The 144,179-nt window shown below is 37.8% G+C and overlaps 9 protein-coding genes across 16 annotated transcripts in view; 6 read left to right on the forward strand and 3 right to left on the reverse strand.

The window, feature by feature from the left end:
* Positions 1-1,066: 1,066 nt before the first annotated feature.
* Positions 1,067-49,662, reverse strand: LOC110446691. Of its 6 annotated transcripts, none has more exons than XM_021491970.1 (24): positions 48,641-49,662; positions 38,338-38,740; positions 37,163-37,177; positions 29,494-29,728; positions 28,249-28,424; positions 27,606-27,650; positions 22,550-22,684; positions 21,826-21,937; positions 20,573-20,769; positions 20,083-20,232; positions 19,381-19,570; positions 18,870-18,982; positions 18,463-18,624; positions 17,837-18,049; positions 17,165-17,295; positions 16,845-17,005; positions 15,920-16,062; positions 14,740-14,921; positions 14,092-14,209; positions 13,034-13,206; positions 12,355-12,513; positions 11,374-11,589; positions 4,374-4,966; positions 1,067-2,318 (listed from the first exon to the last, which is right to left on the reverse strand). In XM_021491970.1, the coding sequence occupies exons 2-24, from the start codon at positions 38,729-38,731 to the stop codon at positions 1,973-1,975; spliced, it is 4,359 nt and encodes a 1,452-aa protein (XP_021347645.1). In that variant the 5' UTR covers positions 38,732-38,740; positions 48,641-49,662; the 3' UTR covers positions 1,067-1,972. The 6 variants fall into 6 exon arrangements, with proteins under 6 accessions (XP_021347645.1, XP_021347646.1, XP_021347644.1 ...); XM_021491971.1 differs by lacking the exon at positions 48,641-49,662 and adding an exon at positions 40,337-40,440 and having other exon boundaries at positions 21,826-21,934; XM_021491969.1 differs by lacking the exon at positions 48,641-49,662 and adding an exon at positions 40,337-40,440.
* A 4,193-nt stretch (positions 49,663-53,855) lies between these two features.
* LOC110446709 lies at positions 53,856-55,130 on the reverse strand. The gene is made up of 2 exons (XM_021491998.1): positions 54,123-55,130; positions 53,856-53,915 (listed from the first exon to the last, which is right to left on the reverse strand). The coding sequence occupies exons 1-2, from the start codon at positions 55,128-55,130 to the stop codon at positions 53,856-53,858; spliced, it is 1,068 nt and encodes a 355-aa protein (XP_021347673.1).
* Positions 55,131-60,437: 5,307 nt separating this feature from the next.
* Positions 60,438-65,026, forward strand: LOC110446668 (caveolin-1-like). Its single transcript, XM_021491925.1, has 2 exons — positions 60,438-60,586; positions 63,679-65,026. The coding sequence occupies exons 1-2, from the start codon at positions 60,527-60,529 to the stop codon at positions 64,000-64,002; spliced, it is 384 nt and encodes a 127-aa protein (XP_021347600.1). The 5' UTR covers positions 60,438-60,526; the 3' UTR covers positions 64,003-65,026.
* A 5,095-nt stretch (positions 65,027-70,121) lies between these two features.
* Positions 70,122-73,108, forward strand: LOC110446669 (caveolin-2-like). The gene is made up of 2 exons (XM_021491926.1): positions 70,122-70,343; positions 71,943-73,108. Exons 1-2 carry the CDS (start codon positions 70,290-70,292, stop codon positions 72,285-72,287), a joined length of 399 nt encoding a protein of 132 aa, XP_021347601.1. The 5' UTR covers positions 70,122-70,289; the 3' UTR covers positions 72,288-73,108.
* Positions 73,109-86,811: 13,703 nt separating this feature from the next.
* LOC110446670 (caveolin-2-like) lies at positions 86,812-89,804 on the forward strand. Its single transcript, XM_021491927.1, has 2 exons — positions 86,812-86,876; positions 88,705-89,804. Exons 1-2 carry the CDS (start codon positions 86,823-86,825, stop codon positions 89,047-89,049), a joined length of 399 nt encoding a protein of 132 aa, XP_021347602.1. The 5' UTR covers positions 86,812-86,822; the 3' UTR covers positions 89,050-89,804.
* A 2,213-nt stretch (positions 89,805-92,017) lies between these two features.
* On the forward strand, positions 92,018-114,705 carry LOC110446671 (caveolin-1-like). Of its 3 annotated transcripts, none has more exons than XM_021491929.1 (2): positions 92,018-92,268; positions 113,473-114,705. In XM_021491929.1, the coding sequence occupies exons 1-2, from the start codon at positions 92,188-92,190 to the stop codon at positions 113,836-113,838; spliced, it is 447 nt and encodes a 148-aa protein (XP_021347604.1). In that variant the 5' UTR covers positions 92,018-92,187; the 3' UTR covers positions 113,839-114,705. The 3 variants fall into 3 exon arrangements, with proteins under 3 accessions (XP_021347604.1, XP_021347605.1, XP_021347603.1); XM_021491930.1 differs by lacking the exon at positions 92,018-92,268 and adding an exon at positions 97,323-97,657; XM_021491928.1 differs by lacking the exon at positions 92,018-92,268 and adding an exon at positions 102,218-102,415.
* Positions 114,706-117,002: 2,297 nt separating this feature from the next.
* Positions 117,003-128,120, forward strand: LOC110446692 (caveolin-1-like). Its single transcript, XM_021491975.1, has 3 exons — positions 117,003-118,031; positions 118,880-119,107; positions 127,635-128,120. Exons 1-3 carry the CDS (start codon positions 117,801-117,803, stop codon positions 127,971-127,973), a joined length of 798 nt encoding a protein of 265 aa, XP_021347650.1. The 5' UTR covers positions 117,003-117,800; the 3' UTR covers positions 127,974-128,120.
* A 4,526-nt stretch (positions 128,121-132,646) lies between these two features.
* Positions 132,647-134,181, reverse strand: LOC110446694 (caveolin-1-like). Its single transcript, XM_021491976.1, has 2 exons — positions 134,055-134,181; positions 132,647-133,322 (listed from the first exon to the last, which is right to left on the reverse strand). Exons 1-2 carry the CDS (start codon positions 134,115-134,117, stop codon positions 132,996-132,998), a joined length of 390 nt encoding a protein of 129 aa, XP_021347651.1. The 5' UTR covers positions 134,118-134,181; the 3' UTR covers positions 132,647-132,995.
* Positions 134,182-143,952: 9,771 nt separating this feature from the next.
* Positions 143,953-144,179, forward strand: part of LOC110446673 (caveolin-1-like) — a 1,383-nt gene continuing 1,156 nt past the window's right edge. The window contains exon 1 of the mRNA XM_021491931.1: positions 143,953-144,084. Coding sequence (XP_021347606.1) covers positions 144,022-144,084 — 63 coding nt within the window. The 5' untranslated portion in view covers positions 143,953-144,021. The remainder of the gene's footprint in view (positions 144,085-144,179) is intronic.

Raw genomic sequence — 144,179 nt, forward strand, 5'->3', positions numbered from 1 at the left:
TACAAACAGCAGTTTGACCCCACTAATTTGAATATAAACTAAGTTTTACGTACAAATAGCAGTTTGACTCCACTAATTTGAATATAAACTAAGTTTTATGTACAAACAGCAGTTTGACCCCACTAATTTGAATATAAACTAAGTTTTATGTATACAAACAGTAGTTTGACCCCACTAATTTGAATACAAACATGCATGTAACTTTTATGTACATACAGCAGTTTGACTCATCTAATTTTAATCTAAACAAGAAATTTATGTACAAAAAGCAGTTTGACTCACTAATTTTAATATAAACACTAAATTTATGTACAAACAGCAGTTTGACCCACTAATTTGAATATAAAAGCTGATTTTTATGTACAGACAGCAGTTTGACCCCCCAATTCGAATATAAACTAAGTTTTATGTACAAACAGTAGTTTGACCCCACTAATTTGAATATAAAAGCTAATTTATGTACAGACAGCAGTTTGACCCCACTAATTTGCATCAGCAGTGTGTTTCACTGCACCATCATTGACATTGACAATAACATCAAAGATTCTCTACCAATACTACCATGTTACAGCATTCAACGTAACATGCTATAAATAACTTTTTACAGACAGCAGGTTTTTCCACTGATTTGGAGCAGCAGTTTTGCATAATGTACAGAATATAATATAATACATAAAAAAAATTTACACTCAACAGTTGCAATAATCATTCTGTACAGATTTGCCAGCTAAAATTTGAATAAATACTTTTTAAAAAATCTGAAAATATCAAAAAGATATTTTACAGAAGACCCTTTTTCAAGGAGAATGTAAATGCTGACTGGTATGTTTTATGCAAAGTTTTTTTTTCCACCACTGGGTTCTACTTTTCGTGCTTTCTGTGTTTACGTTTTTTACATGGAAAAACAAAACTCGCCAAATTCGTAGGAATTTAATCCATGTATGTGCACTGGCCTCTAGACCTATAATCCGTGAAATATAGATCCCGCAAAACTGACCAAGTTTGAAAATCCGTTAAAATTACTGATATTCTTTGTTTTTCCAACCAATTATATTCAATGTCTGAATCTGACTCCTTGATATTTTATTGAGATACCAATAGTAATTTCGTTACAAATTAAGTTTTTAACAGTCATTTCCGTTACGGTCATACTTGTGAGTAATGCTGAGGCAATGTACAGAACTAGTGTGCCCTGCATACTGTTGGGAGTAAATATGTACACATACACTTAATGCATGCTCTGTACACCATACAGGAAAATATATTTACATAATACACTTTTTGTAATAATCGATTCGAGACATTACATGCCCCGTAATTACGGTAGAATTATAAATATCACAGACGCTCTATCAATGGTGATATCCCACTGGACTCGACTCATCGGCAACTAACATGTACATTACAAACAAAATCCAGCAGTAGTGTGTTTCAAGCTAAACCAGCCTCCGTATACCAGACAGAGGTAAATAAACTCCGGAAGAACTACACTTTCCTCACGAGCACTCAGGAACTTGTGGCAGACAATTTTAACACACAGAACTTCTAATCAACAGGTAAACATTGAATGAAAGACTGAGCAAAAATTCAAATAATTCAACAAATTTTCTTTTATAAGCATAATAGAACTATTAACCTTGAAACAGAAGTAAAATGTATAGAGATTTGACCTTGCACGAAATAGATTCAAACCAAAAATCAATCACATATAAATGATTATATGCTTTTCAATAATCTGAAAAATATATTTCATAGCATTAATGGATTAATTAATTGTAATACTGAAAACTTACAACTAGAGCAGAATTTGTCTTACAAGCCAGCAAAAGTGGCCATTCAAGCCTCTCATGTATCTCGAGACAGGTATTACTGTACCTAAAAAGTAGATTGTAAAAAAAATATGCTTAATAAAGATATTCCTGACAAATTGAGCCATGTTATCAGCTTCACAACTCGACAAAACTTCTCAGCATCAGTTGACTAAGGTTTCCATCTGCTTGGACTGTTGGACAACTTTGGGTAGGGAAGGGTTAGAGGTCAACATGGCTGACGACGTTTGAAGGGGATTGACTGAGCGGCGGTACACAGGGTCTGCAGACATTGTGACGCCACTCTGATTGGTGTTTCTGCCTGGAGATCTGAGGATGGATTTGGTCTCGGTGACGGTTGGAGGGGTGGGATCAACATCAAATACTGGTCGAGGTTTCCCGAACCTTTGGTAGTCATCTGGAATACGGAAAAGGTGATTGTCGCGCTCGTCATCCTTCAAGGGATTAATTGTCCGTTTCCATAATTTATTCCGTTCCTTGTATCTGGGACTGAAAAATAAGAAACAGATTTCTGTAAAAAAAAAAATTCTATGAAAAAATCCCCTAAAATTAGGGCTGTATAAAACTTGTTTGGGACAGATGCTGACATTACAGGGTTTCCGAGGTCTTCGATGTTGATAAGACCGTCATGGCGACAAAGCATCGTCATTTGATTTTCAATTTCTATAAATGTTCACAAACAATAAACATTTATAACAAATATATTTACTACTAAGACCAATGGTTATATGTGTTTTTGTATATGTCTACAAAACACTACCAAACTTCGCCAAACTGTACAGAGCTCTACTGTTACGTGATTTGTGATATAGTTCACAGTTCTCTCTGACAGTCTGTCGCATCCTCAATGTTCAGTCTTACTGGAGGGATACTAGATGACCGATGACACAATGTCCAGTCATACTGGTTGGATACTAGATGACCGATTACACAATGTCCAGTCATACTGGTGGGATACTAGATGACTGATCACATAATGTCCAGTCATACTGTTGGGATACTAGATGACCGATTACATAATGTCCAGTCATACTGGTGGGATACTAGATGACCGATTACATAATGTCCAGTCATACTGGTGGGATACTAGATGTCCGATTACACAATGTCCAGTCATACTGTTGGGATACTAGATGACCGACTACATAATGTCCAGTCATACTGTTGGGATACTAGATGACCAATTACACAATGTCCAGTCATACTGTTGGGATACTAGATGACCGATTACACAATGTCCAGTCATACTGTTGGGATACTAGATGACCGATAACATAATGTCCAGTCTTACTGGTGGGATACTAGATGACTGATAACATAATGTCCAGTCTTACTGTTGGGATACTAGATGACCGATTACATAATGTCCAGTCATACTGTTGGGATACTAGGTGATCGATGACACAATGTCCAGTCATACTGTTGGGATACTAGTTGACCGATTACATAATGTCCAGTCATACTATTGGGATACTAGATGACCAATAACATAATGTCCAGTCATACTGGTGGGATACTAGATGACCGATGACATAATGTCAAGTCATACTGGTGGGATACTAGATGACCGATTACATAATGTCAAGTCATACTGGTGGGATACTAGATGACCGATAACATAATGTCCAGTCTTACTGTTGGGATACTAGATGACCTATTACATAATGTCCAGTCATACTGGTGGGATCCTAGATGACCGATTACATAATGTCCAGTCATACTGTTTGGATACTAGATGACCGATTACATAATGTCCAGTCATACTGTTGGGATACTAAATGACCGACTACATAATGTCCAGTCATACTGTTGGGATACTAGATGACCGATGACATAATGTCAAGTCATACTGGTGGGATACTAGATGACCGATGACACAATGTCCAGTCATACTGTTGGGATACTAGATGACCGATGACATAATGTCCAGTCATACTGGTGGGATACTAGATGACTGATGACATAATGTCCAGTCATACTGTTGGGATACTAGATGACCGATTACATAATGTCCAGTCATACTGTTGGGATACTAGATGACCGACTACATAATGTCCAGCCATATTGTTGGGATACTAGATGACCGATTTCATAATGTCCAGTCTTACTGGTGGGATACTAGATGACCGATTACACAATGTCCAGTCATACTGTTGGGATACTAGATGACCGATAACAAAATGTCCAGTCATACTGTTGGGATACTAGATGCCTGATTACATAATGTCCAGTCATACTGGTGGGATACTAGATGACCAATAACATAATGTCCAGTCATACTGGTGGGATACTAGATGACTGATAACATAATGTCCAGTCTTACTGTTGGGATACTAGATGATCGATGACACAATGTCCAGTCATACTGTTGGGATACTAGATGACCGATTACATAATGTCCAGTCATACTGTTGGGATACTAGATGACCGATTACAGAATGTCCAGTCATACTGGTGATATACTAGATGATCGATGACACAATGTCCAGTCTTAACAGGTAATAATCAGAGACATGACAGAAAAGGTTAAAATCTTCTACTTACTTAAAATCAAAGCCCTTTCTATCCATGAATAGGTCGTGTTCATAATCGTAGGCTGGTATTTTGTTCCTCTCCAGGTTCCAGCTTTGTGCCTCAAAGGGACCTGGTTTGAACCCCTTGATTTTCTCGTAGCCCTCTCCCTCGACTGCAGGGTGAGTGGGAAGTCCCATCAGTCTTGCCTCTATGTCTACACTAGGGTTGAGTACCACGTTCAATGGTGGTACGTTCCTGAGACGCAGGCCTGATCTGCGGAGAGACAGTTTCTCGGGATTGTCCTTCAGTAATCCTTGTAGCTTATCAACCTGGTTCTGACCCTTGTCGTTGAGTTCGGTCTCCATGAGGCAGCGATGGAAGTACTGTCGAGTATCGTCAACCACCTGCTTTGACCGCCACTTTTCAAAATCTTTCCGTAAGTCATCTAGACGTTCCTTCTTCAGTTTCTGGCCAGCCAGATGGATGGTGACAGGCTCATCTCCAAACAAATGTTTAGGTCGGCGGTACAGTTCCATGTCCAACTGACGCGCATCCCAGGGAAAGCAGTCACGCTCCAACGGAGGCTGTAGCATGCCCACATGCAGGATATTCTCTCTCCACGGCTACAAACACAACAGGACTAGATTATTACCATTTTCTTTACAGTTCCTAACACTTCATGATTATCGTAACAAAAGTATAAAATTATTTCAATCTTTTCATCCAAAATCATTCTGAAAATTGACTACACCAGTTTCAACATATTAACAAAAATTGTTAAAGATATAAAACCACTGAATCAGTTATCTAAGTCCGTGATATAACATAATAACATATGTATATTTATCATTTTAAAATTTGATCCAATTTACAAATTATAAAAAATATGACCAAACATAAATTCAATCTAAATACCAAAACCTTTCATTGACAAAAATAGCAATTAAATGGTTATGGTTATTTTCAAATCATTAAATTGTATAAATTTCGTTAATAAAAATAAATGAATCTTTTTTTAAATCATTCCGGATTTTGACAAGTGCTTCCATCATTGCTGCAAAGGAGGCACTATCTGACCTAGGTAAAGGTGATCCGTTTATAATGTAAAAGAGGCAAATATTGGATATACCGGGTACATATATATAAAAAAAAAAAAAAAGAGAAATATATAAACACTGGTAGGTAAAGGATATCTAACTGACACTACTGGGGATAATCTACAGAGGGATAGTGGTAAACTAAATAATCTCATCATATAAATCACATACACATGTTATTTATTGAAAATCTAAAACGTTGACGACAAGCTTTGTTTTTAATAATAGAAGTGATTTTGGATGGACAAGTATCTTAAAAGCCTGTTATATGCCCAAGAATTTGCAAATCTCAAGTACATGTACTAAACTTTTGGAGAGAAAAAAAAGGAAAAAAAAAAGAAAATTTATAGAAAATACAAAATGAAATTCTGTTTTCTTGATAGTGACTTATATTTGGTGATTTTGAAAACTAAATGAAATACTTTTGTAAACCCATCATGACGTTTGCTCTGCTGCATATTGTCATAAAAAAAGAAAAATACAAGTTTCCCTCTCAGTCTATTTAAGATACTAGATGGGTATACATTGTGGGATGGGATCATGCAGAGGATTAAGAGACAGATATTCCTTCACAGGCACCTGGTAGGTAGCAGTGTTCTACTGTGATCCACAACAGTACCACTACCCTATTGCAGTAACATACGTCCTTAACTCCGAATCTCTGAACATTTGAATTTTTTTAACACAGAAAAAAAAATATGTTTGGGTGAGCAAAAAATAACATTAATTTCAACTTACGACAGTTCAGTGGCATTTAATTGCATGAAAAAATATTTCTACCAAGTTCTGGTACATGATTGAAGTATAAGATCAATTAACACATGATATTAGTGTGACTAGGATTGATTACTCTTAAACATGCATTTTTTTATATCAAACTGTCAATTATTGTTGATAAGTATCAAAACACATTAAAACGGTAGTACATATAGTTACCTAAAACCATGGCCATTTTATAGCCATTAAGTGTCATTTTTAGTCCAATTACTTTCTGCTATCTGTGTAGGTTGCTTATGATAATGTTGATATGTGATTATTTGGCACCAGGTACATCAATTTCATTAAACTTTTTGTTGTTATATAGTTTTGTTTGAGGCAAAAAAAAGGAAAATATGAATATCTCAAAAAACGAATTCTAATAGAAGTTTGAGAGTGTGAAGGAAAGGAAAATTACACTGTTTTCCATTTTGTGAAAATTTGTCAAAATTCATCAAAACTGGAAAAAAAAGAAATAAGTTGAAAATTTAGATCCAAGCTGAAAGACCTTATATTTATGATCTATATCAAAATCGACCTCAGTTGAATCAAAGACAAAATCCCAGAGTTATGTCCCCTTATTTCTATTTTTTGGGGATAAATTTGGTCTTTTTCTATCAAACATTTTACATCAAACACATCAACAGCTAGCTGTCCATGTGGTAATACATCAATGAAAAAAATCCCAGCTTTATCAGAAGCAACCTGCACCGATTATATTCTTGCTTTGATGTACTGCAGGATGAAGAACTCAAACCTAACGAGTACCGCCAGCCAAGAAAATACTTTCACAAAACTGATTTTCTGTAAGACCTGTTAGGGTGGTTGGGTGGCGCAGTGGATAGCACACTTGCCTTTCACCAAGGCAACCAGGGTTTAATTGATTCCCCGATCGGACGTGAAAAGGTTTGGGGTCACCTGCCCGACCATGTAGGTTTATCTGCGGGTACTCCGGTTTCCTCCCACACTAAGACCCCCCCACCCTCCTGCGGGCTAACATCCGGGCCAACAAGAGTGATTAATATCAGTTGAAATAACTTGTTTCATAATTGTTGTAAAATAAATAAAGTTTATATATGAAAGACCTGAAGGCCCCCCCCCCCCCCCCCCCCCATGTCAATGCAAAGTTTGGTCAAAATCTGTCTAGCAACTTTTTTTTTCTCTAGAGTAATGACACTGAAATGGTTGGCCTACACATATTCCTACATGTATTTTCATATTTGAATTTTATATAAATTTTGACAAATATCTGTTCAGTAATAATGCCTGGGGAATGATAGTTATCAAACTGGTCAACAAATTTCTATCAACAGTACTAGTAGTGGTGACCTTGACCTTGGAACTCTTTAATACAAGCACATGCAAAGTATTCTCATACTTGACCTTTGTATAAAGTTTGATTGAAATCTGTTAAGAAATAAGTTTGTCAAGCGACGACTCCGAGTCGGAAATGGACATAATAAGATAGGCATGGGTATAATGCTATACCCTCCCCCATTTTAAAGTGATGGGGCATCAAAGATATGACATACGTTTCACAAGGAAGATACACTTTTCATCAAAAGAAAGAGTAATAATTTGTTGATTAATCCACAAACATGGTAAATTTGTTGAGTTTATATTGCACATGCTGATGCGAGTTTTAGAGCAAATCCTAGCGTAAGATTTGTGGCAATTTAGTTCTGGGGTGAGTTGGGCCAATATTTGGGAACTACACGTACACAACCATGTTTTTATCCGTATGTTCAACAAACAGTTGTAAATAGTACAGACTTAACGTCTCGTGGAACAATGGTTGGTAGAATATCACATTGATATTTATAATAAATGACATTTAAAGCTAAGTTTACCTGACACTGGTTTTCATTAATTCATTCACACCTGAAGACACATTTGAACTCTTCCAACTCAAAAGTTGGAATAGTTCATTATGGAATTTCAGGGGTGAATGAGTTAAACCAATCTATCGGACAATGCTGAAATCCCCATATGACACAGTACATACTGTAAACATACATGTACTGTAGTAGCAAAGGACTAGGGGCGTTGAGGGTCATTTGTGCCCTTATCGGGGATTTTCTATTAGTTATGTTTGTAATCTTGAACAAGAGGCCCAATGGGCCTGCATCGCTCACCTGTTATTAATCTAACACTTGTAATCTTAAGATTTCATAAGAACCTATTAAAAGATTTAAACATATGATGCCTCTGACCTTGATTGTTGAACAAGGACATTAGGTTGAAAGTGAATCAAGGTCATTCAGTTGAACAAACTTGATAGTCCTTCATCCCAGCATGCTACAGGCCCAATATCAGTACCCTGGGCCTTTTGGTTATTGAGAAGAAGTTGCTTGAAGATTTTACAACATTTGACCCCTATGACCTCGAAAGCTGGTCAAGGTCATTCATTTGAATAAACTTGATAGTCCTTTATCCCAGCATGATAAAGGCCCAATATCAGTACCCTGGGCTTTTTGGTTATTGAGAAGAAGTTGTTTGAAGATTTTAACATATTTTACCCCTGTGACCTTGAAAGTGGGTCAAGGACATTCATTTGAACAAACTTGGTAGCCCTTCATCCCAGCATGCTACAGGCCCTATATCAGTACCCTGGGCCTTTGGGTTATTGAGAAGAAGTTGTTTGAAGATTTTAAAGACATCTGACACCAGTGACCTTGAAAGTGGGTCAAGGTCATTTATATGAACAAACTTGGTAGCCCTTGATCCCAGCATGCTACTGGCCAAATATCATCTTCCTAGGCCATTTGGTTATTGAGAAGAAGTCGTTTGAAGATTTTACGACATTAGACCCCTGTGACCTTGAAAGTGGGTCAAGGTCATTTATATGAACAAACTTGGTAGCCCTTCATCCCAGCATGCTACAGGCCCCATATCAGTACCCTGGGCCTTTGGGTTATTGAGAAGAAGTTGTTTAAAGCAAAAAATTGACGCCGGACAGACGGACGACGGACGGACGGACGGACGACGGATGCCGCACCATAACATAAGCTCACTTGCCCTTCGGGCAGGTGAGCTAATAAATGAAGTCCGCAAATACGAAATTTCAAATTCAATCGACAACTTGTATAGGAGATATGGCATTACAAAGAGAGACATAAACCCGCATTTTCATAATAAAATGTGTGAATATTGTCTTTTGTACGCTATTTGGTTGAAAATTGAAGGAAATTAACTAAAAAATATTAAATTTTTGAAAGCCTACGCATGCAACAAACAAAGAAATATTTGACATGCTTTAGTATTGTCATACAGGTGTTATTCGTAGAAAGGAAGTTTTGTCTGTTACATGCGGTGGCTTTCATTTCTGCATGCTAACTGTCCAAAACCATCACATTTTGACTATCTCTGCATAGCAATGTTATTTTGTTGCTATGGTAGGACATCTACGCATGTACGTTGAAAAAAATCTGCACCAAGAAAGACAGCCCCAATTATACCAATATGATGTTTATATCAAAAATAGGTAAATAAATTCAAGTTGAAATTTTTACTTCTTATGAGGCCAAAAATTACACTTGATGCCCCAAGTCCTTTTTGTGGATCATCACTTCTAGATTTATAGAAGAAAACAATGAGGATAAATTTAAATCAATTTGTAACGGCACAAACTGAAACAAAATGTCAGCAAACATATATAACTGCCCTGTTTGGAAATGAGCGGCAAACAATTAAGGTCTTCTCTGCAGACAGTAATCAGATCTTCGGGATATGTACAGACAAAAATCTCCCTCTTTGGAGGTATCTAAGGTTTGGAGATGTCTTCATGCAGACAAAGATGTCCCCCTCGGTCAAGGTATGAAAGTTTTGAAGATGTATTTGAAGCATTCACCATCCTCGGTTGTTTCAAAATAAGACAACTAGGGGGACCACTTGTTCAAAACATATTTAAAAAAATAAACCATACTATACTATTTTTTAAAATGTCTAGTGCACATATGTGATCATCTAATCTAACACTACATGTGGTTTTTGTAACGATAATATTTATATGTTTTCAAATATATCCCAAAATTACAGTAATTTGTCAATCATTATAAAGCTTAGCATGCTCTGAACAGTTTTGCCGAACACCAGCTAAAAATTGGCAAGTTACCGCTAAAATGATCATGTTTACAGTGAATTTATTTACCTAACATTAAGCCTATTCTAAACACAGCCTTATTCTTAATGAACCTGGATGGTAAACATAGGAGGGGGGGAAGCAATGTTTATATTATATAAAATTATGAAATTAAAATTAAAGAATTAGAAGCCTGTATGTGTGGCATACTGTCCACATCTCTAGTATATATTGCTGTTGTTCTGTTAACTACATTTACGTACAGTATATTATTTACCCATATAACATGAATTTGAACCTTCTGTAATAAACAATGCACATCAACATGTCAACAAAACTCATCGTATACATCACAGAAAAACATGTACATTTCAGTACCACATCACATCAACCATTTATATATAACAATCACATTCATACAATACGATACAATATGAAATTCTGTAAAGGGTTTAATTTATGGGGCTCTAATATCTGAGATTTTCAAAGTAAGAATTTGTCCACGAAAAAGGTACAACACATGAAATAAACACAGAAACATGAAAGTACAGGTATGTGCTATAGACACTCGACCTGAAATCTGCAAAATATAGATCCCGCAAATATGAAAAATTTGGCAAATGAGCAAAAATTAGGGACCATGAAATTGATGACTTTTTTTTAGTAACTACACATGTCATAATATATTAACAATGCTATTTTAAAAAAAATATGTAACTGTACATGATGATATTCAAATAGAGGCAAATTCAAAAAACTGGATTTCTTCTAAATAGGATCTTAGATTATATAGGGAGTATTCCCTTCACCAGTACATGCATCATGAGGATATCAGGCTCTAGGTGGGATGAATGTAAAATGTTTTATGCACCAACCAATTAACCTATATAATGTCATGCTTTGGACCAAACTACACAAATCACGATTACTCAATTTTGAAATTACGAGTAAGGAGATTCTGAAATTAAACTCTCTGTCCATCAAAACTATCATGTACAGCTATAAATGGATATTTATTTAATATATATATATCTTGGTGTATGATGTCTTCTCCCCCAGGAGATCAACAATGTATGAGTATTTGCCTACGACATACCTCCGTCAGCTCCTCGACCCTGGCAGTGTTCGGACGCCCCGGGTGTACATTACATTCCTGCATTGTCTTCATGCCAGGGTAGATCCATCCCGAATCTGTTTTCCAGCGCGCCTTGGCCTCCTCCTGGGCCTGCTTCTTCAAAGCCTCCACGTTGACTGGGACAACAGTCATAGAATGGTGATAGTCCTGGCAATAAGTGTACCGCGTGTCAGGGTGCTACAACACAATTAACCAGGGCTCAGGTACAGTGGTTAGTGAAAATATAGGTAGGGTCTACCAAAGGGGTTAAATATATACGGTAGTCGACAGGGAACAACTTGATATACTTCTTATAATACTTAGAATGTAAAACCAAGCTGAAATAATGTTTGTCGGTACTTTGAGGACTTTCTTTGTTTTTGAGAGTTCCTTTAGCTACAAGTTTGACATTACGGTAGGCAGACAATATTTCTCCCTGTTCTTAAGTGTGTTTCGAAAATCCTTTTCATTCTCATGACCTCTGATGAATCGTTTTGAGAGAGGACACAGTCCTTGAGGTCTTGCACCTCCAGTAATCTAAGACAAACTAGTATGGCACAGAACTATGTCTATTAGAACTTCAACTCTCATTGACTTGTGAACAGTTAAAAGCGATAATATATTCTCCCTAATTAGACAGAGAAATCCACACTGGCAGAGAAAGATATTGCTGTCTTACCCTAGGGTAAAGGGGGGTGNGGGGGGGGGGATGGACTCCCCTGCCATAAAAATTGCATGACCTCACGTCAACATTGAACTCTGTATTTACTCGAAATTATGAAATCTTTACATTGCATGAAAATACTCTCAAATATCTACTCTCAGGAATTCTTAAAAGTCTGGCCTTCAACAAAGCCTCGGGCTGGACGTTTAAGAATCTTACTCTGTGGATTGAGATTTTTTTTTCGTCTTTCCCTCAAGGTGGGGGAAAGATTAAATTAGTCTACTGAATCCCCGTCTTACCTCAGCCAGCATCTGCCGGAGCTTCTCCTTGGCCAGCTCTGTAGAGTTGAGCGTTTGAGAACTGTAGTTGTGAGCAACGTTTACGTCGGCATGGATCGTCGGGACTTTGTTCATCTCTTTTTCCTTCTTATTTATCTCACTAGCATTTCTGATGTCTTCCTGTTATTATAGAAACATCACACTACTTAGCTTGATCCTGTCACAATCAACACACAAAACTAGAAATTAAATCAAATTGTAGTATTATTCTCGACTGTATTTTTAAAAAATGATAACTGAAATTGACTGCAGTTATTTTCAAAGCAAACAGTGGTGATAATTTTTTGCATACCAAAATTAAGCAAATACAAAATTGATAGGTAGGCTTATTTTTTATACACCTTTAACAAAAGTATATGTAGCAAAACATGCTACAATTCTGGACTCTTTCCATCCATGACATAGTAAATTTTACAATGAAAAACTTTATATCATCACAACAATGTCCACAAATATTTGCGAACAACGGTTTGCCGTTATCTTCTTCCCCTTAGTGAGTATCATAACCTTATTTTTTGCGCATAAATTTGTGTTTTCATTTATGTGTTGGGGAGTTGAAAATCTTTACCATATTTTTATGAATGAATTTTAATTTTAATTTTTCGTCGTCGTCGTTGTTGTTGGTTAATCGAGTATTTACCTTATTTTCATATATGAAGTTGTGTTGTTGTTCGCGAGCCACAAGACGCTCCACATACTCCTTGTTGTAATGGTCTATTGGCGTCCATAGTCGACTAGTCTCCCTGATAAAGGAATCGTAGTGCGTGACTTGCACCTCTGTCTCCTGTTGTTTCTCCTCCTCCGGCTGAAGTTCTGAAAATTTTCACACAAGAAACATCTTACTGCACATAAATATACATTACACTTTGTGGGAAATTATCGGCTTTTGTCACATGTATATAATGGCCTTTAAAACATTTGAAGAATTGACGTTACAAAACCGTAGACATACTTGGTGATACGGGATCAGATTTTACGTGTGATGATCGAGCGCAGATCTTACATACCAAACTATCCACCACTTAGTTTTAATATCATTGGAGCTTTTTATTTTTCGTGACAGAATCTATATTTACTGTACAAAGGGTGAATTAACATCTGTCATCCGTAATAACAGCACAGCCATCATAACATGGACAGTTAATTCACAGATTACTGTACAAATTATTTCCGCTGTGAAAAGTAAAATTTATACCTGGTATGATCAAATATGGATTCTACCATAAAAAAATTCTCTCCAAATACAGCAATCAAAATTAAACATGACTTTTACGGTAGAAAATCACAGCAAGTGTCACAGGGGAACTGGATTTGAAGATAGAACCGAACTAGATTGTTGACTGTGTTTCCTCATTTTGCCACACAAAATTGTTAACTGGCCCTGTTCTTTATTTTTCCTTCCTGTCCATTTTGTTTTTGATCTTAACTTAAAATTTACCAAAAAGATAATCAGCTGTTTAATATCTTAAACCAAAATCTGACATCACACGATCAATGAAAGAATACAATGAAGTGAGATCTGTATTGAGTCGGGAGCCTATTATAGACATCATATCTAATGATTTGCCCTGGTGTGGGAACCTACCTTCAAAGTCTGCCTGGGTGAGGGGCACACCAAAGTCCTTACTCATGGGAGTTTGGGACGTATTACAGACATATTGTATATATATGGTGACTCATCCTGGTGTGGGAACCTACCTTCAAAGTCTGCCTGGGTGAGGGGCACACCAAATTCCTTACTCATCGAGATGACCATGTCTGCTTTAGGGAACAGATCATTTCTCACAACACTCCTCATCTGGTCCAACTTGGTCAACTGCAAAACATAGGGTTCAAGCTTGTAACTTTATTCTATAGAACTGTAGGTCAAGGTCATGATTCCAATCTGTACTGCCAGTCAAGGTCATGATTCCAATCTATACTGCCAGTCAAGGTCATGATTCTAATCTATACTGCCAGTCAAGGTTATGATTCCAATCTATACTGCAAGTCAAGGTCATGAATCTTTTTTATGTTATGAAGGTCAATGTTATCAAATTTATCTATATTATAGGTCAAGGTTGTTTAATCGAAAAATTGTAGGTCAGGGTTTAAAATGTATTCTACAATAATGTAGGTCAACATTGTCAATTTCATTTATATATGTCAAGGTTGTCAACAGAAGGGAGATTAGCTATTCATATTGTAAATATTACAGCACATCTGTTTTAGTCAATATAAGTACATGTCAAAACTTGTATGAAAACTCTAATGCAGACAATTATTTATCTTTATCTTAGACTGAGGATCTTTGAACATTACCATGAGTACCGAGCTGTCAAGATGTGTTTGTTACTGGGGTCTCACCTCGTAGATCCTGATGAGGGCCTCAAAACAGGCCTTTGGGACCATGTCCCTCACATATAGAAGAGGCTGCTGGATTATCTGGGTCAGAGACTCGTGTAGCTTGACTCGACACAGGTCAACATCTAAGGGCCCGTACAGGCGCTCACTGAAGTTCATGTCAGAATTGTACAGCACTTTCACATCTGAGAAAACAAACAAAAAGATTTATTTAAATGAATAATAAACACATATAAATGTTCATAAACTAAAATTGTTGTCTTTATATACCATAATATCAACTATTCTATGTATATAAAGTATCAGTCAAATACCTGTCTACAATGAAACTGCAACTGCAATACATTGTATAAGCCTTAAATAATTCATTATTTACAAGAAATATTGACCCAAGCACAGGAAAGGTGTTCAACCTACTGTTTCCCACATAAGTACTGATATTTCATTTGTCCAGATCACAATTTAGCTTAAATCCTTTTAAGATAGTTTGCTAACTTCTCTTTCCTTATTTTAACCTTATTTGACCATGTCACTGACCTGACTTGACACTGTCATTGACCTGACTTGACCCTGTCACTAACCTGACTTGACACTGTCATTGACCTGACTTGACTAGACCCTGTCCTTATTTGACCCAGTCACTGTCCTGACATGACTAGACCCTGCCACTAATACTGACCTGACTTGACCCTGTCACTGACCTGACTTGACCCTGTCACTGACCTGACTTGACCCTGCCACTGACCTGACATGACCCTGTCACTGACCTGACTTGACCCTGTCACTGACCTGAATTGACCCTGTCACTGACCTGACCCTGCCACTGACCTGACATGACCTGACCCTGCCACTGTCCTGACTTGACCCTGTAACTGACCTGACCCTGCCACTGTCCTGACTTGACCCTGTCACTGACCTGACCCTGCCACTGTCCTGACTTGACCCTGTCACTGAGCTGACCCTGCCACTGTCCTGACTTGACCCTGTCACTGCCCTGACCCTGCCACTGACCTGACATGACCTGACCCTGCCACTGACCTGACCCTGCCACTGACCTGACCCTGTCACTGACCTGACTTGACCCAGCTGTCACTGACCTGACCCTGCCACTGACCTGACATGACCTGACCCTGCCACTGACCTGACATGACCTGACCCTTTCCTTATTTAGCCTTTCACTCACCTGATTTCTCCTGTTTTGGTAGTAAGTTCCACAGTGTCTTGATGGCACGATTATGAAGCCCTTCTAACATGAACAGATGCATCACACTATCCATCACCTGAAACCCTGTTATAATGTTCAGCGTCCTGCTCTGTTGCTGTTCCCTGGTGACAGAACATCAAATAATACAATTATACCTTATCTTTATAACAGTGTGTTTGGTTAGATGATATTGGTCACATGACGGCGCAATAAAACATCATGTCGTCCTCATGCACTCAAGTTTCCCCGATCGTATTTCCGTTATTCAGAGGCTTTCTAGAAAAATCGCTAAGAGCCATCACAACCTAGATCTGAATGAGGGAAGCAGATGACAACAACGGCGCGTCAATCTTATCATCTCTACTATTGTGTAAAAAAAAAAAAACTTTTTTTAGTTATTGCACTTGCAGTAGGAAATCGTGATTCTTTGTTTCTCCTTGATTAGTCATGTTTCACTTAGGTTTCGCCCTCATGGACAAAATTAACCTCGGAGAAACAAAAAAAATGTATTTCCCTATAGTGAGGGCGACAAATATATCATAATACCCAGCCAGCTAGCCCTTAACCTGGTACCGTAGCTACTACTGGCCTCAGCATCATGAAAGAGTTCAAACTCGAACAATGTTTATTATTACAAATCTTCATAAAAAAAAGATCATTTTACATATATGTACATTACATATTCAGATGTAAATATGGAAGAATTCACCCAAATAAGAGTAACTTCCAAGAAAAAAACTTGTTTTATTTACATTTTAAATTTGGATTCAGGTCTAAAGCTGTTTTATGATCCAAGGAACCAGAAGCTTTTCCAAAAGTTTAAATTCATTTCTATTAATCATGATGCTGTTTTGTTTGTTGATATTTATCAATAATAAATATTTAAGAAAATGTAAATACTTACATAGACAGCTTGTAGGTGGACAGTGCAGCATTGATGACGTGTTGTGGCATATCGTCCAGCTCCAGAGCTTCGGCGTTGACGTCGGTAACTAGGTTCTGTAGCTGATGGAGCAGGGTCGTGTTCTTGTAGTCAAATATAAACACAATTCTCCCGAACGGACACTACAAACAAATAGATTACACCGTAAGTAGAAAATATTTACCTCATCACAAAATGACCAAGATATTGCAGAATATGGAATACCTACAAGCTGTTTAATGGTAGGATATATTTAATAGAAATAATAGTACATTTTCAGATATATGACTTGTGATATTTACCTCCCTGGTGGACTCAATGGGTTTACCGTCAGCCACCTTGTCCGGAGTGGTCAGCGGATGGGCCAGCTCCACCTTAATCTTCATCATGGTATTAGAACTGACATAGTGACCGCCAGATATGGGCCTGTCCACTGCAAGTATCATACATAGTTACGTCAATTTCATTACAGCAGCTAGGTCAATTTCACTTATGAAACTGAACAGCAGTGTATACCAAAATAAATTTCTCATTTTATATACAGAAGATTTCATCCAATTAAATATCAACTAAAAATACATTTCTTACAAAACATTCATGTTCAGATTGGAACGAAACATGTCTCCCCATTTCAGCCAATATCCATACTTTGACAAGTTAAACCTAGAAATGAATATCCCAGTGACCAGATTATAGTGTGATGCAAAACTTATTTTGGTGAACCAGGTGTTACAAGTTTCATAAAAACATCTTCAATGATTTAAAATATGCGAAGCAGACAAGATTTCACTTTAAATTTTCAAGTTACATTGTATTTCAAGTTTCATCAAGTCAACTTTTACAGTTTGAAAGTTACAGCCTGAAATGATCATATCATCAACAGAAGAAGAACCAGTGCTACTAAAATATGTCACTGTTCATTCGAGAAGTGGGGAGGATATGAAAATGAGATCCACATGTAAACGTTTGTATACCTGGTCCATCGACAGCCCCTGGGAAGCCCACCAGCTTTCCATCACTGCCCTCCGCGGAGCCAAGGACCTCAGGGGTGCCACAACTGTGAAGTGGTACCTTGATGTGAAGGTATTTGTGGCCCAGAAGGAGCTCAGACAGGTCGACCTTGGCTGTACCATACGGGTCCCATGGTTTGTTTCTCCCCGTGAATGGGTTGTGTAGGGTCCTCCGACCTGTCAATCATAGTCAAGGTCAAGGTTACAGATAACAAAGAATGATACAAAGGTCACATCTGTGAAACTAACACACTTAGTATATAGTACAGATGCAAAATGAAAAGGAGCAAAAATCTATATTCCCATTATTTAGTGAGAAAAAGTTTGAAAGCCACGGGTTTTACCAAATTTGAAAAACCCTCGGGTGGAATTTCCCTATCCTACACCCCTGGGCATGACAGTGTCAAGTAATGTCAGTGACAGGATCAAATAAGGTCAATTTTTCATTGAGAAACATTTCTGGAATTGAAAAAAAAATTCAATTCAAGGAAATTTTACTCAACTTCAGCAATGTCTTCAGATAGGAAAACTTCAGTTAAAGAATTTAAGTGAAGGATTGTTTGTGAAACTGGAAACTTCCCCTGACTTACTTGTGATGGTGCCAACATTGCTGATCTTCTCATCTTCCAAATCATCTCCAAACAGAGTGGGTTTGAGGTTGACGTCCTCCTCCCGGCGATCTCGATCATGTACCTCGATCTCCAGAGGGGGTCCGTTGAGATATTGACGAAGCTCAGACGGATCTAGGGTACCTGGGGGAAAAAAGAGAGTAAACAATTCATGTTGTTTTGCAAAAAGTAAAAAAAAACACTTCAGCCCAAAGTATTTTTTGTTTCATAATTTCCTAAGCTTTTCTTTGGTACCCGATTTTTTTTAATCCCCAAATGCAGAGTTCTACTATGATTGAAGAACAGCTTATAACGGAGAATTGTAGTTACTCCTGTCACAGAACCATCAATGCTAGGGCATGCCATAAATGATGTGAGAATGGACCTACCAGTGAGGACCACGTTGACGTCATCCCAGTATATGTTCCGAGCATGTTCCCGTCCCTCACTTGAGTGGACAGGCTGCTTGAAGAATTCGTATTTACAGTAAGCAGGCTTACATCTGAAAAAGTAACGAAATTGATCGAAATTAATATGTTTTCATATTTCTGTTTGTCAATGGTTTATCTTAAAAGAAGATAGAGTAATTTATAAATAGAATTTGAAAACAAAACTGATACCAAAAACTTTATCTGACAGAATTTGTGGTATGTCACACAATTCCTGTACCTTTGATGATTGCACAATGCATTGGTGTTCACTAATTACAACACGATTTTGCCACAGGAAAATATGGTGAAAAACAATTAATCCTCTGTTATACAGTTACAGATATCTTATTCCTCGGATAAGATTTCTAAAGTTAAGCACTCAGTACAGCTGCCTCATGCTTCCTGCATCACACAGAATAGATTCTAATCTTAAAAACAGGCATTAGAGATACACGGTGCCTTGTCTCACCTCATTTTGAGTTCCGGGTAGGTGATTGGAGAGTCAGGTAGGTTGGTACAGGAGTGAATCTTAATGATCATTGGGTTGAGCTCCAGTCTCTGTTTCTCGGACATGATCGGCCCGTCCACTTTAAGACTTATAAAACAGTCCTCTACGCCCATTACTGGTTCAGTGAGACGGCTTGTTATGCTCTTAACACCTGTAATCAAGGTCAGAAGTCAGGTGTAAAGACAATACTGATATGTAAATCTCAGCACACCTGTAATCAAGGTCAAAAGTCAGGTGTCAAGACAATACTGATAAGTAAATCTCAGCACACCTGTAATCAAGGTCAGAAGTCAGGTGTAAAGACAATACTGATATATAAATCTCAGCACACCTGTAATCAAGGTCAAAAGTCTGGTGTAAAGACAATACTGATATGTAAATCCCGGCACACCTGTAATCAAGGTCAGAAGTCAAGTGTAAAGACAATACTGATATGTATATCTCAGCACACCTGTAATCAAGGTCAGAAGTCAAGTGTAAAGACAATACTGATATGTAAATCTCAGCACACCTGTAATTAAGGTCAACAGTCAAGTGTAAAGACAATACTGATATATAAATCTCAGCAATGTATATATATGAATATACCATTTGGGTTAGGTTTAAAGAAGTATGGATTCTTGACTAATATTTAAGACAGTGATGTTAATATACTGACAGTACCTGTGAAGAAGTTAGCCATCCTGACTGGAATCATACATGTTCCAAACTTGAAGATCTGTTCAGCAGCCTGCTGGGCTGCCTGGTGGGCAGCTTCAGACTTTTTTTGTCTCTTTAATCTTTGGACTTCCTTCAAAGCTTCAATCCTGGACCCTGCACCATGTAACAAAATCAAACAACAGCATAATTAGTCCCCACCTAAGCATACATGTATCTACTGAATTTACTTAATTACGGTTATAGATTTCAATTGTAAGATGGTACTACTCATGTTTGTCTTGATGCTCAAATCAATATTGTATTGTTATCTAACAAAAATACTGCAATAACAACACAAATCCATATCTTGTAATTAATCTGTATTAATATCGACTCATAATTTTCTGACCTCTGACCTATTTCTATCTGACCCTGACCTCTGACCCCTTATAACACCCTGCATTTCCTATTCGACCTAGGCCTCTGACCTCTTTCTTCATGACCCCTGACCTACCTGCCGATTCTGCTGACTTGACATTGCGTCCCGAGGGTGATGCATTCTTATCCTCTTTTGCCTTTTTTTTGGATGTGTGTGACTTTTGACTCATTTTGTCAGAACTCATCTTACTGTGCACCGATTCCCTACCCCTAGGGGATGAGGATGGTGCGGGGTCCGCCCCAGCGAGTCTCCCCAGCCTGCTGAAAGACCCTCTGAAAGGACAAAATAACAGGAACATGTGATGTATTAATAGAATCCATCCCTGATGTGAGGTGTGGAAAAGGTAATTCAAAGCCCAATGGATAAAATATTGAGCAGGAGACCCGAGGCTGATTCTATTTCTTGCTTATTACCTAAACCCTGTAAAAACCGCTGCTCTTCCAGTAAAGTTGTAAACCGTCCACACCTTTCTCATTAGCATATGAAGCCAGGATGACAATTGTTAATGACATCAATGACCCCGACTGACCCCAAAATGTCATAAAATGATGTCACGAACAAATAGCGTGACCCAGAAAGGTCACTATAATTCCCCCGCCAGTCTGCGCATGTAAGCGATCCAGATCCGTGGGTTGGATAGAATTTTCCAGCACCGCTAGAAATGCAGATATCTTGGTCTATAATTTACAACAAACATTGATATAAACACATTATTTATATGCTATCAAGTATTATTATTTGCTTGAAATTTTCTCGCAATCACATTGGCCGGATCCTATACACGTGACCAGTCCTCAAAAACTCATGTAGACTGGTTACCCGGTGAATATCGATTTCTAAATATAGCCTATATGGAAATTCCCCGGAAACTGTTGTGGTGCATGCGCAGTTAGACCGGAACGCAATATGTCAGACGAAAACAGAAGATGGCGTTTGTCGAACTCTTCGCCTCCGTTACATCTGAAAAGTCCCAAACTACTCGAAGATAAAGGTGCTGGTAACATAAAAAGGACACCGAAAACAGTGCGTGTCCTCCATGCTTACCTTAGGCAAAAGAATCTTAACAATGTCTCCGAAAACCGAACAGTTGGATTCAACCCTGGCTAAATTTTACACGGAGGCTCGTTCAAGTAAATGTTAACTATATAAAATCTTATTGTTGGGGCATATAATAATCAGTTATGGTTTTTTTGTGCTGGTGAATATGATGTGATATGAACCTCGGCTACGCCTCTGTCAATATCACTTTTTCAGGTTCATATCACATCATATTCACCAGCACAAAGGTTCATAATTGTATAATGAATTATAAACCAAATTATTCCTACCTGCCATCCTGTGAATCCAGTTTCTTGTTGGACACGCCCACTAGAGTTTTGGGGGTTGGGGACTCAGCTCTGCCCCTCGGAGATGGTGGTTTCTCAGCATCATTCTTTTCTGCTGCGAATACAAGATATTTAAAAGACTATTCAAAACAAGAAATATCAAAAAAGACGTAGTGTCTTGTTGCTTTCATGAATCTTATCATTTTGCTTTCATCAGACTTATAAAGTGAATTACAACAATTCAATTTTTTTACCAATTTTCAAACAATTTATATCATGAGTATGTGCTGATATAATTACATATATCTGTTTACTGAGATCATACAGATTTAATTAAATTTTACTTTTTTAAATAATTACATACATGTGTAATTACAATATTGTTTAATGATTACATACATGTGTAATTACAATACTATTTAATGATTACATACATATGTAATTACATTAGTGTTAAATGATTACATATATGGGTAATTACATAAGTGTTTAATAATTACATGCATATGTAATTACAGTACATCTTGATGATTACATACCGATATAATACATTATCGAGTACATAATGATGTAATTTCATGAACGTTGAATGATTATATATTGATGCAGGTATGTTACTTTTCTCAATGGTAAATTACATTCCATGTATAAGTTTAATGTGAAAATTATGAATTTAAATTGTACTCTACAGCTCTTACTATCGGGAGATAAATCTGTGATAACCAACCTTCTTTCCGTTTTGTACAAAAGGTCACTTGTGTTGGGATGGCACGGGTATCTTGGCATTTCTTGGGCTGCATTTTTGTGTAACTCTTAGACTGACGTAAAACTATCCCCTTCACTCCTTTTTTCTCCTCCTCACCTGTAAATTAGAATGCAACAGGTACAAAATACCTGACTTGTTACCAAAAAGTAATTTAACCCTAGGGAGTGGATCTTCTGACCCTGGGGAGTGGATCCTCTGACACTGGGGAGTGGATCATCTGACCCTGGGGAGTGGATCATCTTACCCTGGGGAGTGGATCCTCTGACCCTTGGGAATGGATTATCTGACCCTGGGGAGTGGATCATCTGACCCTGAGGAGTGGATCCTCTGAAACTGGGGAGTGGATCATCTGACCCTGGGGAGTGGATCCTCTGATACTGAGGAGTGGATCATCTGACCCCAGGGAGTGGATCATCTGACCCTGGGGAGTGGATCATCTGACCCTGGGGAGTGGATCATCTGCCCCTGGGGAGTGGATCCTCTTACCCTGGGGAGTGGATCATGTGACCCTGAGGAGTGGATCCTCTGAACCTGGCGAGTGGATCATCTGACCCCAGGGAGCGGATCATCTGACCCTGGGGGGGGGATCCTCTGACCCTTGGGAATGGATAATCTGACCCTGGGGAGTGGAGCATCTGACCCCAGGGCGTGGATCATCTGACCCTAGGGAGTGGATCTTCTGACCCTGGGGAGTGGATCCTCTGACCCTGAGGAGTGGATCCTCTGACCCTGGGGAATAGATCAACTGCCCCTGGGGAGTGGATCATCTGACCCTGGGGAGTGGATCATCTGACCGTGGGGAGTGGATCATCTGGCCTTGGGGAAAGGATCCTCTGAACCTGGGGAGTGGATCATCTGACCCTGGGGAGTGGATCATCTGACCCTGGGAAATGGATCATCTGACCCTGGGGAGTGGATCCTCTGACCCTGGGGAATGGATCATCTGACCCTGGGGAGTGGATCATCTGACCCTGGGGAGTGGATCATCCGACCCTGGGGAGTGAATCATCTGACCCTGGGGAGTGGATCATCAGACCCTGGGGAGTGAATCATCTGACCCTGGGTGGAGATATAGCCTGCCTGACGTGGAGGACATGGTAATTGTATCAAGATTATTCACAGTATTCGCAGATTACATAGCACATGTATAAGATGAGTACAAGTGATATCAACTGCTTTCATTGTCTTTTTTTGTTTCAAATGTTAGCACTATACCATTTAGGATATTTTTTATTGTTGAGGTATAGTACATACTTCTTGGACAAACAAATTGTGTCAATTTACAGAGACCATATCTTTTACTGTATAATAAATATATATATACATGAACATGTCTTAATTTATGATTACAATGTATTGTTAAATATAAACGCAATTCATTATTCTGATGGAAGGGGTGAAATAAACAGCGGGTGAATAGGGATTTGACTAGTGTAGGGTGAAAGCTTGACTAGGTGAGAGTTTACTGGTATACATTTTTGCATATATAGTTTTTTGCAATTTAATGATATTTTTGGGAATGTTGCCATCTATAACTTAAATCGTCAGGATAAGGTAACCTATTTAACCATTTTTCTATTATAAACAATCATAATATGTACATGATGCTGTATCCACAATAATGGCTGAGAATATGAAGACAAAAATAAAACTTGGTAGTTTAAGTATTTAGTCAAACAACAAGGATGCCTGGTCGTAGGTCTTACTTTGTATCTTTATTTTAATTGAACAGAAAACTAGACTAAGTGACAGTTTCACCTTTGTGTGCAAATATTTCATTCATCATCATGCATGGTCAAAATTGTGCAAATTTCTAAGGAAACCCATACAGGTCAAATTACCACAACAAACACCAGGAATATCACCTACATTCTAACATCTCTACACTACTTGACCTCAAACATACACCAGTTTGTGTGCATACAAGTTGTATCATAAAAGTATACATCTGTTGTGTCATACAAGTGTACATCTGTTGTGTCATACAAGTGTACATCTGTTGTATCATACAAGTGTACATCTGTTGTGTCATACAAGTGTTCATCTGTTGTCATACAAGTGTTCATCTGTTGTGTCATACAAGTGTTCATCTGTTGTGTCATACAAGCGTACATCTGTTGTGTCATACAAGTGTTCATCTGTTGTGTCATACAAGCGTACATCTGTTGTGTCATACAAGTGTACATCTGTTGTGTCATACAAGTGTACATCTGTTGTGTCATACAAGTGTACATCTGTTGTGTCATACAAGTGTACATCTGTTGTGTCATACAAGTGTACATCTGTTGTGTCATACAAGTGTACATCTGTTGTGTCATACAAGTGTACATCTGTTGTGTCATACAAGTGTACATCTGTTGTGTCATACAAGTGTACATCTGTTGTGTCATACAAGTGTACATCTGTTGTGTCATACAAGTGTACATCTGTTGTGTCATACGAGTGTACATCTGTTGTGTCATACAAGTGTACATCTGTTGTGTCATACAAGTGTACATCTGTTGTGTCATACAAGTGTACATCTGTTGTGTCATACAAGTGTACATCTGTTGTGTCATACAAGTGTACATCTGTTGTGTCATACAAGTGTACATCTGTTGTGTCATACAAGTGTACATCTGTTGTGTCATACAAGTGTACATCTGTTGTGTCATACAAGTGTACATCTGTTGTGTCATATGAGTGTACATCTGTTGTATCATACAAATGTACATCTGTTGTGTCATACGAGTGTACATCTGTTGTGTCATACAAGCGTACATCTGTTGTGTCATACGAGTGTACATCTGTTGTGTCATACAAGTGTACATATGTTGTGTCATATGAGTGTACATCTGTTGTGTCATACAAGTGTACATCTGTTGTGTCATACAAGTGTACATCTGTTGTGTCATACAAGTGTACATCTGTTGTGTCATACAAGTGTACATCTGTTGTGTCATACGAGTGTACATCTGTTGTGTCATACAAGTGTACATCTGTTGTGTCATACGAGTGTACATCTGTTGTGTCATACAAGTGTACATCTGTTGTGTCATACGAGTGTACATCTGTTGTGTCATACAAGTGTACATCTGTTGTGTCATACGAGTGTACATCTGTTGTGTCATACAAGTGTACATCTGTTGTGTCATACGAGTGTACATCTGTTGTGTCATACAAGTGTACATCTGTTGTGTCATACGAGTGTACATCTGTTGTGTCATACAAGTGTACATCTGTTGTGTCATACGAGTGTACATCTGTTGTGTCATACAAGTGTACATCTGTTGTGTCATACAAGTGTACATCTGTTGTGTCATATGAGTGTACATCTGTTGTGTCATATGAGTGTACATCTGTTGTGTCATATAAGTGTACATCTGCTGTGTCATACAAAGTTACAAATAACTAATCCAATGAACTAAGATAAGATAGAGAATACAGTTGTGCTAAAACATGCCAGTACATTTCTATACAGGACTGAAGTCTAAAGGTTTATTAGTATGGTTTTGAATTTAGTTGAACTTGACTGATGAGGTTAAGATCACATGATCAGAACTTGAGTGTTGAGGTAAAGATCACATGATCAGAACTAGAGTGTTGAGGTAAAGATCACATGATCAGAACTTAGAGTGTTGAGGTAAAGATCACATGATCAGAATGTTGGTAGCTCACATGATCAGAACTAAATTGTCCAGATAAATCACATGATCAGAACTAGATTGTTGAGATATAGCACAAGATCAGATCTAGACAGATAAGGTTAAGATCACATGATCAGAACTGAAACTATTCAGTAGATTGCATGAACAGATCTGGACAGATAAGGTTAAGATCAAATGATCAGAACTGAAGTGATGAGGTATAGATCACATGATCAGAACTGAAGCGATTCATTAGATCGCATGATCAGAACTGGACAGGTAAGGTTAAGATCACATGATCAGAACTGTAGAGATGAGGTATAGATTACATGATCAGAATTAGACAGATAAGGTAAAGATCACATGATCAGATCTGGAGAGATAAGGTAAAGATCATAAGATCAGATCTGGAGAGATAAGGTAAAGATCACATGATCAGATCTGGAAAGATAATGTAAAGATCACATGATCAGATCTGGAGAGATAAGGTAAATATCACATGATCAGATCTGGAGAGATAAGGTAAAGATCACATGATCAGAACTGGAGAGATAAGGTAAAGATCACATGATCAGAACTTGAACAATGAAACGTAGATCGCATGATGATTCAATACCATATAATGATGCTTCCATTATCAGTTGAATTGGAGGTGTTGTATTTACAAGTACTATTAGTAGCTAAGAGTTGGGGTCTGGTTATAAATTTCTTCTCTATATGCATAATTTGATGCTTAGGAACCTTTACACTCATGCTGTGAAACTACTGCAGGTTGATGTAGGCGTAGTTAAGGAGTGTGAGGGGGGGTGATAATGTGGTACCATCAATGTACAATGACAGTGACAGGTAGCATTATAATACATTACCTTTTGCCGAGACTCACAAATATTACTCTTAATCTTAATTTGATATACTGAAAAAATTGATGTTTTCGTGTGTGAAAATATTTATGATCATGATTTTTTTTTTAGTAAATAAGCGAGAAAATGTCAACACGCAAAAAAATATTTATAGATTATACAGATTATAGACATAAATAGAATATATATAGATCTAAGGACTATGGCCAATTCAAAAAAAATCACACTGCGATCATTGTATCTATAGGGTCACAACGCGAACATTTAAATAAGTGAAAATTTCCACTATCAAAGTATACGTAGCTAGATATATCTTTTTGAGGGTAAAACTATCAATAAATAACCCTGTGAATGATACTGGTATCCAGACCGAACAAACATGCAAACATCACAGAGACAAAAAACAGCATGCAAACAGACCAACTACTTCAGCTAGAGAAGTTCACAATATTACAGTAAACATCCTAGTGATCATCCTCCCGCGCGTGCCAACATTTCACAACCACAAACTTAACAAAAGATGCAGCATACTCATTTTCATGAAATTCTCTTTTTCGTCATATTTCATAGCTTGTTCTGAAAGAGAATTGTGTCAGTAACAATACCACGCATGTTAATAATGTAAATAACACAAAATGATGAAGCAGTTTCAGACTAGGGTTTCTGAATTATACCATATTAAAGAAAGAAAGAAATTATACAGACACTTAAAAGATAAGAAAATATAGTGAGTACTAGTGAACAAATTAATTATCAAGTCAACATTTACATATATATATATATATACAGTAACACCTTGTTATACTGCCACAAATTGTCCAGAGAAATGATGGCATAATAAAGAGGTTTGGCATAAAATTGAGGGAAATGTATAAAAGAATTTTTAAGAAAAAAAGAAAAAGGGCCCTCAAAATTTCTTGGAGAAACAAAATAAAACAATATTGAGGTTTTACTGTATTACATTTCTGTCAAAAAGATATCACAGCAAGAAATGCAACTCGATTTAGTAACGTTTATTTAGTCATATATTGGTAGTTCTAGTACTAGTATTCCTGTTAGTAACATTAATTAGTAAATATATTAATTGACACAGAAAATACTTGGGATTAGATAAAACCTTTTTACTGTACAATGGTGAAAGGGTATATTAAAACCGGCGTTGGAGGACCCTTACCTGGTTTTGTGGAGGGAAGTTTGAAGTTGAGAGGTCGATCCCATCTGGCACTGGTGCTGAGTTTGCAGTTCACTTTACTGTTTGTCTTCATCTTGTCTGTCTCGTCCCAGATCCTCAGCTCGACGGTGTGGTTAAACAGCTTCATCAACAGATCTCTGGACACATTGACAGTGTTACTGAAATAGTAACAAAAAAGTAACATCAGTATCAGGTCACACTGACAGTGTTACTGAAAAAGTAACAAAAAAGTAACATTACTACCTCAGGACACATTGATGGTGTTTACTGAAATAGTAACAAAAAAATAACATCACTATCTCAGGACACATTGATGGTGTTTACTGAAATAGTAACAAAAAAAATAACATCAGTATCTCAGGACACATTGATGGTGTTTACTGAAATAGTAACAAAAAAATAACATCACTATCTCAGGACCCATTGATGGTGTTTACTGAAATAGTAACAAAAAAAATAACATCAGTATCTCAGGACACTTTGATGGTGTTTACTGAAAGAGTAACAAAAAAGTAACATCACTATCTCAGGACACATTGACAATGCTACTGAAATAGTAACAAAAAAATAACATCAGTATCTCAGGACACATTGACAATGTTACTGAAAAAGAAACAAAAAAGTAACATCACTATCTCAGGACACATTGACAGTGTTACTGAAATAGTAAAAAAAAAATAACATCAGTATCTCAGGACACATTGACAATGTTACTGAAAAAGTAACAAAAAAGTAACATCACTATCTCAGGACACATTGACAATGTTACTGAAATAGTAACAAAAAAATAACATCAGTATCAGGACACACTGACAGTGTTACTGAAAAAGTAACAAAACACTGAAAACAGTCACATGAAAAAGTAACATGAGTTTCTTGGGACACATTGATGGTGTTTACTGAAATAGTAACAAAAACAGTAATATTACTACCTTAAGACACATTGATGGTATTGATGAAGTAGTGACAAAACAAGTGACACAAATGCCTAAGGAAACACTGACAGTGTTACTAAAATAATAACAAGACAAGACACATTGTATTGGAACAAGTCTCGCTGCTGTCTCAGCACACACTGAAGGTGTTACTGAAATTATGAATAGCAAAACAATACCAAATCATTACAGAAACAGACAAATCATTACAGAAACAGACACAAAACAATACCAAATCATTACAGAAACAGACACAAATCAATGTTACATTACAATTGCTACCGGTACATACTTTTCAATCCAACTGATCCAGGTGAGGTCGCCTTCCTGCCAGGTTCTAAGCACTCTGGAGTCGTGTTCTGTAAAGATCTTAACAGCAGGTCCATAGGAAACCACATCAGACTTGATAAGCTCATCCTCGTCGGGGAGGAGGTAGTATTCGAGGTGGTACCACCTCTGTGGCCGCGGTTTCTCTATCATCCTCTTCTCCTTCTTCACCATGTCCTTGATGTCGGGTTGATCCTCATCTAATCGACAAGGGAGATAACTCGTTTAATGCCGATATATTCAGGCTATAAAAATTACATTAATGGATGCTCATAAACATAGTTGGAAGGTTTGTCATACAAATGAACACTTTGAAATGTTGCATGAATTTGATACATGAAATGAAAATCAAATCTAATAATGTAACAACAACATAATGATGATATATAATTAATTAAAGACATTTTGTACAAACATATAAAAAAAAAAAAAAAAAAAAAAAAAAAAAAATGATATTCTGTAAACCTACAAGTGGAAACATTACATTTTTTTTCAAATATGGATTATATTAAGCTAACTAATGACATTTTACAAACATTTTATTTTTACAATTTAGAAAAAGAGTTGACAAAATTCTATAACCAGGTGCTGACAACACAATAATTGTGTTTTTATGTAATGAAAGATTTCGCTAACTTATTACAATTATTAAACCAAGATCAGGGCCCTGTTGTCGCAAAGGTGGTTAGCTTAATCAGTGTTAAGCGCAAATCTTAATTTTTGTGTAACTTAATTAAGACACAACCATTGAATTCGTTAAAACTTTCCAAATATTAAGTATTTAGTTGAGTGAACTCACATGCAAAATTGTGAGATTTTACCTTGTATATCGACAAAATTATCAAAGGTTGAAAAATGTTGTTAAACTGTGATTAAGCTAATCACCTTTTGAACATTTGCAAACAAGGACAGATAAACTAATGACATTTTAACAATATGAGTGGATACTAGTAGATACATCTAGATTTGTATCTATGATATTTAGAATATTTGGTGACATTTCATAAACAGAGGTTGATAACAAAATGATATTTTGTAAACAAGGGTAGATAAAAAGTACGATTTTGTAAGCATGAGTACAAACAAATCAAATCTAAATATAGTGACATATCAAAACAGTATTAACCAAAAATATCTTAGTTATTCACTTTCTTTTAGCAGAAACTAATAGTGCTAATTACATATCCTGTTTTATGACCTTGGATGAAAGTTGTGTCACAACACCCTGAATATATTAATCACGTATATATGTGTGTGTTTCATTGTGAGCAGGCAACATCTTTGTGACTAAGTTAACTCATTCACCCCTGAAATTTCATAATGAACAATTCCAACCTTTGAATTGGAAGAGTTCAAATGTGTCTTCAAGGTTAAATGAGTAAGAACAAAGTGAGCTTAAAGCGCGTGACGGTGTAAAGTGTAAACACCTTGCCCTTTATTATGACCTTGACCTTGACCTTTTGTGTACAGCCCTGACATTGTCCCATAACACTGTGTCCAACTATGATACATACATCCATGAATTTCTGAGAAAAAACTGCATAAATTTTATGATAATTCATAGTTTGGACAAGCATTACAAGAATTTTACATTTGACCACTTGCTGTGACATCAAATTCTGTGATATGGATGTGAATGTGTTCAACAAAAACACTGACTGATCATGAGAGGTACCTGGCACTTCTATAGAATTCAGTTTTCATAAGAAAATATGAAAGCATTCGGAAGGTATAGTCCATAAAACCATAATACAATGATTTGACCTTTGACCATCTGCAATGATTTCGACATTTGGGTACACACTTTGCCTCTGTTCATGGTGCACATATGCATGTGATTTACAATGATTCGACCATTGACCCCTTGCCCTCAAAATTTGACCTTAGCAAAATTGAAGGCATGCATGGGGCTTGCTTACCTAAAAACCCTGACCAATTTCTAGACCATATTTGTCCTTTTGAAGATTAAAGAGGAGTACCTGACACCCGAGTTACACTACCCAAGATTCTTTTGATGTACATCAAAGGATCAATGTAGTCTTCTTGTCTCATCCACAAGGTGATGCACACTGAGCCTTCGATTTTGTCATGACATAATCCAGGGGTGCAGAGAGGGTACGTAAGTGAGGGTAACCCCTGGAGTATCGGGGATGCTGTCAGGGTAACATGTGTGACATTGGTTAAGGTTCAGCTTATAATGCTTTAAAGAAGATGTGGTTCAGACAAGATGTTGTTTAAAGAAGGACACACAATGTTTCTTTATACTTCCTTTACTTTGTGAGGGGGAGGTGGGGGCGAGGATAGAAAAATGGCTAGGAAAAAATAAAATAATTTGACAGGTTTTTTTTGCAACTTGATCATAATGAAAAACATCTAATTTAAGAATTGTAGTTGCAGTGACATGCATGTGACTGTGGTGAATTAAGCTATATGACATATACTTCCAGCAAAACTGGAGTGAAACTTGTACCCAGTGCATATGGGCAAATGAGGCACAAACACAGACAGTCGAGTTTTTATTCCTGAAGTATCTTAACAAGTATTAATGTAGGTTCCCTTTTACAAACCTTGGAGGAATATTTCATTTGAAAATGCAAATATAATTACTCTCCCAGCAATGCTTGTGATATAAGCCGATGTCAATTTTACAGAAAGCATTTCAATTTCATACTTCAAGAAATAAAAACATTACAATCAATAAAAATGTTGATAAGATGTGGAGATATAAATGAATTCATTTAAACATTACGGTAATCGTGTTTTGACAAAAACAAAAAAGCAGAGAGGGGGTCATTTAAGGAATGAAAAGCGATATTAATCTGATATTATATGTGATATATTGGTTATCACTCAGATGTGTTATAGTACGTATAGACAATTCCTCTCATATTGTACAAGCTACATGTTATCCAATCACACACATCTAAAAAGGCTGACAAACATTTGTTCAATCACACAAATAACTTCTACAACAAAAGAAATTAATTCATAAATGAAATTTAAAATAAGATACTAAAGGTAAAACTATGATCCCTGGATCTGTATGTGTTAAATATGGCAGTGAGGGGAACTTATTCCACAAGCACACAAACTAAAATAGAACAGGCCAATATGCTGAAATTACGGTCGACTACATCAGACTAATATTCTTAAAATGTGACAATCACATCATGTCGGTGCAGACAACAGACAAGGCGTGGGGTCCTACCAATGGTGTTTTTAGAGTTAGCCAGAAGTAAAAGTCGGCTATAGGGCCCTGTAGTAGTAGTGCTCGGGGTGGGGTTCACCACACTGGAGCACTCCGACATATCTGAAATATACGCATGTCACGACACATTTGCTAATTATCATTCAAAATTTGTTGTGAATAACAAATAAATTTAAACTTTGTTTCAGACAAATTACTCTGAAAGAAAAGAATAAACCCTATTAAAAATGTTAGATCACATATAATGTTATGATAATTGAAAAAGTCAATATATATACAAGAAACTAAGAAAATTAATAACTAAACTTAATACTTTATAAGTAAATTAATAACTTAGGCTTCCGGGTTCCTTAGAAGAAGTTTGTTTAAAAAGAAAACGGGTTGACACTAAGGGATGAGAAATAGACATAGCACCACGGCACTGTATTACACACATGATCATAGATGTAATACAGGTTGTCAAGCTTTGATCAAAGTTTAAGATTTTCTAAGTCTTCCATTAAACACATCAACAGTCTCTGATCCCAGCCACCAACTGGTAAAATATAGTGACTCTAATTACTTTAACAGTTAGTCAAGACCATACACATTATTCTAGCATGTTTCAGTCGTATTATCATCACTCTAAGCAATATGGTTCTTGAGAAGAAGTTTTTAATACACCTGTAACTAGTGCAACCCAATGACCTTGAAAGTGAGTCATTGTCATTCTTTTGAACAAACTGATAGCACTGTATACCAATTACAGGGCAAATATCAAGATTCTAGGCCTATTGTTCTAAAGAAATTGAAAATGGGAAAAGTTGATGAAAATGTTGAGACATCACATAAGCTAAGAATGACCTTGACTGAGTAAACTAAATAATGGGAGAATATTATCATTAAACTAAGGTAGTTACAACTCCCAAACAGTCGTGGGCATTAATACATTTGTTTAAAAATCTTTCGCAAAACATGGCCACAATGATTACTAAAAGATTGCATGTCACAATAACTACAAAAAGACAATGTTAATATTCATACAAAAACCGGACACTTGACCTGTGTTGTATAAACGAACAATAAAGCAACAAATCATAGACAAAAGTCAACAAAATAATCTCTACAAATAAATGCAATTATAGTAATTCCTTATTTGAGTTTTGAAAATGTTTACCTGTTTAAGTGGAAATGTCATGAAAGTGTCATAAAAGTGCCGTGTCAATAAATATAGCTCCAGATACTCCATGATCTGCATAACACTTTCTCAATATGATCTCTCAAATCCACCTAAACCAACACCGCCTCACAAATATTGCCATGTGAAAATGGGGGCATGTTGGATTTGTAAAAACTGCCTCAAGAGAGTCTGACCGAATTCAACTACTTCCTTAATTCCTCATAAGGGTGCACGCCGAGAAAGTCTTGTTCTCCAAAAAGTGAAAGATGTTTTGTAGTCCTACTGATGGCTTACAAGTGTCCGGAAAGACGGGACAATATCCAGACAATCTGGAGAACAATATTCCGTGGAATCAATATGCATGGCATGTAACTATGAGAAAACGTTCTTGTAGGAAAATCAATGATCACGATCACCATATGAATACAAATAAGCTACCAATGCAATTACTGTATTGATTTGTGAATAATGTTAGGGGATCCCAAACTGTTGAAGTGTTTTCCAATGTTCTAGCGTTGCATGTGTTGCTGAATGGAGCTGTCACACACAGCTTCAGGCATTCACCTATCACTGGAATCTTCACACCAGACTGTTACTGGTGTAACTTAGATGGCAAGAAATCATTTATCATCTCCTGACAATCAGACCCTCTCTCTACTGAAAATTAGACCCTCACCTTATGGACAGTTAGCCCCTTTCTTCATTTACAGTTAGCACTTCTCTCTACTGACAACCAGTCCCTCTCTTTACTGACATTGACTCCATTTCTCTGTTGGCAATCAAGCCCCCATCTCTACTAATTTAACAATCAGCTCTTCTCTCTACTGACGATCATCCTCTCTATACTGATAATCAGTCCCTCTCTCTGACAATCAGTCCCTCTACTTACAATCATTCCCTCTCTATACTGACAATTAGTCCACCTCTATATTGACGTATAGTCCCTCTCTCTAGTGACAATCATTCCCTCTCTATACTGACAATTAGTCCCCCTCTATATTGACATACAGTCCCTCTCTCTAGTGACAATCATTCTCTCTCTATGCTGACAATTAGGCCCCCCTATATATTGACATACAGTCCCTCTCTCTAGTGACAATCATTCCCTCTCTATACTGACAATTAGTCCCCTTTATATTGACATACAGTCCCTCTCTCTAGTGACAATCATTCCCTCTCTATGCTGAAAATTAGTCCCTCTCTCTACTGATATCCATTCCCTTTCTAAACTGATGATTAGTCCCTCTCTATACTGACATTCAATCCCTTAATACTGACAGTCAGTCCCTCGCCCTACTGACAATAAATCCCTCTCTGTACTGACAATCAGTCCCACTCTATACTGACAATCAGTCCCTCTCTGTTCTGACAATCAGTCCTTGGCACTACTGACAATCAGTCCTTGGCTCTACAGACAATCAGTCCCGCTCTGTACTGACAATCAGTCCCACTCTATACTGACAATTAGTCCCTCTCTGTACTGACAATCAGACCCTATCTGTACTGACGTTCAGTCCCTCTCTATACTGGCAATAAGTTCCTCTCTATACTGACAATCACTCCCACTATATACTGACAATCAGTCCCACTCTATACTGACAATCAGTCCCACTCTATACTGACATTCAGTCCCTCTCTATAATGGCAATAAGTTCCTCTCTATACGGACAATCAGTCCCACTCTATACTGACAATCAGTCCCACTGTATATTGACAATTAGTGCCTCTTTCTACTGACACTACTGACAATTAGCCCTTACCCTACCGATGACACCTGTGTATACCTCCCATAGAAACTGAACACTATGATAGGCCCAGCTTTTTTATAAAGGTGTTTTTTAATACATCAAAGTCATCCAAGTAATATTCAATAACAATAATTGTTTTTTTTTACATTAAGATACTGTAAACAACAAATAAAAAGTTGGAACATATAGGGTTGAAGTCTAGTACATATGTATTACCTATACATGCACATTGCATGCTTATTTACATTACCTGTACTTACATTACCTGTATATCTGTTACATCATCAGTTAGCTGTACTTGCATGGCTTGCTAACGTTTTAACCCCTCCCACCCCTCTTCATATATAGCTCTGTGAATATTTAAGCTAAGATTCACCCGCAGATCAATACCAATACTGGACTAAACAGTTCAATACCAATACTGGACTAAACAGATCAATACCAATACTGAACTAAACAGCTGTGCCAGGTAACATAATGGCCATTTAATGGAAAATGACAGAACAATTTTCTCCGGTGAATGATTAATGAGATAACAATAGGGACTAACATGCAATCTGATGCTGTTAATGATAACCGTAGCCACTCGTATTCCCTATCAGCTACAATCAGCTACCCGTGTCAGCCATAATGGCCTTCCAGCATGCAACCATTTATTACAAATACAGCCATGCTGCACCGCCGACATTTTTAAGTGGTACCAGTGGGGACACCTATAATAATGGCTGAATGTCACTTATCACTTTACATGGTATAACAGACAATTGTAATTGCAGAAAAGATCCTACAAATGATATTTGTAATATCAGCAAAAATACATCTAGAGATCCATTTAAACATATTGTTTTACTGCAAATTTCATTTTAAAATTACTGCCAATGGCAAAAACAATTTATATATTCTGATTTCATATTAAAATGAAGTAAACATTATGTTTTTGTCATGTATGTATTATTGCTGCAGGAACCATAACTCAAGGTCTGGTCGAAATTTTTATTTTGAAATATTGGACTATTCGATCATGATTTTTTTTTTAAATTTGATTTTAGACAATTTGATTATCATTTTTTTTTTATATTTTGAAAGTTTACATTATTGGACCAATTAATCAGATCTTCAGCTACAGTTCTCCCAGCTAGCGATGTCTCGTAAAATATACCAGGACATTTTGAAAGGAATTTAAACAAAATGAAACAAGCAGAAACTGCAATAAAGATGCATACATTTCTAAAGAACAAGTAAGAACTGTTGGTTAAACAAAATTACATATATGCAAGTCCTTAAATGTTTTCTACTGAAACTATAAGCAGCATAATTATAGTTTGCTTAAACTACAAAGTTAATATTGTAAATAATTAATGAAGGGGTTATCGAGTACAAACGAGTAGTGTAAGAAAAGTAGGTATTGTTGTATGGAGGTATCATCTATCTACAATATTATATACACCAGGGTTTACAGGTACAAAAAATAACAAACAGAAAGTTAACCAACTTGATTTAGATATATGTGAACACCTACCATGAGCATGAATGGCTGAAATTGAATGGAGGAAAAATGGAAAACGTCGGTCAGTTAGTATGAAAATGAATAAAATATGATTAGAAATTAACACTTGAACATGCAATATTATGTACACAACGTGTGTTTTAGATGTACACAGACCTTAACATGCTGGATTATAGAAGGTATCGGTGATATACTGTTAAGGTTTTTTGCGGGTTTCTAATTTTCACGATTTTCGCAGTAACATTTTTTTCAAAAAAAAAACAACAACCTGTAAAATTATTAAGAACTTAATACATCCTTATCATAGCACCATTTGCCATGGTCACTAGACCTGACAGGACTTTACCCAGGTCATTTTTACTATCGGTATTGGGTAAACTCCCCTCAGAAATCATACTTAAATTTTCCCCTTTTTCAATCACAGTTTTCCCCTTTTTCGATGCCTTCCCCTTTAAACAAGAAATATTCCATCTTAAGTCTACGTCTATAAAATAAACTGATTGTCAAAGTCAACTGTTTCTTCTGCTCCTCTTCCAAAGGCCTCGCTGCATACATCAGTTTTTTTAATCATTAGAATGTTTGCAATTGAAGGGGAATTTTCTTCCAGAAGTGAAGCCCGTCCCCCTCTCCTATTCTCCCCCTGGGTTCGGGCCTTCGGCACACACTAAGGTGGCCTGCGATGGGACAATTTTCCCCTCAAATGGAAAAAGGGTAGTAAAAAAAAAATCCTGTATAAAGCCCTGTCTGAAATCTGCAAAAACCAGATCCCGCAAAATGGACCAATTAAGCAAATTTGTGAAAATTATGGACCGAACAAAAAGAGATTTTTACAGTATATCAAAACCAATTCGACATTCTTCAATTCATTATTAGGGTATTTTTATAAAATGTATTAAAATATCATGCTTTTAGATAATAACTAGTTATCATTGATAACATTGTCTGTATCAAACCACCACAATTATGCACCCTGTGATATTAAATTAAGTTAAAGTTTCCTTCCAAAAATGTGTGCAGTGTTAACCTTTTTTAAAAGCTCTGTCAATTAGAACGTAAATATTGATTCATTATCAAGATTAGATATCAAACTATGATAAAATGTGGTGAATTAGAATTGTGAAAGTTAAGCTGTCGTATGTGAAGTTGTTGATGACGTTCACCGATACATTTGGATCTGCGTGTCTCACCTGTTGGAACTGCCATTGATATAGTCACTGTTATGGTCACGATATGAGTGTTAGGATCAACGATCATTTTCTTCTTCCTCTTTCCCTTGGCCGACACAAACACTCCCCGGGAGTCACTGCTCTTAGGTCTATCTGAGCTTATCGGTTCAGCATCAGATGGTTTACTGAGCAGTTCATTTTGAACAGTATCAGCTGATTCCAATGCTTCCTGTTTGTTTTCATTGTTTCTTTTTTCTCCGGCAGTTTCATCCTGTTTGATTTTCTGTTCACTGTCTTCTCTTGGAGATCCAGCACCATCTTCTGTCACCGCTTGTGGTAGGTTTGTCGCCAAAGGTGGGTCTGCTGCTACAGGTGGGTCTACCACCACAGGTGGCCCCTGCTCCGTATCTGCCATGCTTTTTTTCTGAAAAAGGAAGGACAGCACTTGTTATATCAGTTTTAAAATATCCAACTCTGTTCATACCAAAGATGTTTTCCACATGATGCAAATGAAGTCTTTCAACAAACCATTGTCCCCACTGAACATACTTTTGTACAAAAATGAACAATATATACATGTAGTAGATCATCAATCTTATTTCAGTATGAGTCACTCTGCGTTCCAAAGTGAAAGTCTCACACGAAATTTGGCAATTGCAGGCAACATACTATAATATGTCTGCACAAAGTCATGGACAGTGAACAAAGACCCAATTTCAGTACATGACATGCCTTAACCCCAAAAGGTCTTCACGCACCCTTCCACTGCACTGGTGAGGACTGACAAACTATATAGCCCCCTCTGAAATTACTATTTCAAGTATTTGGGGATTGCCTGATTGACTGATGGGATTTAAACCTCTTTCCCCTTGGTAGTACTAGTACTGTCTCTGGCATTCCCCTGTGAGGCTGCAGGTAAATCTCTCAATATCAGTACGTAATGACATTGACATCCTTGGGGCACTATTTGAATATTAGCACTATCATTCCCTTGGATTTTTTTACATTTTGAATATCTTATTTGTAGAATAGTACACGTAATATTTTATCATTTGTTTTCATTACTTTTTGTACCTACATATGTATAATATCAATACAATTTTGTTGAAAAAATAACTTTTAATTATCACAATTTTATCATAGCGGCTTCACAACAGATGGTAACAAATAATATTAGTAAGAAATTAAACTCAGAATATGTTCAATAAAACTACACTGCTTAACCACATGGCCATTAAGAATACAAAGCATCAGACAAATTGAACACACATAAGATGCTAACAGATTAGGTGCAAATGTGACCACTGGGGTAAAATTTAGTCAGTTGATTTTTCCTCTAGATAAGTATTATGGTGGGGAACACAATTAAACACTGTAAAAAGATAATAATCCTCATGGCTACAGGGGTAAAAAGGTATTTCGGTGGCTGACTAATTTTTTCTGGATCTGTTTTTTCATGTTTAAAATTCTACAGACCCCACAGCTCCCTTCCGGCCCTCCTTCTGGTGTTTTAGTCTTCAACCCCACTTTCAATGGACTTGGCTAAAGCCATTAATCATATAATAGGAAACAAGCATACCAATCAGGTAGCACACCATCAAAAATATTCAAATAAATAACTGTTACCAACCAAATTGATAAACGTTATATCGATATTGAGCAATTTAGCATCAAATGTTCAGATTTTGATTTGACAGACTACATACAAAGCATGATTTATATATGACAGAGACAACCGTCAGACAGCTCAGACATACATGTCAAAGTACGATTAAATGTATATATCAACACATGCTTATGACCTTTTATGTTTTTTGTCGTAAGGAAATGCAAATCCGGTATCAGTTTTAAAAAACGAAACCAAAGAAATGTCAAGCAGTAGTCGAAATGTTGTGTATTGTGACACCCTACAAGTACACATTCATATTACATCTGTTTATCTTGAACGATTCCTACGTTAAGACTGCAAGTTTGCAAGTGAATGCCAAGATATAAAGCTGCTAAATCTACTTTTACTAACCAATTTTAACTTTTCTTCACAAACTTCATATTGTCTCTTGTCCCGTCTGTTATGGTGCCGAACAACACATAAACCGGATGTTGACACATCCGCAAACTAAAAGTGTACCACCCTTATTAAGCGGCATTTATCGCAATACATCGAAGTTCTATAAAACAAATCACGCTTTTGTTTTATCATTAAAATGTTCGTTAATACACTTGTAATGTTAGCTTCAACGAGTCTAATAATACAGACGGATAAATTACGATTTTATTGCGCGCAGCGATATCCCGGTTGGTGACGCGGCCTGTTGCTACAACAGTTGACAAACCGTACAGTATAGGGTAGGACGTTGACGGACACGGCACTTAATCGATAGCATGGACAGGGATGCAGACATCGTTAGGTCCTATGCCACCGACCGAAAACAATAGGGAGACCATGCAATCGATTCCATGTAACCGACCGATACTAAGGAAACGGCATATTGTTGAAATGAAACCAGTATTACAAAGCTATTTTTCTGACATGCATGGTTAGCTTGCAAAAAGAAAAAGGCAAGTTGATTACATTTTGACGTCACGGTTATACCTAAACCACATAATTTCATCTACGTCAATTTAGGCCTATGGTCACACATTACAGCACATGTCCGGTTTGCGACCTCGTCATCTACGTAACACATTAAATAAAAGAGGGGTGGGGGTAATGTGGTTAGTTAAGTTAATCAGTTCAATGTAAAGTAAAAGTTTTTTTCAATAATCCACATCACAGACTTAGTGTCCACATTAATCATTAAAAGTTGTTGATTTTTTGTCTAATGGCAATTTTTTTTTTTTTCAATTCCAGAAACAAGTATTGCACTGGAAAAGGCAAAAGTTTGCTAAGATTTTCCATATTTAAGCACATCCTACCTTATTGTCACTATAAAGTGATGTTACTGTTGGACTACATCATTATTACCTGCCACATAGTTTTAGTTTTTAAAAAGTCACTGTGGTGGAACTAAGAGACATCAAAACAAGAGGAAAGACATCATGAACTCCCATTTTATAATTTGAACTTAATTGATTTCACAATGATTCTGAAACAAGTAATTTCAACTTGCGTTAATTAATCACTCTTGTCGGCCTGGATGAAAGCGCGTGGAGGTAAACGGAGTAACCGGAGGAAACCGACGTGCTCGCGCAGGTGACCCAATACCTTAACACGTCCGATCGGCCCGTAATCGGTCGTCTTGGTGAAGGCGAGTGAGTTATCCACAACGCCACCCTGATTGATTGATTGATTGATAGGTTTTACGTCCGCTTCACTACCGCGTATTTCGGTTATCCAGCAGACGGAGAACAGAAAGGAAAATGAGTAGAAGGGATAAAGTATGGAGTAAAAGAGTAGAAGAGGGGGAAAGATTGGAGAAGGGGCCGTCTATCCTATATATATTAACTGTATAAGTCTAGTTTTTGTAAGACGGCTCCTATGCCTAATAATCCCTTAACCTAACACTCATCGTACAGCATCACCAAGTCAGGACCGGAAGTGAGGTACTGTGCCGCCTCCAGCCACACCAGCCCTTGCCTATTCTATGAATTTGGTTTGTGTATAAAATTTGGAAGTCCATTAGGGGGGTGTAATTAGTGTTATAGTTGGGTTATAACCTGGATGGGGACTGGAGGGGATATCGATGGAGGTTGAAAGATGTGCTGGGTGTCAAGAGAAGTGTAGAAGGATTTATGGGTTATATTAAATGCTGGTAGTCTGGACCGGAGTGGTGTTGGCGATGGTTTGTGGGAGGGGTGATAGGTTGATTGGTTGGTTTGTGTGAGGATATTTTAGTGGTTGTTGTGTTTACTTTGATGTTCATTTAATCATGTATACACGTATATATAGTATTTTACTCTATTTAGACATAAGAATAGACTTGGGATCGCTGCTGGGTAGGCGAACAGACCTATTGGTCGGAACTCCCGGCCTGAGGTCGGAACGAAGACGTTACAGCGTTCTTCTGTCTATCCAAAGATCAGAACTCTATAGATATAGTTGTATTATAGTCTCAGTTTTTATTTTGAAATTTATTTATTTTGTTTTTTAATGTTATTGATAATTTTTGTTCAAATATTGTAACTACCCCATGTTTGTTGATAAATAATTAAATCTTGTTGGATCAACTCAGATTTAATTATTCCTAAATTTCCTTACCTAACATTTTATAAGTCCAGAAGCACAGCTGGCCTTCTCCTCATACCCGCGTCAACTTAACTTAAGTCACGCCGATTGGACAAAAGGACTTAAATGCATGAGTCTTTAAACAGTTCATGGAAGCAGAGTTATACTTGAGGACAAAAAAGGGAGAATTCGTTTATCTTTAGAATAGACTTGGGATCTCTGCTGGGTAGGCGAACAGACCTATTGGGCGGAACAAAGACGTTACAGCGTTCTTCTGTCTATCCAAAGATTAGAACTCTATAGCAACGCAACCCGACCACTCATTAGTATATATAGTAAACTATCGTGTAAAGCAGATGAAGACGAATTAACGTGTAATACTGGTGTAATGAAAATAGTTGGGTTATAACCTGGATGGGGACTGGAGGGGATATCGATGGAGGTTGAAAGATGTGCTGGGTGTCAAGAGAAGTGTAGAAGGATTTATGGGTTATATTAAATTCTGGTAGTCTGGGCCGGAGTGGTGTTGGCGATGGTTTGTGGGAGGGGAGATAGGTTGATTGGTTGGTTTGTGTGAGGATATTTTAGTGGTTGTTGTGTTTACTTTGATGTTCATTTAACCATGTATACACGTATATATAGTATTTTACTCTATTTATACATAAGAATAGACTTGGGATCGCTGCTGGGTAGGCGAACAGACCTATTGGTCGGAACTCCCCGCCTGAGGTCGGAACGAAGACGTTACAGCGTTCTTCTGTCTATCCAAAGATTAGACTCTATAGGTATAGTTGTATTATAGTCTCAGTTTTTATTTTGAAATTTATTTATTTTGTTTTTTAATGATATTGATGATTTTGGTTGAAATATTGTAACTACCCCATGTTTGTTGATGAAGAATTAAATCTTGTTGAATCAACCCAGATTTAATTATTCCTAAATTTCCTTACCGAACATTTTATAAGTCCAGAAGCACAGCTGGCCTTCTCCTCATCCCCGCGTCAACTTAACTTAAGTCACGCCGATGGGACAAGAGGACTTAAATGCATGAGTCTTTAAACAGTTCATGGAAGCAGAGTTATACTTGAGGACAAAAAAGGGAGAATTCGTTTATCTTTAGAATAGACTTGGGATCTCTGCTGGGTAGGCGAACAGACCTATTGGTCGGAACTCCCCGCCTGAGGTCGGAACGAAGACGTTACAGCGTTCTTCTGTCTATCCAAAGATTAGAACTCTATAGCAACGCCACCCGACCACTCATTAGTATATATAGTAAACTATCGTATAAAGCAGATGAAGACGAATTAACGTGTAATACTGGTGTAATGAAAAATGGATCTGCTATGAATCTGTTTACAATGCGCGCGTTACACAACGACAGATTGACGAACTTTTTAATTCCTTTAAATTCAACTAAAATCGAATGAAAAATATTTCTCATCGGGACATTTTCATCTTAACTCTGTTGAAATCAAAATAAACTGTATGAAGACGGGAGTTTTGAACCAGATTAAGACGACTGGTATACTCAGTCTTTGAGACGTGATTTAGGTTTAGAATCAAGAATTGTGGCATGCAGTATGGAAACGGATTTTTTTTACGAGAATTTTTTTTTCGATAATGATTGACTTTCAGGATGCTCCAGAAATAATTTACTTCAGATTTTCACATGGAAAGCAGTGTCACAATATGGTTGGTGTGTTAACGTACGTTTTGATCGTCTGACCTTATTCACTGACCTTCACAATATATTAGAAGTCCGACTGTTTTAAACCCCTCGACTGCACCTTTTAGGTTTTGTTTTATTGGTTCCAAGTATACATCGAAACCTGTTGCATTGAGAGGGTACCGTATGGAGAATTTCAAACCGCAGGAAGTACAATATCAATAGGTTTAAACGTAAAGTAGACTACTCATTTACAACAATGATTGAGATGTTGTTCGGAAGATGCTTTTGATTCAGAATCAGCGCCTGTAGAGGCTAGGTATATAAAACGAGAATTTACTTTCTCTCCTCGGATGGAAAGAAATTTTTGTTAGCTTGAAATTCACCGACAGCTGTCGCTAAAACATATGGTTGTACAAGTTAAGGATTTCTTCATTACTGATCAAAAACGCAAAGAAGGCATTGTCTCTTGTCAATTTATCAACATGAATTGTTCATAAGGAGTATCAAACTATATTTTTATGAAGAATTTTGTGACAAGATTAACAAAAACTTACTTCACTAGATTGTCCCTTTAAAACTTCTTTTCGAATGTAGTCCGTACTTTTTTTTAAACATATTTATTGCCAATAAAATTGAACAAGGGATTTGGCACAAGTTATTACAGCCTTCTCCCGTGATTTTAGGTATATTAGGATCAATTTTCCCCACCATTAACCTACCAAATGATAATACATTGAAAGATACGTAAACTAACTGTCCTAAATGGTCTAGGCCTAAGTTATTGTCGTGATTCTGGACTAGGCCTTGCATTTAGTCTGCCAGTATGATAAAACATGTCTTAAATAGTATATAAATTTTCTGAAAATAGACACATTTTCTCTACTCTAACGCATGAGTTAAAGATAAAAGCATTAAGTGCTTAAACCGCTGGAATATATTCCGATTGCACATGTATCGTATTATAGTAACAGATCGTATTTTCCAACTGTCTCATTTTACAAAATTGCACAGATTACTTAGAATCATACAGGAGTCGTCTCCCTTTAACTTATAAAACCACAGCTCGTCAAATTGCGATTACAATAGGAGCATTTTAGTAATGTTTAACGGTGAAACAGAGTAAGCAAATACTTTTTTTCTCTCTAAATACACTTTATTTTTTAACAATGTATGTGTATTTGGTCAAGCTGTGACTTTACGTCACCACCCCAGCGGTAAGTACCTAAACACCATGCAGAAATAATAACGCTCATTATATGGCTACTCTTACTTATGAACTAACAATGTCAGAAAAAACGTGTTCATTCATCATAAGTCATCTTGCATTACATTCATAGTACAATGAAATGTTACTGTAAGGAAATCAGATAGTTGAAGTTTTTGGCAAGGTTTAAAAGCAATTTTATATGAAATGACGCTGCAAAAATAGCCTATTTATGCAACGTCATCATTATCTAATCGAAACTAGATCTATAGTTTACAATTAACAACTGACAAGGTTTTATTCTGCCCACCAGTGTAGGACCGTACTAATAACAAGCCAAGCGAACATTTAATAAACAAAGAGGGATCGCAAAAGTTACGCCCTCACCTGAACCCGCCCCTGTACATCTTTAAATGAAATAGAGATAACTTGTAAGGTCATTGGAGTGTAATGATAAACGGAAACAGGAAGTACATCCCTAGTTGAATATCCAATGTAGGGAGACAGCATCACAATTTCCGCAAATTCTAATGTTTAATATTAGATTGATGAATATTGTATGTTTATTATTGACAGAACAGTGTCCTTAAAATTCTGACAACCTATATTTTTTTGTGGCAGAAAATTTTCTTTACTTTAAAGCAATATAACTACAAAATTTGAAGAGATTCTACTGAGAAATGGTGACACAATCCTATTACCTTAAATGAATTTAAGATTTCGTTTAAGATAAGATTTGGCAATAGAAGATAATCTTTAAATAATAATAGATATCTCTATAAGAAATAAAGGTATCTTTAAAAAAATTGATTAATTAATTTTTTAAATGAATAAAGTATATCATTAAATGAAAAAGAGATATTTCTAAAATAATTGAAAAATTCTGTAAATGTAATAGATATATTTTAATGAATTAAAGATATCTTTAATTTAATGAATGATTAACTTTAAATAGACATTTCTCATACATAATAAGGATTACACGAGATTTCTCTTTTGTTTGTTAAATATTCTAAAATAAAGATGTTATTTGTTCGGCATTAAGGATACATGTCCCGCTGCTTCAGGCAAAACATAAGGTTAAAGCACGGACTTAGATAGCAAATCTTATTCCGTGGTTTACCGGGTAGCTCATGGTCGGTTGTATAACAATCTGAGATCCAGGGCTCCAACATGGTCTAGCCCCGCTGAATTTGTATACTTGCAACACAGGGACCTGAGATTTGCTGCAGCTATACTTGGACCTAAACTAAGGAGTTAACATGTTTTAGAGGTTTAGATTGACTTTCGGTAAAAATGACACCCCAATTATCATATATTACCGAAAGTCGATCTAAACCCCTATAAAACATGTAAAATTACTCTGAACACTTTTGTTTAGGTCCAAATATAGCTGTAACAAATTATCAGGTCCCTGTGACTCAGAACACTGCTGTTGATTATATTTTGTTTATTTCGTCTGCATTAGCTTGTCATATAAATCACACAAGGTCTACTTTCATTTCAGAAATGATTTATATTATAAGTTATATTTATACCGGAGGAAAATAAAAGTTTCCGATGCGTAATTAGTTTTTGGCAATGGTACGAGGCTCCTTAAAAAAAATAAAGTTATAAAGTAAGGTGTAAGGTAGTAAATATCTTTAACTCTAGAACAAAACACATATATATAAAGTGTAAGCTAGCATATAGCCTTCAGTCCTAATACAAACCGCAGGTATAATGTGTAAGGTAGGATATACCTTTAACTCGATTACAAATCTTATGTATATAATGGGTAACTAAAGTAGTATGTCTGTTTAATTTCAACACACATTACATTTACACGTATATAATGGATTAGGTAGCATACAACCTGAAACTACCGTCATGATGTGTCCATAAACTTTTGCCCTTGGTCCGCTCAAACTGTTATTATTTAACCGGAATATGTTAAAATATAGCAAAAAACGATAGCATGTGTTGATGGAACTGCTCTTTTCTTTGTTCACGTTTTCATAGAAAATTTGGGTGAATTGAAAAAGATGGAAAAATTAAATAAAACAAGTGATGGAAAAAATAAAGAGAAAGCTGTTGCTCCTAGCTGTGTGGTTGATATCTTTGGCTAAACTTATTTTTACCGATTTTAATGAGATAATTAATTCACAATACTAATGTCCATCCTGTTCCACCATGTATTATTGCCACCCCATTTGTATATATGTATTCTCTACACTGTATTGTTTATGAGAATAAAACAATTGTGATTGTCACTGAGTCCTAATGTGTCCTATTTGATTGACAGGTACGGTTCGAGGACATCCTAGCGGAGCCTGATGGCGCACACAGCTTCAACTGTGTTTGGTCCGTCTCACAATCGTGCTTCATGATCACGACGACATTTTGCGCGTGCTGCATTGCGGCTGAGTGGGGATGCGAGTCCGCGTACATCGCCTCAATATATGTCTAGTACATAACGCCTATGTTTAAGGTGTGAGAGACCAACTGCGGCTGTCTCCAAAGACTCTACGGTATCTGTGTCCATTGCTGCCTCACTCCCGTCTGTGAGTCGATAGGTCTCTTCTTTACGGCATTCAAACGGAACTGACGTCATCGTGGTCGTTACGGGTCATGGACATAGGAAATTATATGTTTTTACGTTACTTGATTTGGATGTTCACCGGATCAGCAGTGAAACTGTTAGAATTGTAAAAGTTTAAAACTCAGACAGCTCAGACATACATGTCAAAGTACGATTAAATGTATATATCAACACATGATTATGACCTTTTATGTTTATAGCCGTAAGGAAATGCAAATCCGGTACCAGCTTTAAAAAACAAAACCAAAGAAATGTCAAGCAGTAGTCGAAATGTTGTGTATTGTGACACCCTACAAGTACACATTCATATTACATCTGTTTATCTTGAACGATTCCTACGTTAAGACTGCAAGTTTCCAAGCTAATTTATTTTTACCGATTTTAATGAGATAATTAATTCACAATACTAATGTCCATCCTGTTCCACCATGTATTATTGCCACCCCATTTGTATATATGTATTCTCTACACTGTATTGTTTATGTAGCCCCTTGCCCCTCAAATTATAAGACGACAGGCTTGGATGTTTTATCTTGTTTATTCCCGTAGGAAAAACCTGTAATATTAACAAACGAATACAATAGATACATTTGATAACACATTGACCTGAACTTACATACCTCGACATGAATACAAAGACGCGAGTATACAAGACGGTAAATTACAAACGTACAATGACAATGTGAACATTACAGACAGACTTACCAGGGCTGATACGGATGGATGTTGACTCCTACGAGTCCTGAAGAGGAATGGCTGGAGAGAGTTGGGTTGGGACGTGACAGGACTCCGGTCTGCCCGTGCATTCCGTTTATACTCCTCACCCCATTCAACCAATCATACGCACGCACGTACATACTGACATGTATTTACTTATGTAAGAATGACAATGTTATGCACGTGATAGATGATGTGTTAGTGCAGTGAACCTAGTACACATGGGGTACAGGGTTACATGGGTTACACACTCCCCCGGTTTGATGAAAGCCTCCTGGCGCTACATAAAATCATATTAACATTTATTACATAGGTTATTGATTATATGAAAACTTATTGCACTAGTAACAATAACACATTATCACTGTCATAAAACCTGTTGCCTCGCTACCCACAAGGTTTCATTAAACAGTAATAACACGACCAGAATTATGATGTATGGACTATACAGATATAGAATGTACCAAAAAACGAGTAGATTTATTAACAAAGATCTTCCGCAATTATGGTAAAGAATATGCTTATATGCATATATTATCTTGTATAATGTAGGTCACCTTTACAGGTGATCTATCCACACCAGTGAATACAAATTCACTATAACTATATATAGGACACCTGCAGGATCTTGACAACTATTTGCACATTGTCACATAACGCTGCATAAGGGTTGGTCCAAATAGACATCCTCGACACCCGATCCATTCAATGTAGATAATGATGATACATGCTTCTGCAAGCAATGGGTTTTCTGATCAACGAACTGAATGGTTTGGCCAATCCATACCAATCCAGCACGTTGATCCAAACACATTGATGATATGATGGTAAAACAATACTGGATGATATGTATAAAACATTATATTAATAACTATACTTGTAATGAAATTGCTAGTCACCTGTTTAGGTCGTCCCTGAGGTTTGGCCTATCCATACCATCAAGGCTATAGACCATCACAGATCACGTTAAAAATACTTTAAAATACCTCAAGGAATCACCTCGACATATGTTAAAAACAATGACATGGATTTTAAAAAACTAGTGTTCGGTGTTGATACAACTTCTTGTTGACAGGTTTACATCAGACTTTTGAATGACTTTGCAGGAGAAAAACCCAATGCCCATACAGATCAGGTGGTTTACGTACACGTCCTGTACGTCTAGGTTCTTGAACCTCAGGACCACCTGGATCCGTCTGATGAGAGCTAGGTGAGCTCAAATCAAGGCTTGGCACAGACTCCCGCTCTCGCATAGAATTATGAAGCCCTGACTCAGGCTCATGCACACTGGAGTCACCTGTAGACTCCAGTAACTCAACTAAGTCAGAACTTTGACCCAGCTCACTCTCAGTGATAATGGTAATTGGTTCGTATCGAGTTAACGGTGTCTCATGTGCAGGGGTTATTCTTTTCGTCCTGCGTCGCGTGGAACGCCTCGGGTTATAAGGGGGTGATAACTTAGTCTCCATGCTGGAGTCTGAAGATGAAGATGAGGTTTCAGAGTCTGTCTGAGCGACACAAACTGTCCGTTTCTCACGTCTGTCCTTGCGGTCAGACGCTGTAGGGGGAACCTCCACCGGAATGGAGTTGAAAGGAAGCAACATGTTTCTATGCAGGGTACGTTTTCGTCCCCTTGCACCATCATGTGCAACTTCATACACAGGAATATCACTGTTGGGGATGTTAATCACCACACAGGGTTCCTGTTCCCACCTATCGGCCAACTTGTTTTTACCCTTGAGCCCTACCTTTCTTACAAGGATACGGTCTCCAACCTCAAGCTTTGAATCCCGAACCTTCCGGTCATACCGGGTTTTGTTCTGTTCGGATTTCTTCTTAGCTTCATTTCGAGCTGCCTTATACGCCACCTCCATCCTAGTCTTAAGTTTGCTGACATAGGAGGAGGGATCTACTGTACCCTGCTGTCCAGGGTCAGTACCCAAGAACGCGTCCACTGACAACCGGGGGTGCCATCCAAACATGAGGAAATGGGGAGAGTACCCCGTGGCATCACTCCTGGTTGCATTATAGGCCTGGACCATCGGTGCGACATAAGATCTCCAATCCTTTTTCTTGGACTCATCAAGTGTGGCTAGCATACCAATGAGTGTTTTATTGAACCTTTCCGCTGACCCGTTTCCCATCGGATGATATGGAGTGGTTCTAGATTTCCTAACCCCGGCCACCTTACAGAGTTGTTTAATGACACCACTCTCAAAGTTACGGCCCTGATCACTATGTAGCCTTTCAGGAAAACTGTAATACACTATAAATTTCTCATAGAGAGCTTTGGCTGTAGTGTACGCCTTTTGACTCTTACAAGGCACAGCTTGGGCATACCTGGTAAAGTGATCGGTTATCACTAGAATGTTTTCAAATCCGTCAGACGACCTTTCTAGACCGAGAAAGTCGATACACACCAACTCCATCGGTCTAGTCGTCTGTATGGGTACTAAACCAGCGGTAGGTTTGATAGGAGATTTCCTTCTTATGCAGCGACCGCAGGTCTCAACCTTTTCGTTTACATCTTTCTCCATACCTGGCCAGTAGAAACGCTGCCTAGCCAACCAAAGTGTTTTCTCCTTTCCCTGGTGACCAACATCATCGTGGATACCCCTCAGGGCGAGGGAATGGTACTGCTTTGGAAGGACAAGCTGTTTGATTTTCTGACCGTCAAGAGAAGCGGTTCTTAACAGGACACCGTCGTGTAAACTCAAGGTATTCCAAGTTCTAAGCATTTTCTGGACATATCGAGTTTCATCCTTGAGCCGTTTCCCCCTGGGATTAAAACCGGTTCTCTTCAGGTGTGAAACCCGCGCAATATCCGAGTCCTGACGCTGCTGTTTCACCCAGTCAATAGTCGCAAGTTTATCCGTTGACTCTGCACTCTCACTGGCCAGATAAGGCACAGAATCGTCAGACACACTTTCCGCTAGTGGGGCGACAATGACTGCTGATTGGCATATAGCCTTGACAACGTCAGTACTAACCTGGGATATGCGTGAGAGACCGTCCGCGTCAGCGTTATTTTTCCCAGCACGATACGACAAGGTGAAATCATAATTTGCAAGAGCAGCAACCCACCTGTGGCCGGTGGCATCCAGCTTGGCTTTTCCAAGCACATAAGTAAGAGGATTGTTGTCGGTCACCACTTCAAATGAATTACCATAGAGGTAGTCATGAAGTTTGTCCGTAACTGCCCACTTAAGTGCAAGGAATTCCATCTTATGTGCCGGATAATTCCGCTCACTTGGTCGTAGCCCACGACTAGCATATGCAATCACTTTCTCGCCATCTTCATGTTTCTGATAAAGCACAGCGCCTAGTCCTAGGCCGCTGGCATCAGTATGGAGGATGAATGGCTTAGTGAAATCAGCATATGCCAGAACTGGGGGATTCATCAGTCTCTCCTTCAAGGTCTGAAAGGCGACCTGCTGGGACTCTTCCCAGACCCATTCAGCCTTTGCCTTAGGTTTTTTCTTAGATTTAACCTTCGGTTTGACCTTAGATTTCTTATGCAGATCATGACCTTGCAAGAGTTGATTCAGGGGTTGTGCTATTGCAGCGTAATCTTTGATAAAACGCCTGTAGTACCCACTGAATCCTAGAAACTGACGAAGCTCCTTTACATTCTGTGGTCGTGGCCAATCTTTAACGGCAGACACCTTTTCAGGGTCCGTAGCTATACCGTCTTCAGACACGACATGCCCCAAATATGTCACAGATTTCTTAAAAAGCTCACATTTGGAAGGTTTTAATTTCAGGCCATGTTGGCTTAGTCTGGCAAAAACCGATTCCAACCTAGTCAAGTGCTCGTCAAAAGTACGAGAGAAGATAAGGATATCATCAAGGAAAATGAGACATTCTCTCAGATGCATGTCACCCATACACTTTTCCATCATTCTCTGAAAAGTAGCACCAGCATTACAAAGACCAAACCCCATTCTGTTAGTCTCCCAGAAACCCAGGTTACCAACAGAAAAGGCTGTTTTTTCTTTGTCTGCTTCGTCCATCTCGATCTGCCAGTATCCTGATCGAAGGTCCAACTTAGAAAAGTATTTTGACCCAATCAATGTGTCTACTGTGTCATCGAAACGTGGCAACATATACGCATCTTTACGGGTTCGCTTATTAAGCATGCGATAATCTATGCAGAATCGTAATGAACCGTCTTTTTTTCGAACCAGCACAACGTTCGATGAAAAAGGACTGTTTGATTCCCTTATCACACCCGCTTCTAACATTTCCTTTACGTGCTGACGGACCTCTTCGTATATACCGGGTGGTACCTTACGATACGGCTGTTTAAAAGGCCGGTCTTCTAAAAGCTCAATTGTGTGCTTCACGAGGTCCGTGCATCCTATATCAAAAGCGCTGGTGGAAAACGCATGTTTCCAATTCCCTAGCACCTGACGCACCCTAAGTAGTTGCTCATCACTAAGGTTCTCAGTATTTATCTGTATCCCAAGCTCTTCAGGAATTGATTTTGTTGCCTCAGTAGCTGGCAGGTTTGAAGCCAAGTTGTCAACGACCTGTACCTGATTTACTGAGCAAAGCAATGATCTCGGTGATATAATGATAGGCTTAGCCGTAATATTACAGATTTTAACCGGGATCTTCACGCTTGACACATGATTTTTAAGTTTGAGAACCCGTGGGCAAACTGTATACTTTAGGTTGGAATAGTCGAAGTTGTTTTCTGTTACTATGTTGTCGATTTCGGGATCTAATCCTCTGACCATACCGTTAACTACTGCAGACTCGTACGGAGCAACCTTGAAGGGTTTACGGTTAATGGACCGCACACCGTACGTGCATGTTATGCTATCTACAGCGGTTTTCCACATGGCTGGCATTTCTAACTCCTCTGATGAGTCTTTTACAAGCCTAATCACATTTGTACCCAACAAAACAGGGCACTTTTTGTTGTAATCCGTATCCGGCACAACTATCGCCAATATACTAAAGTTTGTTTCTCGCATAAAAGGTATTTGGACATCACACTCTATAAATCCTAAATAATTCAGAGCAGACCCATTTGCCACAGTGATATCCAGACCTAATAAACTCAGATCATTCATCTCTGGTTTATCTTCTAACCTGTCATAGAATGACTCTGCTATAGTGGATACCTGTGACCCACTGTCTATAAGACCTTTGACTTTTTGACCTTGAATGTAGACTATTCCTTCGTTCGAAACACCTAATAGCCTATCCAACACATCCGCTTGGCCATTTGATTGTTCACCAGCCTCTGGTTGGCCTACAGCAGAGACGGTTATTCTTTTGGGCTTTTCTGATTTTTTTTAGATCCATGGCCTTGATACTTAGAGTTTCCTTGCCCACGACCTTGACCTTTACTCTGACCTTGACCCTTACTCTGACTTTGACCTTGACCTTTGTGGTATGACTTTTGACTGTTTAGTTTTTCAAGTATTTTGTCAAACTTAGAGTCAATCTGAGAGACAACCTTCTCCTCCAATAGTTTCAACTTTTTGTCAAAGTCTTTCGAGATGTCACCTACGCTCAGTTGATCAACCTCGACTGAAACTGCTTGGTGCTGACCTTTTTTCTTTTGAGTAGTGTTGTTGGCCAATTCCAACTCGCTCTCCACTGTCCTGATCTCTCGTAAGAGTGAATCGTAATCAGTCAGGGTATCATACTTGTGACGAGTTTGACTCTTTAATTTATCAGAGTGTAGTGATGTCCAAAACTTATGCCTAAGAAGATCATTTTTGGCGGATTTTGGTAATGACCCATTCTCAATCGCGATTTGCAATACTTGCTCTAATCTACAACCAAAATTGGTAGCTGGCTCATCAGGTTTTTGTTTGGAGTTAAAAAATTCTTGCATAATCATGCCATGTGTAGCTATATCTCCAAATAGAGCGTCTAGCTTGGTTAAAATCTCCTGTGGAGTGGCCTTCTCTCCCAAATGAACCAATGTCCTTCTGGCAACACCCCGCAATGAGCGGCGTATTGCCTGAACCACCGTACTCTGGGATAATTCCTGGTCTGACATGAGACAACGAATCTCATACCTCCAATCAGAGTACAGGACATCCCCTTTCAAAGGAGGGTTCTCACCTGAAAACAGAGGTGGTTTAGGGGTTTGTTGAGGCCTTGAGTAAAAACTGGCCTCCGAGAAACTATGATCGCCTGCCGCGATTGAGCTAGTTCTCGGCCTAGTATAGGCGTCCTCCTCCACTGGTGAGAGTATACTCACCCTAGGTTTAGGAGCAACAGCGGGGGAAGTACGAGAGCCATCCCGTTGCTTAGGGATAATAATATAGTTCCCCATAGCTTTTAGAGATTTGATCAGCTCTTCCTCACTCATACCTTTGACTTCCCCGTCCTCTTTTTTTAGGTCCTTAGGATCAATCCCTAAATTGCTTATCGCCTCTGTATCCTTCAAAGGAGGGGGTAATTTATACTGGGATTCTCCATCCTCTGAAGTTAGAGCATTTTTTTCAGCCATGTTTGATCGAACTGGATTTCTCCTTTTTTTTTTTTTTGAAATAGATAGATCAAATACAATCGGAGAAAATCTTCTCCGTCAGGCGTTTCATCCAATACCGAGCTAATAACTCGGATGGATGGATCCCGTCCTTAAATAGATCGTAGGCGACGGTACGATTGCGCCGACGGCTTGAGTACCTCAATACATCGAGGTGAAACCTTAAGGAGGTGACCCCTACTTTCTCGTTAACCCGACGGATGTAGGAGTTTAAGAAGTCTATCCGACCAACCAATATCTCATCCTGTTCAATAAACTGCTCAGGGTTTTTATGTCCCTTGCATCTGTTCCATATCCCTATACTATAAGGGGGAATCTCCAGGAATGTAAGTTTGACAGTTGGAAAATTTTGTAAAAAAACAACAATGGAGTCTATACTGCTCCTGACATACCCCTCACACTCTAAGTCTGAGGTATGTGCTAGGTTAATGTACCTTCCTACCTTGGTGGTAAGATCGCAGGTTCCCAACCAAACATATAAGACAATATTTTTATGTCTGCGCACTCGCTCAGGTAAAAAACATTGGAGCCAATGCAGTGCCTGACCAAAAGTACCCCCTGCCCTACACTGAAATTCCAGATTATAACCTAAATTTTTGATGATATCCTCATTTCGTTTCAAAAAATAGCCTTTACTACTGGTCACAAGAATGGGATATTTATTCAGAAAATGGGGTGGGGTAACAGGCTTTTCTATATATTTGGTTAACTTACTTACACTCATTTAGAAATATTCATGACTAAACACATGTGTACTAGGTTCTGAAAGTGCAAATGCTTTGAACTTACCTTGCATTCATGTGCTTGGGAGACACTCAGGAAGGGATACGGGATATGGGAAGGTTTTGCTACTCATGGTAATTCTGGTGATGGTGATGATTATGACAACGATGATGATGATGAATGCAGAAACGAGGATTAATGATCCCTGGTAAGACAAAAATTACGAATAAATATTAAACAATAAACATGTATAACGTACTAAATGTTGAAGTTGCTCAAAACAATTTTTTTTTTTTTATAAATAAATTCAAATTTTTGGCAGTGTCCAAACTGGTTTCGGCATAATTTTCACACTTAGACGAAATCACATATGATAAAGAGTTCTCCAGGTCAGTCGACTGGCGTTCACGCCCGTGTCCACCATCTTAACTGTCCTCTTTTCCTCCTTAAAAACCCTTAGGATTGACCTGCCGAACCTTTTCCCAGGTCAGGTCCATCAACACCTCCACGCCATCATTTCCCCATGTAGGTAGTGTTCTCTTACTCTGGTTCCTTAGCGAACCGGAAGTCGCCGGTGTGACCTTCACCTTTGCGGGTAGGAGGGAATTCCGGAAAAACCATACACACAGGTTCGACGGCTGGCCCTGGTTTTATTTACGTGGGCGCCATTTGTAGCCCCTTGCCCCTCAAATTATAAGACGACAGGCTTGGATGTTTTATCTTGTTTATTCCCGTAGGAAAAACCTGTAATATTAACAAACGAATACAATAGATACATTTGATAACACATTGACCTGAACTTACATACATCGAATTGAATACAAAGACGCGAGTATACAAGACGGTAAATTACAAACGTACAATGACAATGTGAACATTACAGACAGACTTACCAGGGCTGATACGGATGGATGTTGACTCCTACGAGTCCTGAAGAGGAATGGCTGGAGAGAGTTGGGTTGGGACGTGACAGGACTCCGGTCTGCCCGTGCATTCCGTTTATACTCCTCACCCCATTCAACCAATCATACGCACGCACGTACATACTGACATGTATTTACTTATGTAAGAATGACAATGTTATGCACGTGATAGATGATGTGTTAGTGCAGTGAACCTAGTACACATGGGGTACAGGGTTACATGGGTTACATTTATGAGAATAAAACAATTGTGATTGTCACTGAGTCCTAATGTGTCCTATTTGATTGACAGGTACGGTTCGAGGACATCCTAGCGGAGCCTGATGGCGCACACAGCTTCAACTGTGTTTGGTCCGTCTCACAATCATGCTTCACGATCACGACAACATTTTGCGCGTGCTGCATTGCGGCTGAGTGGTGATGTGAGTTCGCGTACCTCGCCTCCATATATGTCTGGTACATAACGCCTATGTTTAAGGTGTTAGAGATCAACTGTGGCTGTCTCCAAATACTCTACGGTCTCTGTGTCCATTGCTGCCTCACTCCCGTCTGTGAGTCCAAACGGAACTGACGTCATCATGGTCTACGTTACTTTATTTGGATGTTCACCGGATCAGCAGTGGAACTGTTAGAATTGTAAAAGTTTAAAACTCAGTTTAACATCCGTATACATTGGTGTCCGAAGACTGACGAGACGATGCTATAGGAATGACAGTTCTACAATGTCCATTCTATATGTACGAAATAGTGTGTCTTCTTTGATGTTATTTATATTACTAAAATAATTAAAATAATTAAATATAACTCGTATTGTGGAGCGAAATCCGTTGTTTGATAGGTCGTGTCTGGACAGAACAAGGTGATATCTATGTTACTACAATGACAGCAGTATATCCATGCTATTCTTAAGCATTCAGTGGTAGGACGGCCGGGCTCGTCACCGAAGGATTGCGGGTTCGAGTCACGTCACGGCACGGCACTGTGTTGTATCTTTGAGCAATATACTTTACTTCGCTTGGTCCAGTCTACTCAGCTGTAAATGAGTATGTGGTTGGACAGTGCTTGAATTGTTGAATGCAAGCTGTGAGCGCCGAAATGGCAACACCGGCTACAATGTATGCTACCCAGGGAGTTGAGAAAGATATTGGCTGGTTGCAAAGGCCCTACAACCACGGATACTAATTTGTGAACCGCTTTGAGACGTTATACAAACCTTCTATGAACATAAAATCGTTTTCTTTTGACAAATTGTGATAAACCATCAACATCAAGAAAAATAACACATTCTTTATTTTTCCAATCGGAAACTGTTCGAGGCTTTCGTTTTGCAATTCAAGCAAGCAGGAACTGTCGACTCACTCTGTGAACGAGAGTAGTAGCTAGAATAATTACAGGTTTACTGTCATATGCTAGAAATGAATCATTATATACAGAAACTGGTCTTGAATTACTTTCGGATAGAAAAAGACGACGAAAACTTCAGTTGATCTACAAAATGGATAGGCATCAAACCCCGAACTACCTAACAAATCTACTTCCCACTAAGGTAGGAGATAACCGACATACTCTTAGAAATAATAAAAACTACAAAATTCCCAATTTCAGACTCTCTACTACTAGTTTATCTTTCTTGCCGTCTTCATTAAAAATGCGGGAATACTCTAGATTATAATATTAGATCCATGTCTTTGTCATCTTTCAAATCAGCTCTAGTCCCAAACAGTACGTAAACCCCCTCATTACCTACATGGTGACAGAAAACTAAACTTTCTTCATACCAGACTAAGACACGAATGCAGTCCTCTCAAACATGATCTTTACCGTGCAAACTTGGTCCAAGACTCCAATTGTTTAAATTGTGGCTACCATTGCGAAAATGCCTATCGCTTCTTCTTTGAATGTCAACCTTATACAAATGCTCGTACTGTACTTTTTTAACATATAAATCATGTAAATGTACATTTAACGTAGAGATTATTACTGTTCGGAAATGAAAATCTGGCTTTGGATACAAAATGTGATGTATTCAAACAAGTGCAAACTTTTATTAGATCCAGTGGAAGATTATAACATGTTTCGATCATGAACTTGACTTTAAAGTATGTTGTTGTTTTTGTTTGTTTGTATGTGTATGTGTTACTTTAAAAATCGCTTCGTACTACTATGAATTGAAATTGACAGTCTATATCATCATCTGTTGTTTTGAATTATTGTTGTAAGGAGATGGCTTCATAAGTTGTAATAACTTGTGCCAAATCCTGTTTTCCAATTTTGGTTAATACAAAATGTTTAAAGTCACAAAACAACNCCCCCCCCGCCCCTCTTCTTTTCTAAGTCTTCGCTGCCGAAGGTAACCCTGCATGTATGTGATGTCCGTGCTCGAGTATCCCATTGTGATTCACCCAGTACTTGAACAAAAGGTTGGTCACAGGCACCACGGAAACAGGAGAGGACCGGGTACACACAGACCGGGTTTGATTTCCAAAAATGCGTGTGCTCTGTGTATTGGAGTAACCACGTAACCCAAGAACAAATATGGCGACAACTTACAAATATTACTGAATGTCAACAATTTTCGCGACAAAGGTTCTTAACTTTTCTGTAAAGCTTTAAGTTTTTCTTTTATTTATCTGTTGTGCTAAACTCTGGGAAACCCCTTAGTTTCAATAATTTAGTTTCAATAATTTTGATGGGATAAGTAATGTTTAAGGGAAAATGATTATTTGACCAATGTTCCTAGAAGTGTTACCCATCTTTAGTTAGAGTGCACCGTATGGTCATTGAGAAGAAAACGTTTCGATGAAAACGTACAAGTTTAAGGGGGTTCATCCTCCAGCGTTCCACCCGATTTCTTCACATACTTACATCAATTACTTCCCTTAAGGGTGTATGTGCCGTTTAAAAATTACCTGACTCTTGTACCCCGTACCCCGTACCCTGTACCATGTATCCCGTACCCCGTACCATGTACCATGTAACCCCTACCCTGTACCCCGTATCCCGTATCCCGTACCCTGTTCTGTAACGGCACAATACATTCGATACGATATGTATCGTGATACACATATCTGCTTTAAAAGTTAGTTTCACAATGCATGTGTTCACTGTTCTGATATTTTAAAGAGATGAAATAGCTTTACGATGTTAATAGAAAATACAGTTAAAATAGATATCTTTGTTCAAGCTGCTGTACGTATTTTATATCACTGTACAGTGGATAACATCGTTTCTGGTGTTTTACGTTTCGGGTTACGCATCTCCTTCAACAAGCCGGTTACAAGCACAACGCGGAAATACTAATTAAAAAAATATATCACAGGTCGAACATTAGTACATGTATATGTGTGATGTTTGCGTTCACGTTCAACCTGGACAAGCAAATATTTTTTATTTACTCTTAGTAATAAATATTACATCTCCACCTACATTCCTGTAAACTCGTACCGTCATATTCAGCATAGTTGGTATTTAAAATGGTTGGATTTGTTTCGTAACTCGGGTGATTCCTCAGGTAAACAATGCTTGGCCAAACCCACCTAAGCTTATTGGCTAATAACACACCTGTTTGTGTATGCCATGAATATTTCATGTACAGCAACACAAGCGGGGGATGCTATAAAAGCCTGTTCGGGTACGGGCGACGACCACTTCATTCCGGAACATACCCAGGCTACTTTTCACGTGTTTTGTAGTGCTTTATAACGACGCAAAATGACTGAAGAGCTGGACCTTGTCAACCGAGACCCAAACAACATCAATGACCACCTCAAGGTAAGCTGACTGTATAATATTTAAATCCAATCGATAATATTGATTTTCTTCATACTTTTTTTGTTTTATTGAGTTAAATAATCAAATAATTTTACATACCAAAACTTGCATGTTTTCTCAACAATTCAGTCGTAGCTTACCTAAAAATGCCAGAAACTTACTGAAGCTAGATGTGTACAATTAAGCCCCGAAGCAATCGTAACCATCATCATCAGCTAAACCCCTCCCTTCCTTTTTCATTATACAGTTTCTTACGTCATGGTCATTAGAGCGTCATTCAAGTGTATTGGAACGATGGCAAAATGTTTTCATTAGTTGTTTATAAGTGTACGACATGGTTTGAATCACACTGGCTAACAGTGGTATTGATCATCACGTAATCATCCTTCTTATCAGAGAGACGAGGGGAACGTTAATACAAATCGGTGTTTTGGTGGAACAGGAACACTGTTAAACAAAATCGTGCTTAACTGTATTTGGGTATATTCTGCTGGAAGACATATGTTTTGTATAAGACGTTAATCTCTGTCTTGGGTCATTACAACTTTACAGTCTCACAAATGGTCATTGGAACGGTATACCAACGAGACATGCGGGGTCCGTATTCATGAGACCGTTCTCATGCTCAAGCATGGCTTTTGTACTCGAATCAACTTTCTGTACAACTCGGTAAAATCATGTGACGTGGTAAAAAAAAGTCAATCGTAAACATTGAACACGGTATTCGGTTTCAAGACTGTCCAAAAATCTTCCAAATCATTTACAAAATAACTTTATTAATAATTGATCGCCAGAACAAGAAACAAGGGCTTAAACACAGAATCTGAATTTCCGCACGAAATCGGCTCCATGACTCTAAAAGATGGTATGGTCAACATAAATTTTGTCAAACCGCTATTATAACATGTAGATCTCTTTCGCAATCAAAATTGAATACATCGGGATGATATCTTTCATAAAGCTTGGTAATACATTAAGTTTAAGGTCTGTTTTACTAACTGTGGAGAGGCAAACAGGCCTCGAATCAAGATGAATGTGACCATCAAAGTATGACCATCAAGGTGTACTGTAAATATGGTTCGTTTTACGTATCGTATGTTCTTTTAACGGTAAAGGGTCAAACTGCTGTATATGTTTACCATTGTCAATATTTTGATATACAGTAAAAATCCCATGTTGCGGTGCACTTTATAGAATTAGTGTTATCCTAGATTTGAATGTTGGAAAACAGAAATAAAAGAAGAAAGCAGAAACACTACAGAGGTCGAAATAATTTTACATCGCCAAGCCTCTTTTTAACTAATTTTGTCATCAAGGAATTATACGTGCACATATATGGGACACAAAGCCTCTGAAAAACTTGACAGAGGAAGTTACTCTAAGCCAGAAAAACTCATTTTGGTTGCTTCATCTCCTATAGAAGGGAAAATACTCAAAGTATAAAACAGTGGAACTCTCTTTTGCGATTTAAGTAATGCAGTGGTACTTTTCTCTTTACCTTAAACGCAAATAGACATTTCGTTATTTTCACGAAGTGGGTCTGAAGGTATAAGTATAGCTCATTTCGCACGCCACACGATGCTGCTTGGTTACGTACAATTATTGACTCATATAAGACATTGTGCTTACCTTGGTCTTATTAACAAATATTACGCTGTTGCTATGACTCCCAGTTTCTAGAGTTACCTCCAGGGATTTGGAAGTTTCGGCCAATTTATTGCATTATTGATGAAGACCCTATTAGCCTACCAACATCACCTAACATACAAATGTTTACGTGGTCGTTAGGACAACACGGCGGTTAGTGTGGGTAAATAACGTTTCATCATTTGATTTGAGGATGAAACATTGATGAGAGCTCTGGCAGTTTTCCAATCAAGTGTAGTCTACCCGTGAATAGTTCACGCGCTTGGTGCAGAAAAACATAGCAACAGTCAGCTCTTCATCTTACTCTGAAAAAAAGACGCAATAATGCCATAACCTCACTGGAATTACGACTCTCGGCATAACTGCACTACATGTCAGCGTTCTAGCATCCCGGTGCAGAATAAAACACGTACACTGTCGTTTTTTCAGTTACAATTTTACGAGTAAAACTATTCAAATCATCAATCTAGGTGTTTTTTCCAGAAAACGCACTACCTACTTATTTAAGGAAAAGCTTTCTGTTTCGCGACCTATTCAATATGTCAACTGGAGTTATCACCTAATAGCCAGACCAAAATAGAAAACAATTCCTTATGTTTAGAGTACGTACTTTTCTATGAATGTTGAACTTGGGAAACAACTTTCATTTTCAAAATTGATTAACGTGTGATAAGTTCAATAAAAGTAACAGCCTGAAATTTGCATAAGCATTGGTAAACTTCGCCCAAATCTACTGTTGGCGACGTACTGCTGGCGACGTAAAGAGTTGTGTATCGATACAACTGTTATATTGTGATCAGTTAAATTAACCAGTCCATGGTAAAATTCATGGATGACATTCCTGAATATTATACATTTAATGTCCTTGCTGTGTGAAAACATGATTAATCAAGGCCGGGAAACATCGTTCCGTGTCCATACCACAGTGGCAATAACTAGGTTGTCTCACAACGAAATACAACAATAACACAGCAGTAAAGATATATAGGATCTTACATGAGTTTTCATTTCATATGAGATTTATGGAACGAGTCTAAGACTAAAAAAATCGTGACGAGTTTCATAAATTTAATATGAAATGAAAACGAGTGTAAGATCCTTTTTATCACATAATCAAGATCTGTGGCATTTATTCGTGTAAAACGACAATTTCTATGCAACCTTGAAATGTAAAAAGCCGCCATTTGGTCTCCAGTGCGTAAGTGTGTGACGTCCTTCACCGTACCTGTGACAAACAAGCTATTGGCACGTGGTCCACCAATATTGTCATGACCTGCTATCCATTAGTCTGACAATAAAAGAAGTATTTTGCACAATTTTCACTCGCTCCTCTTCCAACAACTAGATTTATTTTAGGGATTTTCTACTGCCAATACATTTAGTATATTTTGCCATCTAATCCCTTTCTATTTAAAATACCTATGTCCAATTACGTGTACTTTCAGGTTTCATTTGAAGACATTTTGGCGGAACCAGAGGGCGCTCACAGTCTTGACTGTATTTGGAAATGCTCTTACAGGTGCTTCACGTGTTGGAAAGACCTTTGCTATACCATCCTGACGACGTTGTGTGCGATCTGTATAGCCGCGGAATGGGGCTGTGAGTTCGCTTACGTAACTTTTGTGCACGTCTGGTATGTCACACCCCTGTTCAAACTTCTCGAGATAAACTGTGCGTGCCTGCAGAAGCTTTACGGCATGTGTATCCACTGTTGTATGGATCCATTCTGTGAGGCAATGAGCATCATCTTCACGCCATTCAAACGCTAAAGGGATCTTGATCAACATGACAAGATATGCTTCGACTGCATCTCCACTTCCGGGCAGTACCATTTCCGGGTTGTTTTATAATTGTTACTGACGTGTAACAAATATCCAGATCACTTTAATTCCGCAGAAGGGAGGATTTCTTGTTCCCAGGAAAGCGATGTTTACATTTTGTACAAATAAGCAGACAGTGTCTAAACGAAACATAACCTAATTAAAAATCTGATCCAAAAGAATTCTTTGCTCATATAATCGCGAATTGTCATTGGTTTTAAGTACATTTTAACGTGGAATAAATTTACATATATGATTTTTTGTTAATCCAACCCAACTCTAGTGAAGTTTGTACAGTGTATGGTCATTCCTCTATATAGGTGTTTTGTGTGAATGTTGACTTGACGTTACTTCATTTACTTTAAAACATATATTTGAAATAAATTACCATTTTTGTTTTTCTATCCGGACATTAAAATAAATAAGTTTTCGAAAATTTTGAATTCCAGGCGGTTTACGCTCACTCACGTTCCCTGGTATTTTGAGGATGGTGTTACCGTTTCTATTACACAGGTGTGGGGCTGTATATACTATCCTGTGCAATAGTGTCGGCGCATCACACAACATGTTTATATTGACATAGTAAAATCAATACCAAATATACGTAAATCTGTCAATATTGACCCAGTGTCATGTTCGAGTTGGCTAATTTGGCTTGCTCATCGCACCTGGGCGTATCTGACTAATTACACGTAAGAGATATTTTCGGACTTGCGACCAGTGATAAATATACCATTTATTATATATAATTGTTAACGTTACATGTTATATCCCAGGCAAACTGAGTCTGAAGATTTAAAGAATGTATATTTTCCTACTATGATAATGTGGAAACACTGTGTTATAATAATTCTTATAGCCGTTCGTGTTGTGATATTTGTATTATTTTGCATATATATATACATGTAACTGAAAACTCGAATCCTGACTGTGAAATTGCCTTGCTCCCGAATAAAATACAAATTCAACCAAACAAGTTATTGACATCTTCTTCATTTATTAGAATAATCATTCAAATAATTTTACATTAATCTTCTATATATTTTAAGGATCGTCGTCGCACTGCCTAAATCTGTATATAAGTATCGGAAACGGTTTTACCGGCAGTACTATAGCTTTTGTAAATCATTTTTGAAAAGAAAAACCATACATGAGTGTAAAAAGTTTAGCTAGGCTAGATCGGGAATTCGAACCCTAACCCGGACATCGGATTAGGAACCGACTGGGTTACATTTGTACCAGGTCAACGGAAGTGTCATCGCCCAACTCAATCGGGAACCGTTGACACTTTCCGTATTCTCGTTTACGGAAAGTGCCGACGGTTCCCGATTGCGCCCAACTGATGTGTGATATATCCAAAACGAAATTAAAAAGTAAAGGAACGCTCCAGCAGTTATTTTCCGTTCTTCACAGAACCACAATTCGTCTTCTGTAAATATGAATTACGATAAAATCTACGGTGGTACGTTTAGGATATGCACACCATTATTCTCTACATTAATTGTCTCGAGCGGCCGACCTAACTTTTCCAGGGCTCGACTTAGACTTAACGTATGAATCGCTATATAATAGTAAATGTTATGTAATCGCAAAGGGTAACACGAGCGCTCGAGAAGTAATAATGTTGTGCATGTCCTTAACTTACCACCGTTAAAATCGTATCTTCTCTGGGATAATGTAATGAAAAAGTTAACCAATGAGTTTAACATCCATACCTAAGGCCAATACCGGAGTCGAGGTAAACTTATCAAGTTCTTGCGGCAATAAACCAGACATTATTTGAACGTCTCTGAATATAAAATTAAGTAAAGGACATAAGTGTGTATGAACGTCAATACTATTTATTATTACATTGAAGTGTTATGAAAAACAGATATCTGCATAAAAGTTGGTACAAGGAACATTCTACATGTATATCACAGGGATCTGATGACGGCGATCGTGTCTTGTAAAGAGACTTTTTACGTCAGGGATAGTCCACCCCTCCAATGATGTCAAGTATTTTCGTTACATGTACTTTCTACACATCAGGATTGGTCCATATAAGCGTCCCGTTTAGTTCTCATGATACTTCGATCTATATGACAATTTCTCGGACCAGTGAACTACTTTTAACTTATACATGGCCCTATAATTCCCAAATTAATTCGTGGTGTTATAAAAAGGCATTGATCACGTGCAAAAGTTATGATATAAATAAATATGCATAGCCAAAAAAATAGTTTAATTGTGTTTGAAAAAAAAATCAATTCAATATTGAAAGGTCAATTTATAATGGTGTTATAATGAAATAAGATTGTCAGAAAAAAATGCTGGATGATCTGTCAAAACACGATCACTAGAAAGCGACTGCAAATAAACAGCTTGCCTTGTTTTGATCTAGCTTACCTTTGTATGGAGATAGGTACGACATTTTGTAAGAAGAATTTTGGACACGCTGACACCGATGATATATGTGCCATATGACTTATAATGGCGCACATGTTGATGTTATCGGTAAGGTTAAAAGAGGCCAAGATCGTGTCGAACATAAACTAAATGAGATATCTTGTTGGGTTTATTGTACCCACCAGTATGGGGTGTTATCTCCTCGGGAATCCTTTTGATTTATTGGTGGTATAATGGTTTAATCAATACAGCTCAGCTAATACATGTATAAACAGCAGGGTCCGTGGGCAGTGCCATTAAGACCGAAAGTCTGTCGGCACGGTGGGGACGCCAATGGTACGCTGTAGCGACCGTGAAAGTCAGTCGGCTAGCTATAGGCTGGGACGCCAATGGTACGCTGTAGCGACCGTGAAAGATAGTCGGCTAGCTATAGGCTGGGACGCCAATGGTACGCTGTAGCGACCGCGAAAGTCAGTCGACTAGCTATAGGCTGGAACGCCAATGGTACGCTGTAGCGACCGTGAAAGTCAGTCGGCTAGCTATAGGCTGGGACGCCAATGGTACGCTGTAGCGACCGTGAAAGTCAGTCGGCTATCTATAGGCTGGGATGTCAATGATACGCTGTAGCGACCGGGAAAGTAAGTCGGCTAGCTATAGGCTGGGATGTCAATGGTACGCTGTAGCGACCGAAGGGGTCTGTCGGCTCGGTGGGGATGCCAATGGTACGCTGTAGCGACCGTGAGGGTCTGTCGGCTCGGTCGGGATGCCATTGGTACGTTGTAGCTACCGCGAGGGTATGTCGGCACGGAAGGAATGCCAATGTAAGCTGTAGCGACAGTGAGGGTCTGTCAACGCGATTGGAACGTCAAAGTTACGCTGTAGCGACCGTGAAGGAATGTCGGCACAATGGGGACGTCAATAGTACGTATACGCTGTAGCGACAGTGGGGGTCTGTCAACGCGATGGAGACGTCAATGGTACGCTGTAGCGACCTTGAATGTCTGTCGACTCAATGGGGTAGTCAAGGGTACGCTGTAGCGACAGTGTGGGTCTGTCGGCACAATAGGGAAGTCAAAGTTACGCTGTAGCGACCGTGAAGGTATGTCGGCACAATGGGGACGTCAATAGTACGTATACGCTGTAGCGACAGTGGGGGTCTGTCAACGCGATGGAGACGTCAATAGTACGATGTAGCGACCTTGAGGGTTTGTCGGCACAATGGGATGTCAACGTTATTACAATATTGAAGCAACGAAAAAAAAGGTCTGGATAATAGTCATTATCAAAGACCAAGAAGATTGTGTAAATTAAGTTCCAATAAAATATGACATAAATAAAAAAAAATTAAAAAAATCAAAAAAAATCCCCTAAAATGTACAAATCTCCCTAAAGATTTCTAGGTCGGATTTAAGGTAAACATAGCCAAACGCACCTTTTATTAATGAATAGAAAGGAGACCAAAATAGACGACCCACCCTGCTAATGGTAATAGACATACAGCCCTTTATCAAGTACAAGGTGTGCCTCTTCAAGACATCGATGTATAAGCGTATAGGGATGATAATACAGAACTAGAAGGAATTTCGATTTAAGGGAATCCTCACGCCCTGGGACATTATACACTACGAAAGTTTCTCAAAATACACGAACATCATACTATATATATCTATATATTAAGAAAAGCAACCGCGTGCGGGGGACTGCAAGTTTTGAAATCCTGTTTTATGTAATTTCTTACCACACACAACGGGAACCTCAATCAGGATAAACACTTCAAGGTAATCCAAAGGATACCAAGGATATTAAACATCTCTACCCCAACTAAGGAAGTCTTATTTAGCAATAATTTCATTACAAAACTTAAGAAATAATAACATAATTCTGATCATTTGAAAACGTAGCGTATTTGCTGGGCGTTAAATTATTTTTCTGTTTTTATGTCAGAAGAAAAGACGTTAACGTTTGAATAATTTATATTTCATTTATAAGAAAGATGAGCACCAATGCTATCAGGATACTAAATGTGTAGCACTATGTCACGTGATCAGAATTATGTCTGATTATCTATTTGTTTTAACTTAACATGTTACCAAGAATCGCCTATTCCGTCTTTGCGTATTGCAGAGTTATCTTCTCTTGGGAGCAGGTATTGATTGTTACGTCATTGGTTTGTGTGAAAGAAAATCACGTCGTTTTCTCAAATAATGATGACGTTACTCTCACAAACAAGTGACGTAACAATCAATACCTGCTCCCAAGAGGAGATAATCCTGCAATACGCAAAGACGGAATTAAACGTGTGTGCCTTACTTGTGTCTTACATTATGTGGACAGGTCAAGAAGGTGAAATTTTTCGGTAACTTGATACCATAGCGACAATCTCAGATTATAAATTGACCCAAATAGAAATTAAAATAACAACACGGTGCTAGGGATAAGACGATAGAGACAAGAAGGTAATGTTTGGGGGTTTGGGTTTGGGTAAATATTGATTATGGGTTATTGACAATCACATGTAGCAGCTAATTATAACAATCAGAGGGAAGGGTATGGGTGCGTATTTCAAATCAGCCCAAACACAGCACCTGTACAGAGCCTAATGGGACATATCCAGTTTGGTTACATTCAGTCAGTCCTGCTTCCGATTCTTTATTTACCAAGTGTTATACGGCTTTCAATTGCAAATAAGAGGTCACGTACATTACATACTATGCACACAAACATGATCATAGATAAAATATGGGAGGAATATTTCAGGAAAGTTTTGACGAAATCAACCTGGTGATAAAAGACTGGATGTCGAAAAGTCTTCCCCGATCAGAGGTTGAGCGCTAATAATTACTGTATTGAGCGCTAACCATCACTGTAACAGTGATTGGGCGCTAACCGTTACTGTAACAGTGATTGGGCGCTAACCGTTCCTGTAATAGTGATTGACCGCTAACCGTGACTGTAACAGTGATTGGGCGCTAACGGTTACTGTAATAGTGATTGACCGCTAACCGTTACTGTAACAGTGATTGGGCGCTAACCGTTACTGTAATAGTGATTGAGCGCTAACCGTTACTGTAACAGTGATTGGGCGCTAACCGTTACTGTAACAGTGATTGGGCGCTAACCGTTACTGTAACAGTGATTGGGCGCTAACCGTTACTGTAACAGTGATTGGGCGCTAACCGTTACTGTAACAGTGATTGGGCGCTAACCGTTACTGTAACAGTGATTGGGCGCTAACCGTTACTGTAACAGTGATTGGGCGCTAACCATTACTGTAACAGTGATTGGGCGCTAACCATTACTGTAACAGTCACTGGGTGCTAACCGTTACTGTAACAGTGATTGGGCGCTAACCGTTACTGTTTCAGTGATTGGGCGCTTACCGTTACTGTAACAGTGATTGGGCGCTTACCGTTACTGTAACAGTGATTGGGCGCTAACCGTTACTGTAACATTGATTGGGCGCTAACCGTTACTGTAACAGTGATTGGGCGCTAACCATCACTGTAACAGTGATATGGTACGCGTACTATCAGGTAACAGTGGCAGGTACAACCTTAACTGGGCCTTTTTCGTTTACCTGTGGGGTGACTCATTGATTCCGAGAAGATCCTACATAATCACAGTACAAATCCGGGGGGAATACATATTTCCGTCTCCCTTATAAAAGGGCAATACTTGACTTGTATACGTTCCTTAAAGAATATTAACACTTATTTCATTTCAACATTTATTGCGGAGTAAAACACTCGCATTAAAGGCGGTTTATACGTCCACAGCCTCCAGGGACTGTTGACTTCTACCTTATATAAGGACCGGAGGGCATTCTCTCAGGTTAATACAGAGTAATCATGGTCTCCCCCAAACAGGATAGAGACCCAAACGGAATCAACATACACGTACAGGTAAGATATAATTACAGGTGTTGTTTGTTTCATTTGATTAATTTGATCTTTTAAGTGTCATAAACAAATATCTTAGGTATATCAAAAATAATAATTTTCACCCACATTCTTAACTTAAAAGTACAATCATGGTTCGCACATTTCAAACAAAAATCACGGGGACGGGTGGAGGAGTCTAGAGACAGTATTTCAATTTACGTTCTTTTTTCCGTTGTAAACAGGTAACAAAATTAAGTTGAATCTGTTAAAGTGTGTACTGTCATACAATAAAGTTTGTAAGATGTTTGTTTCAAATAAAGTTTCATTTGAGTATTCTAGGCCTACATACCACAATACCAAAGAAGAAAATTATGTTTCAACCGAAATATAAAGGTCATATAAAGTTGAATAAATCTAGTTTATGAATGTTGACATACTGCTGGTTCATTTGTTTTATGGAAAGAGTTTTCTATGGCTGTTTGATTATTTTGCATTCAGAATTTCCACCTGTAAATGAGATCTACATAACCTAATTACCGAAAGTCGGCTACTGGTGAGGGGTTGATTACACAGAGTCATCATTCGTTACATATAAGGATAAGCTCCTGGTCGGGTTTTGTTCCCGATACTGTTATATATCAACTTTACATTTGACTGACTGTTCGTGAGGGATTAAACCTAGCTGTGTGTTAGACTGAGTATAAACCTAGCTGAGTAGTAGTCTGAGTTTATACCTTGCTGAGTATTAGCCTGAGTTTAAAGCTAGAGCTCAGTGTTAGAGTTAATACATAGACGAGTGCTAGATTAAGTTTAAACCTAGCTGATTGTTAACATAAGTTGATAGTAAACTAAGTATTTTTTATCTAGCTAAGTGTTAGTCTGAGTTTATATCTAGCTGAGTGTTGGTTTTAGTTTATAGCGAGCTAAGTGTTAGAGTGTATATATATATATGAGTGTAGGTCTGAGTTTATATCTAGCTGAGTGTTGGTTTTAGTTTATAGCGAGCTAAGTGTTAGAGTGTATATATATATATGAGTGTAAGTCTGAGTTTATATCTAGCTGAGTGTTGGTTTTAGTTTATAGCGATGCCGAGGGAAATAGGCATGTCAAGGGACACCAGAAACTTGCTATATCCCTCAACCCCATACTTTAAGCGTTTTATTATACCGATACACACTGGAGAGATAGTTTTAACTAGAAAATATTTGTAAACCATAAGCTATATAGCTTCACGTCCCAACTACCCCTTTGATGGCAATGGAGCCAAATGCTTCCAAGTTCGGTAGCAAGCTCCGCCCACCTCGCGCGTCGTGACGGCTGGGATGGGTTAAGCTGACTTGTTCGGTCATTTCCGTGAGTTACGAAAACTCCCGAGGGTGTTATATGATTAATTAGTGTGCAGGGGATTTTAGTTAACGGACTAACACTCGACTAAATGATGACTTACTCCCTAGACAGCGATGTCAGGACAAAACCATTAGACAGTTTAAAGAATTTCTTTCATATCGAGCAGATATATTCTTTTTAATTTAGCGTTGTTTACTACATGTACATGACTATCGTTTGAGAGACATATTTATGTAATATAATGGTTTATTTGTTACTGTTGTGTCCCATCAGGCTGACTTTGAGGATGTGTTCGCGGAGAGTGACGGCACCCAAAGCTTCGACTGTGTGTGGGAAACTTCTCAGCAATGTTTCTGGTGCAGCAAAAACTGTTGTTACAACTTTATGGCTGTCTTCTGTGGACTCTGCATGGCCTTCTTCTGGGGATTCCAGTTTGCCTTCGTGGCGTTTGAACACGTGTGGTGTGTGACTCCTGCGTTACGGATCCTTGTCATCAACTGTAGCGCCATGCAGAAATGCGTCGGAAATCTCGTCGGCTGTATTCTCGCGCCACTTTGCGAGACGTGCGGTCTTATTTTTTCCAACATTTCTATCCAGCACAGTGGAACCAAGGGGTAATACAGTGTTCCGTTCATGTCGTGATATCCCACGCGTTACATCCGGTCAAGACGAACATATGTAGACATTCTGATAGTTTACAGTTTTATTTCCAGCCATAAAACTGCATTTCCTTGTGTGTGTTTACAAACTTGAGACTTACTGTACGAGCGAATTTTGCGATGTTTTTAAACGGCAGTTTGTAAATCATTGATTGAGGTTTTTTGTATAACATTCCAGGAAACTCAACATATTCAAAGTCACGTGCAATTGTATTAAGGTTTCAAACTAGACCAAGACAATACATGTTACGATATGAAATTGAGAAATCTCAACCATTGGGTTAAGTTTTCTATTTGTTCAAGACGAGGCTAACCTAACACTATGATGTCACAATATGTGTTTATGTCCTGGCAAGATAGGACAGAGAAATCTAATACGGGATAGTATAATGGGGTCATTCTGTCAGACCACCATCCCTAATTGTAAAATATATATAGGTACACTGTATTTATTTGAAATTGTTATAAAACAACTGATGTTGATCACTCTCTTGGCCCTGATGGGAGTTCAGAGGGTCTTTATGTGGGAGGAAACGGAGTACCCAGAGAAACCCACGTGGTCGAGCAGGTGACCCTATACATTTTCGAGTCCGAGTTCGTTTTAAAAAAAATCCGTGTTATATCAATGCATAAGAGTAGGTTAAATAAACTTCTAAAGAGAAAAATAGCAGAAAGTGAAACTTGTAAAGATTGATTTATTACTATGGGAAAGGTTGTAAGAGTATAAGAGATAATCCTTACTCTACAGCAGGAACACGTGTCGGCACGTCACTTCCGTAGTTACAGAGGTAGGATAGGTCTACCTGTAGTCCGAATTATTCTGACGTTTTATCAACTTTTTTCATATCGGTCTGTCGTCGATTAACGTCAGAACTCCGGCCCTCTATAATATGCGGGAAATATGCGACCCGCGCCCGGAGCGCACTTCAAACTGATATTTTAGAAACAAATCGTCACTTTCACACACATGTCGCACATGGATCGAAAGATCTATTCTTTATGCACTAGGTGGTATCAATAACATGTTTCAAAGATCATTACGAAAAGTATTTTCCAACGTTTTCTATACCAACTCATGTTTTTAATGGAAATTAGGCCATGAGCAATGTCACATGACTTGACGAGATCTCGCGTTACCGAAGGTATTTCCCAACGTTATGACGTAGGCCGGCGAGATTTTAGTCACGTGGCATTAGAAGGCGGGGCTATCAAAAAACTAGAGTAAAACAGAGTAAGTTTGAAAAAATATGTTTTTAGTGATTGTATTGGTTGTTTGAGGCATGTTATGTATGTTAATCTTGTGCATAAAGAATAGATCTTTCGATCCATGTGCGACATGTGTGTGAAAGTGACGATTTGTTTCTAAAATATCAGTTTGAAGTGCGCTCCGGGTGCGGGTCGCATATTTCCCGCATATTATAGAGTGCCGGAGTTCTGACGTTAATCGACGACAGACCGATATGAAAAAAGTCGATAAAACGTCAGAATAATTCGGACTAGTCTACCTGATGTTAAGTAATTACGTCACTTCCGTTGTTACTGAAGTTTGAAGCTGTTTATCGATAACCAATAGATAGGTATACTTGATCTTAAGTGATAATGTCACGTCCATAGTTTCAGAGGTATGAACCTGTAGATCTATAACCCAATAGATAGGTGTACTTTATGTTGCAAGTAATTAATCATGTTCCTACTGCTATAGATTGTCAGTTATGCTGATCACATTTTTGTTACTTGCCAAGACTGGTGGTTGAAGGTGAATAATATTTGTTAAGATATCGGAGTGAAGTGGTCAGGACAGCAAAACCCTCATCTCATGCACTTTTTATTGGACAGTCAAAATCTCCATAATTTTAATAGGCAAAATAGTATAATAATATGTACATTTTTGTTGTTTTGGTATTTTCTATAAATTTTGGATTTAAAAAAATGAAAATGAACATTACGGCAACATACCTTGAACGGAAACGACAATGTAAGACGCTGAAGAGTATTTAATGGAGAGACTGAACGAAACAAGATCCATAAGGATTGAATCCTAAACTGTGAAGTGACAGTAGATAATTGTCGCCGCACGGAACAGAATGATTTTCCAGTATACCGATACCCTATTTTACAGCTGGGTAAATTAACAAGGGCACATCAACAGTAGTCAGGGGACTATTGACGTCTAAATTGAAAAAAAGCATACGCAAAAAAGTCAACATCATCATCACCGGCATCATCATCATCATCATCATCATCATCATCATCACAAATAATCATCAGCATCACGGCTACACTTCCATGTTAGGTAGGGATGCTACTGGTGTGTTTACTCTGCGACTCCATTTCAACTCTTCCATTTTTTCTCCTTCTTTTCCCATATCTATCTCTCTTTTGCTCGACTTATCTCTCTCTTCTGTTGAAATCTTATTCGCATTTTCAATCCTAGAAACTCTTGCCAATTTTTCCTCGTTTCTTCTATTGTTTTCTTCTGCTTTTCATTCCCGGTTGATCCTTGCTCTCTCCATTCGTAATTTAATGTTGACCTTATCGTTTTCGCAACCCTTTGTGATGCAACTTTAATCATCTTCTCTTCCATTCGTTCACGTTGGTCTTTCTCTTTTGCTTTTCGTTTGGCTGCAGCCAGTTTATGTCTCTGTTTCGATAAACGTGCCATTTCCCCTTATTTTTTAATACCTGGTTCTTTTTAAACTCCGTGTCTGATTATCTCCCCTTGGAAGGCATCTTGTTGAGAACAACTCTGGTGGTGAGCAGAGTAGGGTTCGCAGTCCTTCCGGAACTGCTTCGGTACATGTAATACCCCGTGAATAATCCGGTACTCCCGGTAATTGATAAATAACCACCATCTGAGGTTGATAGTCCTGGAATCTCCACATTCATGTCGACAGTGAAGGCCACGCCTCCCAATCCCTTATTAGGGAGTATCCCTTCCTCCCGGAGCCGGGTTAGCACGGTCTGCTCTGTCTTGCGCGCCAGATTCAGCATGGCCGTGCCTTAATTGACAGAAACTCCTACTGTGTTTGAGAATAAAATCAAAACACAAAATAAGTACTTTAGAATAATATGTATTGATAAGGTTAGGAGGAAAAATATATTAATTATATAAAAGTTTCCTCTCTATTAAGGTCCTATCGTTCTTAAGAAGACAGTATATAAGTATTGTTGGCAATCGATATTTCGATGTATTGGTGTCCAGGTACCGAGACTTAAAATCAGGATTGATAAAGTCCACATGTAGAGTGAAATGTGATCAAACAACGGCATCAGTTACAAGGCTGGAGTGTCTCTTTAGGATAATGTCTGCATTACATTGTTCCTTCTGTGATCCCGTCCAAACAGCGCCCTCAATCGGCCTCTCTTTGGTTTCTGTTCAAAATCCATCGTCTTTGCGTAAGTGCATCCCTTTGTCTTCGAAGTCTGGAATGACATGGTATACTAATCTGTTATACAGCCACCCATTCAGCGCTGATCACACTCGACGTTGCTGAACTGTAGCAAGCGCGTCCAATGGTTAAACTGCATCACTGGAAATTCCCCCATATCCCTTAGCTGTAACAGTACAATTGTAATGGGTAAAACACGAAGTTTCCACCAGCACCATTACATCCGGAACATGAAAAGCTTGCTTTGCAAATTAATTTGAATACTCGCTTAATGTCTTAACTTCACCTGCCTGGAGTGATGTATGTAACCGCGGTGTTAAGATTTGGTTTAGCATGCGTTTGACAAGTTGTCCAACGTTTTCCCAATAGCTTATCGACGACTTTATAGTTAACGTTTTCAGTTCGGGGTCACTGCGGCCGAAAATAGTATAATGCACACAGTATAGACAATCCTTTTCTGTGGAATATCTCATCCAGTCATTTGTTTCAGCCAGGCAGGAGTCAGCTTTCTCATTTCCCCACCAATTGACCTGGCAACATGATAATCTAACATCAGTATATAATTGCAACTACATGTATATCAATAAGGTCATCCTTAAAAACATGTTTGTTTTCAGAGTTCTTTACTAATATGTTTTTTTTTTTTTGTTTTTTTTTAAATTAAAAGATTCCTTTATAAAAATAATATTATTTTCAGCATTTTTTTCAGAAAATAAAATAAAATCAAATCAGTAGATTCTAATTTTAACGGGTTGGTCGGGAAACAGCAACCAAACAATTTCATAATGATGGCCTTGTTGTCCCTTAATGATGACCTTGTTGTCCCTTAATGATGACCTTGTTGTCCCTTAATGATGGCCTTGTTGTCCCTTTATGATGACATTGTTGTCCCTTAATGATGGCATTGTTGTCCCTTAATGATGGCCTTGTTGTCCCTTAATGATGGCCTTGTTGTCCCTTAATGATGGCCTTGTTGTCCCTTAATGATGGCCTTGTTGTCCCTTAATGATGGCGTTGTTGTCCCTAAATGATGGCCTTGTTGTTCCTTAATGATGACCTTGTTGTCCCTTAATGATGGCCTTGTTGTCCCTTAATGATGACATTGTTGTCCCTTAATGATGGCATTGTTGTCCCTTAATGATGGCCTTGTTGTCCCTTAATGATGGCCTTGTTGTCCCTTAATGATGGCCGTGTTGTCCCTAAATGGGAACAGACCAAATAATATTAAACTGTCAATCTTTAACTCCTAGGTACACATATATTCTAAAATTATGGAATACTTTTTTTGTGGACCGAGTTAGAACGTGATACAACATCAAAACTGTGACCTAAGGCAGTCGGGTGCCTCTGTTTTAATATCGGTATATAATGTAAACTAAGATATCCTGATTTTCATTTGTTAACTCGTGTTTCTATAGGTGTAATTACATATGTGGGTGCTACGTCCATCCTTCTAAAGTGTACACATGTACCGTAACCAGTTTAGGTATACCATAATACAAACACCGAGTTTACCTCTCGGAGGAGAAAGTCCGGATCTCATTTTTCTTCGCAATAACGATAAATACATAATTTATTGCGATAAGAAGTAGTCTTCATCAGATCATTTGGTTAGAACAAATCATAAATTTCTATAGACAATACATACATTTTTATCTGAGGCCTCCTTGTTTACCATACATAATGTATGGTAAAAAAGGAGGCCTCCTCCATCGTCTGCTGAATAACCGATACATCCGGTAGTGAAGCGGACGTAAAACCTATCAATCAATCAATCAATCAGGAGGCCTCCGATATAAATGTATGGTAAACAAGGAGGCATTAGATATAAATGTATGGTAAACAAGGAGGCCTCAGATATAAATGTATGTTAAAAAGGAGGCCTCAGATATAAATGTATGGTAAACAAGGAGGCCAAAGATATAAATTGATAAATTGAACCGTGCCCCTGTGATAACCGTGAATGAACAGACCCTGCCATTCTTTTGATTTTATTTATTGGTTACTGTTTTGACGTATGGCACACACATTATTTTTCTTTGGACACTACGCTCCTGACTACTACGGAAACCCGTAGATGTCATGCTATAAAGATATTTTATCTGGCGGTCGCCACATCAGCATACATAAGGATTGACCTTCATTTTGACGTCGTATACGGTGGTATGAGCCATATCATTATCTTTGAAAGACCATCAATGGTGCGCACCCATTGATACACAAGCCGGAGGGCTTAAGTTTATCGTAAACATCTACATGCCACTATTAATCATTTTTACATTTGGAAAAGTACTGCTTTCTTGTAAGTAGGTAACCATGCATGTTCCCAGAACCATGGATCTCAGAGTTGCTTGTTAGTATACATGTAGCAACTCCAATAATGTCGGAGTAATGTTTTCGTTGAAAGAGCTTTTGTTGTCTCAGCAACCGCCGATAATTCCATTGTAAACTGCGTTAAAATAGCAACGGATAATTAAGTGGCGACCGCCAGATATCACAAGTCTTCGGCTACTTGGAACGTCAAAAGCTAATAAAAAATTTTCATTAAGAGACTCTAAATAAAGTTCCGTTTATCCGGGTGGCGGCAGGCGTTCGATTCGGATTCCCTCATGGGACGTGAAAAGTATTGAGTAACCTGCCCAACTACGTGCCCCCTTCCCCCAACAACTTGTTTCATAATTGTTGTAAAAAATGATTAAGTTCATATTTTATACATTCCTAATGTCGAAACCAGGAAGTATGGCAGACTGCCGCGGACCGCAGACGTGATTTATATTAAATCCTTAATACTGGCATTATGGTAACATGTATAAACAACATAAGGATATCAAATATGCAAGATCATCCAGGTGAATGTAAGTAATATGGCACTGAACAGAACCAAAGGATGGTGATCTCAGTAGATTATGTATATTATTGGCCATATGGGTTCGGCCATATATTTTTAATAAATGTGAAACAAACTGTCATTTTAATCCAATCCTATTTTCGAGTTTACGTATAAATTCATGGTAACCTAAACAAGATGCGTATATTATTGATCTTATTCATGACTGCATGCATAAACAAGACATATATTCAAAACAAGATAAACGGTAATACAAATAAAAAAAGGAACAAAACTATAATATCTCTGTTGATTGCTCAAAGGGAGATAACTCGTACGTGTGTATACCACACCAAAAATCTCTTTCTTTCGATAGCGTTTATAAATAGATGACGTTATAGTAACTAGAGATCATATAATAATCGTCATGAGAGATATAATGTATGAAATAAACTGCTAGATATGCTATTTTGATGTAAGAAGTGTAACCATAAGAGCCTTAGCCCATCGCCATCATAGGCTGTTGTTCGTAACTGAAATAATATTGCTTATAGCTTTTTAAACATGCGCATCTCCCTTTAACTTTATTTAAATGATGGTCGAACTATTTCGTAGAACTAAACCATGTCTTTATTTCCAGTCCGATACTCTACGTTCCACTCAAAAGATCTCAGATTGGAATTCGCTCTGCTACCAAGCTGTATTCATTTGTTAAATTGATATTTCGTATAATCCTCTAACCTTGTGTAACCATTCTACTCAGACCATGTGAGTGTCTGAAATGTTATTTTCTTTAGCCCTTTAAAGTTGCACATCATAGTGTACCTCTATAATCAGCAAATTATCTTACTATACAGGAACCAACGGTAGACTATTTCATAAATTTGTATGTTTTCGGATCCGACCACCTCCCTAGATCCACATGGACCTGAGAATTTGTTACAGCTATATTTGGACCTAAACTAAGGTGTTCGGAGTACTTTTTACATGTTCTAGGGGTTTAGATCGACTTTCGGTAAAAATGACACCCCATAGATCATGTATAGGAGAAGGGGAGAAAGCTCTCGATGTCGAAACCACCTAAATATCTTGCATCAAAAACAACATTTCTAGTTGATCTACGGGAAAATGCTTAGTACTGTTGGAAAGATGGAACATTTTCTTTTAAAAACTTTTAAATGTATTCTCCTTCCGCGGACATGAACTCCGTTTCCTCCAAAAACCCACACCATTTCAGAGTTTCAAAGTTTTTCGCAGTCAGCCTGCCACTTTTTCTAATATTTATGAGGTTGACGTCAGCTACTTGCCGAGACCCGTGGTGTGATTGGCAGCCATTTTTTCGCTAAACCAACCAACACTGCATGTTTCAGCACGGGCTGACCTCAACCTCATTAATCATCATCATCATCATCACCATCATCATCATCATATCATCATCATGATCATATCATCATCATCATCATCATCATCATCAGCATCATCACCAGCATCATCATCATATCATCACCATCATCATCATCATATCATCTTATCATCATCATCATCATATCATCATCATCATGATGTTCATCAATAAATCACCACGACAACAATCCTCCTTCTCCTCCTCCTCTCATAATCATCATCATATAACTATCATCAATTAAATCATCATCATTATCATCATTGGCATCAACAACATCATCATTATCAATACTGTTCAGCGCTCGATGGTAATTACTACCTGTATCCATGTTTTCCTTTAATTGTCCGAAGTCAGGAGTGATTTGTTATTGTACAGAGAGGTATTACACATATAACTATATATGGGGCAAAGAAGTAACTCCAACAGTGTTGACAAGTTTAGGTCCACACTGTTGGAATTACTTCTTTGCCCCATATAATATTTTAAGTAATTCGTATCCTACGGACATACCTCCATTAGGATCCAGTGTTATATGAGATTTTACCGTCTATATTACTTCTTTGACACATATAACTATATATATATATATCATTTCACTTAATAGCGAAATATCTAAACGTGTTGGACTATACCAGGGTAGAAACGATTACATAAATCATGGTTTCAAGTACGGAGTCAGAATTTCGTGTAAGTACGGAGTCAGAATTTTGTGTTAGTGCGGAGATGAAATTACAACGAGCACATCTGACACTGTAAAAGCTAAGTTTGCGAAAAAATAATTTTAATATTCGCTAGTTGTATCGGACAGAGAGTAATACTATACCTGCCTCGAATGGAGTATGTTATATTTTGGTTTAGTATTGAGGTTCTGTGCTGCGCAATTGAACAGATATGAAACCTTAAATACGCTGTCTGAAATACAGACCCATAACAAAAAGAACATCTACCTGTCTTCAGCACTTTCCCATATTATTTGATGTAAAAAGGGAGATCATGTGCGCTATTGCTCCAACTTTCTACCGATTATGTTCAATATCTTTTTTGTCATTTTGCTATAGAGATGTTGCATTGTATAAAAATATCAAATATTGTTTTCATAATTTTATCATTTTGGAGCTCAGCTTACATGCGTTTAATTATCGCAAGTCTTCAGCAACTGTGAATGCCAAAGACAGAAGAAATGTGCTACCTTGATATACGACTCATAATGTCTATGGAAATCCGAAAGTACATGGCGGACCGCGGACGTATTTTATAACAAATCGCTAATATTACATTTACATAATGTCTACATGTGACATCGAAATCCAAGGACATCAAGTATGCAAGATTATCCAAATAGTTAATGTAAGTAATACGGCCCCGAAAAGAACCAAAGGATGGTAATATCAGCAGAGTATGAACATATTGGTGGGGACATATTCTATAATGAATGTGAAAGAAACTGTCATTTTAATCCGATTTTATCAAGCCCCCGGGATGAATTGACCGGGTGCTTGTGACATTAAAGACTAAGACCACAATCAAATTTTGTAAATGTTTCCTTGTAAAAAATTAATTGCATACAAAAATCCCAATATTTGATAGACAACTTTCCATCTACCCTGGCCATAGGGAGCAAATATCAGAATCTAACGTAGTATGTTGCCCATTTTCTGGATTTTATTGTCTACTCGTATATCCAAGGTCAAATATAAGCATCTTGGTCAGGGGTAGAGGTAAACACAGGATTCTTCATACATCTACATTATGTATAAGTAAACTACAACAGATTGTGAGATTTTATATATATATATATATATCAACACCAAACGTATGTAGACAAAAAACATGTCCTATAAGAGGCATAGCAAATTTTAAAAACAAGATACCTATATTTTTTTCTACGGGACTTCGGTTTGGTATCACTGACCAGGTTTCTATTGCGGATTCAAAGGTAAACCCAGCAAACGTTGCGTACATGGAAAAGGAGGGACAACTCGATCTTATTTTAGATCACTCACTCGATGCGTCACCAATTTTAAAGTCAACCATACATTCTTAATATACAGTTAGTTTACAACGAAACAGTCAATGTGCATGCTCTGAATTGCACGCAATTTTACAACGGTATTATCTCCATTTTCGCGATGGATCGTTTTTAATGAAGTATTCGTGTATTAGATGTAAAAAGAAGTTGCTTTCCAATAAATAACATAGAGTAGAAGTTCGTTAGGTAATTTCAATCTTGAAGATATTACTTGATTATTGCTTCACAAAAGAGAATACCGATTTGTCAACAAAACCGTTAATCGAACTCAAAATCTATGAAACAAGGGCAAAATATGTGCAAAGGAGCAATTTAAAACGACAACTTATCTACATTCTTCTATTCCGTCTTTACGTATTGCAGAGTTATCTTCTCTTGGGAGCAGGTATTGATTGTTACGTCTTTGGTCTGTGTGAGAAAATTACGTCGTTTTCTCAAAAATTGATGACATTTCTCTCACAAACAAGTGACGTAACAATCAATACCCGCTCCAAAGAGAAGAAAACTCTGCAATACGCAAAGACGGAATATCCGTAACATAAAAATACAAGAACAGATCGGCTACGGTGTAGGCCACAGTTGAACCCTATTGTACATGACAACTTCAATTTTGCGATCGTTGACGATATAAACCATTTTTTGTACCACTACAATGGTTAATAAGGGTTAAAGTCATGTTGTGACACTGTTTGTTGATTTTGAAGAACTCAAAAGATATTTTTCTATATTGAACATTCTCTACTCAAAACTCTTTCTTCAATATCAAAAGATTAATAGAATCTTTAATGGCTGTGGTACGTAGACAGTGAAATTTCAACCGGAGGGTTAGAGTTTGACTGACAAGCACGATATTTCGCCTCTAGCTGGACAGCTCAACTCTTACCCGAGGGTTGAGATTTCCTGTCTTTCATGGACAAGTATGGGGGGGGGGGGGGGGGGGGATCCATTATCTACATTAAATTACCTCATACCAAAGTGATGAAGAACGATGTGGTTGTAAACTGTTTTCTAGCATCTGTTTTTTGGAAAACAAGACAAAGGTCAAGATGAAATATACTGAGGAAGAAATCATGGGAACGACTGAGTTTATGGTTAACACAATCTTTGTTGATTTCATTGGCAAGATTTTCTAGCAGACTGTGGACATTGGGAACAAAATGTGCTCCTCTTCTGGCGGATGTTATTGATTTTTTCCCCAAATCGGGCGGAATTTATTGAAGAGTTTATCAGAATTGGCAACAAAAACTCTTCAATTTCGCTTTCAAATATATCGACGATGCACTATCTTTAAATAACAAATTCTTTCTTGACCACTTCGATCGCATATATACCCTCATGAAGTTGAAATCAAGACTTTTCTACATCAGCCGCTTTCTTTAATCTTTACTTGCTACTAAGCTGTACGATAAGCGGGACGATTTCAACTCTCCGACAGTGAGCCTTCCGTTTCTTTATAGTAACATCTATGTTCAGTTGATTTGATGTTCAGGAGCTTGCTGCACATATCATGACCACCGTGATAGATGTCGATTGCTGATGGACAAACCTATAACACCGAGTTTTAAGGGATATAGGTTAATGTAGAATTTGGACAAGTTTTGTGATATCCATCATGATTTCATGCAGAAATATGTTGTTTGTGGGATATAAAGGACAATGCTTTTGATTATGCTTTTTATAAGTGTGCATTGTTTATCGTTTTAAAGCTTTGAGTCAGAGTTACGGTATTGTTGACATTAGGGTTGGTTTTTAAAGACCAGTGTTGACTAGCAGTCTCATGAGATCGCACGATTATCTGGCATGATTCCAGTTTGCACTTCCTTAACTTTTCTTAAAAGATCGCATGTCCGTTCCCGTCCGTCCAATCAAAGTGCTTTACAGTCAGTCTTAGCAAATATCCTTACAAAAGTAGCATGCAGCAAATTACAATTAGTTAAATCATGTCCTCTCAATGTTGCTATTACATTTTTATTAGAAGTTTGAATATAAAGCACATTTTAAGAACAAGACTTTTATCATGAAATATTGTAGTTCATATGATTATGACTATTAAAACACATTTATAACACTTTAAGTGATTTACAAATGACGGCAATATAAATTAAAAGTTATACTCTAAGCTAACTAGTCGTCTGCAGAGGGCCCAGAACACTGCAGCACGGCTAGTTACTCGTACTCGAAAGAGATAGCACATCACACCTGTGCTTTATTCGTTGCACTGGTTACCTGTACGATACAGGTCGCAGTACAAAATTCTGGTGTACACATACAAGGCACTGAATGGAACAGTTCCTCAGTGCCTACAGGAGCTTGTTACCATGTATCAGCCGTCACGATCACTGCGGTCGGAGTCAGAATCTTTGTTGTGTGTCCCAAAATCTCGTACTGTGACCTACGGAAACAGATGCTTTGGGAGGGTTTCGGCTACGTTGTGGAATAGCTTACCATCTGCTATTAGAAAGTCAAATACCCTGGCCAAGTTCAAGAGGGACATCAAAACTCACCTCTTCACGTCTGCATTTTAGAATCTTTGCAAAGACGTCATGTAAATACCACCCTTTTATTTGTTCAATTATGTGCATATTGCTTGCTTAAATGTATAAAAGTGATTGTAAGCCTTTGTTTTTTGTTTTCACAATTATAACCATTACTATTATCCATATGTTGTAAAGCGCTTTAGAGTAATTTTACAAATTATATAGGGCGCTATATAAATGTTTTATATTATTATTATTTTATTATATGAATTTATACATAATCACTAAAGCCTGCTTAACAAAGCATTCGAATCGGCACTCCACCCCCGCATTATAAGCAGTTAAACACTCAAAGGGTATAAATAAAATAATAGGAATTTACATGATGACTGTATTAAAATTAGTATAAATCAATGGTAGGATATCCTGGGGCCAGTATCATTCGGCTAGCCTCGGCTGGTTCCGGTACTCTTCATCTTCGGAATCTGCCGAGTTGTGACGAATGGGGCCAGTATCTGCTTATTTGTTCTATTATCAATTTACATGATAATATCCTCTCCTGTTTACGTACAAAGTGATTGTAAACATTTCGTCACAGAAGCGTCATGATAAATGTTAGCTACAAAAACCGCCTAAAAAGTGAATGGGTTTTGCACTTGGGTGCATATAATAATATACTTCCTGTATAAGGTTTAAGAAAAGGACAAGACTTGTTTTACCTTGATCTGCAGAATCTAGAAACAATGTAATGCGTGTCCTTATGATAAGCCCAGGTCAGTCAAACAAGTTCTCGTCATGCTAAAAGCTCTCCGTCATTCATGTTTACGTGTAGCTGTGTAAATGGTAATGTCTACTTTGGCCGAGTTCTCTATAACCTGGCCCGACTAAAACAGAGTTTAAAAACATATATATATATATATATCTGAAATCAAAAGCAGTTCTCATAAATTTCACAATTTCAATATCTCTTATCGCCCCACTTGTATGAGAGACATCTCAAAATTGAGGTGAAATCTCGAGTACACAAATGAAGAAACGTAAGACTCAAGATGATTTGTACAAGTAGATTGAGGCTCTTGACGGTTTTTATTACTTAAACCGAACAATGCGACCAGGCAACAGTCGCTGATTTATAGTTTATTTATCATGTTGGTCAACAAGAGAAAATGGCTTTACAATCCTAGCACGTGTACAATATTATATATATGTTTATATTTATATTGAACACACAGCCTTTCGAGCACACAGCGGTGTATTCTATATCTGGGGGATATTGGCAAAACTCTGTAATTCTTAACTACTCATCACTGAAAATGTTTCAACTGTAATACTTCATCATTAAAACTGTTACAGCGGTGTTATTTTACCATAACAACTGTAACAACAGTGGTACCTCACCATAACAACGGTTGCTACAGTGATTCCTCACCATAACAACGGTTTCAAGAGTGATACCTCACCATAACAACTGTAATAACAGTTATACCTCACCATAACATCGGTTTCAACAATGATACCTCACCATAACAACGGTTTCAACAGAAATACGTCATCATAACAACTGTTTCAACAGAAATACCTCACCATAACAACGGTTGCTACAGTGATTCCTCACCATAGCAACGGTTGCTTCAGTGATTCCTCACCATAACAACGGTTTCAACTGTGATACCTCACCATAACAACGGTTTCAACAGAAATATCTCACCATAGCAACGGTTTCAACAGAAATACCTCACCATAACAACGGTTTATACAGAAATACCTCACCATAACAACGGTTTCAACAGAAATACCTCACCATAACAACGGTTGCTACAGTGATTCTTCACCATAACAACGGTTTCAACTGTGATACCTCACCATAACAACGGTTTCAACAGAAATACCTCACCATAACAACGGTTTCAACAGAAATACATCACCATAACAACGGTTTCAACAGAAATACCTCACCATAACAACGGTTTCAACTATGATACCTCACTATAACAATGGTTTCAACAGAAATACCTCACCATAGCAACGATTTTAACAGAAATACCTCACCATAACAACGGTTTCAACTGTACTATCTCGCCATAACAATGGTTGAACTGTGATACCTCGCCATTATAACTGTTTTCCAAACATTGTTGTAAAAAGGTGTAATGGTAAAATATCACTGTTGAAACCGGTCATTTTTGTCAGTGAAGAACACTTTCAGCTAAAAGATGACATAGAGTAGAGGCAATTTTCGATATTCAGTTAAAGTCGTAAAATTGGTATAAGAATTTACACCTTCCACAGGTTGCTTACGTTCACATTGCTTATATACCTGCGGAAAGGAGGTACTGCCATAACGAGGGTTAACGTGGGGGTGTAAACATGGCCTCGCTCAAAAAAGACAGAGATCCAAATGGTATCAACGTACACATACAGGTGAGATATAATTACAGGTGATGTTTAATCACAGGTGAGTGGTAATTATATCTAAGGACGATGACTGCATTGCCTACATGTACACTTTGTCGTAGATCATTACTTACTAGAATACTGAATTGAACGTGAAATATATTCCAGGGTGTCAGCTGATGTAACACTTACTTACCCGTTCGCATCCGATTTGGTGTTTGGGGATGCAAGATGTTTTTCATTGGAGCTTTGAGTTCTTGTTTAACGAAACTTGAGAGTAATGTGTTTGTGTTTCTATTTTATCTGTCAGTGATACTTACATCTCGGGGTTAGTTTAAGGTGAATGTTGGTTACTTTGGGGTTTAATATTAGGTAATAGGTGCGCACTAGTTACTACAGGTGAGAATAAGTTACTACAAGTTAGCTTTTTTGTATCTGCAGTTACGTTTTTGTCAATACAAGTAATGGTTAGTTACTACAGTTAAGAAATAATTACAGCAGGTAACTATACAAGTTAAAAGTTTAAGGATAAGTTACATTTTAGAGTTAGTTAATACAGGTAAGTTTGTAAGTTACATTGCAATTTCAGGTGAAGACTTGTATCAATTATATGTGGCCCAGCGTACAAGTGTTTGCAAATAAAAATCTCCAAAATTTGATCGATCGCGTTTTTGCATACTAGTGTTAGAACCTTCACTGTCTTATCTAACTATGAAACCCATTGACAATGTCATGACCTGTATCAATAGCACAGAGCTGTGTGTTTGGGGGGAACTGTAACGATTGGGCTGTATAGGATTTGCTTATAGTTAGATCTGTATGATACCAGTACATATATATATATAAAGAAAAAAAAAGAAAAGAAAAAAGAAATGACAAGCCGATAAAAATGTGGGTGAAAAAAAGTATGCTATACATTTAAACACGTACAGAGCATGGCTAACAGTTCGGAAGAGAGTCATTTGAAATATCTTGGAAATATCAAAATGAAAAAAAAGTATTGTGAACACATATACATGTACCTAAAAATATCAATATGCGTAAGAAACCCATCAAACGTCCCCCAGCTGTGTTTTAATGTCTTAAATGTCTCCAATACAGACGTGATCAAATGCGTGTGTGCATCTGAAATTTTAAAAACACCGTACACATACTGTATCTTACTATAAAGCATTCGTCTGATAGCTATTTAAATCGCAGGCATTTTGTGCAATATTCGAGTTTGTTCAAAATCTGGTTAAAATATAGGTTGAAAGCTAATATTGTATGCCGGGGAATATTCGTTGCAGATTTTTTCGCCCTCCGTTATCCTGATGCATAATATAATGGATATATTAATCACGCGTGAAGGGCGAAATTTATGTTGGGCTAATAAGGATTTTATCGGTGAAGGGCGAATATTTCACTGAGCGAAATTTTCCAGGTATTCAATTGTTTGGCTTTTGTCATTTTGAGTAATGAAATTATTATTTTTTGAATTCTTTAGTAATTAAATGTATTTATCAAAAGTGGAGAGTAAGAATAAATCTGGTCATGTGCATTTTCTTTTTTTTTGAATTACAATCAACGCTTTGTCGATGACAATGAGCAGAATTTAGTCAGAAATAAAAAGACCCTTAATAATAACAAAATGGTCTTTTTTTGGCGTATTTGCGGCGGAATGGAAAATACGTGAACGTGTTTTGTTAATGTGTGTGTGATAGAATTTTATTATTTGGAATGTTGACCCTAGTAAAGTTTTTGTTAAGCTTATTCATGTTGTTTCGAAAATATTAAAAGTTTCATAGGAAAGATATCTCAATGAAGACGTATATATTAATTAATATATCTTACTATTGCTATTATTTACTGTTAGGCTGACTTTGAAGATGTGTTCGCGGAGGGATACGGAATAGAGAGCGTCGATTGTGTTTGGGAAACCTCTCAGGAATGCTTCCGGTGCAGTAAGAACTGTTGTTACAATCTCCTGGCTGTCTTCTGTGGACTCTGCATGGCATTCTTCTGGGGATTCCAGTTCGCCTTCGTGGCTTTTGAACACGTGTGGTGTGTGACTCCTGCGATACGGATCCTTGTCATCAATTGTAGCGCCATGCAGAAGTGCATCGGCAATCTCGTCGGCTGTATTCTCGCGCCATTTTGCGAGACCTGCGGCCTCCTCTTTTCCAACATCTCTATCCAACACAGTGGAACCAAGGGATAAAATGGTGTTACGTTTACTCCTTTGGAATAAGTCTTCCAGTCACATCGATACTTCATTCATATGACGTCACCCCAGATATTGTGACCGAGAAGTAATATAAATTAAATTGTTACGCTACCCAGAAACGACGGTTAACTTAGTGATAATCACGGATAGTCTTTTCGACGTGTCATAGGGAAATGCTGTAGGGAGGTAGTCTGTTGCTGGGGGACAGCCTGGCAGAGAAAAAGGATTTTTCATATATTTGTGTACCGCATTACATTGTTATAGCCATAGAAATAAAATCAATTTGCCTGTTAATATCGGCTGCAGGTATGTACACACATTAAAATCTGTTTTCGAAAGCTTTACAGAGCATGCGCAGTTCGTTTATTTTCGTTGCTCACTACACATGGAAGTACAAATATACGTGAAATGATATCTTTATGTATAATAGAAAAATGTTAAGCGATACATATTTATACAAATATAATTATATACATTATACAAACCCTAAGAATAGGCGGACACGTTTCTTTCGATGTTCTAATTTGTTTATCACGAGGCCTGGGGTAGCAGTGTACAGTAGAGGGTTGTGGCCATGGGTGATATTTTTGTTAAATGGCTAACCCCTGTATACTGTACACTGCTACCTGGACGATGTTCCGCTATGTTTATCACGAGGCCTGGACGAGAAGGCATCGTTATTTAATGTTACACTGTAACGTCAACATGATGTAGACTGATACTTGATTTATAACTTATTAAATGTTTAAATACTTGCACATGACTTTGTATTTCTAGTTTATTATTCTATTTCAGTGACAGGACACTGGGCAACATTGTTTGTGTCACTTGTATATAAGATGTTGTTTTTCAGGTATTTATAAAGAAGACATCATATTGTTATCATCCCGAGTGTGACATTTTTCTCCGTGATACTAAATTCAGGAAAATTGACGTCATTGCGAATGAGTTTTAACCTTAAAGTAAATTATCCAAAACAGTAAACCTTGGGCTGTGATTGTTCAAACCTATAGCAATCGAGGGAGAACTATTTATAGCATGCGTGTCTAGTCCTTTGCCTTTTTACAGCCTCTTAATATAGCATTCATAATTATTACACTTGAATATATCTCCAATCAGAAATTGTGCAAGCCTTTCCGTTATACTTTTAGAGTAATCGCGAACCAATCATGTCGTAAGCTTGATGGAATGAGCGAATAGCTTCCATAAAACAGACATGTCAACTGACATTGCTTCCGCAAAAATGTCATGAAAACCAAAAAATAAATCACCAGTAAAATATCAAAGAAACAACAGAGCTCTAGATTTATATTTGGTGCTTCGAATTATATGGATCTTTTCAGGACATAATTATGATTGTCTTGTACAGGACAGTTCTTTCAAACATCAAAGGGGAGTGTTTGGTTTGGTTTGTGTTTTACGTCCTATCAACATCCATGGTTATTTAAGGACGTGCTTGGTTTTGGTAGTGGAGGATTGCCACAGAAAGCCGAGGAAAAACCACCGACCAGCGACCAGTACATCGCGACTGCTCAGCTTAGGACTCGAAGTAAGAGAATGTATTAGGGAAATGTTTTAACGAAACTGTATTGTATACTGTTAAAAATGTAGAATATAGGTGCATTCCATAAATGAGACACATTGCATTTTGACTGAACTTTGCATACTGCTGAGTAATGGGAACATAAGGTCCTACGCACATGTGTATATAATGTTATGGTTTAAAGACGTACCCATACATATACAGTACACAAGTAACAGTCCATTGTAGGACACGATTGGATATAAAATCGTTATTACGTGTACTTTACATTGGTTCGTTGTTTCCCCTGTAAGTTGACCTTAGCACATCCAGGTACAAGAATGTAGGGGTCAGTTATATCGGCTGTGGTTTGTTTCAGTGTTATTCATTCTGACCTCACTCATCTTAAGAGTCCAAATCACCTCGCTGTTATTGTCAAAAGCCCTCAATCGACGTGTAAGTTTGGAATTAAATGATCTGTTTGTGCACGATTCATTTTGAGAACTTTGAAACCACAGGGATAACTGGCTTGTGCCAGTCAAGCGTTCATAGCGACTCGGAAGTACACATTCGCCTTTGTTGTTTTTATATACTAAACCATTGGGCGATTACCAAAATCAAAATTGGGTTTGAAATTTTAATTTAAAAATTGTTACAAGGTTTTTGATAAAAAAAACATCAAGACAATTTCAACCATTAACTGGTCATTTGTTAATTTTCACTATTTTCATTGACAAAATATAGCGTAAGATATTTAAGCAGCCTGAGGATACTATTCATGTTGGTGATCGGATGGCACAGTGGATAGTGCATCGCCTATTACCAAACAACCGGGGCTCGACTGTCCGAACGGACGTTAAAGGTATTGGGTAACCATCTTTCCACGTGGGGTTTCTTTCGGATACACTGGTTTCCTCCAACATTTACACCCTCGGCCTGCTTACTTTTGGGCTAACAAAAGTGATTAATATAAGTTTGAAAAAAATGTTTCATAATTGTTGTAAAATATATAAAGTTAGCATTTATACTAATTATTTGGCAGAGAGTCAATTCCAGGCTCAGCTTGGAGAGAAAATAACACAGAATACTTTTATACAACTTAGGCTAAAAATTTGAAAGAAGTCCATCTGTACTGTGTCCAATAAATGGTATGGTACATGTACATGGTTTCTGTATTGTGTAATCGTGCGGTAGAATTGACGTCTTACGTGTGACCTATAATAAAGTTAAAACGAACTTTAAATGTTAACACTATTCAATTAACACGACACACCTGAACAGGTATGAATGATTGTTATAAAAGGTATCGATACACACGTATGGTACACGTGGGAGAATAGCGCGTTTTTATTCCCAGCTTAACATGCACCCATTGTCTTCTCTTCCATTTATAGACAATTAATATAAAAAAAGACATTTCTATTTGAAGTACCTGAACAAACTTGACATTATTGCTTAGAGACAGTGTCATCTCATTTACGGGACTAACATTATATATGATCAATTTAGATGTATTTGTAATGTAGAACTGCTGTATAACGTATTGGTAACACACCGTAGGATAGAAAGGTTGAGGTATTTATCTTCATCGATTAATAACTTCTTCAAAAATGGGAGACGAAGGAGGCGGAGGCGCGGTAAACGTGGATTTAATCAACCGTGATGTTAACGATATCAACGCCCATATGCAGGTGAGAATGTCTGTTTCTCGAATCTTCCTTTATTACACACATTTCAACAGGTGAAAAATTCCGTTTCACAAATCTTCATCTATGGTACATTGCATACAGTCAAAAAGGTGAAAATTTCTCTGATCTTTATATATTGAACACATGTCAACACCGTGTATTTTACAAATCATCTATTTTGCATACTTTCCAGGGCAATAAGTTATCTGGGAAGACACTGGTCATCCAGCTTATTATGCACAAATTCTATTATGTGAAAAGAATCGACCAATTTACCTCATATGTGTAGAGAAATATATATTTTATATACAGTAAAACCTCGTAACGGTTATTTAACGATAAATTTTAAAAAACAAAAGTAAATGAATTCTTAAGAAAACGAGAAAAAAAGGACATTGAAATATGTTGGCGGTAAACGAAGTGACATTATGTCGAAGATTTATTGCATATATCGATCAATAAATTAATGCTGTAGTTAAAATGTGGCTAAAATCTACGAATCCGCGATAGTTTAAATTAAATGTATGGAGAAAAAACCCCACAATAACACTGCTGGAGTGAATTATATTAAAATCTCCATTTTTAATATTTCACTACTACACATAGACACACATGTAACTAATATGTACTATATATGTAGATCTTTCGAATCTGATGCCAATGGCCTCTGTTTTACATCAGCCTATAACCTCAACCTTAACTTCCAACCCGACCAACGGGGACGGCTTACTACCTAGCTGTGAGAAAAAAATACGATTTTGATTGTCAAATTTTTAACTTTTCCTTTCTTGATAGCAACATCCATGCTTCCCAAATCTACAGTGTTTACATATCGCAACTGATTCGATATTCAACAGCATGCGCAGGATTTCACGGTAGTCGTGACAGTTGTCTAATGCTGACGGACAACACATGGTTTCTCAGGGATGCTTGTAGATAAAGGCAAAACATGTGTTAGCAATCATCATCTTATTGAGTTATGTTCTATTTACTTGTGTGATTCGAATATCGACGTTTCCGACATGCTTATTTGTTTGTCTTAAGTCCCATTGTACCTCCCCCAGTACCTTCTATGAACACGTGATAATTTATTTTTTTATTTAATCTACCTTTACATTGCGTATGCCGTCGAAAAAGCAGAGGACTCTCACCCTTCCGGAACGCTTGGTCTAACTCTCATTGTACCATTTTAAAGGCCTCCGTGTAAACCTTTCCATTGTTTGTATTTTTGCAGTAGTTTGATCGATTTTGAGTTTTGTTTTTGTTTACGGTTTTGCTTACACTTGGGTATTATCCTGTGTTTTATCATTAACCAGGGGGATGTCTGTAGTATTCACCAACATAACCATGCAATATAATATAAACTTTATTTATATAACAACAATTATGAAACAAATTATTTCAACTTATATAAAGCAATCTTGTTGGCCCGGATGTTAGCGCATGGGGGTTATTAGTGTGGGAGGAAACCGGAGTACCCGGAGAAAACCAACGTGTTCGGGCAGGTGACTCCAACCTCCACATTGTGATATCATCCAATAATACTCTGAAGGTACGAAGAACTCAAAAACTACTAAGAGAAGTATGTTGGACGATGTCGACGCCATGACCATTACGAGACAATTCCTTATGCCGCCAATAACTACCCTGTTTTAACACGGGGATACCATTTCAATAGGATTAATTACTTTTACAGTCCGGCCTGATCTGGAATGTGTAGATATTAAATTAACATTTTGTAGTTGTCTGATGACGAACTGAATTTTAATGTGAAATGTTATATTTGTCCGCGAGTCCGGGATAAGTCAACCACATTGTTTTAATAATTCAGGTAAACAATGCATACTAGTATAAAACTATTGACACGGGTACAATGATTACATAGGGGTATTATGTAATCGTTATAATATTCTTCGGCAATACTGATACTTAACAGTTATTTTTGTAAACGTTTCATGGTATATGTACCATTATTCCAGAATATTTCCAGATTGACGCATTATTTTCTCATATTCTACTGTTAAAGAGAACGCCTGTTATTCCTCTCCCTAACCTGTATCGGGGAGACAATACGTGTTATATAGGACATAGATAATACAAAGCGTAAACTGTATACATTGTGTGACGCATGACGACTTCTCAATTGGTTGGTGACATTTACGCACATGAACAAATCGCGTGAGGTTAAATAGATTGCGTGAGGCATGGATGACCTGCAAACAAAAAAATACCAACGTCAGCTTGTGCTAATCACATTGTCTTAATATATAAATGAGTAATACTGCCAAATTCGATCACATGACCATAAACCGTGCAAGTACATAGAGCTCCACTGGATCTACAGCATTATTCTATTCATCTTTTATCACTTGTCCGTGTGTTACGTTCTTCTTTCAATTCGAGTTGTTATATTGGTGTTTACATCAACCACATCAAATGCCACTAATTAAGCTGTTCTGTACATTCTTTTCAGAGGTGATTTCGCTACCACATATAGTGATTTCACAAAAGTGACACTGCTCTCAGTTGATGGGTTTCGTCCTCTAACTAAAGGTCCTTGGTGTGGGATTCGTTGTGTTTTTTTGGGTTTTTTTGCGTTCTGCATTTCTAGAAGTACATATGAATCTTATTTAATCCTTAAGGGGTGTTGGTGGTTTTAAGATAAAAAAAAAATAATTAATCTGATTTTAATCTCGTATATAATAACTGGTATATAATATTTTCTTAATATTTTAAGCTTCTTCATTATTTTCTTACCTGCCTTTCCACTGAGTTTTGAATAAAATGCTTAATTTTTCAACATAATCACAGTTGTTGATAACAATCTGTATTCATACTTACGACTGCTCCTCCCTTTTCGACTTTTCCAATAACAATGGAATTTGATGATGGATAGGGTAATCAAATCTCTCCCTTTTACCTTGTATCTTCTTGTGAATATCCTACATAAGCGGAAAATTGTCTAGAGTGTTGCAAACTAAGACTAACAGTATGAAACAGTCAAATAATGGGAAACACCCTTTTCCAAATGTTTGCATACCGTCTATCCAAATCGAATATTAAAATCCAACAAAGATACGACAAGTGTCGATAAAGAAAAGATTAAAGGAACGGAGTATCTAACATATAGCTCTACTTCCATCGGATCGAATGTCTCCGTGATGGATACATGCAGATTTACCACAAATTAATACAATTTAAAAGACGAACAAACACAAACACACCCACACGTTACTACACATTGACAATTTTGTGATATATACAGTATGCCAAAAATGAATTACATTGCACTATACATCTGTTTCGTCCTTCTATGACTCATCGGTGATGATAGGGGTCAAAAGGTTGGAATTCCAAATTAGTCTAATCTATTGTTGAAACAAAGAGGTAGTCTCGTAAAACCCCTTAAGTTATGAATTAAAATATTTAGAGTACTAGTTAATTGCAAATGAAATAATCTGTAAAGTTTGTATATTTTGAACCATGCCACTACTCAAAAGAGAACAATTTGACCATCAGGCGTACAGCAAACCACGAGGACTATATAATCATTGAAAGATGTTTGTAACACACACGCAGGTGGCAGCACCTTAACGAACGAGAGTTTATCAAAGTGACAACCAACCATCATGAGTTTGGGAACCTTTTTTCGCCCAGAACGTTCAGATGTTATATCTAGAAAAGCATGTGCTTCTCTCAGGAACATATTATTCTTGTTTCTGATCAGGGAAACAATCGCTATGAACTATGACATTACAATTGAAGATGACGTTGCAGATCATTGTTACTTGACTCCATAATTCGAAGATAAACCAATGAAATAACGTGATGTTACCCACTAGTAGGTAATCAACATTTTTACCAATTTCTAGCAGGTTTATTCGATGAGTCGGAAGTGAGGTAACTTATAGTGGTTTCGGGTAATAAACACCTTACTACGGTAGTAGAAGGTATCCTGAAATGGCGATGAGATGTGACTGACTTTTTATTTCTAAGTTACTATAAGACTGAATGTCTATGTGACATTTTCTTTCGTGTAAATGACAACGTCATTATTGGACTATATATGTACATTAAGTTTTCATGGACACTTACGTTGCTGGTAATATGTAAATAAATATCGATATCATTGTCTTATCAATTAAAACAATGGGTTTATAAGAAGTTATTTAAGGAATGCACTACTTGTTGACCGTAGCCTTCATGATGATAACAGAACGAGATAACTGAGGATTAACAAATAAAGAAGGAGCCATGATGTACAATGACACCAGCGTTTGTGGTATTTAACTGTAACGTTTTGTATGAGTTTTGTGATCACAATTAACAACGAATGATATGATAGATATATACAAATAAAAAAAGATGGAATTAATTATGTGATCAGGAGAGTCATGGTTAGCGAAATGAAGGTAGATAACATAATAAACTGTTCGGAAAAATCGGAGCAAACATATATATAAAAAAAGATTTAAGGTGGCAGTATTTTTATGAATGAGTTTAAGGGTCTAGGAGAGTTTGGTGCACGGAAGCCCTCTAGCAAGAATACACTATTTGTTAAGGGGAATTTATCCCAACTCCCAAACCATAAACCTGGCAATTATAAACAAAACAAATATTGATATATATTCTTTTCTCTTGAAATATAAATACATTTATAAAAATGCTGGAGAAATAAAATACAGTAAAACATTAGATAGCATGAATACAACATTTGGGGGAGGGGGGAAATCAGCAGTATATTTAATTAGTATTCTATCATCCGGGAGTGTTCCCGAATTAGATTTGACCTCGCGCACACGTTACACACCATTAATGTTCCCACTAGCCTGGCATTGTTGTCCTTATACACTGTTAAACAAAAGTCGAGATTTTATCGCAATCACGCTAATAGCGGATATTTAAACTCAGGATGGGGACTGACACTTCAACAATTAAATAACATGGTCTTTTCTTCTTGTACATTGTCTGTATGCACCCAAGTCGCAGTATTTACCTACGCTGTTTCTATACAAAGCAAGACAGCATGTTTTAGAGATATATAAGGTCTTGGTTTGTCTAAGAAGCATGTTTCCGTAGATCCGGCAATTCTGACGCACCTTTAACACTTGTTATCCAGTAGCCACTATATTCCAGCCGTCCTGTCAGTGCTTTGGTGGACAACATATATATTGGTCTTTTGTTTTACTCAAAAGTGTCCCAAAAATCAAGTTGAAGCACAATTAAGTTTAGAACCAAAGGGTCTGGATTAACGAGAGTGCTCGTACGTTTATAAGACGGTTTAAGTGGATTATACAGATTGTGCCAATAATCGAATATGGATGATGACGTTGGGGCCGTCAATGTTGACTTGGTACAGCGGGATTCAAACGACATCAACGCTCATCTGCAGGTAAGAGTGAACGTAACTCAAATCTAATTTCTATGTAATAGTGAACAAACTCAACTCTAATTTCTATGTAATAGTAAACGAAACTCAACTCTAATGAATGGACGTCAGCTCTTATTCCCCTGGTAATAGTGACCAGACTTAAACTCTCATCACCAGGTAAGACGAAATGGTCTCAATTTTCCCATGAAAGGCTGAACGGACTCTACCTCTTATCTAAAGGTAAGAGTAAAACGAAATAGGAAAAAATACCCGATCAACGATACACGAAGACAAAATCCAAGCTTAAGGATCCCCGTACCATTGCCAAAAATTGTAACTATGCGTTGGAAACTGGGTTTTCGGCATTATTATAGCTTTGATAAATCCTTTGTGAAAATGAAATGGTACCTTGCGAAACCTTAATGGACAAATTTATAAAGGTGAAATATGCAAAACAGAACCACAGTGCTCTCAATGTGTTCTCGTGGGGCAAGACCAGGGTTCAAACCTTGATGCTATTGTTTCCGATCGACCCCCTGAGATCAGATTAAAACATTCGTATATTTTATAGATAACTTCTTAATATTCTAAAGCAAAATATAATAGCCTTCAACACAAATAGATAACAGTATGTAATGGTATTTACTAAACAGAAAAACGTAACTTGCAAATTAAAAGTAGCAAGTTGCATATACTTGTAAATAGATCTACAAGTTTTATAATATATCATTAAAAAGGGACTGAACAGCGTTTGTATTGCCGTTACGGTGGTATGAACGCAGCGCGCTATGTAATATGTCTGGATCCCATTGCGTTCATACCAGCCTAACGCCAATAAAAACGCTGTTCAAACACTGTGCAAATACGGGAAGCATGGTATATATACTAGTAAATACACCTATTAAATCATATAAACTTGTAAATACGGATCGAGTGGTACATATACTTGTAAATGCAACTGCAAAATGAGATGTACTTACAAGTGTGTGTTACATATGTTTGTTGATATGAAAATAATGGAAATTTCAATAAAGATTAATCATAAGACGAAGTTTTGTATAAACCAGAACAAACCAAATCAAAACCGAGTGTATGACGTCATTAGCATCGTGTTATTCTGTGTGGAGACATGTCTATCGGTGGTACATTAAAAGGCAACACAGATTACAATCAAGGTATCGTACAGACCTGGAGACAAATATAGTCGTTATTATTGTGGAATAACTATTGTGAAAGGTGTAATACTGGTTTCATCTAATAACTGAACTTTGTAGATATAGATATATATATATCAAGAGGTATTAAGATATAGATGAGTTTCAAACAAGTCGATCATGTCTTAATAACTAATATTGTTTATGATGGCCTTCTCTTATTTATCATATAAAAATATCTTGTTTATATTTAAAATGCAAATATTGCTTGATGTACAATCTTTGTTTGTGCCAGGGTATCACTATCTTAATTGTAATAATATTGTTTTACGGAAGAAGGGAGATGCGTCGATACCAAATATTATCTTACTACATGTATACATTGCTTATAAATGTGTATTAGTCCATATTTGACGCAGGTTAGGTTAGAATATCCGTTATTCTATTCATAGGGTTCAAGTTTGTAAGCTGGGCATACCGCTATAGTTTTTCATTATATCCTAGCATGGATTAGGCTAATGAAGTTGGGCATGAATCTTACTTACAGAGCATACATGCTAGCACAACTTAATAATCTACACGTGCACAGGTATACATTATACAACCACCATGTTCTGCATATTTATTCATTAAAACATTTCCTCATTCATCTACCCCTAGAAGTATAGTTGAAACTTCCAAGCCTACCATAGTATATGTATCACTGTTCACCAACACACAGACACATATCACAATGTGTACATGATCATTTGAGCACTGGTATATACTGCACTGTATACATGTTCGATAATAGCCATTTAATTGTATAAACATAAGGTCCATGATGTATCCTGACCAGTACATACATGAATATGTACAATATATAAACACACATGCATACACATAAGACTAGTATGAAGTCAGCTATCTATATATATTGACACTCATATGCCTCATACCTAGCTGTATCTATAATTCATCTTTTACACACCCATACACACACACCATCAACCACACAACACACCATAACAAACTCTCAGAGAGAGAGAGAGAGAGAGAGAGAGAGAAAGAGAGAGAGAGAGGTAGGGGAGGCAATCTTTCATGTAAAAATTGTATATGCTTAAGTAGCCAGTGACTTAATCAGAAACTGCTGAGGCCTTGGATATATACAGTATACAAAAAATAAATTAAAACACAGGAAAAATAAATTAACAAAACAGCTATATATCTACAATAGGTTTCCATTTTCTCCAACCTGTTTCGAATTTCATTTTGACGTGCTCTATATTTTTCTTAGCACTGTGATTAGGGAAACAAAGTTGGACGTGCATCTACATTTTGTTTTATTACATAGGAATTGTGTTGGATATTTTTATTTTTTTTATTTTGCAGGGGTAAGGTTACGGAGGTTTGATAACAATGTGTTTCTCTTTGTACTTGGTCTAGGGTATATGGGTTAGTTTGTAATCTATTTTTCATTATAAAGGGGTTCATGCATGTTGGCTGAACTTGAATATATGCTTTTATGCATTGTACAGGGGTTAGGGTATGTAGATTGGACTTGAAGAAAACAAGGAAACAAAATATAATATATAACAACGTCAACACACAAGGTTAAAACTGAAATTGATCATAAATATAAAAAGACAACTATTCCATCTAAGTAGGCATCAAAATAAAAACAGAGGTTTATAATCTTCAACATGTACAAAACACGTCATGAAGTTTCTCGTAAAATTTAGACAATTATACAGGCATCAAGGATCTAACACCCAGTTCTTAATCTTAATCAACGCTAAAACCTTACCGTTAAAATCAGGTTACAATGGTGACGATACAATGGTGTTTGCGTAGAATGATGCATTATTTATTTGTCAACAGGGTAGATGTTGGGTGGTCGGGCAGCGCAATAGATAACGCAAGGCGGTCGAGTCAGATTCCCTCCCACATTAAAACCATCAACAGGTTAGATGCTGGGTGGTCGGGCAGCGCAATAGATAACGCAAGGCGGTCGAGTCAGATTCCCTCCCCCATTCAAACCCAAAGCGCGCTAACATCTGGGCCAACAAGTGTGATTAATCGATAAGTTGATAGTACTTGTTTTGCAATTGTTGTAAAATAAATATATATTTAAAACAAAAAGGTCAGATTTTAAAAATCCTGTTTTAAAGAATTGAATCTGAAATAATGAAATAACTGTCACATGTGAACTCCAAAAGCAAAGGTTGTTATTACTAAGTGTTGCAGATTTAGTCCCATGTTGCATATCATTGTCAACAAGCTATTTCAGACCCCCCCCCCCCCCCCCCCCCCCTTTAGTGCAGTTAATTTTGATACTTTTGACTTCACAAAGTGAAGAATATTTAGGTCGGAGATATTTAAGTCGAACTTGATTAAATGTTTCCTTTTATATAGTGTAATAGTGTTTAGATTTGCTTTGAATTTATGGTTTACATTGAATATTATCATTTTACATAGAATCTGTATTTTGTTTTTAATCTTTGTCGTGACTCGTTACACAGAGTTCGGGTATTCAGTGTGTGTAATTTTCATTTTAAACAGTTAAAAACTATTATATTGTCATTTTTTAAATATATTTTTTTATTTACAATTTTTTTTTTTTAAATAGATAGATAAATAAATAAATGACAGTATTTGTTGGCATTATTAAAATGGTCAAAAAGTGGTTTGGTTTATATGATGGCTTATGACCTGAATATAAAATATGAACAATAATTTAAATTATGTCATTATGCACAATGTCCCACTGAATGCATACTTGCATTTTGACGTCATGATCTTCAGGTAATAAACGTGTAAAGTGTTACATTCGGACTGAATTTCAGAGTTATTATGGTCAGTGTCCATTTTTAGCATACTGTCATTATTTGGTTTTCAAAGTTTATAAAGATGCTATGTAGGCCTCTTATCTCCATGACATCACTTTTCGAAAGGTAACCAACTCGAGTCACATAAAGATAAGATAACTTGCTATCATGTATTGAGCAAACCCTGTTTCATCGATGCTGTCAAAAATTAATTAATAATCATGTTTATATATCTAGCTGGTGAACCCATGCTATTATGCAATTTATTAACTGTATGTGGATGTCACTGACGTCATTATAAACACCTTGATGTAACACACAGTCTGGAGATGTATGCTATCTTGAGTGTCCTTCAATATATTTATAGCGTTATCCAAAACACGAAGTCAATGTAAGGGTAGAATATACTGAGTTACAGGAATGACATCTTGTATATAAATACTTCCTGTCGTGACTACTTAATGGGTATTGTTAAACATACCTGTATGGAGTACAGGTATATAATTACCTTTAACTGATACGGGTTTGTAATTGATACGAGCCAAACTATCATGTACAGTCACAAACTTAACTACAACCAAAACAAAGACACAAACAGATTTTAAAACAATGCGCAGCTATTTAATTTAGGTCACGACAGGGCAACCGATCAGTATATCGCCACACCTGGCTTACCCAGCAAGTACTGGAATTCATATTTCAAGGATTGTTTCATTTAACTTCCATACAAAGACAAAATGGATGATGACGATGATAGGGGAAAGGCAAAAGTGGACTTAGAAATTCGAGATGCGAATGAGATTAATACCCATCTTCAAGTAAGTACCACCATGAACAGGTAAAAATACCACCATGTACAGTTATATATAATTAGTACCACCATGTACAGTTATATATAATTAGTACCATGTACAGTTAGTACCATTATCTGAAAAATATCTCTTTCTACGAACAAGTATTTTAACAATGTCATCACTTCTATTGTTTAGATAATGACGTCATCATACTCGACATCTGATGGGGCCGATTACATACAGAATCATTATAAAACGTTTTATTGTCTATATAAGAAAACAATGGATTAACAGTGAAAACAAACCTGTAATTCGAACTCAAAATCGATAAAAAGGAAAACAAGACCCTTAAAAAGGACCTAACATAGAACTAGGTATATGTATCTAAGGGTAAGCGTCTTCTGATTCATCGAAAATACATGTCGTGCTAATCAAGTCTTAATAATATCACGATCTAAAAGTGAGAACCAAGGACGCGACAGCGAAACCACAAGGCACACTGATCAGCATAATCAATATATGCATATAGCACAAGGAAAAATATCATATTTCCAAAGGAAAGGATTTTCAAGTTCCGTCAAAAGGCCTTTTGAGTTCTTCAAAAGAATCCACATTCCATTAATTCCAATTACATACAGGAATTTACGACTGGAAATAATAAAAAGGTTTGATAATGTCTTGGTCAAGAAAATAACGATGCCATCGATGAAGCATTGAATATAAGAATACTGGTTAAGTACTCTAGCCATTAACAAAACATGGCAGACACGTTCTCTAACCATAAAACCAAACATGGCAGACATGTACACTAACCATTAACCAAACATGGCAGACACGTTCTCTAACCATTAAACAAACATGACAGACACGTACTCTACCCATTAACCAAACATGGCAGACACGTTCTCTAACCATTAACCAACCAAGGCAGACATGTTTTCTAATCATTTCCCAAACATGGCAGACACGTACTCTTACCATTAAACCAACTTGGCAGACACGTTCTCTAACCATTAACCAAACATGACAGACACGTACTCTAACCATTACCCCAACATGGCAGACACGTACTCTACCCATTAACCCAACATGGCAGACACGAACTCTCACCATTAATTCAACAAGGACAGACATGTACACTAACCATTAAACAAACATGACAGACTCGTACTCTAACCATTAACCAAACATGGTAGACACGTTCTCTAACCATTAACCAAACATGACAGACACGTACTCTAACCATTTACCAAACATGGCAGACACGAACTCTAACCATTAACCAAACAAGGCAGTCATGTTTTCTAATCATGGCCCAAACTTGGCAGACACGTACTCTTACCATTAAACCAACATGGCAGACACGTTCTCTAACCATTAAACAAACATGACAGACATGTACACTAACCATTAAACAAACATGACAGACACGTTCTCTAACCATTAAACAAACATGACAGACACGTACTCTAACCATTAACCAAACATGGCAGACACGTTCTCTAACCATTAACCAACCAAGGCAGACATGTTTTCTAATCATTACCCAAACATGGCAGACACGTACTCTTACCATTAAACCAACTTGGCAGACACGTTCTCTAACCATTAACCAAACAATTCAGACACGTTTTCTAACCATTTACCAAACATGGCAGACACGTACTCTAACCATTAAACCAACATGGCAGACACGTTCTCTAACCATTAACCAAACATGGCATAGATGTTCTCTTACCATTAACCAAACATGGCAGAGATGTTCTCTAACTATTAAACCAAACATGGCAGACGAGTTCTTTAACCATTAACCAAACAAGGCAGACACGTTCTCTAACCATTAAACCAAACATGGCAGACACGAACTCTTACCTCTAACAAATCATGGCAGACAAGTTCTCTAACCATTAACCAAACATGGCAGACACGTACTCTTACCATTAAACCAACATGGCAGACACGAACTCTCACCTCTAACAAATCATGGCAGACAACTTCTCTAACCATTAAACAAACATGGCAGACACGAACTCTACCCATTAACCAAACATGGCGGACACGTTCTCTAACCATTAAACCAAACAATTCAGACACGTTCTCTAACCATTAACCGAACAAGGCAGACACATACTCTTACCATTAACCAAACATGGCAGACAAGTTCTCTTACCATTAACCAAACATGGCAGACACAAACTCTAACCATCAACCAAACATGGCAGACACGAACTCTAACCATTAACCAAACAAGGCAGACACAAAGTCTTACCATTAACAAATCATGGCAGACAAGTTCTCTAACCATTAACCAAACATGGCAGACAAGTTCTCTAACCATTAACCAAACATGGCAGACACGAACTCTAACCATTAACCAAACATGGCAGACACGTTCTCTAACCATTAACCAAACAAGGCAGACACGTTCTCTAACCATTAGACAAACATGACAGACACGTACTCTAACCATTCACCAAACATGGCAGACAGGTACTCTTACCATTAAACGAAACAATTCAGACACGTTCTCTAACCATTAACCAAACAAGGCAGACACGTACTCTAACCATTAACCAAACATGGCAGACACGAACTCTAACCATTAACCGAACATGGCAGACACGTTCTCTAACCATTAAACCAAACAATTCAGACACGTTCTCTAACCACTAACCAAACATGACAGACACGTTCTCTAACCATTAAAAAAACCCACCATGACAGACACGTTCTCTAACCATTAACCCAACATGGTAGACACGTACTCTAACCATTAACCCAACATGGCAGACACGTATTCTTACCATTAATCCAACAAGACAGACATGTACTCTAACCATTAACCCAACAGGACAGACACGTTCTCTAACCATAAACCCAAAATGGCAGACACGTACTCTAACGATTAATTCAACAAAACAGACATTTACTCTAACCATTAACCCAACATGACAGACACGTTCTCTAACCATTAACCCAAAATGGCAGACACGTACTCTAACCATTAAACCAACATGGCAGACACGTACTCTAACCATTAACCCAACATGGCAGACACGTATTCTTACCATTAATCCAACAAGACAGACATGTACTCTAACCATTAACCCAACAAGACAGACATGTACTCTAACCATTAACCCAACAGGACAGAACATGGCAGACACGTTCTCTAACCATTAATTAAACATGGCAGACATGTTCTTTAACCATTAACCGCAACATTGTAGACACGTACTGTAACCATTAACCCAACATGGCAGACACGTACTCTTACCATTAACCCAACATGGCAGACACGTACTCTAACCATTATCCCAACATGGCAGACACGTTCTCTAACCATTAACCCAACATGGCAGACACGTTCTCTAACCATTAATTAAACATGGCAGACATGTTCTTTAACCATTAACCCCAACATTGTAGACACGTACTGTAACCATTAACCCAACATGGCAGACACGTACTCTAACCATTAACCCAACATGGCAGACACGTACTCTAACCATTAACCCAACATGGCAGACACGTACTCTAACCATTAACCCAACATGGCAGACACGTACTCTAACCATTAACCCAACATGGCAGACACGTACTCTAACCATTAACCCAACATGGCAGACACGTACTCTAACCATTAACCCAACATGGCAGACACGTACTCTAACCATTAACCCAACATGGCAGACACGTACTCTAACCATTAACCCAACATGGCAGACACGTACTCTAACCATTAACCCAACATGACAGACACGTACTCTAACCATTAACCCAACATGGCAGACACGTACTGTAACCATTAACCCAACATGGCAGACACGTACTGTAACCATTAACCCAACATGGCAGACACGTACTCTAACCATTAACCCAACATGGCAGACACGTACTCTAACCATTAACCCAACATGGCAGACACGTACTCTAACCATTAACCCAACATGGCAGACACGTACTCTAACCATTAACCCAACATGGCAGACACGTACTCTAACCATTAACCCAACATGGCAGACACGTACTCTAACCATTAACCCAACATGGCAGACACGTACTCTAACCATTAACCCAACATGGCAGACACGTACTCTAACCATTAACCCAACATGGCAGACACGTACTCTAACCATTAACCCAACATGGCAGACACGTACTCTAACCATTAACCCAACATGGCAGACACGTACTCTAACCATTAACCCAACATGGCAGACACGTACTCTAACCATTAACCCAACATGGCAGACACGTACTCTAACCATTAACCCAACATGGCAGACACGTACTCTAACCATTAACCCAACATGGCAGACACGTACTCTAACCATTAACCCAACATGGCAGACACGTACTCTAACCATTAACCCAACATGGCAGACACGTACTCTAACCATTAACCCAACATGGCAGACACGTACTCTAACCATTAACCCAACATGGCAGACACGTACTCTAACCATTAACCCAACATGGCAGACACGTACTCTAACCATTAACCCAACATGGCAGACACGTACTCTAACCATTAACCCAACATGGCAGACACGTACTCTAACCATTAACCCAACATGGCAGACACGTACTCTAACCATTAACCCAACATGGCAGACACGTACTCTAACCATTAACCAATCATGGCAGACACGTTCTTTAACCAGTAACCCAACATGTCATACACGTATTATAACCATTAACCCAACATGGCAGACACGTACTCTAACCATTAACCCAACATGGCAGACACGTACTCTTACCATTGAACCAACATGACAGACACGTACTCTAACCATTAACCCAACATTGCAGACACGTACTCTAACCATTAACCCCAACGGTGCAGACACGTACTCCAACCATTAACCCAACATGGCAGACACGTACTCTAACCATTAACCCCAACGGTGCAGACACGTACTCCAACCATTAACCCAACATGGCAGACACGAACTCTAACCATTAACCCCAACATTGTAGACACGAATTCTAACCATTAACCCAACATGGCAGACACGTACTCTTACCATTAACCCAACATGGCAGACACGTACTCTAACCATTAATCAAACAAGGCAGACACGAACTCTAACCATTAACCCCAACATTGTAGACACGAATTCTAACCATTAACCCAACATGGCAGACACGTACTCTTACCATTAACCCAACATGGCAGACACGTACTCTAACCATTCATCCAACAAGGCAGACACGAACTCTAACCATTAACCCCAACATTGTAGACACGAACTCTAACCATAAACCCAACATGGCAGACACGTACTCTAACCATTAACCCAACAAGGCAGACACGAACTCTAACCATTAACCCAACATGGCAGACACGTACTCTAACCATTCATCCAACAAGAAAGACACGAACTCTAACCATTAACCCCAACATTGTAGACACGTACTCCAACCATTAACCCAACATGGAAGACACGTACTCTAACCATTAACCCAACAAGGCAGACACGAACTCTAACCATTAACCCAACATGGCAGACACGTTCTTTAACCATAAACCGGTATGTGGAAAGGTTGCAGTACAGAAACCGGAATACATTAACCCAGTCTGAGTGTGTACCGTATTCAGCATGTATTCGTTTTGCGGATTGTTTGACATAGATATCCCTCTTCGAACTGAAGAAACAAATACACCGTGTACATACAAAATGTAATGAAAGGTTCCATTGGAAAAAATGTGTGTACTTATATCTAACATTTCACCTTCAGTTACAGATAAGTCCGGTTATGATAATGTACAATATCTAATATTGTAACTTCAGTTACAGATAAGTCCAGTTATGATAATGTACAATATCTAACATTGTAACTTCCATTACAGATAAGTCCGGTTATGATAATGTACAATATCTAACATTTTAACTTTTGTTACAGATAAGTCTGGTTATGATAACGTAAAATATCTAACATTGTAACTTCAGTTACAGATAAGTCAGGTTATGATAATGTACAATATCTAACATTGTAAATTCAGTTACAGATAAGTCCGGTTATGATAATGTACAATATCTAACATTGTAACTTTTGTTACAGATAAGTCTGGTTATGATAACGTACAATATCTAACATTGTAACTTCAGTTACAGATAAGTCCGGTTAAGATAATGTACAATATCTAATATTGTAACTTCAGTTACAGATAAGTCCGGTTATGATAATGTACAATATCTAACATTGTAACTTCAGTTACAGATAAGTCCGGTTATGATAATGTACAATATCTAACATTGTAACTTCAGTTACAGATAAGTCCGGTTATGATAATGTACAATATCTAACATTGTAACTTCAGTTACAGATAAGTCCGGTTATGATAATGTACAATATCTAACATTGTAACTTCAGTTACAGATAAGTCCGGTTATGATAATGTACAATATCTAACATTGTAACTTCAGTTACAGATAAGTCCGGTTATGATAATGTACAATATCTAACATTGTAACTTCAGTTACAGATAAGTCCGGTTATGATAATGTACAATATCTAACATTGTAACTTCAGTTACAGATAAGTCCGGTTATGATAATGTACAATATCTCACATTGTAACTTCAGTTACAGATAAGTCCGGTTATGATAATGTACAATATCTCACATTGTAACTTCAGTTACAGATAAGTCTGGTTTTGATAATGTACATTATCTCACATTGTAAGTTATATAACAGATAAGTCCGGTTACGATAAGGTTATGGTAATTTACAATGTCTAACATTGTAACTTCTATAACAGATAAGTCCGGTTATGATAATGTACAATGTCTAACATTGTAACTTCTATTACAGATAAGTCCGGTTATGATAAACAGATAAGTCCGGTTATGATAATGTACAATATCTCACATTGTAACTTCAGTTACAGATAAGTCTGGGTTTGATAATGTACATTATCTCACATTGTAAGTTATATAACAGATAAGTCCGGTTACGATAAGGCTATGGTAATTTACAATGTCTAACATTGTAACTTCTATAACAGATAAGTCCGGTTATGATAATGTACAATGTTTAACATTGTAACTTCTATTACAGATAAGTCCGGTTATGATAATGTAGAATATCTAACATTGTAACTTCAGTTACAGATAAGTCCGGTTACGATAAGGTTATGGTAATTTACAATGTCTAACATTGTAACTTCTATAACAGATAAGTCCGGTTATGATAATGTACAATGTTTAACATTGTAACTTCTATTACAGATAAGTCCGGTTATGGTAACGTACAATATCTAACATTGTAACTTCTATTACAGATAAATCCGGTTATGATAATGTACAATTACATTGTAACTTCAGTTACAGAAAAGTCCGGTTATGATAATGTACAATATCTGACATTGTAACTTCAGTTACAGATAAGTCTGGTTTTGATAATGTACATTATCTCACATTGTAAGTTATATAACAGATAAGTCCGGTTACGATAAGGGTATGGTAATTTACAATGTCTAACATTGTAACTTCTATAACAGATAAGTCCGGTTATGATAATGTACAATGTCTAACATTGTAACTTTTATTACAGATAAGTCCGGTTATGATCTAACATTGTAACTTCAGGTACAAATAAGTCCGGTTAAGATAATGTACAATATCTAACATTGTAACTTCTATTACAGATAAGTCCGGTTATGATAATGTAGAATATCTAACATTGTAACTTCAGTTACAGATAAGTCCGGTTATGATAATGTACAATGTCTAACATTGTAACTTCTATTACAGATAAGTCCGGTTATGATAATGTGCAATATCTAACATTGTAACTTCAGTTACAGATAAGTCCGGATATGATAATGTACAATATCTAACATTGTAACTTCTATCACAGATAAGTCCGGTTATGATAATGTACAATATCTCACATTGTAACTTCAGTTACAGATAAGTCCGGTTATGATAATGTACAATGTTTAACATTGTAACTTCTATTACAGATAAGTCCGGTTATGATAAACAGATAAGTCCGGTTATGATAATGTACAATATCTAACATTGTACCTTCTATTACAGATAAGTCCGGTTATGATAATGTAGAATATCTAACATTGTAACTTCAGTTACAGATAAGTCCGGATATGATAATGTACAATATCTAACATTGTAACTTTTATTACAGATAAATCCGGTTATGATAATGTACAATTACATTGTAACTTCAGTTACAGAAAAGTCCGGTTATGATAATGTACAATATCTAACATTGTACCTTCAGTTACAGATAAATCCAGTTGTGATAATGTACAATATCTAACATTGTACATTCAGTTACAGATAAATCCGGTTGTGATAATGTACAATATCTAACATTGTAACTTCTATTACAGATAAGTCTGGTTATGATAATGTACAAAATCTAACATTGTAACTTCAGTTACAGATAAGTCCGGTTATGATAATGTACAATGTCTAACATTGTAACTTCTTTTACAGATAAGTCTGGTTATGATAATGTACAATATCTAACATTGTAACTTCAGTTACAGATAAATCCGGTTGTGATAACGTACAATATCTAACATTGTAACTTCTATTACAGATAAATCCGGTTATGATAATGGACAATATCTAACATTGTAACTTCTATTACAGATAAATCCGGTTATGATAATGGACAATATCTAACATTGTAACTTCTATTACAGATAAGTCTGGTTATGATGATGTACAAAATCTAACATTGTAACTTCAGTTACAGATAAGTCCGGTTATGATAGTGTAAAATATCTAACATTGTAACTTCAGTTACAGATAAGTCCGGTTATGATAATGTAAAATATCTAACATTGTAACGTCAGTTACAGATAAGTCCGGTTATGATAATGTACAATGTCTAACATTGTAACTTCTATTACAGATAAGTCCGGTTCTGATAATGTACAATGTCTAACATTGTAACTTCAGTTACAGATAAGTCCGGTTATGATAATGTACAATATCTAACATTGTAACTTCAGTTACAGATAAATCCGGTTGTGATAATGTAAAATATCTAACATTGTTCCTTTAGTTACAGATAAATCCGGTTGTGATAATGTACAATATCTAACGTTGTAACTTCTATTACAGATAAGTCCGGTTAAGATAATGTACAATATCTAACATTGTAACTTCAGTTAGAGATAAATCCGGTTGTGATAATGTAAAATATCTAACATTGTTCCTTTAGTTACAGATAAATCCGGTTGTGATAATGTACAATATGTAAAATTGTAACTTCTATTACAGATAAGTCCGGTTCTGATAATGTACAATGTCTAACATTGTAACTTCAGTTACAGATAAATCCGGTTGTGATAATGTACAATATCTAACGTTGTAACTTCTATTACAGATAAGTCCGGTTAAGATAATGTACAATATCTAACATTGTAACTTCTATTACAGATAAGTCTGGTTCTGATAATGTACAATGTCTAACATTGTAACTTCAGTTACAGATAAATCCGGTTGTGATAACGTACAATATCTAACATTGTTACTTCTATTACAGATAAGTCCGGTTATGATAACGTACAATATCTAACATTGTAACTTCAGTTACAGATAAATCCGGTTGTGATAATGTAAAATATCTAACATTGTACCTTCAGTTACAGATAAATCCGGTTGTGATAATGTACAATATCTAACATTGTAACTTCTATTACAGATAAGTCCGGTTATGATAACGTACAATATCTAACATTGTACCTTCAGTTACAGATAAGTCCGGTTATGGTAATGTGCAATATCTAACATTGTAACTTCAGTTACAGATAAGTCCGGTTATGATAATGTACAATATCTAACATTGTACCTTCAGTTACAGATAAATCCAGTTGTGATAATGTACAATATCTAACATTGTAGCTTCAGTTACAGATAAATCCGGTTGTGATAATGTAAAATATCTAACATTGTTCCTTTAGTTACAGATAAATCCGGTTGTGATAATGTAAAATATCTAACATTGTACCTCCAGTTACAGATAAATCCGGTTGTGATAATGTAAAATATCTAACATTGTTCCTTTAGTTACAGATAAATCCGGTTGTGATAATGTAAAATATCTAACATTGTTCCTTTAGTTACAGATAAATCCGGTTGTGATAATGTAAAATATCTAACATTGTTCCTTCAGTTACAGATAAATCCGGTTGTGATAATGTTCAATATCTAACATTGTAACTTCTATTACAGATAAGTCCGGTTATGATAATGTACAATATCTAACACTGTAATTTCTAATACAGATTGATATTGGGAATCATTAATTACAGTATTTAATATTGTAACAACTAAAAAATGAATTACAGGTATGAAAAATGACAATCTCAAACATCTGCGTTTATGTTGTAGATGGAGATCGAGATAGTCTTTAAACGAAAAATATGTTTAGTTCGAATTCTATCGCTCGTCACCCAAGCAGGTCGGGGATCGAGAAAACAATACACCTGCTGTTATCCACGGCATGTATCGTAAGAGGCGACTAATGAGTGGACCCCCTGCAGAATCGGGGATTTTACTTGTGTGCCGTCTACTTGGGGTCACAAAACCGACCAAAATAAATCTGCTGCACCCGTTACAATATTTGGGATATTTATATTTGTTTCTTCTTCTAAAAGCCTTTTATTTCCTAACGCCTCCCTTGGCAACACCTCATTTTTGGCTTTAACGTTGAACGTTTCCCCAGGCAATTGGGTCTGTTCCAAGGCCGGGCCTTACCAAAGTCCTTAAATATGGTAGATGTTATTCCTTGCTCAAAGTTCAGCAATTGGGGATGTGGTAACAACTGGTTTACCCGTTGTTAGTATAATGTGACCGGGCGGAATGTTGTGATGGGTGCCTTCGGCATGGTATTTCAGTGAGATAGCACTATAATGGAGGCAAATACGCCAACATACCCAATTTTCGGCACACACACACGCATACACAACACACATAGAGGTTCGTTCTTAAATGACCGTAGCTGATAATCGGTCGTTAAAAAAAACCCGTTAACCTAAACAGACTGAGATTAATGACGTTGTGAGAAAACTAACACCGTTGTTTTTGTTGTAGGTGGAGTTTGAGGATGTGTTTGCCGAGCCGTACGGTACCCACAGCGTCGAATGTATCTGGAAGGTGACGTTCATCTGCTACAGATGTACCAAGACCTGTTGCTACAACTTGTGCGCCATTTTTACAGGCGTATTTGTGGCTTTCTACTGGGGTATGGAGTTTGCATTTTTGACGTATACGCACGTGTGGTGTTGCACACCGGGCATGCGCATGTTTATCATCCAATGCAATCAATGTCAGAAATGTTTCGGGACGGTCATAAACTGTTTCCTGGCACCTGTGTGTGAATCCTGTGGATTATTTTTCAGCAACATAGCAGTATCACACCATGGAGCTCCGCCATTACCAATACCTGAGAAAAAGTAGTTCCGGATCTTTGACGCAAGGTTTTGTAATTACCCACCGCAGAACATGATGAAGCGTTCTAAAGACATCTGCTGAGTGTTTCATCTGCCATTGGTCGAATAATAATGACGTATTGACATATGACATAGAATCTCGCGCAACAGTTTTATTTGAGGAACTATTTTCTGACATCACATGAGGATGATAAGGGGTTGATTTGACTCTATATTCCTATCCACTGATGCCCTTTCTCCCCGACATTGTAGTGGCTGATGACTTGTGTCCACTCGAGATGTATGTGTCTTTCGGCGAATCTATAGTGGGTGATAGACAATAGACAGTTAAACGCCGCACATAAAAGACAAAGGTGAAACAATATATATTAAAGGGTCGATAACTTCAATTGCGAGTTACATTTGTTGTCATCTTTAACATCAGAAATTCTGTATTTAAACTTTTAAATAAGATATTGTTTATACATTTTCAAAATGCACTAATATGGTGTGAAGCCCGAAGAACAAAACAATACATAAATAAGTATCGATCAAATCTTAGACTTTACACAAAATAATGTAAAAGAGCAACAACGTGAATAAAACCTTACCCGACCAAATAATTAATCTAAGAATATAAAAGAGTAATATAAAAAGCGCTGAAAAGCATTTGGTCAAGTTCATGCTAGTATGAGCGCGAATCGGTTACATAAATGAACATTAAAAAATGCCGTCCAACCTTATATTCACATTCTAAATTTCTTAGCTATTAATGACCTAAGTACAGATATTCCCTGATATTTTCGACATTGAGGTGTATGTGTCAGAAGTGCAAACGAGATTCATGGAACAGCCTAACATCACCAAAATGTTTGCCTCTAGCGTTTTGTCTCATGTTATTGAAGACGGGATAAGGATGTACAAAATGACGCTGATCAAATCTTAGTTCCCTGCATGTTTTGGTAAAAATAGCCCTGCTGTATCTAACTGTATGCTATCGTAAGAGGCGTCTAATGTGGACCAACAGCAGAATCGGGCTCCTTTTCTTCTGTCTTCTGATTGAGGGAAAATAAAGACACCAATAAGTATATGTGTCCCCATTTTAACACTTTAGATCTGTATAAACTCTCGCTGTCCTGTTCTTTTTTCCGGCGTTGTCTCCATTGGCACCCGTCGTCATTTGTCCTTAGCTGTTCAAGGACGTGAAACAAAATACTAACAAACATCTGACTGAAAATTCGGTGTTGTTACTGTATTTAGAGGACACGACTTTACCCGTGTCTGTCATTCCAAACGTAGGATTTCGAGAAATGTGTTAACTGTCTGTTCAACATGGCGTCGATACCTTTCAACCACATCCGTCACAACAAAATAGTACCAAGAGTACGTTTTATATCACATAGAATTACCGGTTCCACTACAGTAACTTCACGTCAGAAATGAATACAACTCCAACCATATCAAGCTTCAGACAATGCGTTTAAGTGGTAAATTTTAACTTTTATGATGAGTGAAGATTTGAGGAAAGAAAATATATTACATGTATATATATATGTTTATAATCCGGGCTGTGTTACATGCGAGCTTTGTTTGTAATGTATGTAAATTCGCATTAGCAGTGTTCAAATCGGCAATGAATTCACTTAATATAGTATTTCATGTTGGTAGAGGGATCTAAAAACACTTGCAAGACAATTGCAAGTAAACCATGGAGTTCTCAGCTTGTATTTGTCTGCGGGCATCGTCGTTGCAGTTTGAGGATATGCAGAATTCATTTCTTCGATTATGTTATCTCGAAAATCACACAGAAAATTCGAAGAATACTGTACAAGATACAGTCTACGAGAAGGTAAATTAAATTAGCTCTGATGAGCTATCATTACGACAAATATATACTTAAAATACCAATAACACTATCATATATGAAGGTAAATGAAAGGTTTAGTTTTCTGCTTGAAGCGGAATTGTAATCACATTAATTTTACTGTATATACATTTGAGTAAAATAATGTATCACAAAGATAGCCCAGGTTACTAGGTGATCGGTACCCCCTACCTACAAAGCCCTTGATATTATAAAGTGACAATTTAGGTAATGAAGTCCTTTTTTTTGCTGCATTTCTTACTATTATTTTTTTCTTACTTTTCTTCCGCCCAAATGGTTTCCGGACGTTTCCTCAGAGATTGCTCATCAGATACGCGGTCATTCAACATGGCCGCCGTGGTCTCCAATTGATTGACACATATATAGGTGTACGCCAAGGTGATGCCAACGGTCCCTATTTATGTCTGATTTTGAACAAACTTTATAAAAAATTTTTTTTTTTAAAAACAGCTCTTTAGAGGGATTTTTGTAAAGGTCCCCGTTACAGTTGTAACTTTCTATTACTACTAAAAGGAGCGGGAAAATGCACGGCCAGTCCGGGATTCGAACCCGGGACCCTCCAAACTCTAGACGGACGCTCTACCAATTGAGCTACAATGTACCTAGTCACCGGCGAATAATCCAGTTCAGTTCCGCTGCAATTACAACATGTATTAGATTGACAAGATATTCACTAGCATGGCGTTACTACATGCAAGTATAAGACACTGACGGTACATACAAGTGTAATGTTATATATACTCAGATTGCAAACGATAACATTTTACAGAACGCACACTAACATAGCGTAATTGAACACAAAGAAGAACGAATTTCGCAAGATGGTGGCCGTTTGTGAGCGTTGACGATTGGGAATACTTGATATTGATCGTGGATTTTAAAGAAAACACCCTCTCATCGTCATGGTAGGCTGAGAAAACAAGACTTCCTTAGGTTTTACTTCATATTATGATTGATTCAGTAATTATTCTCCATTTACCACAATTACATATAAAAGGGTGCTACGCTGAACCCTTAAGATTGAATTGTAACGCCTGATTAAAAACAATATGGAAAAATACAGCAGTGATTACATACGATTCAATTAAATAACGTATCTTCGATATCAAAGTTATATCACTGACCAGGTTATTTTACAGCGTTTCAGTAAGAGTAACACATTATTTTTCGTCAGCATAAACAAAATTTCTGAAATTAATCAGCATGCTTATACATACAGAGAACACAACATTTAAACATCGGGTCGTCTTGTTTAAACTTAGCAGCAGATTTTCGAAAGAAAAGTTAACGCCGTTTTATATGACACGCGGATCTGTATTGCCAGCTGTAAGTTTTCGGCCATTTGTAATTTGACACTTCCTGTACTATAATTGCTTATTAAATGATGTTATCGACAAATAATATTGACTAAATGACTCGTCCAGCCGACATGAAATATCGGAAAGTCGTTTTACGGTCATTATAGATCAACCAGTTTGTAACAGGTGGTTCACTTCTTTTACATATTTCAAAACTCGGTTATCGCCAACATGTAAACATTGATTAAGATTTCATCCTGTAGACAAAGACCACATCTACTTCCGGTACAAACAGGTCATCATATAACCCCGTACTGTACACTCAGACGCCTAAGCGTTCGCACTTGCATTTAAAGTATCTTTACCTTGCCTTTCAATATCTTTACCTATATCACGTAGGGTATGCGAGGTCAGCTGCTGGACGCCGAGTGTACGTTTATCGCATTATATCTATATAAAAGGAACTCGTTATCGCACGAGATCTCTCCTACGGGTACCGTCCCCTTGTACACAGTGAGCGTGGAGGTCTCGTAGTTATCAGCGGTGCACCTCTGTGTATACATACAATGTCATGTATATTTACAATGTAGCCGACAAAGGATGGAAGTCCAACTGGCTATAAGTCTATGTTACGGCGCACTCCTTCCCCTGTATACAATCCGCCTAGCCGCCTCTCTGATATCGGTGTCAACACTGTGTATACCAGAGTAACGCTGATGTGGCCGGTGTTGGCTGTGGCTTTCGTGTTCTCTGTTGTGATTAATATATAACAGGAAAACTTCAGCGATTTCTTAAAAATTCACTAAGATGGCCGATAATAGTCCACAACAAAGTGATGACGAAAGAAATGCACCAAGTGAAGATGGAGATGCAGGTCAGGGTCAGACGCAAAAGTTTCCAAGCAATCCGCCGTCGAGGTCGCCGTCTACGACATCAGCGGATTCCCATGCCGCAAAATCATCCCTCCAAAAGGAATCAAAGCATCCGGAAATTCATAGGCCAGCGCCACCTGTACCCGTATCCGTCAGAACATCGAAGGTTAGTGTGTTGTTACGCGTTTTTGATGAATACACGTGTGTTATGCATTGTTGTTATGTAATAGGTCGTACTCCACCAAAACATGCGTATGTTTTATGACGCTACGGCCACATTAGCACACGTGTGTTATGTAGACTAGGCAGTAGTAACCAACTTCATTTGCTAGAAGAGTAACCTTATCACATTACAAACGTCACACATTTACGTGACGTCATTTGCAAATCCGCGACGGAGACAGAGAGGCCTGTCAAAAAGGAAAGTTCCATGATTATGTGTCTGGTAAACCGACGAGGACAAGGCGTTTAATGGGTTATGTGGTATGCGTAGAAAGAATTTCGTGACAATTAATGTATCATACTTATCAACCTACTGTTAATGATGTTTAAAATTTCAAGAAGACACTCGGTACACCTGGTGTCTGTTGGAAATTCGAAAAATAGATAAATAAATAAAGTTAAATAATATGATAAACAGCTGTTACTGGAATTTCTATTTAAACCGGTAGTTGTGTTATCATTGATTATATAATCAATCAATACAGTCTGAATAGCAACAACATACGTGACTGTTTGAGGATGGCTTCTCGACCTTTCGATTCGATATCGGAGACTTTACTTCTGTTTGATTACATCAGTTTTTTGCAGCATGACAAATTCGTTAACTATGATTTATGCAAGAAACAATGGTTGGATTATCTCCCGGGGTTTCACATTTCCCTCATCCTTGGCTAGGGAAATATGAACATACACAGGTAATATAAGCCCGTTGTACCTCAACTCAGGAAACCTATATCACCTGCAACAGGTGGTCGTGTGTGATAAATAACGTATGATTACGTCTGTTGACAGTATGAAAACACGTACGACGTCACGTATGACGACATCCCGCTGAGCCAGGGAAACCCTCCCCAAGTACAGCAACAACCGACCCCGCCGGGGCACGCATCCCCGTACACAGGGACTCCGACTCAAGCTCACACACTCCGGGGCAGTGCTTCCCAATATAACAACGAACCATCCGTCCCACATATTGACCTGATTGACAGGGACCCGACACACATCAATGACGATGTGAAGGTAAGTAATAAAGTTGAAGTTATCTGGTCTGTGACAATGAAATGGTGTGTTATGCGCATGCGTTTTCAGAAACGACGTAAAAGTTATCGCATAAAATGTGTGGTCGGCGGACCGTCGCTTTAAATTGATGGATGAAAATTCAGAGCAATATCTAGCTGATGCGAAATTTGAAACGTTGTGCTCGTATGAGGTTCCCTTAGGTATACACTTTGTTCGTATATCCTACATATGTTCAGGGTTCTCCCCAGATTGTTTTGGTCAGCCTGGTGATTTAATCAGTGTCAATTTCTTGTGTAAAAAGACCACTTTCAGTGCAAATAACAAGGTGATACGGTTCATAGTCTAAGGTGATACGGGTCAATTAAGCTGATTCGGCAGGGAGGATTTCAAACTGAAGCTGATACGGAGTCGTATCAGCTAAATGGCCTGGGGAGAAACCTGAATTGTTTCACTTTTTGTTTGAACGGGAAATTAAGGAAATTAAATCTCTCATACCACCACTGAAACTGTCCGTGTAACCACTACCCCTGAAACACCGTCCACTAAAACCTCTAATACCACCACTGAAACTGTCCGTGTAACCACTACCCATGAAATAGCGTCCACGAAAACCTCAACTACCACCACTGAAACTGTCCGTGTAACCACTAACCCTGAAACAGCCACCACTAAAACCCCTCATATCACCACTGAAACTGTCCGTGTAACCACTTCACCTTAAACAGCTCCCACTAAAACCTCTCATACCACCACTGAAACTGTCCGTGTAACCACTATCCCTGAAACAGCAACCACTTAAACCTTTAATACAACCACTGAAACTGTCCGTTTAACCACTTCCCCTGAAACAGCCACCACTAAATCCTCTAAAACCACCACAGAAACTGTCCGTGTAACCATTAAACCTGAAACAGCCACCACTTAAACCTCTAATATCACCACTGAAACTGTCCGTGTAACCACTACCCCTGAAGCAGCCACCACTAAAACCTCTAACACCGCCACAGAAACTGTCCGTGTAACCACTTCACCTTAAACAGCTCCCACTAAAACCTCTCATACCACCACTGAAACTGTCAGTGTAAACACTACTCCTGAAACAGCGGGGGCTAAAACATCTAATACCACCACTGCAACTGTCCGTGTTACCACTACCCGTCCGTGTAACCACTACCCCTAAAACAGCCACCACTAAATCCTCTAAAACCACCACAGAATCTGTCCGTGTAACCACTAAACCTGAAACTCCCACCACTAAAACCTCTAATATCCCCACTGAAACTGTCCGTGTTCCCACTTCTCCTGAACCAGCCACCCCTAAATCCTCTAATACCACCACAGGAACTGTCCGTGTAACCACTAACCCTGAAACTGCCACCACTTAAACATCCAATACCACCACTAAAACTGTCCGTGTAAACACTACTACTGAAACAGCCACCACTAACACATCTAATACCACCACTGCAACTGTCCGTGTTACCACTACCCGTCCGTGTAACCACTACCCCTAAAACAGCCACCACTAAATCCTCTAATACCCCCACTGAACCTGTCCGTGTAGCCACTAATCCTGAACCAGCCACCACTAAACCCTCTAATACCACCACTGAACCTGCCCGTGTAACCACTACCCCTAAAACAGCCACCACTAAATCCTCTAATACCACCACAGGAACTGTCCGTGTAACCACTAATCCGGAAACAGCCACCTTTAAAACATCTAATACCACCACTAAAACTGTCCGTGTAAACACTACTACTGAAACAGCCACCACTAACACATCTAATACCACCACTGCAACTGTCCGTGTTACCACTACCCGTCCGTGTAACCACTACCCCTGAAACAGGCAGCACTAAAACCTCTAATACCGCCACTGAAACTGCCAGTGTAACCACTAACCCTGAAACAGCCCCCACTAAATCCTCTAATACCACCACTGAACCTGCCCGTGTAACCACTACCCCTGAAACAGCAACCACTTAAACCTTTAATACATCCACTGAAACTGTCCGTTTAACCACTCCCCCTGAAACAGCCCCCACTAAAACATCTAATACAACCACTGAAACTGTCCGTGTAACGACTACCCCTGAAACAGCCAGCACTAAAACCTCTAATACCATCACTGAAACTGTCCGTGTTAGCACTTCTCCTGAAACAGCCCCCACTAAAACATCTAATACCACCACTGAAACTGTCCGTGTTACCACTTCTCCTGAAACAGCCACCACTAAATCCTCTAATACCACCACTGAAACTGTCCGTGAAACCATTAAACCTGAAACAGCCACCACTAAAACCTCTAACACCGCCACAGAAACTGTCCGTGTAACCACTACTCCTGAAACAGCCACCACTAAATCCTCTAATACCACCACAGAAACTGTCCGTGTAACCACTACCCCTGAAACACCGTCCACTAAAACCTCTAATACCACCACTGAAACTGTCCGTGTAACCACTAATCCGAAACAGCCACCTTTAAAACATCTAATACCACCACTAAACTGTCCGTGTTACCACTACCCCTGAAACAGCCACCACTAAAACCTCTAATCCCACCACTGAAACTGTCCGTGTTACCACTACCCCTGAAACAGGCAGCACTAAAACCTCTAATACCACCCCTGAAACTGTCCGTGTAACCACTACTCCTGAAACAGCCACCACTAAAACATCTAATACCACCACTGGAACTGTCCGTGTAACCACTAAACCTGAAACAGCCTACACTAAAACATCTAATACTACCACTGAAACTGTCCGTGTAACCACTACCCCTGAAACAGCCACCACTAAAACCTATAATACCACCACTGAAACTGTCCGTGTAACCACTAATCCGGAAACAGCCACCTTTAAAACATCTAATACCACCACTGGAACTGTCCGTGTAACCACTAAACCTGAAACAGCCACCACTAAAACATCTAATACCACCACTGAAACTGTCCGTGTAACCACTACCCCTGAAACAGCCACCACTAAAACCTCTATTACCACCACTGAAACTGTCCCTACAACCACTAAACCTGAAACAGCAAACACTAAAACCTCTAATACCACCACTGAAACAGTCCGTGTAACCACTAAACCTGAAACAGCCACCACTAAAACATCTAATACCACCACTGAAACTGTCCGTGTAACCACTACCCCTGAAGCAGCCACCACTAAAACATCTAATACCACCACTGAAACTGTCCGTGTAACCACTACCCCTGAAACAGCCACCACTAAAACCTCTAATACCACCACTGAAACTGTCCGTGTAACCACTAAACCTGAAACAGCCACCACTAAAACATCTAATACCACCACTGAAACTGTCCGTGTAACCACTACCCCTGAAACAGCCACCACTAAAACCTCTAATACCACCACTGAAACTGTCCGTGTAACCACTAAACCTGAAACAGCCACCACTAAAACATCTAATACCACCACTGAAACTGTCCGTGTAACCACTACCCCTGAAACAGCCACCACTAAAACCTCTAATACCACCACTGAAACTGTCCGTGTAACCACTAAACCTGAAACAGCCACCACTAAAACATCTAATACCACCACTGAAACTGTCCGTGTAACCACTACCCCTGAAACAGCCACCACTAAAACCTCTAATACCACCACTGAAACTGTCCGTGTAACCACTAAACCTGAAACAGCCACCACTAAAACATCTAATACCACCACTGAAACTGTCCGTGTAACCACTACCCCTGAAACAGCCACCACTAAAACCTCTAATACCACCACTGAAACTGTCCGTGTAACCACTAAACCTGAAACAGCCACCACTAAAACATCTAATACCACCACTGAAACTGTCCGTGTAACCACTACCCCTGAAACAGCCACCACTAAAACCTCTAATACCACCACTGAAACTGTCCGTGTAACCACTAAACCTGAAACAGCCACCACTAAAACATCTAATACCACCACTGAAACTGTCCGTGTAACCACTACCCCTGAAACAGCCACCACTAAAACCTCTAATACCACCACTGAAACTGTCCGTGTAACCACTAAACCTGAAACAGCCACCACTAAAACATCTAATACCACCACTGAAACTGTCCGTGTAACCACTACCCCTGAAACAGCCACCACTAAAACCTCTAATACCACCACTGAAACTGTCCGTGTAACCACTAAACCTGAAACAGCCACCACTAAAACATCTAATACCACCACTGAAACTGTCCGTGTAACCACTACCCCTGAAACAGCCACCACTAAAACCTCTAATACCACCACTGAAACTGTCCGTGTAACCACTAAACCTGAAACAGCCACCACTAAAACATCTAATACCACCACTGAAACTGTCCGTGTAACCACTACCCCTGAAACAGCCACCACTAAAACCTCTAATACCACCACTGAAACTGTCCGTGTAACCACTAAACCTGAAACAGCCACCACTAAAACATCTAATACCACCACTGAAACTGTCCGTGTAACCACTACCCCTGAAACAGCCACCACTAAAACCTCTAATACCACCACTGAAACTGTCCGTGTAACCACTAAACCTGAAACAGCCACCACTAAAACATCTAATACCACCACTGAAACTGTCCGTGTAACCACTACCCCTGAAACAGCCACCACTAAAACCTCTAATACCACCACTGAAACTGTCCGTGTAACCACTAAACCTGAAACAGCCACCACTAAAACATCTAATACCACCACTGAAACTGTCCGTGTAACCACTACCCCTGAAACAGCCACCACTAAAACCTCTAATACCACCACTGAAACTGTCCGTGTAACCACTAAACCTGAAACAGCCACCACTAAAACATCTAATACCACCACTGAAACTGTCCGTGTAACCACTACCCCTGAAACAGCCACCACTAAAACCTCTAATACCACCACTGAAACTGTCCGTGTAACCACTAAACCTGAAACAGCCACCACTAAAACATCTAATACCACCACTGAAACTGTCCGTGTAACCACTACCCCTGAAACAGCCACCACTAAAACCTCTAATACCACCACTGAAACTGTCCGTGTAACCACTAAACCTGAAACAGCCACCACTAAAACATCTAATACCACCACTGAAACTGTCCGTGTAACCACTACCCCTGAAACAGCCACCACTAAAACCTCTAATACCACCACTGAAACTGTCCGTGTAACCACTAAACCTGAAACAGCCACCACTAAAACATCTAATACCACCACTGAAACTGTCCGTGTAACCACTACCCCTGAAACAGCCACCACTAAAACCTCTAATACCACCACTGAAACTGTCCGTGTAACCACTAAACCTGAAACAGCCACCACTAAAACATCTAATACCACCACTGAAACTGTCCGTGTAACCACTACCCCTGAAACAGCCACCACTAAAACCTCTAATACCACCACTGAAACTGTCCGTGTAACCACTAAACCTGAAACAGCCACCACTAAAACATCTAATACCACCACTGAAACTGTCCGTGTAACCACTACCCCTGAAACAGCCACCACTAAAACCTCTAATACCACCACTGAAACTGTCCGTGTAACCACTAAACCTGAAACAGCCACCACTAAAACATCTAATACCACCACTGAAACTGTCCGTGTAACCACTACCCCTGAAACAGCCACCACTAAAACCTCTAATACCACCACTGAAACTGTCCGTGTAACCACTAAACCTGAAACAGCCACCACTAAAACATCTAATACCACCACTGAAACTGTCCGTGTAACCACTACCCCTGAAACAGCCACCACTAAAACCTCTAATACCACCACTGAAACTGTCCGTGTAACCACTAAACCTGAAACAGCCACCACTAAAACATCTAATACCACCACTGAAACTGTCCGTGTAACCACTACCCCTGAAACAGCCACCACTAAAACCTCTAATACCACCACTGAAACTGTCCGTGTAACCACTAAACCTGAAACAGCCACCACTAAAACATCTAATACCACCACTGAAACTGTCCGTGTAACCACTACCCCTGAAACAGCCACCACTAAAACCTCTAATACCACCACTGAAACTGTCCGTGTAACCACTAAACCTGAAACAGCCACCACTAAAACATCTAATACCACCACTGAAACTGTCCGTGTAACCACTACTCCTGAAACAGCCACCACTAAAACCTCTATTACCACCACTGAAACTGTCCGTGTAACCATTACTCCTGAAACAGCCACCACTAAAACCTCTAATACCACCACTGAAACTGTCCGTATAACCACTAAACCTGAAACAGCCACCACTAAAACCTCAACTACCACCACTGAAACTGTCCGTGTAACCACTAAACCTGAAACAGCCACCACTAAAACATCTAATACCACCACTGAAACTGTCCGTGTAACCACTACACCTGAAACAGCCACCACTAAAACCTCTAATACCACCACTGAAACTGTCCGTGTAACCACTAAACCTGAAACAGCCACCACTAAAACATCTAATACCACCACTGAAACTGTCCGTGTAACCACTACACCTGAAACAGCCACCACTAAAACCTCTAATACCACCACTGAAACTGTCCGTGTAACCACTAAACCTGAAACAGCCACCACTAAAACATCTAATACCACCACTGAAACTGTCCGTGTAACCACTACACCTGAAACAGCCACCACTAAAACCTCTAATACCACCACTGAAACTGTCCGTGTAACCACTAAACCTGAAACAGCCACCACTAAAACATCTAATACCACCACTGAAACTGTCCGTGTAACCACTACCCCTGAAACAGCCACCACTAAAACCTCTAATACCACCACTGAAACTGTCCGTGTAACCACTAAACCTGAAACAGCCACCACTAAAACATCTAATACCACCACTGAAACTGTCCGTGTAACCACTACCCCTGAAACAGCCACCACTAAAACCTCTAATACCACCACTGAAACTGTCCGTGTAACCACTAAACCTGAAACAGCCACCACTAAAACATCTAATACCACCACTGAAACTGTCCGTGTAACCACTACCCCTGAAACAGCCACCACTAAAACCTCTAATACCACCACTGAAACTGTCCGTGTAACCACTAAACCTGAAACAGCCACCACTAAAACATCTAATACCACCACTGAAACTGTCCGTGTAACCACTACCCCTGAAACAGCCACCACTAAAACCTCTAATACCACCACTGAAACTGTCCGTGTAACCACTAAACCTGAAACAGCCACCACTAAAACATCTAATACCACCACTGAAACTGTCCGTGTAACCACTACCCCTGAAACAGCCACCACTAAAACCTCTAATACCACCACTGAAACTGTCCGTGTAACCACTAAACCTGAAACAGCCACCACTAAAACATCTAATACCACCACTGAAACTGTCCGTGTAACCACTACCCCTGAAACAGCCACCACTAAAACCTCTAATACCACCACTGAAACTGTCCGTGTAACCACTAAACCTGAAACAGCCACCACTAAAACATCTAATACCACCACTGAAACTGTCCGTGTAACCACTACCCCTGAAACAGCCACCACTAAAACCTCTAATACCACCACTGAAACTGTCCGTGTAACCACTAAACCTGAAACAGCCACCACTAAAACATCTAATACCACCACTGAAACTGTCCGTGTAACCACTACCCCTGAAACAGCCACCACTAAAACCTCTAATACCACCACTGAAACTGTCCGTGTAACCACTAAACCTGAAACAGCCACCACTAAAACATCTAATACCACCACTGAAACTGTCCGTGTAACCACTACCCCTGAAACAGCCACCACTAAAACCTCTAATACCACCACTGAAACTGTCCGTGTTACCACTAAACCTGAAACAGCCACCACTAAAACATCTAATACCACCACTGAAACTGTCCGTGTAACCACTAAACCTGAAACAGCCACCACTAAAACATCTAATACCACCACTGAAACTGTCCGTGCAACCACTAAACCTGAAACAGCCACCACTTAAACATCTAATACCACCACTTAAACTGTCCGTGTAACCACTAATCCGGAAACAGCAACCACTTAAACCTTTAATACAACCACTGAAACTGTCCGTTTAACCACTTCCCCTGAAACAGCCACCACTAAATCCTCTAATACCACCACTGAAACTGTCCGTGTAACCATTACTCCTGAAACAGCCACCACTAAAACATCTCCTATACCATGCACCAATCAACATCGCCACACCACATTATACAACCACCAACACAACCACCACCCCCACGTTACGGCCGTAGCACGACATTGCTTACCTCAATTTTCATTAAAGGACAAATTCCATGACAACACTTAATTATTCCTAACATAAACTGACTCGTATTTACCCTTTCACAGGAAATGGAAGTTAAATCGTAATGCAATTGCGCCCCACTCTCCCTACCTCCTTCTAGAAATACAAATGTATGGCATTCCCTATTCAATGAAATACAAGAGTACATTATATTTGTAATATTTGGTACAAAGACATTGAAATTATTGCAATGCGATTATATTCAAATCTATCTTCTTCTGCAGGTGGAGTTTGATGACTTGTTCGCCGAACCAGATGGCTCCCACAGTATCGATTGTGTGTGGGTGAATAGCGCAATTGTTTTCACAAAAACTAAATTCTGGTGCTACAGAATTCTCACCGCCATTTTTGCAATCCCGTGTGCCTTTTGTTGGGGTATAAGTTTCGCGTGCCTCACGTGCGGCACCGTATGGAATGTGCGACCATTGATCAGGCGCTACGCTATAGAAATTATTCCCTATGCTAAGATATGGAGAATATTCCTAGAGGCCATCGTTAGTCCTGTGTTTGAAGCCTGTGGAAGGATATTCAGTGGAATAACAATCACAATGAAAAAGGAGTGAACCGGTTGTGTTACTGCGCTTGTTTACACTTAAGAAGTACATGTTTGGCCAGTCGGTGACAACATTGAAAGTGATCGACACAAACAAAGATGTCAAATATATGTAACATTTTCTTATGTTTTTGATTAATAAAACGGTTTTCATTTATGAATTCGGTGTATATTTTATAACATACTTGGTGTCCGAGTTCGTACAGTGTTTAATGCAATGACACTGTTTAACTGTGTAACAGGAAAAATGCACGGCCAGACAGGGATTCGAACCCAGGACCCTCCAAACTATTGACAGTCTCTCTACCAATTGAGTTACCAGGTCGCCGGCGAGCGAACCATTCCAGTCACAGGCACCACTGTAACAGGAGCGAGAAATACAGGACCAGACCGGGGTTCGAACCCGGAACCCTCTAAACTCTATACGGACACTCTGCCAATGAAACTACCTGGTCGCCGGCGAACAACCCGGTCCAGTTCCTCTACATTTGGTTAGTTCTGGTAACCTGTGTATATCTATTTATACTGTGTGATGTCTATTGTCCTTGAACCATATGTAGGTCATAAATTGTTTACAGTGAGTTTAATCCCCAGTAATAAAATAAGGTGTTGTCATTGTAATGGTCCCTTGATATAGTATTTGGGAGGTAGGGAGTTCTTTCAATTCTATACACAGTAATTTGGCTTTCCATCAATGGTTCATTCTTTAATTCGTTGACTAATTAGTTTACTCTACATTCACCCAGACATTTTCCATACATAATTACTCACATTTATTTCTGATAAACTTGCATAACATCAAACTAAGCTAATTATGAGTCACGGTGTTTGTGAGCTTCGATGTGCGATAAATATAACTATTTAACATATTTAATCTATAGACATAATCTCATGGTGTTGATAAATTAAGCATGCGTTGACATGGATATTGATAGATAACTTTTGGACTGATTAAATAACGTAATGACATTTTTAAAAGGGCAACAATAATAAATCATTCTTAATAAATGTTATTATGAAGTATTGGATAATATTATACTGACAACGGTTAACCAGTTGTTGCGTTTGCCATAAATGCCGATAGTATCCTGACCTGGGACAGAACCCTTTGCATTCCCCACTCGGGCGAACGCTAAACACTCGGGACAAAAATGAGGTACATGTATTGCCAAGAAAAGCGCTAGGAAAACAAATATTATAAGAAAGAAGAGAGAAAATACAAGTGTATTTAAAGTTGCAATGGGTGCAGCAGATTCATGTTGGTTACTTTCATGTCGCCAACACAAAAGACGAAATCCCCATTTGTGCAGAGGGTGTCCCATGTGCGGTACCTCCTTCAACTTGCAGTGAGTAAAAGCAGCTTTATTCTTTTCTCAATTCTCGACCTGCAGTTGCAGTTACTGACCTTTGGGATTTATCATCATTAAGTGTGCGAGTTGTTATAATTAACAATAAAATGGCGCCATTGGTGATAGAGACCATATATTGCGAAACGCTGTAAATGTTTGTTATGTATATACAGGATATCTAAACAGTACGGACCTATCTGTCTCTCTTTGACAATAGTGCACCTAGGAGTCTTTCGGAGGGGTTAAGAAGTTTACAGTCTGTAATTCGTCTGTAAAAATACAAACTGTTTTAGTATAGTAATCAGAAAATGAATTACTTATGCCAACTGAAAATAAATACAAAGATACCGCGTGTATTTTGGTTAAAAAGTCATATATGGATTTGTTGGCAGATCATTTGAACTCGGTAGCTTCATGACAAACAGTTAACGTCCTTTTATATGTTATAACGTATTAAATGTGTGATACCGAGTGTAAATTAATACCACGGACTTAGATAATCTAATTCCGTGTTAATACTGAGTAACATTGAGTCTACATGAATTTATGAAAAAAACAATTGTGAAAAATATTTCAATTGTTACCATTTTCACTCTTTATAAGACTGGTTTTGATGATATTAATTGAAAATGTTGTATATCAATATTTCAATTGTACAAAAATTGCAATATTGAGCTAGTAAAACCTGTGAAAACGAAGTCGATTAGAATGTATACGAGTTACCTCCCTTTTCCCATAGCGAGAGTCCGATTAAAACTATACAAAAGTTGCTTCCCCTCCCCTTATCCGTCAGTAACCAGGTATGTGTTCTCACTGGCGCGAGTACGTCACCGTGTCCGATTGTTTATCGTTGTTACGGACACCTGTCTGGTCAGGCGTGATCTGTTTGGCCACTGTCCAGTTCGTACCTGTTGATAATTAGCCGTATAAACGGTTAGGGTTATTCTGAGTGCTGTCATTGACAGTTCGTGTAAACTTTACTTCTATAGGTTGTTTACCTTGTCAGTAAAACTACCTGATCAAATAGCGTGTGCTTACTGTTATGAAGGAGTAAGGCTATATCCATGAACAGTGTATAACAATATGTGTTCCTTTGCTGCCATTAACAACTAAATAGAACTCTTATTGGGTGTGTTTAATCTAAACATCAGGATCGAATGTAAGGAAACGAATTAAAATTGATGAACGTGTAGTAAAAAGTTCAAAGTTCGAGTTGAAGTTGAAGTTGTCGTTTCTATGTTAGCGAAAAGCCATGAATTCATCCATCCGTCAGCAGTCCGCAACCTTGCCCGCTGTCACTCACCCAGCCCCTGTTTCCCATGGTAAAGAGGGAGACAACTCTGATAAGCGAGATGCGTGTGTGGTTAACGGTCTGGCGAGGCCACCCTTGAGTTGGGTGTTGCAACTGAGATCATCTATGTTCAACCCCGGAATTAGATTATCTTAGTCTGTGGTTCAACGCTGTTTACGCTATCATTGTTTTAATTCAATCAACAACGTATACAGCCATACACGTCTCTGATCACATACTCAATAAAGCTATGATATCGATAGCATCATTTAGCCAATATTTCGTGTCTGGTATGTGACTGTATATAATGTTAGGACAAGAACAGCGATATCAATTAGACCGGAAGTAACATAAATAATGCTTATAAAATGTTGATAACTCGGGTTCCTTTATCTTTAGAATTTTTAAGACTGATAATCACTTTCTGAAGAAAAAAAACCTTTTCAATTTTTTGTATTAAAGGAAAAAGAATATTTTGGTCCTCGAGATGGAGAAAATATGAGCATATTTTTAAAAGTCGGGAAAATTCCTTGTTTTCATACATACAGCGTGTCTTTTCTAGTTCATACATAAATAAGTGATATCTGGACTACATGTCTTGGTATCCTTTAGCACTCTTTCACAAATTGTTTGACCGGATCTTTTTCCAAAATAATATGCTGAAATATTAATTTTTACCAAAAAATCCAATGAAATCATAGAGTGTGTTGTGTATGTATTTTAAAAAAATGAATTCCATTTTATTCTGAAATTGCAGGCTGTCATTTATCTGATTTACGTTTTTCATTTAAAAAAGGAAAGAACTACTGTGTTAAAAGGCAAGAATTTTTAAAATGAATTAAATTATTTAAGGAATATTACGAAAATAAATCTAGAGTTAATTTGGCTAAACGCAGATAATGAAAGAAGAATAACTTAATTTGTTGCACACCATATTGTATTATGGTGTGTATATTTTATCCTTTTTATGTGGTAAGTGTTGCGCTGAGTACATTTCACATTTAAAACCGATAAGTCAAAAGACTCGGGACAATACAGAACTTCAACTTAGTTTAAATTGAGACAATAGTTTTTTGTTGGTGTTTATCCTTTACTGGGGCGGTTTGTTTCCCAGCTATGTGTGGTAATTATGAACTAAACTTTCAAGTTGAATAGAAAATGCCAATGTGATTGTGAAAATACGGCATTGTTAAAGTTGTGAATGGTCATTGTGTCCGCTGGTAACTATAAACAATGTCGGAATGTTGTTGGTGACTTGCCGTGTTGCTAAGTGTCGGCCATGATCCAAATTAGCGTAACTATACACACGAGCCGGTGGCCTTGTTGACCGACCAGTAAGGTGTCCTTAGTGTTGGCCAGGAATCAATTAGCATGTGAATGTCTGATCATTAGGGGGGAGTCCCACGCATCTGTTTATTCAACAGCTCGGACACCCGGGACTGACCATTCCACAAATTAAAAGTCGTGTGCATACAGGTATGGACACGTTTTTCTGCGATTTTGTCAACGATCTGCTACTATTGGGTGAAGGGTAGAGACCCGTGAGACTGTTTATTTATCGAACCAAGTTATTACTTAAAGACAAATACATGCTATATATGCTATATAATATATGATATATGCTATATGATATATGCTATATAATAAACAATCTCCCTCAAATCTTACCGCAAAACATTATTGATTCGAAACAACAATCAATCTTCCTCAAAGACCACAGACAAATCTTATTGATTTGAAATACACACCAATCTCCCTCAAATCTGACTATACTATTTATAACTCAGCGTATTTGTTTCTATTGTTTTAGAGGTCGTAACCCAGAGTGTGAATCGCTACTCCTTTTTTAAATGACGTCACTCTGAAATTTTATCGAAATTGAGCCCTTTTTCGTCAGAAGTTGGGTACTTCCGTTCAGAAAGCCTGTTGCCTAAATGTCACGCAAGGTTCAAAGTCATGTCTGAATATTAATGTCTTGTTATTCCAAAATGAACCCAAAATATATACATTGATATTAGTTTTAAATCATGACAAAAGCAACCGTTATATTTAAATATATACAAATTTATTTCCTTTGATGAGGTCAAAACTGTGTTTACAAACGCCATAGATACAAAATAAACACTATCACCATGGATACGTGTAAACAAATGAGTTCTATCCATATGTAAAGTTGTGGAAATGTCTGTTCGAAAAACCATCATTATTATGCGCCTCTGTTGCGGAGAATAAATAATATCACAGATAAACAATGTTTACGCACATGGAGGTATTCCAGTTTTTCGTTATGATTCTTGCTGTGTTAGAGTGAGGTATAGACCGCATGTCAAGTTCTGATCTGATGTTTAATGTCAGGTGAACTGTTACATTACACCTACCATCCTCTTCCTGCTCATTTCTTGAAATGTATAAAGCATCCGCCACATGCCTCCGTACATGGTTGTATGCAACAGTTGATGATGAGGCTGTAGATCTTCTGGCAGAGTCCACAGTTGATCTCGAAGACCTTCATGCATGGGGTGATGAACCAGATATGGTAGAAAGCAATGTAGGCGAACTCACAGCCCCATTCCGCTGCAATACAGATACCACAGAAGAGGGTGAGGATCTTGTAGCAGAGTCCCTTCCACAATTCGAAACAGGTGTAGGACAGCTTCCAGACGCAGTCGATACTGTGGGTACCATCGGGCTCACCCAGGACATCGTTAAACAGCAAAGTCTAAAAGGGAAGAGGGAACACATTTGTTTAAATCGGGGTCATATAAGGCTGCGTATTTAAAACAAAATATTACGAATGGACTTTCTTGAAAGACTTAGAATATTGACTGTCTGGTAACCTAGCAACAGTATCAAACACTGAGGCGAATCCAGACTTGTCTAGGGGAGGTGTGGGGAGGAGCGGAGGATGATTGTGGAAAACTTCCGTCGTCCCCCCCCCCCCCCCCCCCCCCCCCCCCACGAAAAAAATAATTGACAAAAATATAATTAAATAATGAACACTGAGATGTGAGTTAAACAAAGTTACAAATAGTCTATGTCCACATCCCGCTGCTGAAGAGTTCACAGTGTTTGTCCGCCAATTAATTAAAACTTCACATAACTTTTTTTTTTTTTTTTTCTCACAAGAACAAAACTAAAAAATATTTAATTGACAAAACTATCGGAAGTGTGATATCGCCAACTGTTGTATGTCTCTGTAGTAAGGGGTTAAATCGCATTAATAAATCGCATTAATAAATCGGATTAAATCTCTGATCATACACATGAATTTAAAATTTGACATGTACAGAACGCTTTTAGAAGCATTAAGAAAATCGGATGTTTTAGCGAATCGACGAAATCAGTTTCTAAAGTAATAATCTGACACGCACACACAAACAACATTTTCTGTAAAAAGTTCTATTTTAAAATATATATTTCCATTAAATTAAAAATCAAATTGATTACTTACCCCTAAATGGCTGTTAAGGCTATTGGGATCCCTAGCAACTAAATCAACTTGGTCGTCAGACATGGTGTTAGATGGCGTCTATAGTAACGTCTGTAATGGATGAGCTCGTAAATCGGACTGATCCACAGTGGCCAGGGTCAGTTTTAATACCTAGTGTCTTCTGGTTGCGTAGGAACAAGCGCGAGACAATTTAGATCAATCAAATTTGGACTGACCACTTAGTTGCCGTAGTGGAACATTGGTATAGCATAAACAAAAGGGTCAACATTTAAATCAATTTACATTGCTTTAGGGCTGAACATTTGAAGGACATGGTCAATGTATGATATTGACCACTGCATTGCTTGTCTAAGGACTAGATTAAACAAACCACACTGTTGTGTAGTGTTGTTTGGAAACGGGGGCTAAATATAACGGTCTTCCATTCTCAAGTTAAACACTGTTTGTATGATATTGTGTGTTAAGTGATTTGGCATACATCTGTATCTTTGTAGACTTATTTAGTACTGGTTTATTTTTTTACGAAAATAGTCTTGTTATGACTGAAACATTGTTTTAGGGAAAATACGGTTTTCTTTTTTTGTCTTCTGCCTTTAACTTAAAGCCCTTGTACCCCTCCCTCCCCCTCTCTCGAATTTTAACCCCTCCGTCTTGTATCTACCAGGTATATGCTGCACGTCTCCGACTGATATCTTGGCATAAACACCCCACTTTGACACTCTCAGCCACGGAAAGTTTTAATAAACTGGCAACTTATGTCGGTCACATTTTATCTCGGTCAAACTTTGTCCACGATGGTTTCTAAACCGTCAACTTCACGAAGCATTTGTTTTAACATGTCGTTAAATTGTATATACCGGTACAAGAACGCAAAACACATTCGAAATAGTTATAATAAGTAATTCTTACAGATATCATATATTTCATAGGTACTGTCATATCATAAAGATGTTCGCTGGGAAAATCATGTCGTATTATTACGCCAGTCTTAAAATGTTCTCCGATGAATATACCAGTATCATTATATAATCCCTTAATTTCTACAGTAATTATATATATATGTAATTCAATGATGTATCTATTTGTACAGCCTCCGAATTAACATACAGGAACCCGTCAAATTATTCCGGAGAATGTTTGTGTAGGATATGTACCAAACTTGACCGTTTCTCCTTACAATGGTCAGATATAGATATTCCTCGTAACATAATCGATAATTTATTCAGGTATCACCCGTCTTACGTCATCAAACTAAAGAAGACATATGTGTTGAAAAGGAAATAATAATTCATTATATGTTGAGAAGCGCAATGGCTGGTCAAGAATCTGATCGTTTAAACTCCAACCACAGAAATTTAAGAAACTCTATAGCTGGATGTTTTGAGCTGTACAATCGCTATTGACGTTATAATCGGGACAATTTCCGATCGTCTTCATTAATAATTAATCTTCAGCTTCCATGGCAATGCTATGAACGGATTTTGATATTGCATACAAAGAAAACGTTATGATTTTTAAATTGCACTTCCCAAGTTAGAATAATTATCTTGTGGTTACTGATTAGAAGGGGCGCGGAAGAGAAAAAGGAAAATATTATACTATCATCATTATCATAAAAATTACCATAAAATGATTGGGAGAAAAAGCGTCTGTCTTCATGTGTCTTAACCGTGATTTATACAAATTGTAATATTATTTAAACATCAAAGTATTCGAACATGTAATTACTCATTTGTTGATGTCTGTATCAAGTAGAAACGTATTTACCATTCTTTATGTTTTTCACTTTTCATTGTGAGTAATTATCACGTCATAGTAGCATTAGAGCGTAAGCCACGCCGCTTTAATACTATACTAGTTTAGGTGCTTGATTGTGTTATTGTTTGTTGTAGTAGAGGTAATATGTATTGTCCTGTCCACCTAATATTGTCAGGGCCACACTGTCAGAAATCAAGCCGGTACGGGTCCTCTCTTGTCACCGACATAAGGAGCTTACGAGTACCGAATTCTGCGGACGAGGATTAATTAACAGAAATAAGGACTTAAGCTAACTACAGTTTTACCGGCGTCTGATATTGAGTACAAAACGGAGAAAGATTTTTTTCTGTAAAAATTCAATACACTCGATATAATTATATACTTGGTAGACATTATTTATCTAACATTCAATTTTACAAACAAAATTACAAACATAGTCAATGAGTCATTATGACGCTCGTATAAGTCAAACAAGATATACAGTGTATTAATATGTTAAAAGATGGCAGTACCAGCGTTACCTTGGATGTCAATACCACACACGACATACAGGTGGATATTGTATACATACTGTATTATTGGAGGGTAACAGCACCAAGAGTCACCCTTACCGTGCTACTGTCGCTCACGACATGAATTAGATTCTATATTCAAAACATTATATGTGTTAGAGAGTGATAGTACCTAGAGTCAACCCGGCGATGTTACTGTCGCACATAACATACAGTTAAATATAATATAAATACTACAATTGTTAGAGGGTGATAGTAACTAGAGTCACCCCGGCGATGTTACTGTCGCACATAACATACAGTTAGATATAATATAAATACTACAATTGTTAGAGGGTGATAGTACCTAAGGTCATCCCGGGGATGCTAACATACTGTTAGATATGATATAAATACTACATTTGTTAGAGGGCGATAGTAACTAGAGTCACCCCGGCGATGTTACTGTCGCACATAACATACAGTTAGATATGATATTTCACATAACTTTGTTAGAGGGTGATAGTACCTAGGGGCACCCCGGCGATATTACTGTCGCACATAACATGCAGCTAGATATGATATAAATGCTACATTTGTTAGAGGGCGATAGTACCTAGAGTCCCCCCGGCGATGTTACTGTCGCACATAACATACAGTTAGATATAATATAAATACTACATTTGTTAGAGGGTGATAGTACCTAGGGTCACCCCAGCGATATTATTGTCACACATATCATAAAGTAAGATGTAATAGAAATACTACATTCATTAGAAGTGGACAGTGCATTGGGTCACCCCGTGGATGTTGCTGTCACAAAGGAAATACATTTAGATATTGTTTAAATACTAGATATATTAGAGGTTGATATTACCAAGGGTCACCCGGGCAGGTCGAGGTCACACAGAACATTCGTTATATATTAAATAAAAGCTACATTCTTCAAGGGTTAAAACACCTAGGGCAGCCCATTGATGATGCTGTCACAAAGGACAGGAATACATCAGAAGCCAATAGTGTCTAGGGTCAGCTGAGAGTGCCACGGCCATACAGTTAAATATTACATTAGTTGGAGGTTGACAGTACCCAGTTTCCCCAACTTTTTCACAATCACTCGAAGTGATATCCGAGGGGTGAATCTAGGTACTTTCACCTTGTAATGGGTATAAAATGTATCATTGTATCATATCAAACGTTATGATAAACAAAGGTTTGGAATGTGTATATATAATATTTATTGACATGAATTTCAACAAAATAACATTAGACATTGTAAAGATAATTTACATACTGGTGTAAAATACAATGAATGCTGCTAACAATATGACTCGGTCACTCTGGAAAACCGTAAATATGGTGACTACAAACCAAACGAACGTTACACGCATCGACTTTGCGCAGTAAACATTTTTTACGGTCACCCGTTACTAAGCCGTTGTCTAGCACACTTCCATTGATTCAAAGTTAAACAAAAGTTAAGGTCATGGTCAGGGAACATGTTTAACTGAAACATTTACCTACAACATTTAATACAGTACTTAACATGCCATATTTTCATGTAGTGCTAATTTTACAACTTTCCGTCTTTTTGGTGTCAATGTATTGTATTTTTTAATTGCTGTTCGTCCTTGTTTAGGTCAGGAATGGTTTCAATGTTGTGGTCAAGTAACCATGTATCCACTCCCAGGTATTGTCCTGTTAAATGGTCAGTTCTTTATAGGTGACCTACAATGGAATCTGTATACAAAGGTATATTGACGTTACATACTTGTCAATGTACAGATTGGTCGAACTTGTATTTGATTGTCCACTACCCTTTTTACTGCCTTCTCAAAGAGAGTCCAGCTAGTGATATTTACCTATCGGGTGGAGCGTGTAGAAAACCAATAGGAAATAGTTCATTGATATCGTCAATTATTAATAGAAAAACGAAATAATGTAGTTTGTTTTAGACTTACCTCATTTTTACATAAATAGTGTATATCAAACAGTTTTATTAGCATTGTTTCTTTAATTCATTTAAGTTAACATTGATTGTTTTGAACTCATTTTATGATATTAAAAGAGACAACAATATACCAACTACTATACTGATAGTAAAACACTGCCTCTCATTTTATCTTTATTATGAACAAACTGATTCGCCTATAGTTAAAATTCGTTTGCCATGCAATTGACAGATTGACAGAATTTTAGGCATTCGGAATTTTAATGTTTGAAAAAAATAAAAAATGCAGGGGCGAACTCGGAAATTTAACATTACAAAGCCCACACTTTACCAATACTGCAAAACAAGAAAAATACAAGCAAAACACAAAAATGAGTGTCTAGTTTATGAACCACAAAGCATATAGAAATTAATAGGGGAAGTTACTATAAGGCCAACAAGTTACTCCTTTTAGTTGCTTCATCATCTACATAGAAGGGAGGATACTCTAAGTCGAAACAGTCTGATTGGAACTCTCCTTCGCGATTATAACTGATACAGCGGTACCCTTCACCTTAAATAAAACATCACTCATCTTACAGAGTTATTTTTAGTTCGATTTCCAATTTATAGTGCTTCCTAGATAGAATCAAGTCATCGTGAGAAATAAGTGTCTCGATAGTATAACTGGGCCAATTCATCTCATTGTGGTATAAATATTTAACAGTCTCGATTGTCCAGCTAATCTCTTGTTGAACTAAGCTCATTTACAACTTACGATTGTAGTATTTCCACAATACTTTAGTGTAAGTCCGATTCTCATTGCTTTCATACAAACATACCCACGTTTTGCTTTGTGAATGAAAACCATGTACGAAGAAGGTGTGTTTACTAGGTACTGAGGATATTATACTATCATGCTTATCTGTCTTTATTTGAGAGAAGGATATACGTGTATTTTGTTTACATGATTACTGAGAATGCTATTAATCTCACCCTCTGTAACCCAGTAGTGGTGAAGTTTGCTTTTCGTCTGGTCAGTTTTATTTGTGCCATAGTGTTGTGGCAACCTGGTCAGTGTTTATGGCGCTTTTCTTTATATATTACGTCCGAAGGCCTTTGCTTTTAACCCTTTCTTAACACATAACCGATTAATGAACATTCTTTAAAGGGCGAGTACTAATACGAGGTATATGGTCATTGTAATGCCATATTTATGAGTGTTAGCACACCTTACGGTTTCTGAGTTCCATCGCAACCTAACCGAAATCAACAACTATGACCCATGCTTGTTAACCATAATGGATAGGAATTTTAATTAAAAAGTTTCATTTTTGCTCTCACGTTAGAATCAGTACTGTCATATGAGAGCCCAATGTACTGTTTTTACTCCTGTTTCGGAGCCAGCATTGAGGCTTGGTAAGACTGATGTAATTAAAACCGGGGTTTATAACACGTTCGGAACGCATACTTTTGCTATTGCGATTACGACTTTACTCATGTTCTGTATACAAGTGGCAGAAAGATGTGAAATTCTAGGAAAAAAAAGAAATTTCAAACGATGATAAGAATAATAATTTATTTTCCAATCAACTCTTCCATGTGCGATCGCTGTCTTTTCTACAGCCACCTTTTCAACTGACCATAAATGTGTCCAAATCATTTTCTTTGTGAGTGGTTAGATGTGAATATTTTTTCTCATATTCGGTATTCGTTTCATTTGCGCACACATTCGATATTAAAGGAAGAATATCTCGGTACTTAATAATTATAGATACATATGTATATAACTACAGCCATTCAAATTGATCTATAAATAGCAATTTTAAGTATATGTTGTTGTTTTAGATATTTTTATTTTCCATGTTACATATTTCTTATTTGCAATTTTTTAAAGATATATATATTTCGATGTTTTCCCGACACCTGTAAATAGTGACGCAATGTCGAACAGCCGTTCCCTGTTCAATTACGCTTACCTGGCTGTCAATGGATTGGTCAAGTAACATTCCACTGCCAGGTATTGTCCAGTTAAATGGTCAATTCTGTTAAAATGACCTACAATGGTATTTACAAAGGTGTATTGAATTTATATTCTTGCCAATGTATAGATTGGTCGTATATTGATTTGAAAGCTACCCTTGCGGTTCTGGATAGAATATTTACAAATCGGTTGGTGCGTGTTGAACTTAGTCAGAACATCTACACGTAACATTCACTATGCTACGCAATTGGTGACTTATTCATTCTCTTTGATGTAACCAATAATGTACTATATATACGTAAAATACCAAAACAATGAGTAAAAATACACCTCGTGCTTTGAAAGTACAACATTTGATAAAGCGCCCTATCTAGCTAACAAAAGCCACTCTAAAGCGCGTTACAGTACATAGATATACAATTAATACAATTAGCATATACCTCAATCAATACAATGCTTGAGGAATTTGCAGGAGCTGCCTTATCAGGCGCTTCCTACTAGTCCTATGTCACCTGGCTAATATCTCCCTATGTGTGTATGCCTGTGTATGTGTTGGAGATGTAATGTGTTCTGTTTGTAGTGGGACCGTGCTTCCAACGGCATCATTTATTGTGCCACCCCACTTGAATGCTACAGCACATCCACCCGGACCAATGTATACACCACCTGGGTTGTTGGAGTTGTGTGGGCAGGAGAAAAACTGTTATTTATTTCTCTTGAAGTCGACATCATATTCTCATATTATCTTTGACAGAATTCACATGTTTGAATTCCAAAAACATCTTAAATATGACCTTTTATTTCTAGTTTCGTTCATGTTCCAAATGGTAAATGTGGACGTTCCGGCATTGCACATTATGTTCGATTCGAATCATTCTTAAGATTTTCATTTTGGCAAAACTCATCCCGTGTTGTTTGGGTAACATTATGTCCCCCTCCCGTAGTGTATAAAACACTATGACGAATATAGTAGGATAGACAGAGAGAGATAAACACTATATAATGTAACCTGTAGGTATAATATAAAATGAAAAGCTTGTAAAACAAACAGTTTACCTTATAATGCAATCAGATACGCTCCAATCACGAAAAAGGTAGCATAATGATGAAAGGGGGAAACAAACTACCCGAATGTACACTTAAATAATGTTAATTGAAGGAGAAAATGTGATCAGGAGAAAAAATCTCATAAAACATTGGACATGTAACGTAAGGCGTTTAAGTAACGTCAGCGAGTACGGTCGTTATAAATATATATACAAAAACAAGACACTAGGAGTTTTTATGCTTATAACAATTACAGGAAGACGGGTTACGACACAGTATTCAGGTTGGTGATACTGGTACGTGTATCCCTTTGTTCATGTTGTGTCAGACCTCAGGAACAGGAAGTTGTAGTCAAATGACTTAATGTCTCATTATTTGGCGCAATTATTACATTTTCTTTTTAAATAAAAATAGTACACAGTGCAGACCTTTATCGTTTTGATCAGAGGGAGGGAGGCTGATTATCCTTTGATACTCCGGTATTATAACAAGTGGTTCTTATACATGGTCCAATAAAATAAAGCCTGTAAAATAATTAAATATCTGTTGAGAATATTGTTAGATATACATATCTTAGCAGGTGACATTTCATCTATCTCTATGCGTTTATTAATCAAAACAAAAATCAAACGAGGTGTCTGCGTCACGTCTTGATTTAAGTATTTAACAGCCTCGATTTGCTTGCTTGTGAAACTAAGCTGATTACAAGTTATAATTTTGATATTCCTACCAGACTTAAGTGTAAGCTCTGTTCCCACTGCTTTTACACAAACATATCCTTATTTTGTTTTGTGAATGAAAACCATGGACCAAGTAGGTGTGTTCAAGGTTCCGAAGGGGCATCTGACCGTTAAAACTCGCTTTCATATAGAAAATGTATTCATGTGAATTAGCAAACATCCTATTCCAACACCAACTTCGTGTCTCTCTTTTAACGGAAAAGGAGAAATGTTTTTATTTACCGTTTACATTTTCTAAGGATTCCTTTAAAACCAAATTTATGGAACCCCAACGTAGGAATAGGTTTCGGTTTGCTGGGGTCAGTTTTGTGCCACAGTGTTGTGGCAACCTGGTCAGTGTTTATGGTGCCATTTCTTTACAAATTACGTCCGAAGGCCTTTGACCCTAATCCTTTGTTAACACATAAACGTTAGATATACATTCTCTGTAGGGAGACGACTAGGTACAAGGTTACTGTAATGGTATTTTATTAGTACGCTATACGATTTCCTACTTACATCGCAATCCGATCGAGAAAACAGAAGTAACAACATTAAACCTTATCTTCAACCTTGCCTGGAAACCATATTGGACATAAATAATTTTCAAAAGAATCCGTTTTTTAAAATTTTGTTCCTTCCGATGCTTCCGAATAAGAGCAATTTGTAATGTTTATATTCTGTTTGGGAGAAAGTTTCTTCCTCATAAACGGAGTTTATAACAGGTTTGGAACGTTTTATTAATTCAAATTACAAAAGATGTCGTACTCCTTCATTGATATAAAGTTTCCAGGATTTTATTTCTCAAAATAAGTCAGTAAACAAAATATGAAAATGTGATATTTGCTCGTTTAAGTGCTGTCGTTTCAATTGACCTTTCAAANCCACACACACACACACCACCACCAACACACACACACACACACACTTCTCGCTATTCTTTTTATATGCGCAAACACTACCTACGAAATTATGTAGAAAAATATATGTTTATCGTTATTCAAGATTCATAGTTTCTTTCAATATACATGTAAATTTTACGGTTTTAGTTGTGTTTATGTTGTGTGTGACATTCGTGTTTTGCCCATTGAATGTATGAAGAATCAATCAATCAATTTGATAATGATGCTCAAATGAATGAGAATGAATGAATATCGAGGACTGTTAATGAATGAATATGATTGCATGAATATGCATTAATTTTATGCATGAATGAATTAAAATGGAAAACAAATGTGAATAAATGAATATAAATGAATGATTATAAATGAAACACTAAAAGAACGAATAAATACAAGAACGAATGAATACAATTGAACGAATGGATCTTTTAAAGTGTAAATATAAATGGAAAAAAATATCAATGAATCTATGTAAAAGAACGAACGAACATGCGTGATTGTAAAAATGAACAAACGTATAAATGAAGGAATGAACACGACTGATTGAATGAACGAATAAACGAAAATAAAGATAAATGAATATAGATGAATGAATAGCACATTGTCATTCCATGAATATCTTACAAGACATCAGGCGGACGGCGGCGAATGAAGTGACAGTTTGAATTTTCCGGCATGACTAGTTAGTGCAAAGAAGACATGAACAGGACATTTTTTATAATGCGCTCCTTTAAATAAAAGACCCTTCAAGTATAGCATACATAAAATCAATCCACGTTTGAACATTTTCATATTTATATCATTTGCACATTATTGAAATAATAAAATAAATCACTGTGCCAAAACTTGATACGACATGATACAGGTAAACTAGATGTAATTAAAGCTTATTTCAAGCAATAGAGCGAACAATACAAAAAATGTACTGTGGTCAGTACAGGTAGTGGTAGCGGTCAATACTATAAGTACATATATGGCATTTTACCTTAAGCTGTCGCTAGTCCGTTAGTCAACCTGATGTTGTCAACGACAACAGTGACCAACAAATGGCGTTACTTTAAAACCAAGAACCTTCAGCGAATTGTCACTCGACAGTCGACACACCAAGGTATCAACATCTCACAAAAACCACAACCATGTCTGACGATCAAGTTGACTTAGTTGCCAGGGATCCCAATAGCCTGAACGCCCATTTGGGGGTAAGTTCTTTTTTATTTATAGGTAATTGTAAGCATGGATTTTATCAAATTATGCAGTGTTTCTTTTTATAAATGTTATACGTCACATATATAGA

The sequence above is a fragment of the Mizuhopecten yessoensis genome, unplaced genomic scaffold (assembly GCF_002113885.1).
Source record: "Mizuhopecten yessoensis strain PY_sf001 unplaced genomic scaffold, ASM211388v2 scaffold2929, whole genome shotgun sequence".
NCBI lineage: Eukaryota > Metazoa > Mollusca > Bivalvia > Pectinida > Pectinidae > Mizuhopecten > Mizuhopecten yessoensis.

Coding starts and splice junctions, on each gene's coding strand:
- LOC110446691 (XM_021491970.1), bottom strand. CDS start 38,731: ATGGCAGATACGGAGCAGGGGCCACCTGTGGTGGTAGACCCACCTGTA. Junction 28,425..29,493: donor TGGATCAGTTGGATTGAAAA/GTATGTACCGGT, acceptor TTACTATTTCAG/TAACACTGTCAATGTGTCCA. Junction 20,233..20,572: donor CAAGTCAGCAGAATCGGCAG/GTAGGTCAGGGG, acceptor TACATGGTGCAG/GGTCCAGGATTGAAGCTTTG.
- LOC110446709 (XM_021491998.1), bottom strand. CDS start 55,130: ATGGCTGAAAAAAATGCTCTAACTTCAGAGGATGGAGAATCCCAGTAT. Junction 53,916..54,122: donor TGAAACTATTGGAGGAGAAG/GTTGTCTCTCAG, acceptor TCTCTGCTGTAG/GCCAACCAGAGGCTGGTGAA.
- LOC110446668 (XM_021491925.1), top strand. CDS start 60,527: ATGACTGAAGAGCTGGACCTTGTCAACCGAGACCCAAACAACATCAAT. Junction 60,587..63,678: donor ACATCAATGACCACCTCAAG/GTAAGCTGACTG, acceptor GTGTACTTTCAG/GTTTCATTTGAAGACATTTT.
- LOC110446669 (XM_021491926.1), top strand. CDS start 70,290: ATGGTCTCCCCCAAACAGGATAGAGACCCAAACGGAATCAACATACAC. Junction 70,344..71,942: donor GAATCAACATACACGTACAG/GTAAGATATAAT, acceptor GTGTCCCATCAG/GCTGACTTTGAGGATGTGTT.
- LOC110446670 (XM_021491927.1), top strand. CDS start 86,823: ATGGCCTCGCTCAAAAAAGACAGAGATCCAAATGGTATCAACGTACAC. Junction 86,877..88,704: donor GTATCAACGTACACATACAG/GTGAGATATAAT, acceptor ATTTACTGTTAG/GCTGACTTTGAAGATGTGTT.
- LOC110446671 (XM_021491929.1), top strand. CDS start 92,188: ATGGGAGACGAAGGAGGCGGAGGCGCGGTAAACGTGGATTTAATCAAC. Junction 92,269..113,472: donor ATATCAACGCCCATATGCAG/GTGAGAATGTCT, acceptor TTTTTGTTGTAG/GTGGAGTTTGAGGATGTGTT.
- LOC110446692 (XM_021491975.1), top strand. CDS start 117,801: ATGGCCGATAATAGTCCACAACAAAGTGATGACGAAAGAAATGCACCA. Junction 118,032..118,879: donor TATCCGTCAGAACATCGAAG/GTTAGTGTGTTG, acceptor GTCTGTTGACAG/TATGAAAACACGTACGACGT. Junction 119,108..127,634: donor ACATCAATGACGATGTGAAG/GTAAGTAATAAA, acceptor CTTCTTCTGCAG/GTGGAGTTTGATGACTTGTT.
- LOC110446694 (XM_021491976.1), bottom strand. CDS start 134,117: ATGTCTGACGACCAAGTTGATTTAGTTGCTAGGGATCCCAATAGCCTT. Junction 133,323..134,054: donor GCCTTAACAGCCATTTAGGG/GTAAGTAATCAA, acceptor CTTCCCTTTTAG/ACTTTGCTGTTTAACGATGT.